Source organism: Chanodichthys erythropterus, chromosome 17 (genome assembly GCF_024489055.1).
Source record: "Chanodichthys erythropterus isolate Z2021 chromosome 17, ASM2448905v1, whole genome shotgun sequence".
NCBI lineage: Eukaryota > Metazoa > Chordata > Actinopteri > Cypriniformes > Xenocyprididae > Chanodichthys > Chanodichthys erythropterus.
Window position 1 is genome coordinate 5,224,414 of NC_090237.1, and position 110,587 is coordinate 5,335,000.

The 110,587-nt window shown below is 37.3% G+C and overlaps 2 protein-coding genes across 5 annotated transcripts; both read right to left on the reverse strand.

The window, feature by feature from the left end:
• Positions 1-2,221: 2,221 nt before the first annotated feature.
• acsl3a (acyl-CoA synthetase long chain family member 3a) lies at positions 2,222-38,774 on the reverse strand. Of its 3 annotated transcripts, none has more exons than XM_067364730.1 (15): positions 38,679-38,774; positions 29,666-30,023; positions 27,001-27,178; positions 23,822-23,931; positions 22,662-22,800; positions 17,576-17,726; positions 16,518-16,641; positions 15,374-15,445; positions 13,167-13,306; positions 12,423-12,595; positions 10,165-10,239; positions 6,988-7,179; positions 6,593-6,707; positions 4,986-5,143; positions 2,222-3,886 (listed from the first exon to the last, which is right to left on the reverse strand). In XM_067364730.1, exons 2-15 carry the CDS (start codon positions 30,020-30,022, stop codon positions 3,729-3,731), a joined length of 2,142 nt encoding a protein of 713 aa, XP_067220831.1. In that variant the 5' UTR covers position 30,023; positions 38,679-38,774; the 3' UTR covers positions 2,222-3,728. The 3 variants fall into 3 exon arrangements, with proteins under 3 accessions (XP_067220831.1, XP_067220830.1, XP_067220832.1); XM_067364729.1 differs by having other exon boundaries at positions 38,629-38,731; XM_067364731.1 differs by lacking the exons at positions 2,222-3,886; positions 6,593-6,707 and having other exon boundaries at positions 4,992-5,143; positions 38,629-38,731.
• A 7,617-nt stretch (positions 38,775-46,391) lies between these two features.
• slc8a2b (solute carrier family 8 member 2b) lies at positions 46,392-72,210 on the reverse strand. Of its 2 annotated transcripts, XM_067364728.1 has the most exons (12): positions 71,872-72,210; positions 64,804-64,941; positions 60,075-60,302; positions 58,916-59,260; positions 57,638-58,093; positions 55,668-56,044; positions 53,911-54,014; positions 52,062-52,079; positions 51,355-51,479; positions 49,402-49,501; positions 48,731-49,009; positions 46,392-47,062 (listed from the first exon to the last, which is right to left on the reverse strand). In XM_067364728.1, exons 1-12 carry the CDS (start codon positions 71,941-71,943, stop codon positions 46,686-46,688), a joined length of 2,619 nt encoding a protein of 872 aa, XP_067220829.1. In that variant the 5' UTR covers positions 71,944-72,210; the 3' UTR covers positions 46,392-46,685. The 2 variants fall into 2 exon arrangements, with proteins under 2 accessions (XP_067220829.1, XP_067220828.1); XM_067364727.1 differs by lacking the exon at positions 52,062-52,079.
• Positions 72,211-110,587: the final 38,377 nt, after the last annotated feature.

A 110,587-nucleotide genomic window follows, 5' to 3' on the forward strand; every position in this document is an offset into this window, starting at 1 on the left:
CCAGTTAAAACAATATGCACAAGTAAACATGTTTTGTCTGAAATATTTTGATTAGTAAAAGGAAAATTATATTCAGGGACTTATGGCAACATCCACTCAAACCAAAGGTAATAGTAACTTGCTCAATGTTTACTTAATAAGGACATATGATATATACTGTATGGAATATGTGCACTGCATACACATAAATCAGTATTTGAGTTGAGGGTTTTTTCCCCCTTTAATCCATTATCTTAACTTCACAGGATCAATTTCAAGGCAAATGACAAAATAAATGAATAACTTGTGACCTGATATTGCAATGTCAATGTCTTATTTCATTTTAGTTCACAAAGGGCTGTTATCAAGGGGGACCGAAAACAGAGTAGGACCAAAATGACAAAGTAATAATGATGAGAGGAGAGAAAGCGTGAGAGAAATAATGAGAACAGAGAGCTTACGACAACCGCTTCCACAGGGATCAAAATGAGTTCAGTTAAAAAGCAGAGAAAAAAAGAAGAAGCAGGGAGCCTTTTACTCATCGAAGATCAGCTATGAATAAACAAACTGTTATCATAAACCAAGGAGGTATTATATACCTGGAAAATGCTGTCTGTCAGCTTTTCAACTCTAATGTCATGTGGCTGATCACTATGTAAGTGCAACTGTCAGGTTCAGGAAGTAAAAACTCCATTTATTTTCTCCATAGGGAAGTTGATTTTTAACTATAACTTGTAAACCTTTAAAGACAGACCTAGTATGAGTTTTGAGGTTGTTAAGTGATGGTATATGCTTCTGTTGAAGCCGTCCGTTTGCATTATTTCAAATTATTTTTAAAATAATCATGTTTAACAGGTAAAACTACATTACCCATGATGCAGTACAGAAAATTCCACCAATCAGAGAGCTGTGGCCAGCAAATGGCGGGAAAAGACATTGCAGGGAAAGGCCTTTCACAAGAAGCACAGAGGATGACGTAATCGAGTCGGTCTTGCTACTAAAATACGTTTCTCTAGATATAATCAACAACTTCTCATATTCTGTCATTTTTAATCTGATTGCCATTCACAATGCTTCATGGGATTGTAGTTCTTTCCATTAAGTAAATACTTTTTTGCTTTAAACAAGTTTATAAAGTTGTGTTTACCTATATACAGTATGTTTTTTTTGTGTGCAATTTTTATATTTATATGGCTGATTTTGAATGGCCATCAATGGAGAAACTACATTTAGCTCTCAGAATGGTGTATTTTACTGTTAACCAGCCAAACCCTGATCTTAAACAATCTTACTCTCATGGGCAAAACATGGGCCAAGCCAAAAATTGCTAAGTAAGCTTTTAATTGTCTTAACCACAAATTATTGGTCAGGAAACTAGCAAAATTTAAGCAAATGCACTACTTAAAAAGCCATTGCTGTCTCAGAAAATGAAGTTTTTGGCAGAATATGGGAAGTTGTATGTGGAATGATCACAATTAATCACGAGTTGCATGGTGAATCTCCAGAGCGGTGTCTTCGAAAATCTGCTGAGAAATATAATAATAACTGCATCTCTACCATAGTGAAGCATGGAGGAGCCTGTTGAGCTGCTGGTATTGGTGAGATACTCCACTGTGAAAAGTCATTTAATGCTTTGGAGTACAGGAGGATATTGCAGAATGGCTTGCTTCCCACAAATGAAAAGTTGTTTTCTGAAGAGGAATGATCAGATGTTGTTTTCCTGCCCAAATTGCAAAGACAACCAAGAAGTGGCTTGAGAACAAGTCCATCAGGCTCATGTCCGGATTTGAACCCTATAGTGAATATTTGGTCTCACATTAAACTCAAACGAACTGGGAGACATTTTTCAACTATTCATGAATTGTTTGAAGCCATTAACATTGAGTGGAACAACATTGACTCTTCTTCACCAACAGTATTTGTGCAATTCTTGTGATTAAAATGGTTAAGACCACTAAATATTTTGCAGTTTTTTGCTTGGCCCTTTTTTTTTTTTTTTTTTTTGCCTAGGAGTGTAGAATTTAAAGATAAGAGGAGAGATAAGATAAGAGATAAGAAGCCTAGGAGATAAGAATTCAACAACTCCATTTGCATCAAGCCTTATCTGTTATCTTAGATTTCTTTATTCCCAACTGAAACAGTTCAACACACTTCAGTCAGTGTGTCTTTATAGACAAATAGAGGAAAACCTCCTTGAAATAAATCAATTCAGTTCAAAATGTTTAATGGACATGGTTGAATGGTTTATTTTAGAAGAATTAAACTAGATCTATTATCCTGTCCAGCAGGATATACAGTCACTCAATAGGAACATTCCAATCCTAGCACATAAATCAGAATCATCCAATGAGCAGGAACTGTTTAGTGATTTCATACTCTCTCCAATGAGCGTGTTCTAATATTTAAATAAATCTAATTATTGTAACAATAATTTAAAATAAGCTTAAAGATAATTGATTTTTACAGATAGTTGGTTAATATGCACACAGTATTCAATTCAAGTTATGGGAAGATTGAAAAAGCAAATAATGGCTTTAAGATTCCTGATGTGTTTAGACAGACAAATGCTGATGTAAACGTTGGAAGAGTTTCATTAAGATATCTACAAGTTGTATTTGTTTAAAACTAAAGGTTTAAATGGAAAAATTGAGCTTAGAAAAGCATATCTGATGATAAATTGTTTGTGTATGGGGCAGAACAAGAACTGGGAAAATTCAGACATACTGTTAAATTGACTTCTAGAAACTGAGAACCTTTGATTTCGGAGATTCAAAGCATCATATGAAGTATTTCAAGTCATTATCACAGTTTAGCTGCTGTAAATAGATTTTTTTGGGGGGGATAACATGCATGATATGCATAATCACACATTAAGCACTAATTTAATTTAATCAATCAGAATTAATCCAATCCAATTTCAGAATCTGTTTATAAGAACCCTAAACTTTGCAATCTGATTCACATATTCATTTGCATGTGCATTACATGTATTCAGAGCAAAACTTCAGCACACACAGTGTTTAGTCACCATGTTTAGAAAAGCCACTAGGCACAAGGGCATATCTAAAGTCATAGAAAGTTGACGTATATGTCAGAAGAGGTTTTTTTAATCAAATATTTAGTAAATTGTCAGTTTCATCCGCTGACCAGTTCGTAAATCATGAGATGTAAATAACATACGTACGTTTTTATGATGTAAAACGCATGTAAATATAAGCATCAGGTCTACACCCCCTTCAATCCACTGGAAATGGAATTTGGATCAAGCTCAATCGGATTGAGGTGTTTACATGAAGGATATTCAGTCCGACTGAGCAATCAATCTGATTATAAATGGATTTACATGGCATGTAATTGTAGCTACAGCCTTGAAACTTTCTGCATGTCAAATATTTCACATGTTCTGATTTGTGTCATGGGGGGTTTGGAGAGTGTGCATGTGGTTAAAGGGATGGGGGTTCCCTAATTTAACAGCTAAGTCTGGCAGAGGTTAGCAAAATGGCTAACATCACTTTTGGCAGCTTTAAGTACTGCTGGTTGTGAGTGTTTGTGTTTACTGGACATTTTTTTTGATATCAGAAATATCACACAGATCGATCAACTGTATGAAACATTTCCAAATGATTATGTTCACATGTCTGCAACATCCATAGTAAATCTCCATCCTGATTGGAGGTTGCTATAGAGAGATAAATTACTTCTTGCCTTCCTGTCCACCGTTTCTGTCTGGGATGAGCAGTGGTTTGCTTCTACTTGGCACCGTACATCCTCTCAATGTCGTGCTGGTAGTGAGTTTTTAGCTCCTTTCGTTTGAGTTTAAAAGCGTCTGTAACCAGGCCGGTCTCTGGAGTCCAGGGCTCAACGCTCAAGCGGATCTTCCGTGGAATCTCAAACCTTTCTAACTGGGCTGTTAAAAACACAGGAAGAGGAAATGAATCATAATCACAACTAAAGAGTAGTAAAACAGGAAGCACAACAAATGACTTTGTGCAGGATATAAACTTTTTCCCAAACTTTTTTGTAAGCCGAACGCCTTAAACGTGAAATATTTACTTGAATAAAGAAGTTAATATTTCAATAATTCAAAGACACATTTGAAAGTTCACCTTTAATGGTCACATGACATCCAATTAAATTATTTAATATTTTATTTGTAAGTTGTTTTATTTTGACTTTAGCCACTTTTTCCACCGTCGGGCCGAACAGTTCTAAGAAAATTAAGGAACGGTTCTAGTTGTATTTCCACTTGAGCCTGGTGGAGCAGGGCATGGTTACAAACCGTTCTTGGCCCAGAATTCTCAGAATTCCTTGCTGGATCAGATCAGCAAGGAATGGAATGGTCCCACGGAGGAAAAGCGGCTTTTGTAGCTGGACTTTAAAGCGGACTCAAACCTCTTTTTAGGTGTGATAGTGTCTCAGTCCATATTAGATGAACACGTTTTAAGTCTAGTTATAAAAATGAATATATTACTGTTGTAAATTACAATTGTACCATAAAATAAAATGATTATATGATATATAATATTCTCCAATTCTTCACTTTCAGATGATTTTTGCAGAATACTGCTGAAATGCGGTTAACTTCTGTCCACAAAAATGTTGGAAATTATGCAAACGTGTAAATCTCAAGCAAACTGACCCACAGTTCATTTGCAATCGGGCCGAGACCACCTCGTTCAGGCGATCTCAGACCAATTGTTTTGGTGTGGATCAGAGCGTAATTGCCGTGTTCACATATGCCTAAACGAACCAAAACAAAGTGAGAAAAACACACCAGGTTCTGAAACAAACACTCCAAATGTGCCAGGTGTGAAAGCACCCTAATTTTACATTTGATATAATTATTAGCTTTTCATCACCTCACGAACCCCCGTTTGGGAAACCCTGATCTATAGGAATACAACTAACATTTTAAGCTTACACTAGTGAATATTGGTGCATTCTTAGTGAAACTTGCATGCTGTATGAGTATGAGTAGTATGACAATGTGCCTGCGACGCATTCACCTATCAGAGCTGCTTCTGTGATGACTTTAAGCACCTCCTCCTCGATGACAGGGCTGTTGCAGAGCTCCTCCCACGAACCTCTGACACGCTTCCTCTCAGCCAGCGCCAGGAGCTGCTTCTGATTGGGCACCACAAAGCCAATCACGTAAGACTCATCACTGGAAAACAGGAAGAGGAGGGACTAAAATGATTTGTGGATGTATTCAGCAGTGTTGACAATATAAGTGTTACGTTAGGGATGGGCGATATGATTTCATGATATACGAGTAATTTTATTTCACGAAAATGATATATATCCCAATAAAGTTATTTTTATATTATTTCATATTTATTAAAGGGTTGGTTCACCCAAAATGAAAATTCTGTAATTTATTACTCACCCTCATGCCGTTCCACACCCGTAAGACCTTCATTCATTTTCTGAACACAAATTAAGATATTTTTGTTGAAATCCGATGGCTCCGTAAAACCTGCATAGGGAGCAATGACATTTCCTCTCTCAAGATCCATTAATATATTAAAAAAATATTTAATCAGTTCATGTGAGTACAGTGGTTCAATATTAATATTATAAAGCGATGAGAATATTTTTGGTGTGCCAAAAAAAAAAAAAAAAAAAAAAAAAACGAATTATAGAGTGATGGCTGATTTCAAAACACTGCTTCAGGAAGCTTCAGAGCGTTATGAATCTTTTGTGTCGAATCATGATTCAGATCGTTTGTCAAACTGACAAACTGCTGAAATCACGTGACTTTGGCGCTCCGAACCGCTGATTCGATACGCTGATTCATTATGCTCCGATGCTTCATGAAGCAGTGTTTTGAAATCAGTTATCACTAAATAAGTCGTTATTTTGTTTTTTTGGTGCACAAAAAATATTCTCGTCACTTTATAATATTAATATTGAACCACTGTACTCACATGAACTGATTTAAATATGTTTTTAGTACATTAATGGATCTTGAGAGAGGAAATGTCATTGCTGTCTATGCAGGCCTCGCTGAGCCATCGGATTTCAACAAAAATATCTTAATTTGTGTTCTGAAGATGAACGAAGGTCTTAGGGGTGTTTTCATTTTTTCAATTTTCATTTTTGGGTGAACTAACCCTTTAACAACAACAAAAATTGGACAACTACAATACAAGAAAGATAGAAATGACTGAACTGTGATTTCAGTTTTTCAGGTACAGTGGGTCTATTTAACAGTAGCATAATACAAATTGAATAATTGTTGAAATCATAACTTACTGAACTGAATCAACATTGAACTGACTCTAAGTGAATAACGACACTTGCTTTCTTATAAGAGAGCTTCTTATAAGGATTATGAACATGGTTCATAATTGATGAACTTTATACCGTTACTGAACTGGATCAACTCTATTGTCTTTGTTAGAGCTGCTTTACAGCAGAATTTGATTGCATCTCATATTTGATGATAATTTGATTTGCATAATTGATTGTTATTTTTCTGTTCATCAATATGAAGTTGCTTTGAAATCATCTGTATTGTAAAAAGCACTTTATAAATAAAGGTGACAACATGATTGTAACACATGTTGAGAGTGTTTTTGTTAGTGGTACAGGTTGTGCTTTGTGTTGGCACCTGTTGGCATAGGCACAGATGTTGTCGACGAGTGGGCAGTTTTTCAGGACCGCCTCAACTTTTCCCAGAGACACGTATTCTCCTGCTTGAAGCTTCACCAGGTCTTTCTTACGATCTTAACACACACACACACACATGCAAATATGAGGCAGATTTCATCTGATGTATATGTGAGTTTGTAATACAGGAAGTACTCCTTTCTCTCCCTTTAGGGGTGTTTTCTTAGAGTTCTTATCACTGCTTTTATGGGAATATGTTGACAGTGAAATGTGTCATTTACAGGAAGAACAGGACTAACGCGTTTTATCGTAAAGCGGAGGGAAGTTCCATTGGCTCACTCCTGCCAAAACAATCTTTATGATGTTCTGGATAATTTCTCTTTGCCACTGTCTTACCGATAATCTTCAGACAGCCGTCTCCATGAAACTCTCCAATGTCTCCGGTGCAGAACCATCGCTGGCCTTTCTGATCCACGAAGAAGTCCTCACTGTTCTTGTCTTTGTTCTTGTAGTAACCCATTGTTACATTTGGCCCACCGACCAGAATCTCCCCTCGCGGACAGGGCCGGTCTGTGCTGCGATAGCCACCTGGACACATACATGCATAATGCATTATGATGACAAAAAAAGAGGGATGGGAAAACAGACTGAACTGTATAAAGTGCAAGAGTAGAATTCCAGAAATAAAAGTACATCTTTCAAAATCTGAAGACAGATCTACCATGAGTTCAGAGGTTGTTAAGCCAAAAGTCAGTGTTATTTTAGTCTGTAGCCAAACATTTGACAAATTGACATAAGGTTTAGTCCACATTGCAGCTTATTCTGGGCAAGAACAGCCCACTTAGACAGGAGGAGACCACCTGACTGACATGTAAAGGGACCAATCACAGTTTTTCTTGCCAATTTAGGGGCGATTTCCATGAACGCGGCAGTTAAAACACTAAAGAAAATGTGTATAGACTAGTGTGTACACTCCTGAAAAAGAAGTGTGCTTAATTGTATTGAATGTGTGCTTGTAGTGTACTTCAAATCTAAAAAGTATATTTTTAAATAAACTGTAACTGCAGAAATTAAAGGTCACTTAAGTGTACTTAAAGAGAGTACACTTTCATGACTGTTTCTTAACACACTTAAGTACACTTAAAATGTGCACTTTGTAATAATGTGAAATTAAGGCCTGGTTTCACAGGCAGGATTAGGCCTTAGTTAAATTAGGACATTTATAAAGTGCCTTAGAAAAAAACATTACTGGTGTGCATCTTGAGACAAAAAAATGGCACTGATATATTTTAAGATTTGCCAGTGCAAAATACTTTTAGTTTAAACAGCTCAAATAAAGCAATAAGCCCCAAGAATCCATGGTTTACTGTGGTTAAAACTCCTTAGCTGTTATAAATTCACTATAAACCATGGCTTCTTGGGGCTTATTGCTGTGTGTTACCACACAATAAAATATAAAAGCCAAAAAATAGGTATCAATGCAACTTTCATTAAGTAAAAGCACTAAAAGCCTTCCTTCCACTGGAGAAACTAGTCCCTGACCGTGAACAGCAACAGAAGTTACATTTATTATGCCATTAGATGGCGACAAAGATTGTCTTTATGAGCGAGTCACTCAGTCACAAAGACTTTTATATTGTGAACACAGAACATGACGCAAATGACAAATGCTTTGGCTAGTGCTGTCAGTATCAGCAGGGCACGGGAAAACCCATTAACTGTTAAAGGGACAACATCGCAGCGGACATTCAAACAGATTTTTTATGATGAACATAGGACTGACCTGAAGGAAAATGCTAAATCTGAATGCATGTAATAAACTCGCTCACTCTGTATATATCTCTCACAGTACTCTTCTACATAATGCAGTAAGCTTCAATGAACAAAATCAATAGAGAACAAACATATGTTTACATTGCTAAGAGTGGTTGCTAAAACGGATGCAGCAACATATACACTCAGTGGTGCAGCGATGGTTGAGCCCTCATTACAAAAGCAATCAGAATCAAGGGCTGCAACTATCCATTTTATAAAAAGATGTACTTAAGTCCTGCTTAAGTGGATAAAAAAACACACTCTAAAGTTCATCTAATTGCATTTAAAGGATTAGTTCACTTCAGAATTAAAATTTCCTGAAGTTGGAGGAGAAAATTAGATGGAGTTTTTCGCCCTACAGCAGTACTTCTACCGACATCATGCATGACCTTTCCAACGTGATTACGTAATGTGTGGCACATCGCAGAGCTAATGCAAGATGAGCATTAGGGGTTAAAAAGTATTAACATTTTTATTTTTTAGAAAATGACTGATTGTTTTGCTGGATAAGACCTTTACTCCTCGTCTGGGATTGTGTAGAGCCCTTTGAAGCTGCACTGAAACTGCAAAGAAAAATCCTGGAATGTTTTCCTCAAAAACCTTAATTTCTTTTCGACTGAAGAAAGAAAGACATGAACATCTTGGATGACATGGGGGTGAGTAAGTTATAAGGAAATTTTAATTCTGAAATGAACTAATCCTTTGATATAAATTTAAACGATAATACATTTTCACTGAAATGCAATTAACGGTTACACTTTATTTTATGGTGTCCGTGTTACAGTGTAATTATACAAGTACTGGATAATAATAATAATTCACTACATGTACTTACTATAGGGTTAGGATTCGGGTGTGGTTTAGGGTTAGTTGCATGTAATTATGCACAATTTATAGTAATTACTATAGTAACTAACTACATGTAACATGTAACAAGGACACTGTAAAATACAGTGTTACCCAATTAACATACAATTAAGTTTTTCGAAAACAATACATTCAGTAAGTATAGTATACAGTATTTAAGTATATTCAAGTATATTCTTTGAAAGTATATTGTTAACTTGAGTACAATTTTTATAAAAAAGTATGTCCTTTTTTCACAAGGGCGCTTCTGCACATAGATATCTACTTTATTTGCTACCAAGTGCCTCAAACAAAGATTTGAACGTACTACTCTGACAAACTTTGGCAAATCCAGTTAGTAGTTGAGCTCCACCAATCAGAGATGTTGCATGGTTATGGATATGGGTGTCACAGTAATCTCTAAAGTGTTATTGCAAGCTAGTGGTGACTGTTTAGGTACTGTTATCTAATGTTTGCTAGCTACCTAACGTTAGTTAATATGGGTTGTGAGGCCTTAGTGTTAAAAACAACAAGTGGCCTTCTCATTCTTATGGCTTTAATAATGATGCAGTTATATGTTTTGGCCTGTATTTTTTAACGTAATAAATGTTGACTGTGCATAGTAATTCAATGCATTTTCAAATAAAAATGTTTAGTTACTGTGTATCATTTACAGAACAAAGCTGAGCTGATCTGTCCAGAAATAGCAGCTCGAAGTGTCTTCCTTACAAGGTCGCAAATGACCATAAATACTTTTTTCCACTTCCTTCTCTTTTGTTCTGCTGTTATATTGCTCATCATTCTCTCGAGGTAGCAAACCACCAGATGTATCGTCTGATGGATAGGTAAACGTCCATGACAGTGTTTTTATAAGAGCAGATAAATGTGTATGTGTGCGTGTATCACACTCACCCTCTATCCAGTCCTTCAGCTGAATTTCACAACAAACCAATGGTGCGCCAACTCGTCCTGTACTGTAATCCCAAACTACACACACACACATAGACAATAAGATCACATAAAACAATCTGTGCTTTGGCTGTAAGGGCACAGTTATGTAATTATTTCCATTGCAGAAAAAACATTGATGACTAAATGTGTTTCTTCGATTAAAACAGATCTCATATTTCAGGAGTCACCAGCTGCGTTGAGTGTTCCACCGCTGATTCCTCTGAGAACACAAACCCCGATCATTTTACAAGGCAACTGTCCTCCACAAATCTGCATGTTAAAGTTTTTTTTTTTTGTGACTATTGAGGAAAAGGACATGGAGTTGCTGACCTAGTTTCATTTGGCTGGATGTTTGTTAATATAATTTTCTCATTAATACACAATTATAGTTATTTTGAGTATGTAGAACCTGTTTACATATTAAAGAGGTCATATCATGATTTGTTTGGACTCTAAGGTCAACTTATAATGTCAGTCATGTATTTTTTTTTTAACCAAAAAGTAATTTAGTTTCCATGACCATTTTCCAACTGGTTTTATTGATTAGAATGGGACAGTGTAGTTTTGCTCATATTGCTTGCTTGTGATATAGCAATAGTGTATGGGATTTTCCATCATATGACATCCATCTTTAGCCACCTTGTTAGAGCACCCAAATCACACTTAGAGCGGGTGGTTCGAATTGGAGGGGCTACAGTGGTGCCGTGACCCGGATGGGAGTAATGGTGTGTTCACACCAGACGCGACTTGCGTGAATGAATAGTAGGTGGACGCTTGAACATTTTGAGTTTACTCGCTTCATTCGCGCATGACATTCGCTTCATTCACGCATGAAATTCACTTCACAACAGACACGAATTCGCATCATGAGAGCGGCTCTCCCGCTATTTATGTGTCCCAGACTCTTCCACTTCTTTCTGCACACTTCCTCTGAATAAACACAACTTGTCAGCGGGGAAATAGTTGTAAATTACAGCGAATAAGCTCAACTGGTCGGCTTTAGCTAGGTTGTAGTCTCAATATGTATCTTTATATAGCTCAAATTGAGTAAAGACCGTTTTCTACAACTAACCAGATTGTCTGACCTCCTTACTCACTTTCAAGCAAGATCAAGCTTTTTATTCCTGTTTCTATAAAAGTATGAAGATGTATAGCGACGATGATTTTGTCCTCCATGTTGTTTCGGATTTCTGCCTCAGGTAGCTACGTCACGTCACTACTAGAGCAAGCTCCTGATTGGTTAACGCGGCACGAATTTTTGCCAAAGTTCTTATTTGTCAACTTGCGCAAATCACGCGTTACGCGCGTTAAATGCCCGAAACGCTCAATTCGCGACGCATCATTCGCGCGAATCACGCCGCAGGATGTCTGTTCGCGTCTTTGCATTGACTTAACATGTAAATCACTCACGCTTAACGCTTAATTAGCGCCTGGTGTGAACGCACCATAAGGTTTGGGGGGGGGGGGGGGGGGGTAAGTGTAACGCGTAAGCCAGTAAGAGCTGTGCCTGTAAACCTCACTCCCCTGAACTCAAGAGGCACTCTAGCGACTGATGATAGAGACTGCAGTCTTTAGCCTCCTTGTTAGAGTGCCCAACTCCCATGCGGACGGGCCAGGGTTCGAGTCCTGCTTAGAGCGGGTGGTTTGAACCAGAGGGGCTACAGTGGTGCTTTGGTTGGTTCGAACCAGAGGGGTTACAGTGGTGCTGTGACCCAGATGGGAGTGAGGTTTAGGGGGGTGAATGTGACTGTTGTAGGCCAGAGGCAAGAGGTGCTCTACAGACTGCGGTCTTTAGCCTCCTTGTTAGAGTACCTGCTTCCCATAGTAAGAACAGTTCAAGTCCTGCTTAGAGTGGGCGGTTCAAACCAGAGGGCCTACAGTGGTGGCACCATACGGGAATGGAAGTGAGGTTTAGGGGGTGAGTGTAACAGACGTAGGCTAGTAAGAGCTGTGTGTGAACCTCAACCCTGATGTCAAGAGGCGACTGATGCTAGAGCCTCCTTGTTAGAGCTCCCGACTCCAATGCGGTTCGAACCTGAGGGGCTACATTTACTGCCACTTTTGACCAATTTAATGCATCCTTGCTGAATTAAATATTAATGTTTTTCAAAAAAGGTCTTACTGACCCCAAACTTTTGAAAGGTATTGTAGGTTATGAAAATATGCATAATAGTATTTGAAATAATGAAATAATGGTGCCATAGAGATGTAAATCTCACGCTGGCTGATGGTCCCGGCGCCGCAGGTCTCCGTAAGGCCGTAGCCTTGACCCACAGGGCAGCAGAAGCAGATGTTCATGAACCGCTGGGTCGCCGCAGAGAGAGGTGCCCCGCCTGACAATAACACCCGTAAACGTCCACCTAACAACGCCCGAACCTTCCGGAAGACGAGCCTGGAGAGAGAAGAAAGAGTTGGCTTTGCTGGTACAGTATATTGAGGACATGTGTGTAAGATGTGTTGAGTTTCTGTATGTGTGTGTGAGGGATGTCAGTGATTGTGAGAACCGGTTTTGGGGAGTTACTAAAAGTAGCAATGCTATTCAATGATAATTTAATAATAATCAAATGCACCATCCCAGAATGTCCTATTTCTTTCGAGTAGCATTGAGAAGACTAATTGATTGTGGCAGATTGTTTTTTTTTTGGATATTTCAATGAACCAGTACAAAATTCATCTCAGTGTTCCAAGAATGGTGAAAGAAATATTTAGCTAAATATTGCTGATTATGACTGATTCAATTATACAAGTTACATGTTTTTCATTATAGTTGCATAACAATATAAATATACTTTTGTATAAGTTTATTTATATTGTTTATATTGTGTTCAAGTTTCAAAACACAAGCTTTACTGTAGTTTAACTACTCCAAATCATGAGCAGCTAGAAAAGAATGTTCTTCAACACTAAGGATGTAGTGTGTATGTGTGTATTAGAGTATTCGAGTGTGTATGTGTTTGATGTACTTGTCACAGAGTGGGGTGCTGTATCCTATCGCAAGCTGCTCCATCTTATAGTTGTAGGCCAGTAGAAACAGAGTCCTCTGAAAAATGCTCATTTCCTCCACCTTTAGCATTACATTCTTGTAGATCCGATCCATTATCTCCTATACTCGCAGACAGAGAAAATACATGCTTATAAAAGCTACAGACATAACTGATGGCATCACTGAAACATAAACACCTCTTCTATGATACCCATGTTTACATTTCTGAATTAAAATATTTTTTATGAGGCTTAAAATTCAAAATGTCTAATTTGTGTAACCCTCCCCCCCTCCAGATATCATAAGAAAGAAATAAGTCTCAATATGAAAAAAAATAATGTAAATGTAATTAACACCCACCAACCCGTCAAATGCGGGTGAAAATCGACCGTGGTGGTTATTGCACATCAAATCACTAGCCAATTTGGCAGGTTATGATTCGTAAATTATGTTCTATCCCTTTGCATGCTATGGCTATCAGAGCCTGTCCCCTATAAGGAGCCTCAAACATTAGCAAAACAAAGCATAAAGAGGTGCACACTGATAGACGTGTAGCACTTTAAAATTAGATGCCTATATGACCGTACACACACTCTATTCGTCTATACGTCTATTCACGGCACCCAACAACTGTTCAAAATCATGCCGCACCACAGTTTGCCATTCAAAGTTTTATCAAATACAATGATTTGGGATGGATATACGGTATGTACATTCTGATTTCACACTTGTCTGCAAGACTGTGTATTGTGCATTTTAAGAACAGGTTTGTTTTGTGGCTAAAAGGTGCAGTATGTAAGAATTCTGTCCGCTAGAGGTCGCTAGATGCCTATTCAAAACAAAGGTGTAGCTTGATGACGCCAAGTTTGAGCGCGGAATCTTGGGACATATGGTCTTCACCTCACAGCCGGTGGAAACAATTGGGATAGGACTCTGGCAGAAATCATGTTCATGGATGCGATTATTAGCATTACTGTAGTATGAAGCAGAGCAACACGCCTCACGAGCAGCGGTGATAAATGATAAATGGCATGCAATTAATTTTAACTAAAAACAAAGCTGCATCTGATTATGCTATGCACCTTCACAAAATAAAGTTTGTCTCTGAGGCATGGTAAAGCATGGTACTCGCAAAAAAAAAAAAAAAAAAAAAAATAAAGAAAATTAGATTTAAACAATAAGACTAAACATGTTTAGCTATATAACAACAAATAGTTTTCTGTCTATAAATATATCAAACCAGTTGTTCCCTTGTCTATTAAACATATTAAAGCGTCTTTGGTGTTTCCATGGTTTCTACAAAATAAAACCGGAAACCGAGGGTAACGCGGGTATGACGCAATTGACAGGCAGCCTTGGTTAAAATTGCAATTTTCTCACAATTTGCAAATAGTTGCAAACATTTGGGATTTTGTAAGTACTCAAGTGAACAAAATATATAACACTGACCTAATGGTTTTTGGATATTTTACTGCAAAAATATAACATATTGCACCTTTAAATTAAGTCTTTGCTTCATGTAGAAAAAAATCGTTCTCTTTGCGTTTATGCATTGTTTTTTCCTTATACTGATTTCCTTATATCATTTTGTCTCTGAAAAACCTTAAAGTATCATATTTAATGGTACATGAATACAGTAATCATTCAGTACAATGATAATCTGGTACCACCAAGGGAAGTGGACATGGATTCTAATTGAGTTACTGCTGACATTTTTCCATTTCACATTTCATCACATCTCATGTGATATCGGAGGGTGGAGAAGCCCTTTCTGGATATTTTTTTTCAATGCTCCCTCATGATTCGGATGTTCTCCCACTGCTGAGGGCCGTGTCAGCTGCTGTGTTTATGGAAGTTTTGCTGTGCTGTCGTTATCAGTCCACAGGGACCCTCGTATCAAACCACACCAAGACAGTGTGTGTGTGTGCGAGTTTGCATTAACAGTATCCTCAGGCAAAGAAAATCTTGAAATTAAACATTATTAATTGTGTATCTACATTGTGTGATTCACTACTTGTGTGTGTGTGTGTGTGTGTGTGTGTGTGTGTGTTTGTGTATGTCAGAGGGATATCCACACCGGGCTTTCTCACGTTCTGTTTACAGCTGCAAATCATTCCAGACAATCACATTTGCTGACATTAAACCCCAAAAGCCCAGAGAGAAACAGAGAGAAAGATTCAGCCTTACTGGTACTGCTGCCATTAGAGTGGGCTGCAGGACACTAATGTCTCCTTTGCTTCCCTTCTTTATCTTGGTTGACTATAAAGTAAAAACAGCAAAAAAAGAGGAGAAACATCTCTGTAAAATTCTGTATGCTCAAAGTTTTAATTTGTCTCAACCTATTTGCAAACAAAAGAGGACTCCCACAGCACTGCACATTTTTTCCATTACGTGATCCTGGCGTTTCAGCATTTTCTACTGTGACATTATTTGACATTAAAGTGCTCTTATTATGCTATTTCAGATATTACCTTTAATGTAGAGTATTACATAGCTATTTGTAAATGTAAAAGGTCAGCAAAGTTTCAAAGATCAAGGTGCACACAACAATAAAAGTTATTTTCTCCCAAAAGAAAGAAGTGATTCTGAACTGCCTGAAATGAGTCAGTGATTCCAGTCTTACTTCCTGTACGAACCTACGTAGGTTTGCAACAGATTTCCATAATGCCCACCTATGGTCTTCTTTGGCCATCTATTTTGACCCTCAAACACTGTAGTTATAGCTAAGACTGGAATAGTTTGGTTCATGTTGTCGACATGTCGAGAAGATGCTGTTTTTTGCACTGCAAAAGCAAATCCACTTTTGATGCCCTTCAAAATGGTGAGACTCATGCTCGAATTGATACGGTAAAACTGACGCCATCGTTACTGTTCAGATCACTGTGTATCATGTGCTGAGGAAGATCTGGAGCTGAAATATAAATGTGGTAATGGGCGTTTCGTTTCTGACACGTGTTGTAAGCGATTGACCAATCACAACTGAAGGAGCCATCTGACCAATCAGAGTAGAGCCGGCTCTTGGAGAGGAGGGATTTAGAAAGACAGAATCCTTGATTGAACCACTTCAGACACTATGAGAAATGAGGTGATGCTGCAATTTATATTATGAGAAAATGTAAGTGTTTTTTTACCTTGGATGCGTGTAAACCTATTGTAGGAGACTCCAAAACAAAATTAGGAGCCTTTAAAATAACATAAAAGGGCACTTTAAATGCTTAATTGTGACATCACAGAGCCCTGTGTTGATCTGTGTGCCTCATTGTGACATCATAGGCCTGTGTTTTGATTTCCAGAATGTACACAGTCAATATGAACAAAAGGTTATTATTACCTGGTCTGACAGAGTCTGTGGTGAAGAGTAGCCGATTCTACAGCCGTGAGCAAAACACACCATCTCAGCGCTCAACTCTAACACATGAGCCAGTGGAAGGTAGCCAATGTATGTGTCATCCTCACTGCAAAAACAAATATGTCAGCTGTCTATTTAATATAAATATCAGCTTTTAAATTTAAAACCAGAGAATGAAAAATAAAATGTTTTTATATCTGCACATACATTATCTAGTTTTTCTATTCAGGAATTTTCCACACATCTCGTAGAAAGAAACAACAAAATAAAATCATAACAGAAATATAGAGTTCAGACATTGATTATTATGAAATCTACACTACTATTCATATTTTATTCAGCAGGGATGCATTAAATTGATCAAAAGTGTCAGTAAAGACATTTACAATGTAACAAAAGATTATATTTCAAATAAATGCTGTTTATTAACAATGTATCACAGTTTCCACAAAAATATTTTTCAACATTGATAACCAGAAATGCTTCTTGAGCAGGAAATCATGATATTAGAATGATTTCTGAAGGATCATGTGACACCGAAGGCTTTTGAAACGGTAGTGTAATTTACATGAGGACCACTGACATCCAAATGTTCATTATTTTATATCTTTTTCCAAACAATAAGAAAGTTTATTCTTTTGTTTTATTTTGCCTCATAAAAGTTTGTTTTTGCTGCATTTTCACTGTATTTTTTTTTTTAATGAGTTCACAAGATGTGTTAAAAACATCACACAAAGGCAAACAGACACACTTTTAGACAAACACAAAGTAGAACTGGACAAAAAAATATACATGACATATATAATATGCAGTGCATGGCATAGAAATCCCTACAGACCCCACAGAGACCCATAAGTGTCACTGTTTTTTCTCTTTCTCACTTTGTTTATTTTATCCATAGGGAATGATTGGTTTTCTAAGAAACACTGATAAACATACAACATCCACAAACACATTAGAGAATGAACATGGCTGCATGTGCACAGTTGATGCAAAGACATGACAGATTACAGGATGTTAGCATGGATGTGTTTTCATACCCGAGGTTGGGAATTCTCTCGGCCATGCCGGTGATTCCAGCAATAATATTGCTGTGAGAGATCATGACTCCCTTTGGTACTCCAGTAGAACCGCTGGTGTACATGATCACAGCCACATCAGACGCACACGGAGGCTGTCTCTGCCTCGACACTGTGGAGAGATCAGAAGTAAGTAGAAGTTACTACAAATGGCTAATTACATTCTGTAAATATTAAGGAATAATTATATTTATCACTATCAATCCATTTAGAAGGCATTAAAGGGGACCTATTATGCAAAATGTACTTTTATAAGGTGTTTGAACACAGCATATAATTGTAAAAATCCACCCACTCCTTTTTTATAATCCCCATAAATCATAAACAGTCTCTCCAAATGCACGGTTTCCAATTTCCCCATACTCTTACGTAAGAGTAGGAAAGCCCTGCCCATGACTGGCCACAGCAGTCCGCCATTTCTGTTTCCTCGCTGTAGCAGTTACAAATGTTCTGTTATTGGATGTACCAGCGAACATAAGAGTCTCCATAGACTCCTGGCATCTGAGCCACTGAGGACACTGTGGTTGAATTTCAATTATGAAGCAAATGTGCCGAAGAAAGTCGGTAAAGTGTTAAATATTTGTGCAAATCTTTTTATGCCGGACTGCTTCACAAATGAGGGTCAATTCAACACTGGATTTGCACAAAAGATGAACATGACGGCACATGCTAGTCGATGAGTTGGATCAACTCCACAGCAACTACATAAATTTATCCACTAACCATTCAGAAACGTCCAGTTTCATTCTAAAAGTTGTAACTTCTTCCTGAGTCTCTCCATCACTGTCGACTCCGGTTTAAAAAATGTAAGGCTGAACACCGTTACTGACAGTCCTCATTTTGGCTGCGTGAGATTCTCCAGCTTTGTTGTTGTTGAGCAAACGAAGAGCGAGCTGTTAAAGCTCCGCCCTCTTCTGGAAAGCGGGCCGGGAGCAGCAGCTCATTTGCATTTAAAGGGACACACACAAAAACGCTGTGTTTTTGCTCACACCCCAAATTTGACAAGCTATAATAAATGATCTGTAGGGTATTTTGAGCTGAAACTTCAGACACATGCTCGGGACACCAGAGACTTCTATTACATCTTGCGAAAAGGGGCATAATAGGTCCCCTTTAATGGTTTACTGTGACAGAAAATTACTTTGATCTCCTCAATGCTTATTTGTGACATATAGAGTAGTGCTTTTATCTCATAATTATGCAATTGTAAAAATCACAGATGAGACTTTTGTACTTCTGAGTGTGCCGACAAAGTCCCTTTAAGACAAGTCATTTCATTCGGCGGCCATCTTTGAAATGCCTCTCGGGCATCCTGGGCATCATGCAGCTCTCTTTGAATGGGGAAACATCAGATTCTCCAAAACTGTTCGCTAACCTTACGAATAAATTACATATTTGAAATCACCAATCAAATTAAACAACAACTGTCTCATAATTTGTTTTCCAAATGCTCGAATCATGACAAAAAAAAAAACGGTATTTTTCAGGCTGGATCAAGCTAATGCACATGCGCAGACGTAAATGCGCGTCTCCTGTGCCTCATTTCGGAGGCGCGCGTCTGACTGTTTCTATAGAAACCGGTGCTTCTAACGGCCGCTGCAGTGACGCAATGACTTTACCAGTTGCCGATTGGCTCTTATTTAGAAGGCGGGACTTATTCCGCCATATTGAGCGTTACACTTTCTCCCATTCAAAACAATACGAGTGACACGTCTTGTGTTATTCTATAGTCTTTGGTGCCGGTAATCCCTATACGCAAAGTATGCAAGTTGCGAAGGGCCCCTGAACCACCAGGGGGCCCCCTTGCTCTCAAAGATGATTTAATGCATAGGGCAGTGTTTTTTTTTTTGTTTTTTTTTGGCTTCCAACGATTATGAAACCACAATTCCACATTCTGTTCTTTTCCTTAAGTCAGTATGCTGTCGCCCTTCCTATGTAATATCCTAGCCTGACTTCATCATACTCATATTCTAGGCAGAATGTGAGTCTGATACTGCTCCATTGCACTTGAATTATGGGGCGTGTCTTAACCGAACCAGTAAAAAAAAAACTCTGCACTCAATTCGATAGACCTACAACCAATCAGAGCAACGCAGTAAGTGACGTATGTTGAACTTGTACTTAAACTTTTGCCGAATCCCGTTGGAAGGACGGCAAACATCTTTCCCATCGACAAATGCCTTGATTGCGGTTCTTTGTTAATGCGCTGTCGATTTCTTTTATTACAGACGTGATAGCGGAATCTAAACATCTTACTTTTCCAGCTGCAGTCATCGTTGGTGAAAACCAATTAAACCCAAGCGCTCTTTGAGTGGGTGGTTACGTAACCGCAGATAGCCTGTCCATCATCGATTAAAGCCCGCCCTGGCAATTTGATTGGCTCGGCCTTCTGGGAGCCGAGCATAATTACTCCACAATGGATCGAGTCCAGACCGAACTTCCCGTCCAAAAAATGTTGTGGGCGGGGTTCGGGCTGGCACCCAGGCTAGTAATATCCAAATCCAGCCACACTTTCTTGATACTGAAAAAAGTGTTAATGAATGAATGAATGAATGAATGAATGAATGAATGAATGAGGCATTTATATAGCGCTTTCCTATGCACTACTGTAAACCCAAAGCGCTTTACAATCATATCAGGGGTCTCTCTTCATCCACCACCAGTGTGCAGCATCCACTTGGATGATGCGACGGCAGCCACAGTACAACGGCGCCAGAGCGCTCACCACACACCAGCTGTAGGTGGAGAGGAGAGAGAGTGAAAGAGCCAATTCAATGAATGGGGATTATTAGGAGGCCATGATTTGTAAGGGCCTATGGAGGGAATTTGGCCAAGACACCGGGGTTACTTACTCTACTCTTTACGAGAAGTGCCATGGGATTTTTAATGACCACAGAGAGTAAGGACCTCGGTTTAACATCTCATCCGAAGGACGGTGCACCCCCTGCTGGCCTTACTAACACCTCTTCCAGCAGCTACCTGGTTTTCCCAGGAGGTCTCCCATCCAGGTACTAACCAGGCTCATCCCTGCTTAGCTTCAGTGGGCAACAACTGCAAAAGTGTATTTAGCTGCGAAGGTGGCTTTCTGCGTGCGCACTCCGAGACGGCGAAACATGGACAATTAGGTTATAGGCTACTTTGGACTTCAGGTGCGCGCTTAAACCAGGGGTGTCCAATCCTTCTCCTGAAGGGCCACTGTCCTGCAGAGTTTAGCTCCAATCCCGATTAAACACACCTGAACCAGCTTATCAAGGTCTTACTAGGCATACTATAAACTTCAAGACAGGTGTGCTGAGGCAAGTTGGAGCTAAACTCTGCAGGACAGTAGACTGAGTTTGGACACCCCTGGCTTAAATGGACAAATACACACACAAGAATATGTCAGAATGCTGTCTTGGAGAGTTTTTACTTAAACACATTCAGTCTTTAGTGAACATAAATAGTTATGAAGGTAATTGAATGGTTGTCAGTATATTAGATCTGTGCATTCGGTCTTAAAATGATAAACCTGTCGCTGTCTATCATTTAATGTTAATCAAACAACAAAAGAAAATGAGAGAATCATGCACTGTTCGCTCTTAACTGAATAACTTTAGTAAATTTAATAAGATTTAGTGTATAATTAATTCATACTGTTAAGACTATGCAGTGTTTTATTTTTACATTTGATTATTCAATTTCTGTATAGTAGGCTATTCTTTTTAGTAGGCTAAATTGTTTATTTCACATTTTTTCTATTTTATTTGTCCTATTATTTGTAAATTTCTTCTTTGTTTATTGTATTGCTGTTTCAACTCACTGTTGTTTGTTGACAGTGAAACTGCTCTGAAATAACAGATTAAGGGGTTGGAGGTCATTTTGGGGTATTTATGAACGCACTGACCCTTAAAAGTTTTGCTTAGGGCCCCCTATAGAAGTCTAGGACCGGCACTGCATCACAGAGCTTCGCACTGATCTCCAGAGTATGTAAATCTAAAAGAATGATTTCCTACTACTTACTAATTTACTTAGTTTCTAAATGTACAGCAAAATAAAATGCATGGACGGAAATCATCATTTCAGTGTTTTATTCAGGATTTATCACATTTTATCCCACCCTTTGATCCATGAATTTATATGACTTTTCCTATCATTGTGATTAAAATTCATTTTATAGAGAGTTTAAGGCAATTCAATATAAATAAAAACATGTTTATTCACTACAGCAAATACCTTGACTCAATTTTCATGACATTTAAGATGTTATTAATTCCTATGAATTTTCCAGGCCAGTTTTTAATCTGATTACAGTGATGTTTTTCTCAAAGGACTTTAAGAAACAAAACTGGTTTGGAACAACCAGTAAATAATGGCAAATTATGCTGTTATTTGGTGAAAAACCCATAATACTGGATATGAGGGGAGTATAGGTTATATAATTTATAGTTGTTTGAAGTAAATTGATAAAGGCTACTCAAGTAAAAACATTGTTTTATGTGTGAATGAATGAAATAAGATAAGAACAGGAAGTGGGGGTGAGATGTCAGTAGCAGAACAGAACGTTTTAGCTTTCAAAATGAGAGTGCCATTTGATCTGTTCCAAGATTTTAGAACCATAAATGTGGAACATGGGAATTCGAGTGTGTACATCTGTGTGCACGAGAGTGTTTTAATGGCCAATGTGGCTTAGCATTAGCACGCTGATACAGAACAGAACGAATGTCATGTCGAGCTGAAGGAGGAAGATCAGCTCAATGTCATGTGAAGTCTGTGGCAGTGTGAGAAAACATGACCCAACGCACACATACACACTCTCCAGTGTGTGACGACAACTACTACTACCAGCTGTCGAGGGCTTCACAGAGAATTATAGTGGAGGAAGTAAATGGCAGAACGAAAGAGTCAGGGACACCCTCGACCCTGGCCTTAATTTGACACAGATGGAGGATTTCTCATTCACATGACCTGATGTGACCTCAAACACACACACACACACACACACACACACACACACACACACACACACACACACACACACACACACACACACACACACACACACAAGTACCATTCTCAGGATGGGCCCCCAGTCTCTTCACAGCCGCCATGCTGTGGATACTGATGCCTCGTGGGTATTCAGAGCCACTGTTGAACTTATCGTCAACGATGATGATATGTCGTAATCTCGGCAACTCCAGTAAAATGCTCTGTGTGTCAAAATACAGACAGACAAAAACATTAGTGCATGCATTTAACTGACATAATGTTAAGTATTTCAGAACAAAATATAATATTCTGTATGAGGGACATTGGGATTTGGCTGGGTCATGTAAAGTAGGCTGTGATAGTGTTGGATAATAATATAAGATTAAAAAAAAAGGTGTTACCGAATGACGATATTATTAAACAAATCTAACAGGCTGATATCTATCTAGCTAGCAAAAGAACAATCAAACATCTTATATTTAGTACAAGTTTTTAAAATATTACAACATTTTCCATGTTTTATAGCAGTTGTACCGAATGACCTGATGTTTCCAGACGTGTATGAGCAAGCGAAAACATCAATTTTTCAAACAGTTAAGAGAGAGTTAGTTACTTTGCTTCATGACCATGTGGTCCTTTGCAGGTGTCTGAATGATGTCACATCCTGTCACATGATACTGACCGCATGACTTTTATATTGGTTACGCCGAATGACATCAAATGAAATTCATTTTCCCAGACATTCTTTCTCATAACAAAGCAACGACTTCTACACATAATTTTAATACCATTTTGCACTATGTTGATATATGATGTTATAAAATCATGCCAGAATAAACAAATATATACATTTATTACATTTTAAGACATTTTGATCACAAATGAACTGGCTGTTTTGGCCTTTGGACGGTTAAACCGAATGACCTTTTGACACTTCAAAATCTTTAAAATATCTTTATATGTAGCAAAATAAAATTAAAACCTTTTGGATTCAATAAAAGAGATCTAGTTGTACTACCTTATATACTTTGGATGTCATATCTTTGTTTTTTATTATTAAGGCCTCTGGACAAAAAAAATGACCCGTCACGTCACTGACCCACATACAGTTACATTAGATGTTTTTAAAGTCATATTAAATAATATGTTTGATCTGAGTAAGACTAATTAGATTACTACATGAAACACTTTGTGTAGTCAGGTTTTTGACTGCAGGAACTACAGTCCAGAGTGTCTGATCACCTTGAGTTTGGTTTCCAGAAGTTCTTTGCTGGTGATGATGTGGGAAACTTCAGCTTCATTGAGTCCATGAGCAATAGCAGGACCACCCAGAGTAGAGTAAAGAGTTACCACTGTAACACACACAAATGTTGGGTCTTCATGTTTTATGGGGATAATCCATAGACACAATGATTTTTATACTGTAAAAACTGTATATTCTGTCCACTACACTAACCCTACCCATCACACAAAACCTTCTGCATTTTTACATTAAAATAAATACCTAGTATAATTTATAAGCTGGAGGAAAGGAACAGCTGGAGGACCAATTTGCAACTTATTAGGTCAATTGGCAACATGATTGAGTATAAAAAGAGCCTCTCAGAGTGGCAGAGTCTCTCAGAAGTCAAGATGGGCAGAGGATCACCAATTCCCCCAATGCTGCGGCGAAAAATAGTGGAGCAATATCAGAAAGGAGTTTCTCAGAGAAAAATTGCAAAGAGTTTGAAGTTATCATCATCTACAGTGCATAATATCATCCAAAGATTCAGAGAATCTGGAACAATCTCTGTGCATAAGGGTCAAGGCCGGAAAACCATACTGGATCTTCAGGCCCTTAGACGGCACTGCATCACATACAGGAATGTTACTGTAATGGAAATCACAACATGGGCTCAGGAATACTTCCAAAAAACATTCTCAGTGAACACAATCCACCGTGCCATTCGCTGTTGCAGGCTAAAACTCTATAGGTCAAAAAAGAAGCCACATCTAAACATGATGCAGAAGCGCGGGCGTTTTCTCTGGGACAAGGCTCATTTAAAATGGACTGTGGCAAAGTGGATAACTGTTCTGAGGTCAGACAAATCAAATTTGAAGTTCTTTTTGGAAAACTGGGACGCCATGTCATCTGGACTAAAGAGGACAAGGACAACCCAAGTTGTTATCAGTGCTCAGTTCAGAAGCCTGCATCTCTGATGGTATGGGGTTGCATGAGTGCGTGTGGCATGGGCAGCTTACACATCTGGAAAGGCACCATCAATGCTGAAAGGTATTTCCAAGGTCTAGAACAACATATGCTCCCATCCAGAAGAAGGATCCGGGTACTGAAATGGCCAGCCTGCAGTCCAGATCTTTCACCCATAGAAAACATTTGGCGCATCATAAAGAGGAAGATGCGACAAAGAAGACCTAAGACAGTTGAGCAACTAGAAGCCTGTATTAGACAAGAATGGGACAACATTCCTATTCCTAAACTTGAGCAACTTGTCTCCTCAGTCCCCAGACGTTTGCAGACTGTTATAAAAAGAAGAGGGGATGCCACACAGTGGTAAACATGGCCTTGTCCCAACTTTTTTGAGATGTGTTGATGCCATGAATTTTAAAATAAACTTATTTTTCTCTTAAAATTATACATTTTCTCAGTTTAAACATTTGATATGTCATCTATGTTGTATTCTGAATAAAATATTGAAATTTGAAACTTCCACATCATTGCATTCTGTTTTTATTCACAATTTGTATTCGGGTTTGTATATAAAATAATGTAAAGGTGCACTCAATAATTTGCCCCTGATGTCTGAGCATGCAGTTGTGTAACAATTCAGTTATCAGTAGCAGCAGCTCGCATGGCTGTGAAAAGTTCAGGATGAGGGCGTACAAGCACAAGCCAGAACACACACAGTAAACAAATCTAATCGTGCACATATGAATAAATACTGTATACACTGGCTCTATCATTTTTGCACATGAAAAATTGTTTCAAACAATGTGCCTTTACTTTTGTGCTCATACACAGATATAAACACACACTGACAAAAGCACACTGAGAACATAGGGGGTCCGTGAGCTGCGTTCAGTGACATCATCAGTCTGCGTCACTGCCTGAGGGCGCGACACTTCAGCCGTGAGACACAAACAGAAAAGAGATCACCACGGAAACATCAACACGCACACACATGCTAATAAGCTTAAATGTGTAAGAGCACACACACACATTATCTGACATAAACACGTGAAAAAATGCATGTTTGCGACATATGAACACACAGCCACTCTCTCTTACACACACACAAACACACAGGCCGGATGACAGCAAGTACGTGAGCATCTGATGTTGACAGAAACACCAGGGTGCAGAAGTCAGCCAAAATGACCCAGAAGTTTGAGTGTGTGTCTGTGAATATATTATGTGACAGACAAGAGGGGGTGAATCTCATGATAACATGTCTAAACAAATAAATAAAGTTATATAATATAATAATATACATCATTTTATCAAATATTAAAAATATATATATAATTATATGATATAAATAAAAAAATAAATAAATATATATATATATATATATATATATATACACACACACACACACACACACAAAATGTATAGTATATAATGCATTAAAATACATAGATACACACACACACATTAAATTGTGTATATCTACCCATCTATCTATCTATCTATCTATCTATCTATCTATCTATCTATCTATCTATCTATCTATCTATCTATCTATCTATCTATCTATCTATCTATCTATCTATCTATCTCAAATATATATTTGATTTTGGGGTGAAATGTGACTTGGACATGATCTTGACAGGTTTTGTGAGATTTACCCAAGCGAGTTAATGTTTTTGTGTGTGTGTGTGTGTGTGTGTGTTTAGGGATGGCCTCAGAGCTGAGAAAAATCACGTCGCCATCAGACACTTTAGAGGAAAATGAGAGAAAAAAAAGGAAGGCAAGGAATAGAGAGAGGAGGAGGAGGTGGGGAGGACGGTGCGTTTATATAACAGCAGTGCAATGAGGACAATCTGACCTCCATACAAAACACACACACAAACCTCTGTATTAGCCCCATGTGTGTCATAAACACACAAATATGGAACAAATCTGGCTGTAGACTTGCATAAATGTGCGGGGTGAGATGTGCATGTTTATCTATTTAATAACAGCAGTGTCACATTGTGCACCTACTGTATGTATCATGTTTTCTATGATACATAAAGTAAAATTGACTACATAGTAGAAAATACTACAGTTCGTTCATTCCTGTAGAAATGTGCTGACTCTTTAAAGAACATTTTTAATCCTCAAAGAACCAACTTAAGAAACCTAAACAGCCAAAAAAACAGTTCTTGATAAGAAGGACCTGAGAGATGTTCTTTGTTTTGCACGTGTTTGTGTGACTCACATGGGAAGTTGTACATAAAACAGGCTTGCGCTGCTATGATCCACTCCACTCTGGTCTCACAGATAATGGCAATGTTTTTCAGAGGTTTCTGTCCTAGAGCAGCCAAACCGCTCCCGAACGCTCTCACTTCTTTATACACCTGATCATACGACATCCAGCGGTACTCTCCCAAAATCACCTGCAGAGAAACAAAGAATTTGAAAGAATTTTCTGTCAAGCTGGTCACCTGTTCAGTCCTTCCACTTTTCACCAACTGCCATTGTATCAGGCTTTACAATTTTACAAATCAACAGCTCCTCCTATTGGTTCATTAGATAGTCACAATTCATGGAGAATTTAGAGAGATCATATTCAACTTATTCAAAATTCATTTCTGAAGCATTATGTTTTAGCTCTTTTTTCAAAAGTTCACTTACAACTGTTATTGCACTGGTATATATGGAAGCTTGTTTCTTGCCATGAAATAAAAAATATAAAAAGCTAATTGTGTCTTTATCTCACAATTATGCCTTTTTTTCCCTCAGAATTGCGTGATAATTAGTCAGAATTGTGAGATATAAACTTGCAGTTGAGTGTTATAATGTCCAATTGTGAGGGAAAAAATACTTTTTCTCAGAATTGTTTATATCTCACAATTCATTTGTTTATATCTCACAATTCATGACTTTATAACACGATTCTGACTATATAACTTGCAATTCTGACTTTATAACTCTTAATTCTGAGAAAAAAAGCCAGAATGGCATGATATAAACTCACAATTGCGTGTTATAAATGTCAGAATTGCATAATATAAAGTGAAAATTGTGAGATATTAAGTCAGAATTGTGTTATAAAGTCAGAATTTTGAGACATACTTTATATCTCACAATTCTGATGTTATAGTTTGAGAAAAAAGTCAGAATTGAAGGAAAAAAGTCGCAATTACCTTTTTTTATTTAGTGGTGGAAACAAGCTTCCATAGCTGTATAATACCCATGCCTCTTTACAAGTATTGAAGTGTAAAATTTGTCATTGACCTTTTGAGCACAGGACAAATAAACTTAAAACTTCCTCCACGGTCTATTTACAGTATAACATTTATAGACATTTATATATCAATGCCTGTTCAGTATTCAGAAACTTCGTCATTATTTTTTACATCCAAAGAATATCCGGTTCTTTACAAAATAATAATACTCTTAAAGGTACAGATATAAAAGCAGCTTTATAAATTTATATGAGGATGGAAAATGGTCCCTTCAGGACAAAAGTAAAATGCAACAACAGTGCATCAGGTTTGTGTTTTGGATGTTGCTGTTAAGTACTCAAACCAGAATAGTGTACAAATAGAGTGCTCTCTTAAACAATGTTAGAACAACATTCAGAAAGAAACACGCAGCAGTTGTTTGTGATGCATAATCAAGGCCTTCTCATCTTGCACAACAGCAGCACATGTTTGGCAGCTTTAGTTGAGTAACAGCAGTAACACAGGAGAATGTTATTACTATATGAGCTGCTCCAGCACTGGACAATAGGATTACCATCAGAACTGAGAGATCATTCACATGCTGCAGGTCAGTTACTGTTATAGGCCGGTTGATTTAAAGGGGTCGGGGTCGTGATGGAAAACAGGATTTTCTCCATCCTTCTGAAAACAGTTTAATGTATTATGCAGACACACTCCCACACAACATAAAACAAAACTCCCTTATTTGTCCACTCAGACCATTTATTAAAACTAAGCTGCAAAAGCACGTAACACATAAGTAATCACATTTATGACATCAGCTCATTAACTTATGTTTGAATATATGTTTGAATATACACTACCAGTCAAAATTATGATGTTTTAATATTTTTAGTACTTATCAAGGCTGCATTTATTTACCAAAAATACAATATTATTACAAAACATTACAGTTTTCTATTTGAATATATCTGTATTTTATTAAATTAATGCTTTTATAGAGCAAGGATGCAAGGATAAAGATTTAAATAAAATAAACGCTATTCTTGTTTTGAACTATTCATCAAAGAAGCCTGAAATAACACACAAGTGTTTTTAACACTTATAATAATAAAGAACCATTATTAATAATAATTGATAACTGAGCAGAAAATCAGCATATTAGAATGATTTCTGAAGGATCATGTGACACTGAAGACTGGAGTAATGATGCTGAAAATTCAGCTTTGATCACAGGAATAAATTACATTTTAACATATATTCACATAGAAAACAGCTCTTTTAAATTGAATTAATACTTCACAATATTACTGTTTTTACAGTATTTTGATCAAATAAATGCAGCCCTGGTGAGCAGACTTATTTCAAGAATATTTAATAATAATCGTAATTAATTATTTCAAACTTTTGAAGTGTACGTTTACTATAATTTGCACCCAAATATTCTAATATCCTAGGCAGAATGCATTTAATTTAATTCAATACCTTAAAATGATTTTATAATAGAATATTTTTCCTTAATTCATAAGCAAGTTCAGTGTTTTTAGCATGTTGTCAATACTAATCCATTGGCGGATGACTAGTCAACCATCTCTAAGGTGAGAAATATTCATAAAAACTAAACTATGACTTTAGGTTTAACTAACAATATAAGTAGACATCATCCAAGAGTTTTGAAGGGCCAAAGCATAGCATGGACTTTCAGATGATACACACCTTCTTGAAGACTCTTCCATCCTCCTGAGTCTCGTCTTCCTCGCTCAGCAGCTCTCTGGTGCCCAGGCAGTCCAGGTCAGGATGGCGACACACAGATGATTCAAACACCCGATCGAGTGTGCTCACCCCGGGCTGTAGGCACGACGCCAGCGTCCTCAGCGCTGCGACATCCCGGTAGGGTCCCGAAGGGTGTCCGCTCACGGAACGGCCTTTAACCCTCCGCGAGCACTTGGAGAGCGACTGCGATTCGTACGATCTCAGCAAAAGGTACGGCAGGTAAGAGATGAGAGAATAAAGCCAGACCACCAGTCTGAATATGATGACCACTACTGGACTCACATCCTGCTCCAGCCTCATACTGACAGAATGAAATAGAAAGAAACATACAAACAGTGAGGGAACGTTATGATGTCACTTCCTCTTCTTCTTTTGTTTCTTCTCCACTGCGATGTGTCAGTGAAACCTCGTTTCTAAACGAGAAATACAAGCAGTCAATCTTCCATGCTGTTAAACACACACCAACACCGAACATCATCAGAACATTCCAGTGAAGATCATGGGTGATTATTACGTGTTAGATGGAAATTTCGCAACTTTGACTCATTTGACCCCATCCACCTCAACAAAGAATCATGGAACCATGAGAGGAGAGTCAGATTAGAAAGTGGTACAAACAGAGGTGTGTAAGGTCTGACTCTCTGCCCAGAATTCTGCACAAATCCAAAAATGGGTGAAAGGTGACATCAAACTAAGCATGTGCATGAGTTTTTGTGAGTGTGGGTCAGGGTTATTTTTGTTAGCTAAAACTAAAACCAAAGAAATATTTTTAATTCAAAATTTCAACATAAGCTATAATAACAATATAGCTGGGAGCAGCAATTATCTGGGTTAAAGCACTTTAAGGCCTTTACGCACATGCGTAAAAAGCAATACCTGTAACCATCTCCATCGTAGAAGAAAAAGACCATTTACAGCCAATACAGGCAATTTGCCATAGGAAATATATAGTTTTTAAAGCTTTTTAACAGTTATCGAGGTTGAGCCAAAAACCTAGGACTAGTTCGACAAAGTTGGGTTTTGAAATAATCTCTAATATTTAACAAACGATTCGGTGGGCAGAGGCGGTCCTAGAGGCAAAGTTGCTCAGAATGAGGAGTTCTACCATGTGGTATGAATATTGTGGGCATATGCGAAAAATCGCACTATACACAATCCTCTACACACGTGAAAAACACAAAGGTGCCTACTGGTGGCCGTTTTCTCCCCCAAATTTCTCACAGGCATCTAGGGCAATGAGTCAAACAGGCCCAGTGAGTTTCATTCTGATCGGCCTCCATTAACCTTGTCTGATAGCTGCTCAAAATTCATTGGCTGATGGCAGACATGTTTTTGACACCACGGACAAAGACACTGCATGCCAATTTTCAAGTCAATCGGACTAACGGTGAAGTAGTTTTCAATTTTTTTTGTTGTTATAGCGCCACCAAGTGGCCAGTTGTCACATCCTTTTTCACATGACCACAGAATGAGCTCTTACATAGGTGTGCTGAGTTTGGTGATAATATCTCATTCCATTCACGAGTTATAGCCATTTTAGTAAAAGTGGCTCCACCCACTTCAAATGTTTTGGCAGCCCCTGGAGACCGTGAATCGAAATTTCAACTTTTTTTTTTTTTTGATAATTATTGACAATCAGACTCCAGAGAATCTTGCTGCACTGGTTTGGTTTCGATCAGGCAAAAAACCTAGGACTACTTTGCAAAAGTAGGTTTTTTTAAAAAAAGGATTCCAACTATACAAGACACTAGTGTTGTCACGATACTAAAATTTTGACTTGGATACGATACCCAACTTTAATGTCACGATACTGATACTTAAACGATACTATGGCAAAAACCTAAAACAGCAGGAAAAGTAAATAAATAACATATGAGATAACTTCTTTCTTCACCAGTGTGCAGCTGATAATTCTGGATGCCATGAAGTTAGAGTTAGACTTAATATAATTTTTAATGTTTATTATTTTCATGCTCAATAAAAATTTTAAATTATTTGCTGTTATGCTTTTTTTTTATACATTTAGATGTTTTTGACAGGAAGATTATTGTAAAAATTATATTACTGTAACTAATTAGAGCAATGTTATTAAAGCATAAATTGGTTTAAAAAAACTGTATATACCCTTCACATATTTATGTATTTTTAAATTAAATGATTTTTGCAACCAGATATCACTTTATAAACTTAGACTCAATAATACCTCTTTGCGGAGTTCTGCTTGCACGAGTAAAATAAATAAATAACACATTTAATGTTTGAGAGCATAAAAATAATGCTGGTATCACATTCACTAACCTGCCGATCTTTAAAATTAAATTGTACAAATCGGGATGTTTGACGGCAAGATGCTTTTGACTCCCTTCGCTTGCGTTATTTTGTAACCTGTTTTGCAGACGGGCTTTGTGGTGTCCGTGGGCTTGCCCTGGCTGTCGGCAATGTAAAATAATGCCATATTTCGCTTCGTGCATCTGCTTTCTCAACAATTTGTGGACGGTCTGCAAGAGCACCTGTATTTGCAACCATACCTCTCGTTTCGTCACCATAAAAGCCGTTGCGCAGTTGAGAGGAATAAATGCACTCAATGTGCCTTAGAAGCAGCGCGCTGCACGCACACTGCCCCCTGCTGTCGCACATTAGGAAATACAGCTGGCACTCAAAGTGAATGAAGAACCGGACCGTTTTTAAAAGCAGGGTATCGCGATACCTTTCTAGTACCGGTATATCGTGCAACACTACAAGACACTTGAGCCTACACCTAACGGTTTAGGAGTTACGAGAAATTTAGTACTTTTCACCACTGTAGCGCCCCCGTCAGGCTGATTGGGAAGAACCTTGATGATGTTGTAGGCGGTGTGAGTACTACCAGACCTCAAAGTTACAACTCTCTACGACTTACGGTTTGGTCTGTACGATCACAAGCGCTACGTGCTTGAACCCCTAAAAAGTCCATGATAATGCACTCTAAATAAAGAGCCAATATAGGTAAAGGTATAGTTCACCGAACTATGAACATGTTTACTCACCCTCAAACCACCTTGTATATGACTATCTTTCAGACGGACACAACTGGAGTTAAAAAATCTCATTGTTCTTCCTTTATAATGGTAGTGAATGGCACTCCTGATCTTGAAGCCCAAAAAAGTGAATAATAAATATAATCTACACGGCTCCAGGGGGTTAATAAAGGCCTTCTGAGGTGAAGCGACTGGTTTTTATAAGAAAAATATCCATATTTAAAACTTCAAACTAAAATAACTAGCTTCCGCCACACGGCCTACGCAAATCAACTTCCGCCAAAATAAAATATAAAATAAAAAGAGACTAAAATAAAAAACCTGAAAATATAGAAATAAAGCTAATACAAAATATTAGTAAGAACTATAATAGTAATGAATATAATGAATAGTGTATATGTATGACATGAATATGTTGTGTTTGGGGAAGTGGGGGTTTGTGTCACTGGTTGGAGCTGTCCGAGGTCCTGAAGCCATCCAGGTTCCTAAATTAAATCCTGTTTATTCTAATAATAAGACTGACATGTTTGACATTTAATAAACACAGAGGAGGTGGATCATCTACCCAGGGGTGAAAAAGCATAATCTGCCATGGCAACATCAGCCTAATAACACAAGGGATCAATACATCACATGGCTATTTTTGCCCATATTGTGACATCACAACCAGCCACCCACACCAGTTATCAGAACAAAGTGATGCCCATGATTATAAGCACTATCACATAAGAAATATAATACACTCTTAGAAACGAATGGTTTGATGGGGTTCTAAACTATTAATGCCAAAAAGGTTCTATATAAGGAGAAATTACTGCATAATACTTTCATGTTTAATGGGTTACTTCATTTTTTTTCTAGTGAATATGTTCATGAGCTGTTTAATTCATAAAATTTAAGAATTAATTAAAGGAAATTAATTATATAGGGTATAATTATATAAGGTGACCAAGTTTTAAATGTTGTTTAAATGTCGATGTGGTGTTTTTAAAATGTTTTAAAAGGATAGTTCACCCAAAAATGAAAATTCTATCATCATTACCCTCAAGTTATTCAAAATCTGTATAATGTTCTTTGTTCTGTTGAACACAAAGGAAGGTATTTTGAAGAATGTGTTAAACTGAACAGTTTTGGGGCACCATTGAATTCAATAGTAGTTTCTTCCTACTATGGTAGTCAATGGGGGGGTGAGATCTGCTTGGTTACAAACATTCTTCCAAATATCTTCCTTTATACATGTTTGGAACAACCTGAGTGGGAGTAAATGACGACATAATTTTCATTTTTGGATGAACTATCCCTTAATGGATAAAATTACTGACTACAGGGGGACTTTAATAAAAAAGCCATAAAATTATCTCATTATGGGAACCCCTTAAAAGGTTCTATATATATAAAGTGCCTGACAGAGCCCTTTAAGGCCCATTTCCACCAAGGACGATAACTATAACAATAAAGATATAGTTTAAAAAAATTGTAGAATATAATAAAACAGTCGACACCACAACTATAAAGATAATGGCACATGGAAACGATGTGGTGGGAATCACTTTCAGAACGATTTTATTCAGCTGATGAACAAAAACATTGACAGCCAATCTTTAAAGAGCTGGAGAATTTAATGAGGCAGACGAAGAAACTGCAGCATGCTTAGAATAAACAGAACAATATTGTCTGCTGGTTTGGAAAATAATATAGTGGCTATATGGAACTTTTTCTTGTAAGAGTGTAAAGCTGTTTTACCTCACTCCTCACTGCTGTGAGTGATTATTGTGACATCACAATACACATTATTCTACACAGTCAGAAAAATAGGACACAACATATATGATCATAAAAGGTGTCAAACTAAATGAATAACCAATATGAGTATTACAGTCAAAGAATCCCCAGCGTATGCATATATGCACAACAGATCAAATATCCAGGAATATTTCAAAGGTACTATATCATGGACACAACGCCCCCCCGAATAAGATCTGCAGAAGCTATTCCTGCTGATGTCATGTATTATTCACACTCATCAGTGTCTGTAAGGCCGAGGACGTTCAAATATCCCTTTCATACATTCTCAAGAACTCATGAATAACTCAATGAATGTCAGCAAATGCATGACAATCCAAGATCCTCCACTGCTGCCCAACTCTGCTCTGTTATCCAGAATTTAAAGTTTTATAATTAAGGTTTTGTTATTTTCTCACCCTCGAGTCTCATTATTTGTTTTCTTCCTGAGATGTTAGGCAGAATGTCTAAGCTTCTGATTTCCATACAGTGAAAGTGGATTATGCTATATTACATTTTAATAGTCAAGCTGCTAAAAGGCAGAAAAAAAGCACCATTAAAAGTTGTGTGTACTATTGTTTTGTATACTGTACATGTACAATACAATAGCTTTGAGTGAGAAACACTATAATGTAAAACATTTTGTCATGCATAATGTAAAACTTTTTGTCTTAAAATAATATGGGATTGGAATCAAATTGTTATATTTGGGTATATTCCCTGATGTCCTGGACACATTTTTAGCCTCTCTTTTTTCCTTCCTCGTTCATTTTTCTGTATCTTTTTCTGAGCGCTGAGTGAGTCACAGCTGTTTTCTCAGTGTAAACAAAGCGAGAGTTATTCAAGCTCAAGTCTGAAAGCTCTTAACCAACAGGGAAACAGCAAATCTAATGCTGCATATAAGAGCATTGCACAACAACATAAGCTGAATATCATGGGTCTGAAACAGAGTGCTCTGTATTTATGATGAAAATGGTTTTGTGTGATAAATCTGAAATCACTGCTATTCATTATGTGAAGAGAGGCGAGATTTACTTCCTCTTTCCAATGAAAGGATCATTGTTTGATACCACCAACACTCATACAGGATAGAAGAAGAGGCTGAGCGAGAGAAACAGAGAGGGAGAGGGAGAGTTGCCATTGTGTCATGTTCTGTAAAGCAACACTGTCTGCTTTACTGTGCAACTTTGTGCCCTATATGAGCATCTGTGGCCCTCATCTGTGTGCGTTTTCTGCCGTCAGTGTCTGGCAGTGTGAAATAATGCACTTATGACGTTACTTTCATGACAATAAAGCACATTTTCCACCCAAATCCTGTCAAGAAACAATTGTTGTTTTGTTTTGTGCTTTTTAATAAAATGTTTGCATTACTGTAATGAGAATTAAACTCATTCAATTTCAATGAACACTGTTGACTTCTGGCAACATGAGCATAATAAAAAACATTTGTTAGAATGGTGCTGCTTAGTGGTAGTGGCATTCAAATAATGACAATTCAAATCTTAATGGACCATTCTTTATGCAAAAAAAAAAAAAAAAAAAAAAAATATATATATATATATATATATATATATATATATATATATATATATATATTGATTTAAATTTTTTGGGATAAAATGTGATACATTTTTGTTAGTTTTCATGTAATTCACTCATCATGAAACATTTGTTTATGCTACAAAAACATAAAACTAGAGATGCACCAAAATTTCGGCCAATAATCGGTTGTTTAAAAACAGCTTAAAATCAGGGATGATTATATCTTGTCAATCAAAAGGGGGCGGAAAAACGAGTCAGACTGCAACTCATACTGTGTGTGAAGAAAATCTCTCATGTTGAATTTAAGGCAAGTTAATGCGACAATAACACATTAATAGTTAAAAAAAAGCAGCATTAAAGCAGGCTTTATTTGACCCAATAAATCACCAAGAGTTTAAACCAGGGATGCCAGGAACATGTTTTTTCCTTACACCAAACATTATTTGTAGCAAGTCTCCCATATACAATAAACAGCTTTGTTACTTCTGTTACAACATATACAAAATACAGTACAACTTACCAAAATGAATCATGTCTCATGTAATTGCTCAATAAGCGTTTCAACCAGCTTGTGAAAAATAAGGCTGCACGATTTATCGCATGATACGAAAAATAAACATATTTTTAGCAAACAAATTGCTTAAACGCAATTCTTAGTACGATTATGAAACTACAAAGGCTGCGAGTATTTTTTTATGCGCAGCTTGTCATTGAAGTATGGCTCCAAATGCTGATCCATCTGAAAGCACTGCGAGTTTGAGTTGCTTATAATGTGCATTTGAAAAAGCAACACGCGTCAAACATCTTTCCAGACATAAGAAGCATTTACTAACATCTTGTCCAACATTTAATGTTTTTTTCTCCAACTTCATAACGACAGTTGAGCGTACTTCTGTGAGATGATGTGGCTTCTGTTACACAGAATAAGGCAGTCGTGTGTTTATTAATCAAAGCGTTTCAATCTTCTGTTTATTCAGCTACAGCGATAGTATGGGATTTCCTGGAATGACGCATGTTATCTACTTCTGCGGCAGGGTATATTTGGAGTTTCTGCGCAAGAGCGCCGTCTGTCTTTCAGATGGAGAAGCATTTACTACTGATCACAGCGCCATACAGCTCTAACAAACTACACATAAAATAGTTGCAGCCTTTGCCAAATCGCGTGTGGTTTAATTGCGATAAATCGTGCAGCCCTAGTGAACAATGTCACTTAACGTGGCATTTACCTTAGGAAAGTTATCCAATGCTCATAGTTTGTTAGTTAGCTATAAAAACACTAGAGAGGAGCTTATTTACTGTTAATAATATATGTATGAATACATTTGCCATGAAGACAAATGCTTATGAAAATTATCTTGTGTGCAACTGAGTTGCATATAAACATTTCAGTTTTTATTTTAGAGTAATTATTACATCTGAAAATAAATAGCAGTCGAATATAATAGTTTGAACTCTTCTGTTAATTTAAACCTCTAATATTATTGTATTGTACCAAATGAGAGGGTTCCCTGTATAGTTTGCTGCATTATTTGAGTTTTTTTGTGTCCTTTTGAAAATCAAACTAATCGCTAGATATTATTCTGAATAATTGGCTATCGGTTTCTGCTGAGAAATTTATCGGTGCATATATAAAACACAATCATAACTTGAGTGATGGAGAACTGACTGACATGGTTGTTATAGCAACAGTTCATTCATTGAAACGTTAGAGCTTGTGTTTATGTGTCAGCAAACCATCTGCGTAGGCTGGAAGGACATGAGAGAAAATGAGAGAATTGGATCAAGCACCATTTAATGAATTCAAACACTTGAAATTAAAACATACAAGCTCAACCGTTAGGAAAGCAGTAAAGCTTATGAAACTGAATATGCTTATTAACGCAAAGGCACAATAATGACAAGTTTAAAATGCTTGGTGTTTACAGACACTAAATACCTGCCACAGCTCAATCTCATGACCTCTCCCACTCAAGACACAAAAGCGTCTCTGTGTGCCATTCCTAATCATAATTTTATCCATAATTTTATCCCAGATTCACTCTGTCGCTAAGGAATGAAAGGGTAAACAACCTTTAAAGTCTCTTAGAGATATTCTCTCTTCAAGCACATGACCCTTAAATTTGTTTAAACTTTTAAAAACACTTAGAAATTAAAATGCTGCGTGTTTTTTTTTTTTTTCATATACATGTCAACAGCCTTTTCAAACATTTCAGCAAATGCAAAAGTTAGTTTACGTTAAATAAATAGACGCTCGTGAACGCCGTCACTTGAGGAGTAACCATAGCAACAGCTCGCAGATCAAGCGATTTCAGTTAGGATCAGTAACGGACGGTAGCCTATATAAACAACCCGTAAGTAACCGCTTATCACTTTATAACAGTTTTACATATCAAATATTAATCACCAAAACATGTTGGAGGTCGTTTTAAAAGTCTTTATACGTATTTTAAACGTTTTTAAAGACTTTAAATAGTGCTAGAATGCTCGCGCGCCACACAAAACACTGACAGAAATTAATTTAAACATCGACCCCGTTTAAAGTCATCGAATAAATCGCACACTGACCTTAATTCGTTCCCGGAGACATACAATTTAACTTTTTACACGCAGCTCACCTGTGAAATCACGCTGACTGAATACCATAAACACTGAGCAGCGGCGCGCGCCGTATGGAAGCCGAGGCAGCGGTTTGTAGCACGCGCTCATGGGTGTGTGGAGCGCGAGCTGTGATTGGACTTTCCGCGGTGGCGCGTGCCGGGGTCTGATGCGTGATGTCACGGTACCCTTGGGTCGGGGTCACTCGGTTTGTCGTGGTGCTCCATGTGCAAGTTTGTGACGCCATATAGTGAGGTTTTCAGTCCTTCACTCGTGCGCGCGACCTAAGCTTACTCTAGCCATTGCCAAAACTTTTTACTTGCATTATTTTTTTTGTATTCAGCTGTAACATTTTTAGTGACTGTTCTGCCTTATGAAAGTGTTCTAGTAGCCAAAAATTCCCTCAATGTTACTAAATGATTTTAGTGGATTCAGTAGATCTGGTGACAGCTTAGGGACAAAGATAGGGTCTTAGATAGGGTCCAGATGAAATTCAATTACAAACATACAACCAAAAACTCACACACATCTTTTCTTTTTTACTTTTTGAAGCTACAGGCTTTAAAATAAGGCTTGTCAATGCAGTACAAAGCAAGTGTTGTGTAGTTACAGTAACATTTTCATTTTTTTTCTTAAAGAATAGTGAATTTGAAACATGAAAATAGCTTAAGTAAAAACATACAGTCATATATTAGCTGAGGAGGACATTTAAGATGCCCTAAGCAAGAAATAATAACAGAAGTATACATTTCACAATCCTAGGTGCCATTTCTGAAATGAACACTAATCCTAGAATAGTTTTGATGAAAAGTCAGAATGTTTCTTTATTTTGATGTTATTGATTAATAAGGAAAGCTTACTGGAATGGCAAACTGTCGAGTGTTAAAGGGTTAGTTCACCCAAAAATTTAAATTATGTCATTTATTACTCACCCTCATGCCGTTCCACACCTGTAAGTCCTTCGTTCATCTTCGAAACACAAATTAAGATATTTTAGTTGAAATCCGATGGCTCCGTGAGGCCTGCATAGGGAGCAATGATATTTCCTCTCTCAAGATCCATTAATGTACTAAAAACATATTTAAATCAGTTCATGTGAGTACAGTGGTTCAATATTAATATAATAAAACGACAAGAATATTTTTGGTGCGCCAAAAAAACAGAATAATGACAGGAAGCTTCAGAGCACAATTAATCTTTTGTGTCGAATCATGATTCGGATCGCTTGTCAAACAGCCAAACTGCTGAAATCACGTGACTTTGGCGCTCTGAACCGCTGATTCAACATGCTGATTCATAACGCTCTGATGCTTCCTGAAGCAGTGTTTTGAAATCGGCCATCACTACACTACACAAAAATGCTGGGTTAAAAACAACCCAAGTTGGGTTAAATATGGACAAACCCAGTGATTGGGTTGTTTTAACCCATTGGTTGGGTTAAATGTTTGACCCAACCTGCTGGGTAGTTTTATTTAACTCAACTATTGTTTAAAAATGACTATATGGCTGGCTTAAAATGAGTCCAAAATATGTTGGAAATTAAAAATCAGACACATAATTACTAGAGGCAACAATAATATCAAAAGGTGAACATTCATTAAAAAGCAATTTAATACATGTTTATTATTTAATTATTATTAATTGAACATATTAATAAATGTTAATTTCCAACCTATTTTGGGTTCATTTTAAGTGATCAATAAAGTAATTTTTAAACATTAGTTGAGTTAAATAAATCTACCCAGCAGGTTGGGTTTAAGATTCAACCCAACAGCTGGGTCAAAACAACTCAATCGCTGGGTTTGTCCATTTTTAACCCAGCATTTTTTAGAGTGTATATAAGTCGTTATTTTGTGTGTTTTTTTGGCGCACCAAAATATTCTCGTCGCTTTATAATATTAATATTGAACCACTGTACTCACATGAACTGATTTAAATATGTTTTTAGCACCTTTATGGATCTTGAGAGAGGAAATGACATTGCCTATGCAGGCCTCACGGAGCTATCGGATTTCATTTATCTTAATTTGTGTTCCGAAGATTAATGAAGGTCTTACGGGTGTGGAACGGCATGAGGGTGAGTAATAAATGACATAATTTTCATTTTTGGGTGAACTAACCCTTTAAACATAATGATACGTTGCTAATAAAAACTGACCTATTTCACCAAGACAGCACTCTGAACTTGACTTTTTTGTGATTACTAGATGGCATAACAACTGCTGGATTTATTTGAAAGATGAGTGAATTATCTGATCTGTACATTTTTCATGTTCTGTTTGCATGATTGGTACAAGTTAACAGTAACAGGCCTTTACACATGAAGAGCCACTTTGAATTTTTGATGCATTATAGATGTTATTACAAACCACTCAAGGACAGTACATGTTTAAAATAAATAAACTATATTCAATAAGGTCTGCTTGAGCTCTAACAGCTACATCATTATTTTTTCTTCTTTTGACACAGTACACATCATGCCATGTTCTTCAAAACAAAAGTTCTCCGTCTTTAGTTTTGTTTTGACTTTTTCTGCTACCTACATAAAAAAATGAACGAAAACAACAAAAAAACGTACAAACATAAAAACCTTAAATATTACTTTCTAGTGAATTATTACAGTATTTGATATATATATATATATTAATATCACATATATTTTTTTTCCATTTCTGACATTGTCAGTCAATGTTAAAGTAATTTAACAGGCAAAAAGAGAATGATCACAGATAAAAGTGCACAAAAACAAAGGCAGGGAACACAGGTCGACAGACAACATACAAAACTCTGAGAACAAGACAGATTCATAACATGAAAAGTATTAACTTTTTTTCACGTTTCTCTAGGCAGAAAGGAAATTAAGTGTAACAAACCGTTTGTCAATATCTTCCTCACTTCCAATTCTATTCTAAAACAAGGAAGATTATTAATAGAATATTGTATGAATAGGGTAAAAAATACCTGCAAGTAAAAAAAACAAAACAAAAAAAAAAAACACAAAAGCAAAATAAAAAACAAACGACAGGATGATACAGTAAATGTAAACTTTGACACTAATAACAGCTCATGCGTACAAACAGGTACTTCATGCATTTTTGCACATTAGAGGCACATGTACAGCTTCACATTTACAGTAATGAACAGTCCAACCGCTCAGAAATGCAACATCATCACCAGACATGTGTTGGAAAAAGCCAAGATGACATTTTCTCAAAGAACATGCCTTTAAAACACAGTTAACAGACAAGACGGTCACAGCTACAGTGTATTTTACTCTTATCATGAATTAAATTCCTTGTAAATTAATTAATAAATAAAAATAGCCTTTGGCCCAGTGCACAAGAAACTGTTTTACAGAGACTTATTACTTGTAATTCGAAAACAAATGGTAGATAGATAGATAGATAGATAGATAGATAGATAGATAGATAGATAGATAGATAGATAGATAGATAGATAGATAGATAGATAGATAGATAGATAGATAGATAGATAGATAGATAGATAGATAGATAGATAGATAGATAGATAGATAGATAGATAGATAGATAGATAGATAGATAGATAGATAGATAGAATGATAGAATGATAGATTTAATGATAGACAGAATGGTAGACAGATCTATGTAACAAAAGATAGATAGATAGATAGATAGATAGATAGATAGATAGATAGATAGATAGATAGATAGATAGATAGATAGATAGATAGATAGATAGATAGATAGATAGATAGATAGATAGATAGATAGATAGATAGATAGATAGATAGTTAGTTGGATGGAACGATAGATTAGTAGAACATTAAATGGAACGTTGGATGGAACGCTAGATGGAACACTATATGGATAGATAGATAGATAGATAGATAGATAGATAGATAGATAGATAGATAGATAGATAGATAGATAGATAGATAGATAGATAGATAGATAGATAGATAGATAATAAACACTGCAAATGGAGTCTGAATTATCGTACAACATATGGTGATTTCTTGGAACCCAAGTAAACCTACTGAGAATATCTAAACATCTTGGAAATAGTTATCAAAACCACTACATTAATAACTATGAGGTTCCTATCAATTTGAGTACACTTGGAAATAGAAAAATCACCTACTGAAAATGTTGTATTCCAAAAAGTTTTACAAAGCTTTCAACTTCAACAGAGTTGTAAAAAGAGTAAACATCTGACATTCAGGGCAATGGGTGATTTCTACAGATAAACTCCAGCTTGATTCCACAAAAAAACGTAAGATCAAATAATATTAGAAAAACATTAACTTTCTCTATTACGCTCCTTGTCATTTGTCGGATTTATTGCACTTTCTTTTTGTAGTGTTATAAGAAGAAAAAGCCTACATGCACTAAAGAAAACCTGGAAGCAAGCAAAAGGGTCAGGATAGGCACCAAGTATTACTGAAGGGTTTACTGCAACGCCAGTGCAGGACGTACTGCTGTTGCTCAGGGTATGTTCGCATATTGCACACTTTGTCTCAATCAATTTGGTTTCTGTTGTACTCAGAGAAAACATGAACACATTAACATGTAACACAAAACAGATATAATTATGAAATGTTTTTAGTTAAACATTAAATAATCAATACATTTCTTAAGGCAATAATTGGGAACAAAAACAGATTCAGGATTCTGCTAATCTAGGATTCACCCCGTCCTTCAGGGTTTCAAATATGAAAATCTCTGTTAAAGAAAAGAAACATTTTCTTACATTTGCTAAATCGAACCCCCCACTGAACAATTTTCTACTGATGTGTTTTAACAGTCCGTTTAAGCCAGTTTAAGTTGATGCTGATGTTGAGCAAGTATAAAACAAGATTTCATGCTTTATTATTCACACAACATCTAAGTCAGAGAACCTATTTCTCTCTGCTGAACTGCAAACAAAGGCATTAACGTTGTTCAACTTGAGAAATATGAAAATGTGAGATAAAGCAAAGCTTGTCGTGTGAAAATACAGATCAATGGAGCTGTTTTTTTGTTTTTTGTTTTTTCATTCTTGAAAATAAGAAATCCTGATCTGCTCTTAAAGGGATAGTTCACCCAAAAATGAAAATTACCCAATGATTTACTCACCCATCCTAGGTGTATATGACTATCTTCGTTCAGACAAACACAATCAGAGATATATTTAAAAATATCAAGGCTCTACCAAGCTTTATAATGGTAGTGAACAGGGGCGTGTTTTGAACCCACCCCAAAAAAAATGCACCCATCCATCATAAATATAATCCATACGACTCCAGGGGGTTAATAAAGGCCTTCTGAAGTGAAACAATGTGTCTTTTTCATGAAAAATGTCCATATTTAAAACTTTATTAACTAAAATAACTAGCTTCCGCCAGACGACCAAACGCATACGGCGTTAACAAATAGGGCAGAGCAACAAACTGAAGCTCCTCTTCTATTGAAATCCTCTGACATTTCTCTTTAAAATATCGCGTTTTAGACTTCTAATTTGTCACTGGTGTTTTGTTTTACTCTATCCTCTTCCGCGTTCATCATTACATCATGTGATCGGTCAGAGGTTACTCCTCTGATGCAAATCGAGGTGTACGGCTGTCTGCCAAAAGCTAGTTATTATAGTTAATAAAGTTTTAAATATGGATATTTAAAAACCCATCACTTCGCTTCAGAAGGCCTTTATTAACCCCTCGAAGTCGTATGGATTATATTTATGATGGAAGGATGCATCATAAACAGGCCCCCTGGGATATTTTTAAATATATCTCCAATTGTGTTAGTCTGAAAGAGGATAGTCATATACAGCTAGGATGGCTTGAGGGCGAGTAAATCATGAGAAAATGTTCATTTTTGGGTGAACAATCTCTTCAAATAAATTAAATGTAGTTAATTGAGTACTGATCTCACACCAAAATATCATAAAAGAGATCTGGCAGCCATCGTTGTAGTCGACAGAATCTGTCGTCCCTTTTAGTAACAGACATTGTAAACTTCAAATTCATGCATGTCTTCAGAGTCAAAGCATGCCATTATAGATCTGCCAATATGTACTCCATCATGCATTTCGATTGACTAGACCACAGACAAAAGTACAGCCCTGAAGTATAGCACAAATACACACACCACAAACATCTACAAACCGGACAAATGAGCTGACGACATAAAAACGCTTAGAATCCCTTTAACGTACATATACACACAATCCTGAGTGCTCTACAAGTAAACAACATTTTATTGTGAATCTGTCAGGGACCAGACGATTCAAGGACTAATCAGCTTCAGCCCCACGCCTAATCAGCTAACGAGTTTAATCAATGCGCAGCTCTTTAAATCATTAATTGTTCTAGAGCCCCAAACAGGTTTAAACAATGCAGAAAGAAACTGTACAATGACGCTTTATCTTTAGTGTTTTGTTATGAGAACTTGGATGCATCAAAATGAACATGATCACACTTCAGCTTTTGCACCCTAATAAAGTTGACATCCAAATAATTTGTCCTCCTAATAAACCTGTGTAAAGAAGATAAACTCTTAGTTACTTTGACCGGACTGAACCCCATTCAGCCACTGCAAGCATACTCTGAACACTGCTGTGGTCTCATACTAAAGAGAGGAGAACAGTTTCGCACATCCCAGTAGGCTTGGAGATATGGAGATGACGGCGGGTGTTTTCCAGTGGGATTTTTACATTGATACTTTCAAACGTGGACACAGAGAGAGTTCCATTGTCTCTAGGCAGCAGAAAGCACAGAATGAATGTAACAATTGAAGATTCAAATCATTATGATGTCATCGAGAGCAGTGTTCCATTTCAGCAGATCCCAGTCATAATACTGTGTGAGACGTTTTGTTTGTTGAATTACAGGGATTGTTGAAGTGTAGAGCATTCATGTAAAACCACATGAAAATATCTGGATCCAATGTCTTTAAACTAGCAGAATATTGAGTCTAAAGTTTGATGAATAACTTCCATCTTCCTTCATTCTTCTGTCCTATTCTAGACTATTCTTCAAATTTCGTTAAACATTTTTTGGGCACAAATGAAAGTCTTTGATCGCTTAGTGTGTCATGATCACTATTTCACAATACTTTATGCAAAACAAATATTACATTATTTAGCATTCCCATCACGTTACCATCAAATTTGCTTTGTGTTCGCTCTGATAGTCTGACATCAAACACTGCCAACATTAGTTTTATAATACCATTTCAATCGTGACTGAAGGGAGGTGCGGTCACACTAGACTGCATTATTATTAGTTATTTATATTTTATTATTTATTAAAACAAGAAGCCCTAGAGCATGACATCATATCCTGCTGCGCATATTCATTGCAGGCAGGGTCTAAAGTAATTTTGCATGCGTGAAGTCTAGTGTGACACGCATTTTCAGACCGTCTTGGCTTTTACTCAAGACCTCTGGAGTCATATTGTACGATCTGTCAAGCCACGATCGTAAAGGACTGCTTTAGTGCAGAATGATGCACACAGCCCAAGCAAAACTGCTGATCTTTTAAGCAGCTCTATTGCTGCTGCATTTTCATTAGCATCTAAAAAGCCATCACTATAGTTTGCCTCTCAGTTCTGAAGACACCTCTTACTCTCTACTCTGATGTATTGTGCCCTTGAACCATAAAAAGACCTGTTATGTGACAACGTCTGCAGTGCTAAACAAAAGTCGTCAGTTCTGCCCATGAGCCCGAGAGATGAAAAGATATAAATGTGACTATTTTACATCATCGCTCCCTCTTTTGTTTTAGTACTTTACACTCTTTTCCCCCCTCTTTTGCTACATGCTTTGCATTCTTTTTCATAAACTCCTCTTCTTTCAACCTTCTCTTAAACACCATCCTTTTTCTCTGAACTTTTTCCACCTCAAATTCTCTACCAGGGATACATCTAAGCTGAATGGTCCTTGTATTAACGCATTCAACGATTCACCAAATACGTGTTTTGTAAGTGTGTGTGTGTGCAAATTTGTGTGTTGATGTATGTAGCTTATTGGCTCTGAGCCTCAAAAGCGCCCTCTCTCTGCGGGGCCGTTTAGAAGCCCTGGATGTGGCAGTAGGCCTCGAGGCTGGAGAAGAGGATATAGAGGAACCACAGACCCAGAAAGAGGAGCGTAGTGAGTATACGCGCAACGCGAGGGCCGCCCAGCTCTCCCCCAATAGACGGCCGGCGCCGGAACAGTAGTACCCCCATGCAGATGAAGGCAAAGATAGTGAAGAGGGTGACGGAGAAGGCCAGTGAGCCAGGGTCCACATAAAACCGCTTGCCTTTGATCGCCCAGTATACGGCCGCTACGGACCAGGCCACGCCGATACCCAAAAACACGTTGACGGCGTTGCTGCCGGTGACATTTCCGATGGAGGCGTCTGCGTACTGATCTTGAGTAGCTGCGACTTTACTGGCGAATGTGTCTGAAAATGGGAGATAAAGATCAATATAGGCATTAGTGGATGACTTATACAACGTCAAAACTGAGAAACTGGCCAATATTTCATAATTGAAAATAATCAGAATCAGCAAATAACATTTCCAATAATTTGTAAGTATAAGGGTGTGTTTACAATACAATGATGTACTAAAAATGGAAAAGTTTTTCCCTTCTGTCTTTCGCCTGCAATGTTGTCAAAACGATCCCGTTCACATGACTAAAAAATGCTGTATTATTTATGCCAGGCCAGTAGATGGCGATGTCACTTTGTAAAGAAACCCTACGTGGAATAAATTACATTTTGGAATTTATTCAAATAGAAAACAGTTATTTTAAATTGTAAATATATATATATATATATATATAGTACAGTCCAGAAGTTTGGAACCACTAAGATTTTTTATGTTTTTAAAAGAAGTTTCGTCTGCTCAACGAGGCTACATTTATTTAATTAAAAATACAGTAAAAACAATAATATTGTGAAATATTATTACAATTTAAAATAACTGTTTTCTATTTGAATATATTTCACAAACTAATTTATTCCTGTGATGCAAAGCTGAATTTTCAGCATCATTACTCCAGTCTTCAGTGTCACATGATCCTTCAGAAATCATTCTAATATGCTGATCTGCTGCTCAAGAAACATTTAATGTGTACAATTGTACAAAATATTTGTGTACAATATTTTTTTTCAGGATTATTTGATGAATAGAAAGTTCAAAAGAACAGTGTTCTGAAATCTAATCTTTTGTAACATTATAAATGTCTTTACTGCCACTTTTGATTGATTTAATGCATCCTTGCTGAATAAAAGTATTAATTTCTTTAATTTCTTTTCAAAAAAATAAAAATAAAAATTCTTACTGACCCCAAACTTTTGAACGGTAGTGTATAATGCTACAGAAGCTTTGTATTTCAGATAAATGCTGTTCTTTTGAACTTTCTATTCATCAAGGAATCCTGAAAAAAAAAGTACACAACTGTTTTCAACATTGAAAATAATCATAAATGTTTATTGAGCAGCAAATCAGCATATTAGAATGATTTCTGAAGGATCATGTGACACTGAAGACTGGAGTACCGATGCTGAAAATTCAGCTTTGCATCACAAGAAGAAATTACTTTGTCAAATATATTTAAATAGTACACAGTTATTTTAAATTGTAATAATATTTCACAATATTACTGTTTTTTACTGTATTTTTAATTAAATAAATGTAGCCTTGGTGAGCAGACAAAACTTCTTTTAAAAACATTAAAAATCTTAGTGGTTCCAAACTTATGGACTGTACTATATATATATATATATATATATATATATATATATATATATATATATATTTTTTTTTTTTTTTTTTTTTTTTTACTGTATTTTTGTTCAAATAAATGTAGCCTTGGTGAGCAGAAGAGGCTCTAAAAAGATTAAAGAAAAAACCCCAACCAACCCAACTCCACCAACCCCAAACTTCAATAAGTTTCTACTACAAATAAGTATCTGGTAAAAAAAAAAAAAAAAAGTAAGCCAAGAGTAAGAAAAAAGTATGTTTGCACATTTTCCTTCACAATAAATGCCAGTTGCATTTATATTGTGTTGTGTGTGTGGCTGAAGTGTCCAGATACTTGATTATAATTATGTCCTGAAGCACACCTGGAATAGAAGTGCCCAGAGCCACAAACACCACAGCAGTGACAGTGTCACGGAGGCCTACAGTGCAGCCGAAGTGCGAAGCCAGGTCTCCAATGACTGCAGTGAGGAGGCCAATTACAGTGATGGATACCACAAAGCAGGCCCAGCCATTCCAGTACTCCGTGGGCGGAACAAAAGCAAACAGAACCTTCCAGAACACTGTCAGGAAGTGCATGACATAATCACAGCAGGACGGGAGATGCTCCTCTCTACCCTCATCTTCATCATCGTCTCCATCACCTGAGGATGCCACACATAATCAACAAATTAAACAACCACATTCTGGCCAATTTTACATGCAGTCATTACCACAACAAACCACCAGATGGCAGTATCACATCACTTATATGAGTCTCCAGACACAAACAACCTTCCTAGATTTATCCTCATGTCATTCCAAACCATTTTTAGCTGAGCAATTCCTTTCAGATTGTGTATTGCTGAAGCTTCTGAGACTGAGCTTTTAAGAGGAGCAGCTTGAGAATGTAAGAGACTCATTATGTGTTTTATTAAGTCTGAGAATCGCTGAGGGAATGAAATTTATACTGTGTGACTCATACAATGTACTCCTATTTCAAAATAGACATCCAACACACTGATGAAGAACACAAAGGTGTGTGAGATGGTCAGACCTGCACTGACGGTCACTGCGTCCACGAACTGCTCTCGCCAAGAATGAGTGCCGATGACCAGCGCCAGGTTAGTCTTCTTGATCAGTTTATCAACGGTACTCTGAAACACAGCACAGATCACTCGCAACATTTAGACCATAAAACAAAGTACTTAATTCTGATTATTTTTCTGAGGTTGTTCACATGACATCATTAATCATTATTGCCCATAACAGACAATGAACCTGTGTTTGAAATTAGGTCAGAAAAGTTGAGGTGAGCATGACCCTTTTAGCCCAGACTGTGCTTGATCTTGGGACTATCATTATAATTGGTGTCACCGTATCCTGACAATATTATTAACAAATTTCCAAATATCATTTAATATAATGCACAATTATGATATATGACATCAAGTTAGATTGACATAATTAATTCTGATATTAAACAAATATATAATAAATGCCAATAAATACACACACACACACATAAATATTTGCATAAATATATATTTTTTTATTAATAATGCCAATAAATACATACATTACTATTAATAGTATTATTAATTATTGTCAGAATATTGTATATTTTATGTATTTTAATATTATGTAATATTATATATTTTCAGATAACAAATATATATATATATATATATATATATATATATATATATATATATATATATATATATATATATATATATATAGTGTTATTATTATTATGTATTTTCAGAATTTAAAATATTAGATTCAGTGTGATTTTCCTGTTAACAAAAACAATAAAAAGTAAATATATGTATATAATAAAATATACATAACTGAATAAATAATATTTATAATAACAATGGTAATAACTATATATATATATATATATATATATATATATATATATATATATATATATATATATATATATATATATTATTAAATATTATTAATATATTTTTTCAGATAATAAATAAATATATGTATATATGATAACTACATGCATATTATTTATAATAATGAAAATTATTGTTATTAGAATATTAGTAGTAGTAGTAGTAGTAGTAATAGTATATTGTCAAAAAATATATTGTTTTTAGTATATTGTTTTGAAAATATCCATTCAATGTGATTTTTCCTGTTCACAAAAAAGAAAGAAAGAAAGAAAGAAAGAAAGAAAGAAAGAAAGAAAGAAAGAAAGAAAGAAAGAAAGAAAGAAAGAAAGAAAGAAAGAAAGAAAGAAAGAAAGAAAGAAAGAAAGAAAACAGATCTGAACCACTGAAGTGCTGGCAATGAATCTCCTGATATTACTATCATGATAAACCTAATGAACCTGACAGCTCTTCGTTTAGCACCACTGATCTGATAAATAACACTGAAAAAAAATATACGAGTGTAATATTCTGATGAGAATTTAATAAACCCATCAAATGTTGCTGTCATCAACAAGCGTGAACAAAGATGAAAGACATAACACATCTTTTCACTCCAGGTAATCATTAAGTGAGAGCTTCGCCTTCAAATTAAATTTTTGTAAATAGTCATAAACAGTTATAATTTAAAATCATGCACTGCAAAAATGAAGAAAAAAAAAAAAAAATCGAACCATCATGTGCAGGAATACATTGGCAATCTCCTGGGATTTACAAGCTATGGGCCCGTATTACTGGTAGATGTGCATTTTTCATGTCGTATACCACAAAACCTATATATAGAGCTCTACTGAACACTGTAAATGAAAAACAGTTCAGCATGCATGATTTCACCATGTGACCGCATGTCAAGACTTTTCAGAGGCTGAAGAATAGATGGAGTAAGACTAGGGTTGGGAGATGCCATCTTTTTTTTTTTTTAAATAAAATGTTTTTAAAATAAAATAAATATAATACATTTTGATACATCACAGTAAATTAATATGACTTCTCAATAAAATAGAGTAAAAAAAAATAAAATAGGGACTGACAATTTCCAATGTTTTCAGATGCGATACCTTAAATTCATAGGACTCCTCGATCACGACCTCCAGCCGGCTGTGCTCCCCTAGAATAGGTTTGCCCATCTCCGCTATCTTCCTGGCCTCCTCCTCCTCCGTGCTCAACTGTCCTTCCGGATCCTCTGAAAGAGACAGATGATAAAGGAAAAGAAACAGACAGAAGACAGAAAAGAATGGATGAGATACAACAGGCAGGAAATGGAGGGCATACCCCTTCCCTGTCAGTCAAAAACATAACAGCTCAACTAATCAATACGACACCACGTACGACACCACAACACACACACAAACGAAACAACACGTTTTGAAATCAGGCTTTGAGAGATGTTCTGAATGCATGTGATTCCTCTGAGCCACATTGTGGATTTTTGAACTCAGTCAACATTAAAAGCCATTTACAACCCATTTTACTTCTGTAACAAAACAAGTTTTAGAGTGAAAAAGATTTAGAGAGTAAAAACTGGGATTGATTGGATTGTGAAAACTACCATTGAGATATTCTTTTTCACTTTCTGTCTAATGTTTTGAACTCCTCTCTTTTAGCGGTCAGCATTTGATCCCTCTTTTCACACCATAATCATGTCCCTCATGGGTTCAGGGAAGCTTTTATCCCATTTTTCCTTCTCTTCTCTTCTACGTGTATAACATGAGGGTTAGTGTGGACACATGTCAGAGGTTGATCAGAGGTTGATCTGAAACCTTACCTTGGTTCAGCAGCAGGGCTGCGTGGTGTAAGGAGGGACAAGAGAGATGGAGTTAGTGCTGAAGATGAGTTTACTCCATGAATAAACACACATACATACACACACACACACAACACATCTACACACATCCCACAACTGTGGCTCTGTTCCAAACTCTAGTGAGCTGCCTCTCTGAATACTAAAACAACATCCTAACCAAAATGGCACCTCATAAGAGATTGATTTGAAATGCTCAGATAAATAGCACAGCTCACATAACGCACGCAAGAAACTTTTCTAACTAGTTGAATGCAACAGATCAAAGTCCCTTTGTATTATGTTGTGGGTGTAACCCTTCCAGGACTCAAACTGGCATCTCTGGCATGGGAGGCGGGCACGCTAACAAGGATGCTAAAGTCCGCAGTCTCTAGCATCAGTTACATGCACAGCTCTTACTAGCTTGCCTTCGTTACACTCACCCCTTAAACCTCACTCCTATCCGGGTCACGGCACCAAATGTAACCCCTCCAGTCATTTTCGAACTGCTTGAGGCCAGGTAAGTGAGGTTTAGGTGCACTGCTTTTACTAGCTTGCCTCTGTTACACTCACCCCCCTAAACCTTACTCCCATTTGGGTCATGACACCAAATGTAACCCCTCCAGTTGTTCTTGAACCGCTTGAGGCCAGAGGAGTGAGGTTTACATGCACAGCTCTTACTAGCTTGCCTCCGTTTCACTCACCCCCCTAAACCTCACTCCCATCTGGGGTCACGGCACCAAATGTAACCCTTTCGGTCTTTCTCAAACCGCTTGAAGCCAGGGGAGTGAGATTTACACATACAGCTCTTACAAGCTTTGCCTTTGTTACACTCTCCCCCCTAAACTTTACTCCCATCTGGGTCACGGCACCAGATGTAAACCTTTTGGTCCTTCTCGAACCGCTTGAGGCCAGGGAAGTGAGATTTACACATACAGCTCTTACTATCTTTGCCTTCCTTACACTCACCCCCCTAAAATTTACTCCCATCCTGGTCATGGCACCAGATGTAACCCTTTTGGTCCTTCTTGAACAGCTTGACACCAGAGAAGTGAGATTTACATGCACAGCTCTTACTAGCTTGCCTCCGTTACACTCACCCCCTAAACTTTACTCCCATCCGGGTCACGGCACCAAATGTAACCCCTCCGGTCCTATTCGACCTGCTTGAGGCCAGGGGAGTGAGGTTTACATGCACAGCATTAGCTTGCCTCAATTACACGGGTCCCGCAACACAAACTGTTGTCTGAAAATACTGGTTAACCTAGTTTTTTAGTGTTTTTTTTTTTTTTTTTTTTTGACAATTTCTTATTTAGGTTCAAAAACATGCCTGCAAAGTTGTTGTGGAATGCATGTACAAAATTTTCAACGATTTTCATGTTTGCGGGTCAGTTTGACTAATAATTGGGGATGGTTAAACGTGGAAGCACAGACCCAAAAAAAAATAAAAAAAATATAATTAATAATAATTACACCATGAAATATGAGATTGCTAGGTATGATATACATACAGTAAAGTTATATGTACAGTAAGCTTTTCATAACAGCATTCTGGGATTGTCTTATCTGTAAATGATATGCAATTCTGCCTAACATTTTGGTCAAAAACAAGGTATCTTGTAAAACAGAATCATTTTGCAGCCCGTTTGGAAAAGCCTTCATGTCTGGAGCGCGCCTATGATGCCTAAATATGCTGTCTATGTAGGCAGCTCATTAGGGCTGGGAGCGGAGCCAACTGTATCGGAAACCATTTGACCCGAATGTCAAATGAATGTCCAAAGCCACTCTAAAAAATAATAGAGCTAATTTCTCGTTCTCATTTTGCAAAACACACCTGAGATTCCCCTCTTCAGCCAGCGAGGTTCTTCAAGAACGATGAAGAAATTCTCATGTTTCTCGTACTCTTCATCATCAATGATCCTCACCTGAAAGGTCTGACTGCAGACACACAAACACACACACACACATACACAAGTAATCAGACATTCAGGTGGTGGCTTTGAAGTCTTTCATCGATTACTGCGACAAGTGACAGAAAATTGCAACTAAATAGGAAAATGGCAGAAAGCTGGAACTGCAAAATGACACACACACAACACACACACACGCATACACACACACACAGAGCTTTATAAATACTTAATGCCATTCCTCTGGGGTCATGAACAGCAGCGCTCCACCCTGACATGAAATCACATTAAAAGAGCTGATGAACCATCGACACACACACACACAAAAAAATCTGGCTCACACAAATCATGGGAATTATGAGCATTTAAATCACTTCAAAAGGCTGCTTGTCAATATTTAATCACATTCACAGACACACACACACACCATTAATAAACCTAATTGCACAAAAAAAATAAATAAATAAATAAATAAATAAATCCACAATGCTTTGTAAGGAAGTAAATTGTTGAGTGGTGTTGGATCTACCTCCAGCACTGACATGCACACAGGAAAATCATAATGTGTAGTGCTCATCCATAATGTAGGACACTGTCACGTTCATCCGGGATAGACAGAAAAGACTCCAGACAGACGGAAGTGCTGTATCCGCTAACTGATCTTACTGGCTCACGCATACTAAGCTAGCTTACTATAGCTCATTCTCCAGGGATTTGAACAAGTCTCGCCAAAGGTGAATAATGCCTCAAATCATGTGTCTTGTTAAGGAGAGGTGCTATTTAACTTATTTTAGTCATCAGATGCATATTTTTCATCTGCTGGACTATAAAACAGGTGGAAAAAATCCCACAGACACATTGGAGGAGGAACCAGAGCTATATCCAGAGACCAGCAGATCAAAGAGGCTTGTGAGTGCAAGACTCTTCTCACATCAACATCCAGCAAACCCTAGCAACTGCCTAGCAACTCTCTAGTAACCACTCAGAACACCCTAGCAACTGCCTAACAACTCTTTAGTAAGCAATCAGAACAACCTAGCAACCATCCAGGACACTCTAGCAACTGCCTATAAATTTTCTACTCAGAACCCTCAAGAAACTCCCAAGCAACTTTCTGGTAACCACTCAGAACACCCTAGCAACTACTGATAAACTTGCTAGTAACATCTCAGAACCCACTAGTAAATGCCAGCAACTCTCTAATAACTACTAAAAACACCATAACAACTGCCTAGCAACACACTAGTAACCACTCAGAACAACTACTGTAAGCAACTACCCAGAACATCCTGGAAAATGCCTAGCAATTCTCTAGTAACCACTAAGATCACCCTAGCAACTGTTATCACCTTCCTAGTAACAATTCAAAACACCCTAGCAACTGCCTAGCAACTCTTTAGTAACCACTTAGAACCCCCTAGCTACTGCCTAACAACTCTTTAGTAAGCAATCAGAACAACCTAGCACCATCCAAGAAAACCCTAGCAACTGCTTATAAACTTCCTACTCAGAACCCCTAAGCAACTCTCTGGTAACCACTAACAACACCATAGCAACTGCCTAGCAATTCACTAGTAACCACTAAGGTTCTCCTAGCGCTAAGATCAGCCTAGCAACCACCCAGAACACTCTTGCATTGTGAAAGTGAGTTATGCACAGCCAAACACAGAAGCACACTCACGTTGTCTGGTCGTTGGCGAATTCCAGCTCTCCGTGTGTGTCCTCGTAGTCGACCCCTCCTCCTTGGGCCGTTCCAGGCTCCGTGTGGTATGGAATGATCACAGTTCCGCGGGCACCAGAGTTCCGGACCACTGTCACCTCCATGGTACCCACGCTCTCGCTCACTCGCACCAGGCGGTCCGTAAAAGTGAAGATCCCGGCATGGTCATCATCCAAGATGGTGACTGTAGACATCAGCGGTTCAACCAGCCGGGCCTTGGGAGCCTGATCCATGTCGTCACTCTCAAACATACCTTCTGCATCCCCGACACGCAGATTCAGTAAACGCACAAAGAAATGTTCGTCTTCCTCAAAGATGTCATCGTCAATGATGCCCACCTAGAAAGAGACATACAGATTTCTATAAACTTTCAGTGAAGTGGTTTTACTTCAGTACAGCTCAGAACAAACACCTTGGACAAGTACATTAGAGACTTAACATTCATCACACATGGACTTGTAGAGCTCTGATTTTTCGGATCGATGCATCTGTCATTCTGAATCCTCTGTCTTTCTGGCAAAGACACTTTCAATCATTGTCACTCAAGCAATGACAGACACTACAGCACTATTTTCATGGATACACAGCCCTGTCCATCTCAGCAGAGTGGACGATTGTCTAAAAGGAAGTGTACTACATGAAAGATAAAGAGGCTTTTTCTTTGGAAGCTATCAAGGTACAGAATAAAGCATTGTCCTTGATACTCACCTGTTCATGAAGGATTCCTGTTAATGGATGTACAAGAATCAGTACTAGACTAAACCTTTTGGTCTAGGACTTGGCTGGACCAAACTGTATGATGTGGACACATTCTAAGAAAAATTACGAAGAAAGTAACATATAGTACTGCAAAGTTCATGTAATTACTGTTTTCATGATCAATCATTTGTATCACTTCTGAATATTCGGATACTTGAGACCATCCCAACTGATTAACCATCTAGACCAGTTGGGACCAGATAATGAGCATAAATGATCAGTTTGGACAAGGTAGAAACCATGTTTCTGCTGTACCAAACTTTATGTTGTGGACATGTTCTTAGAAAACTTACGAAGAAAGAAAGTATAGTACTGCAAAGTTCATGCAAATACTTTTCATGATCAATCATTGGTGACACCTTTGAATATTTGGATAATTGAGACCATCCCAACTGAGTAGCCATCTACACCAGCTTGGACCAGCCAATGACCATAAATGATCAGTTTGTACAATGTAGAAACCATGTAAAACCATCTACCGGTTTCTGCTTTATCAAATTTTATGTTGTGGACATGCTCTTAGAAAACTTACGAAGAAAGAAAAATATAGTAGAGCAAAGCTCATGCAAATACTTTTCATGATCAATCACTGGTATCACTTCCGAATAATCGGATACTTGAAACCATCCCAAATGACTGACCATCTAGACAAGCTTGGACCAGATAATGAGCATAAATGATCAGTTTGGACAAGATAGAAACCATATAAAACCATCTACTAGTTTTTGCTGGACCAAACTTCTTAGAAAACATACAAAGAAAGAAACATATAGTACCACAAAGTTCATGCAAATACATTTCATGATCAATCATTGGTGCCACCTCTGATCTAGACAATCTCCGACCAGCTAATGACCATAAATGATCAATTTATGGCAGAAACCATGTAAAACCTTCTACCAGTTTTTGCTGGACCAAACTTTATGTTGTGGACATGTTTTTAGAAAACGTATGGAGAATTGTATAGTACTTTTCATGATCACTCATTGGTGACACTTCCGAATATACGGATACTTGGGACCATCCCAAATGATTAAACATTTAGACAAGGTGAGACCAGGTAATGAGCATAAATGATTTGTTTGGACAAGAAATAAACTTTGCAAAACCATCTACTGTTTTCAGCTGGATTTTCCAGCAATGTTTTCTTTTGTCCTTTCACTCCTCCTCACCTTAATGTCTTTCCTGGTTTCTCCAGGTTTGAACACCAGTGTCCCTTCGCAGTACTTATAATCTGATCCAGCGTTGGCTGTACCATCTTCCGTACAGTAGTCTACGTAGAAAGTGCTCTCCCCCAGGCCTCCTCGACACACCACAGGTATCATTACGGTGCCGCAGTTCTCCATGCACTGGCTGTGTGCACTTTCAAAGGAAATGCGACTGCAGACGGCCAGGTCCTCATCCTCCAAAGCCTCGTTGGCACCCACCACAACAGTGCGACGAGAGTGATCAGCAGCATGCTTCTTCAGCACATTACCGGCCCCGATCATCATACGTGTGGCCTGGACACGATAAAAGGCGCGACTTTTCTGCTGATGAAGGAGAGCGTAGTAGTTGGCCAATTCTACCAGCTGATCCAGCTCCTTATCTGGATATTTCTGCTTCAGGTCCTTCAGGATACGGATCACCTGCCAAGCAACATTCAAAGGTCAAGGAAAGGGGAAAATATGGGCTGCCTGTTGCAAGTCCAATTTTAGTTCCATTATCATTTATTCACCCTCATGCTGTAGCTTTCAAATCTCAAGACTTGCATATGATGCAATCTACCAGTTTTGACATCAGTGACACCAACCAAACAGAATTGGTTCTCACAGATTGTGATGCATGCACAAATGCAAATTAGATTTAAGACTTATTGCTTTTCCTGAAACGACTTAAATTTCAGCCTGTTCCTCACGTTAAGCTATCATTATACTTCAGAAGACATGGAATATAGCACCTTAGCTGTGTGGACTTCTTTTACAGTGATTTTGGACTTTTCTGGAGCTTGACTGATACTGGTCACTCTCGGAAAACAATAACTTGGAAATTCTGATTAAAATTTCCTTTTGTGCTTCACAGAAGAAAGAAGATCATACGGGTTTGGAATTGCATAAGTGCAAATAAAAAAATGACAGAATTTTAAGTTATGGTTGAACTATTCCTTTTACTGAGCCCTTAAGGGGACATGGTGATGGAAAAAAATACGAGATGGGAGGAAAAAATATATTTCAGTGCTTTGGGTTTCACTCACAAAACTTTTGTCCCCCCCACATACCCCCCCCCCCCCCCCAACCGAGAAACTTTGCGTTGACCCATAAAACTTTTGCATTCCCCGGAGAAACTTTTTAGTATGGTGTCTTGGATTGTCAGCATGAAAAACATGTCGACCAAGGTGAACTTTTAAAGTTCTGTGTGTGAGTATCAATGCATAAATATTTGTTTAAATGAGTGCATGTGTTTTTTCTCACTTCTTTACGGCTCTCGTCCAGGTCCTTGACACTTTCCATGTAAACGGTCGTGCTGTTGGAGTTGGGTAGAGTTGCCATGGTGCCTGTTGTGTTGCTGGTTCCATCCTGGTAATGTTCCTGTGTGCCGATCCCTATGGCTCCGCCCCTCAGTGGAAACTTGCCGTCCATCATCATCTCCATACCTTTGGGGGTCATTTCCCCCTCGGTCTCCACAACAACACCTGTTCTTTTGTCAGCACGGTACCGTTTGGACATGTACTTGTAGAAAAGGAGGCGTCGGTCAGCGATCCATGCCAGAATCACACACACAGGAAAATAGCAGAGAGTGACCAGAGCTTCCCATATCTACAAAACGCACACACACCAATACAGCAAACACATAAAGTAAACAAACACGGTTTAGTGCTTTGGAGAGAAAAGACCACAGCAAGCAAAAGAAAATGCCAAGAAAAACAAACAGTCTGATACAAACCAAGCAAAGCTACATTAAACAGAGACAAATGGTTCTGTACCAGCTCACTTTACCATTACAAATGACTCAATATGGTTGTGTTGTCTGAAGGACCAGTAGATAAACAACATTTCAAACAACAAGTCCTTTTTTATGATCAGTAAGCTGTTCTTCCCTATAGCTTTGTATTATTTTCACCAATTCACTGCTAAATTCTCATAATATCATCTCCAGACTGTTAATTCTCAATGGTGATTCTCATCAGATTTTCATTACTGTATATCATTATTTTTTTTACATTTCAGTAATGAGAATGATTTTTTTTTAGACAACTACTAAAGGGAATTGGGGTGAAATTATCTTAATTATGATGAAATTATGTCACAATACAAAATATCTTCTCTAATGTGTCTGTAGGGCTTTGGCAATTGTATATCATTTGTTTTAAGTGGGGTTGTTTTTGTATTATATGCATGTACTGTATGTTATTTTGCATTTAACAAAATGTATGTGTACATTTTAAAACATAATAACAACGTGATCACAAATAAAAAATAATGTGTATTTTACTCATTTTAGGGATGAAATATGACCTCGACCTAATATGGTTTTGTGAGATTCACTCACTCACAAAATTATTTTTATATTGCCAACCTTGTGGGGTAAATGTAGGGTACCAGGACCACACACACACACACACACACATACCTCCACGATTCCAGGCGAGATGACGGACAGGATCAGGTAGAGCCAGATGTAAGCGAAGATACTCCAGAACGCGGTGATGAAGAAGACTCTCAGATGTTTGATCTTCCTCACCTCACCGTCAGGAATCACCCACACACAGATTCCAATGATCACAAACATATTAAAGGCAGCGCTGCCCACAATGGTGCCCGGACCCAGCTCACCGGACTCAAAACCATGACCACACACCTGAAACACACACATGACAAAATCACAGCCAATCAGAACACATCTCATGTAAACAGTACAATGTGAAGCAGAATTAAGAACCAATGAGATTTCAATGTGGGTGGGGCTACCCAGCATGACACAACAAAAATAGAAACCAAGCAATGTTGTGTGGCATTTCATCTGCTGGAAGTTAAAGTTGTCATGAAATCAATTTACTTTATTAGTGCACATTACTAGTGACTTCAAGTAGTGTTTCCAATTAGAAAGTTGTAAATTCACACGTTCGAATGGAGCTCAGCATTCGGGCTACACGAACACATCAGAGTTTAAATGGTTCAATTAAATGACAGAACAGTCAGAACAATTAAACAACAGACAGATTGTGTCACTTTCCCCTTAACATCAGATCAATGAGAAATGGGTGTTATTCAGATTCAGTAGCATTCAATGCATCTGCAAAATGTCACATTCACTGAACATCCTTGAAAATGGAGCGAATGTCCTTGGGGAAGATAAAACAAGAAAAAGAATGAAATGAAAAGCACGCAGGTGTTTGTTATCTATGCCTGTGGCTCTATCACTGATATCGCTCTATATCTACACTAGCAGATGAGAACCTTTGGGATCGGTCTGTGACAAACAGATAATTCACCCTGTGTCTTCTTTCCAGCTGAGCTTGCAATGAGATTTCACACTTCTGATGCCTAAATCTGCCTGACTGCATCTCCTTCACTGCAATTTTTCAAGATGAACGATGCATTGTGATTGCGATGTTTAGATGCGTTTGCCGTACAACAATAATCCCACTGTGTGCGTGAAACCCTTGAGTGAAACACTGTGTCCTGACAGATGTCCTAACACATTAGATCTGGTGATGCAGAGTGACAAACAACGTGGAGAGACAAATGTGAGACAATAAAGCTCAGCTGACGTGCTAAATGTTAGCCAACACAGCGGTGAGCGTCACCCGCAGGCAGAGTCACACAGATCTGAGACAGTGGTTGATTCCCTGCGGTGGACGACAAGAAACGGACCAGCGTCTCATTAATAAACATGATCTGGACGCTCATTAGTGAGAGCAGCGATCAGCATGCATCTCTCTAACCATCTTCATCTTTAAGGGCCAAGAAACTGTTTAACCCATCAAAATGGTATGACAAACACTTTCTGTCCTGTTTTTGCATACATATTACTGAAACAAAGTTCCCTGCCTAACAGAAATGCAAAAAGTGTGCAAAAGCTGGGAGACCAGCTAAGACTGACAAATCAGCTTAGACTGGTTTAAGATGTCCAATATGATATAATATTATAGTTTTTGTTAATATACTGAATTATACAACAATTTGTTCTGGTTCTCAAATATGATTGACTGAGAGCCTTTTTTTCAGCCATGCGATATTTCCCCAGTATCAGAACTGGAACTTTCACCGTTTGTATCACTCCACTTGTGACGACTGTCATGGCAGTCGAGCAAATCCACCATGTTTTTTACAAATACTACATTTGTTGTGTTACAGAATGTAGACCTTTCGGCTTTCGCACCAATTAGTTCAAGGAACTCAGTTATAGGAACTAGCCACTAGGATACTTCTCCTATTTCTCCCCCGGGCCATGTTCCTGGTTGCATTCGCACCGGGAATATGAACTCTGAATCGGCCAGCAGTGGCGTCTTTAAGTGAGGCATTTACAAACACTAAAAACACCGGTGGATGGAAGGTGCTGTGATTGGAGTTGTGTTTGTTATGTGTCTTGGGTTTCATGAAAACAGAGATGGAATGTAATAGCACAATTTACACGACTGAAAGAGTAAAAAGTGGGGCTAAGCGATGAAATTTCCTATGACAACTTTCAGTATTACATATTATCGAGGCAGAGAAAAGAACACAACCCAGGAGACAGCAGGTAAATGCTGTTATCGCTGTTTTCCATGATCATGAAGTAAATATGTTTACACGCTTTTTAAAAATGCTGGGTGCTGGTGTTTGACGTGTTTGACCAATCAACGTACACTTACATCACTGATAGTTCCTGGTTTAGACCGTGCTCTGAAGTAGGAGCTAATTTAGTTCCCCCAAAAGGAGTTCCAAGAATTAAAATCGTTCCTAGTTCCTGCGGTGCGAACACGGCAAAATCCGGGTATTTCCGCCAATAGTTCTAGGAACTATGAAAAGGTTCCACCGGTGCGAAAGCCCCTTATGTATAAACGTAGCACCTATTTTACAATTTGTTTAGATGCTTTCGGAGATTTGAGCTCCAGGCCGTCAGCAGCCATTCAGAGCTCGTGTACCCACCGAGAACAGCTTTATGTAAACACAACCAGTTAAAAGCACTATTTGTTTATCGCTTGTAATGTTTCTTTGCTCCTCTTTGTTATTTGCTACTTGCTTGTATGTTTTGAAGTTATATAGCCTAAGTTTAAAATTCTTAAACTTGTTTTAATTTAGTAATTTTTTTAATTTGTAATTATTTCAAAAAGTAGGCTACTTATAATTACTTATGTAAGTATATGTAAATGTAAGGATTTAAAGGTGCCTTCTTTTTAAAAGATGTAATATAAGTCTAAGGTTTCCCCTGAATGTGTCTGTGAAGTTTCAGCTTTTAACTGCCTATTTTGGGGCATCATTAAATATGAGCCGATTTAGGCTGCGTGGCCCCTTTAAATGCTCATGCTCCCTGCCTTCCGGAGCTCGCACTTGCCTTAAACAATGCATAAACAAAGTTCACACAGCTAATATAACCCTCAAAATGGATCTTTACAAAGTGTTCATTATGCAGCATGTCTAATTGCGCAAGTATGGTATTTATTTGGATGTTTACATTTGATTCTGAATGAGTTTGATAGTGCTCCGTGGCTAAAGCCAACATTACACACTGTTGGAGAGATTTATAAAGAATGAAGTTGTTTATGAATTATAGAGACTGCAAGTGTTTAAAAAAAAGTCTTGTCTCCGTGAATACAGTAATAACCGATGGTAACTTTAATCACATTTAACAGTACATTAGCAACATGCTAACCAAACATTTAGAAAGACAATTTAGAAATATCACTAAAAATATCATGATATCATGGATCATGTCAGTTATTATTCCTCCATCTGCCATTTTTCGCTGTTGTTCTTACTTGCTTACCTAGTCTGTTGATTCAGCTGTGCACATCCAGACGTTCTGCCCTTGTCTAATGCCTTGAACATGGGCTGGCATATGCAAATATTGGGGGCGTACATATTAATGATCATGACTGTCACGTAACAGTCGGTGTTATGTTGAGATTCGCCTGTTTTGCAGAGGTCTTTTAAACAAATGAGATTTATATAAGAAGGAGGAAACAATGGTGTTTGAGACTCACTGTATGTCATTTCCATGTACTGAACTCTTGTTATTCAACTATGCCAAGATAAATTCAAGTTTTACATCTAGGGTACGTTTAAAGATTTTGAAGTCAGTAAACTACCCCTAGTGATCGTGATATAGACTTCTGTGAAAGTTACATTATTACACCATTAGATGCAAAGACTGTCTTTATGAGTGAGTCATTTATTAGTATGTTTTCGGTTTTAGTTTATTTTTGTTAAAGTTGTAGAATTCTTTTTTCATTGTTATTCATTTTGTTTATAAGTGCATTCACACCATGTCATAATTACCGTAATTATTAAATTTCAACTTGTAAAAAGTGTTAACATCCTCGTAAAGCTCATTATTACAGCTTGTAAGCTGGGAATTTTCTGACAGCTCCTACTTGTATCACCTGACCGTGTTGTCATCTTGAAATTATAGTAATTACGACATGGCATGAATGCAGCATATATATAGTAGTTTTAATTAAGTTTTAGTTATTTTAGTACATCAACTTAAACTGAACAAAAATGAGAAAAGTTGCCTTGTCAACTAGCTGAAGTAATAAAAAATGAATAAAATTAAATTAAAATAATATTAAATAATATTAATAAACTTTAGGTTTTCTATATTTTATTTTATTTTAGTTCATATACTTTTTATTTTTTTAAATAATGAAAATGTTTTTTTTTTGGGGTTTAAATTTAGTTTTAATTAACAATAATAACCCTGCATCACAGCCTGGCAAATCCATGTCATGCCACTTGCTAATGCAAGTACTTCAGAAAGTTTCTTGTATTATACCAACATTTTTTATGTGCCCCTGTGAGCTAGATGAGTCACAATATTTATATCAATTTTCCAGGAAAAACAGAAAGACAGTACATTTTAAAATGCTAAAAATTTATTCTCACAGCTAAAAGCCAAAGCTAAACCCACAAAATGTATATATTTCATTTCATGAGTCTATAAATTATGGATAGATTGTGCTTCAATGCAAACGGAATGATCAGACAAAGCAGCACTTAAATAATGATTGGTAATGTTGCTAATGAAATGGTAAAACCTCAGGCTAGGCTAATGATGGTTTAGCCATCTGCTGTGAATGCAATTAGTTGTTAAGTAGTTAATTGTTACAAAAAAAGCTTCCCAACAAGTACATTTGTCTTTTAAACGTCTCACCCACCTCAATAACCGACAGGAGAATTTCAGGGGCAGATGAACCAAGTGCCATCAGGGTCAAATTGGACACGGTCTCATTCCAGATTCTCACAGTGGCCACTGACGTTTCTCCACTGGGCATGGTGATGGTCACTTCTTTTTCCTGGGTGATCAGAAGGGAACATGTTAAGGAAACAGACAGCTAGTCATTATTGCTAACTAAAGCCTGACAGGTTCTTACAGCAGGGTCGTGCACCATTTAGAACGGAATTGAATTTGTATTGAGGAACCAAACAGAATGCAGAAATGCAGTTCAACTTTGAATGTATGAAAGTAAGTCAAAATTGAAAAATTAATGGATATAATATGTGCTATTCAGCAGTGGAAAAAAAGTGATAGCCAAAGGGGCTAAAAACAAAATTTGTTTTTAATGACCCTACAAGTACATCAAAATATTTTATAATTTTTAAATATGAGGTAAGAACAAAACACTAAACTTGAATAAGGTATTTATCTGACAAAATCATTTGGCAAAAAGGCAACCTACAGCTACAGGTTTAATTTTACAATGTAAATAAAAATGTAAATGTAAAAAATGCTCACAGGAAAAAGCATACATCGACTACAACATAATCAGTTATTAAAGGGGACCTATTATGCCCCTTTTACAAGATGTAATATAAGTCTCTGTTGTCCCCAGAATGTGTCTGTGAAGTTTCAGCTCAAAACAACCCACAATATCCCCCCCCCCCCGGTTGGGTGTGAGCAAAAACACACGTTTTTGTGTGTGTGTCCCTTTAAATGCAAATGAGCTGCTGCTCCCGCCCCCTTTCCAGAAGAGCTTAACAGCCCGTGCTTCGATTGCTCAGTGACAACAAAGCTGGAGAATCTCACTCAGCCAAAATGAGGATTGTCAGTAACGGTGTTCAGCCTTACATTGTTCAAACCGGAGTCAACACTGATGGAGAGACTCAGGAAGAAGTCACAACTTTTAGAATGAATCTGGACGTTTCTGAATGGTTAGTGGATAAATTTATGTAGTTGCTGTGGAGTTGATTCAACTCATCCACTAGCATGTGCCGTCATGTTAATCTTTTGTGCAAATCCAGCATTGAATTGACCCTCGTTTGTGAAGCAGTCCGGCGTTAAATGACGACAACACTCTACTACAACAACTCTTCCTCTTCTCTAAAGCAGCCCAACATGGCCTTGTTCCCTTTGTTGTGTGTTCTCGGGGGCGGGGTTTATGTAAATTTTAGAAGAAGCTCGTTGTAGTCCCTACCAAGAAAATATCACCCTTTGCATTGAACTTTGAGCATCGTTACTTTGCAGATGTTGTTCATGCTCAAACAGCAACATTACACACTAACTAAAGTTAAAAAAGACAATCACAATCAACCACCCCTTTAATATTTCATCAGTTCTCTCTTGTTTTTGAGTGTGTTCATAAGGCCAAAAGTTGTCAGAACAGTTTGACATGTTTCATTGAGTTATCACAAATAAAACACAAGAAGCACAACTACTTACTTAATTTTTAATAATATAAAATAATCTATTTCTATATATCTTTATATGTGGACCAGGGTGGAAGAAAACTCAGAATGCCCAGAATGCATCACTTGTCCTGAATTCACTTAGAACACATTCAATTCTTCTGTGTGTCATTTCACTTCAAATTCCCAAAGGTGTGGCCAATTCAAATTCGAAATAATGATTTGAAAAGAAGTCTAAATTATATAAAACACTTTCTTGAAGGGGCGTGGTCCATTATAAACGTTAACAGCCATGCTCATGAATATTAATTAGGGCAACATAATGTTTGCTCAGTATTTGGCAACTGATATGTTGAAAATCAGGTTTATTCAAACAAATGCATAATCGGTTGGTTGAGGCTTCAGACTCATTTTAAAGCAATCGCAGTCACAATCACAATGTTGTCTTTGCTCCATGGCAAATTTCGTTTTGTTTTCTAGTCTAGTGGAGAGATGCCAAACTGTATAAAAACCCTGAGGCACAGACAACCAACATACTCACACTCCTCAACTCAATAATGCACTGCTATGCTGTCAGGGATCGTAATTCTGGCATTGTGTTTTTATTGTTTGCACTTTCATTGCACCTGGAGTCAGTCAAACTCTCACGGTTCAGTTGTTTCTTTGAGAGGGAAGAGTTCAAGTCTAGTTTTTCTGCCTGGTTTGGCCTGGAGGCTCTAAAGTGTGTGTGGCACAGCCTCTGATTCAGTACAACCGCAGAGCTGGAAACTGTATTCATTTGCAACTCGCATTACAGTAATTATGACTACAGTTCAGAATGATGCATTTAAGGAAGTCTGAGTGTGGATGAGTGAGACGCTCAAGAATGGACACAGACTCCTGATGATGGTCCACAAACTCACGATTCTTCTCTTTTCTTTATGACTCAGAGTTGCGCAGTGTGCATCGTCAACACCAATATGCATACAGACTGCAAAAACAAAATGTGCACAATAAATAAGCTCAGAGCTCTGTGCTCGAGGCCTTGAGGTGCAAACGCAGCCGCTGACAGGCCAAACACACCCTCCACAACACTCCTTCCTTCGCCAACATCTCCAGACTATTTTTGGTCGTCTCTGGTGCCATTTTCACACTTGCATTTCCCATGACCCTGCAGATGCGTCCTCGTGTTTTGACAAAGGTGTATGAGATTCTTTCTAGGGAACGCTTTGATTAATGAGGTGGACTCAGAGCTGTTGGCTTTGATTTTGCAAAGGACGCAAAGTTGATTTAGTCACCGCAGAGAAACAGAGCGACTGAATCCTTGCTAAAGAAAGATGTTAGCCAGTTAAGATTAACATTTGGATGCTATTTTGTTTGCACCAGAGTTATTTTATCAGTGATATACTATTATAGTTTTTTGTTAATATTTTGAATTAGTTTTTATTTCTTCATTTTTAATTATAGTTAAAGGTTTTGTAATTTTGCTGTTTTTGTCATATTTTTTTATATAAAACGTCTATATTGTTTCTTAATTTTTAAATAGATTTTCTATTCATGCTAACTACATGCTCTGAACATGTTTATTCATGTTAACATGCTAGCAACATCATAATCAAGGTAGCAACATGATAAAACATGCTAGCAATATGTTATCGTGTTAAATCAAATGTTTGCAAAATGCTAATTCATGTTAGCAGTGCTAAACAGGCCAGCAATATGTTAATTCTTGTTAGGAACGTACTAAAACATGGTAGTAACATGCTTATTCATGTTAAAACCTGTTAAGAATATGTTAAAACATGTTAGCAACATGTTAAATCATGTTACCATACTAGCAAACATGTTAATCATGGTAGAAACGTGCTAACAACATGTTAATAATGCTAGAAATATGATAAAACATGTTAGCAATGTGTTAACGTTAACAACATGGTCTAAACATGTTCAATCATGTTAACATTCTAACAACATGCTTAAAAAACAAGCTAGCAACATACTAAAACATGCTAGCAACATGTTAACAATGTATTAAATCATGTTAGCAAAATGCTAAGTCATGTTAACAATATTCTAAAACATGCTATTTCTTGTTAACATCATGCAAAAACATGGTAGTAACATGCTTATTAATCTTAGTAACATGCTAAAATATGCTAACAATGTGATAAAACATGCTAACAACAGTAAAAATGCTAACAATGTGCTAATTCATGCTAATTCAAGTTAGCAATGTGCTAAAACATTCTAGCAACAAGCTCATTCATGTTAGCATTTAGTTAAAACATTTTAGTAATATGGTAGTTCATGTTAACAACATGCTAACAACATGCTAATTTATGTTAGTAATGTATTAAAACATGCTAGCAACATGCTAATTTATGCTAGCAATTTATTAAAACCTGCTACAAATGTGAACAAAATGTGAAATGATGCTACACACATACTAAGAAATGCTAATAACATGATAAAACAAGAGGCTTTGTCAAGCCAACATTACAGTTTCTCGCAACAAACTTTACTTTCTAGTTTATAAACTATTATAGTGTTTATTAATGTTTTAAATTAGCTTTTATTTTTATATTTTCAGTTTCCAATTTTAGTATAAGTTCTTTAGTAACTGTGTTGTACTTTTAGTATTTTTTTTTTTTTTTTATATTTCTATATAGCTTTAATTTAATTTTATTTCAGTTTTAGTTAACAATAAAAACAATCACATGATGCAATACTCTCTAATTCTCTCCATGAAGCTGGAAAGCAGATGTTTGTGACTGCACTGTGATGGTGCAGCATTTAATTTTATTGTATTCCAGATTTATGAAAGTATTTTGGAGTTAGGATGTTAGCTGTCTGAAAATTGCTACATCTGGCTATTTAAAATTCAACAGCTATTCATATAAAGTTAGATTTATTTTTATTTCTGTCTGGGAAACTTAAACTTACTGGCAAAATAAAATAACTAAAGGAAAACTAGCTTCCTTTATAAAAGTATTTTGGCTAATTTTCCTCTTTCGACAGGTTTATGGCGCATGAGTCAGCGGAGGTGATAAGAGTAGGCGATTTGCCCTTGACAAGTGTTGACGAGTCAGTCGTTTTAGCAGAAAGAAAGAAAAAACATCAAGCACACTGCAAGCATTTGCATCCCATTAAACGTTCAGAGGCTGGAGAAACAGTCACGATTGTTTTTATTTTAATAGCGGCAATTACTAGCTAAACTCGAACTCAGGTGAAGGCTATGCTTTTAAAGGAAGAGTTCGCCGAAACGTTTTGTCATTGTTTACTCACCCTCACATCGTTCCAAACCCATATGCAGTTTCTTTTCCCATTAAAAATATGAAAATGAAAACTTTTTATTAATCTTCAGTTTGCTCTTTTTTAACATTCCAGATGGAGCTGTCAAGCTCTAAAAACACCAAATAAACCATAAACATCAAAATACTCCATATGATTCAATATGAGTTTTCTTAAGCCATACAATTACTTTATTCTATAAATTAACATAATTATATGGTTTTCATAACCAAATGCATCAGTTTGAACAGAGAATGGCATTTACAGTGAATAACAACTTAAATTTTAAATATGGCAAATACTTTTATCCAAATCAACTTATTTACTATACAAGATATGCATTTATAACCTTAATAACCTTAACCTTAATGTTTCTAGTGCCATACTACCGTTTCAGAAGACTTGAAAATAGACTATTTGAAATGTTTTTTTTTTTTTTTTGTCTATTCTGGGCAATTAAGGTCATTATAAAGTCTTGTTAATATTCTGCATGAAAATGCTTTAGTAAGAAAACAGCATCACACGAGTTTGGAATGACATGAGAATGAGTAAATAATTAAAGAATTTTGAATTTTGTAGGAACTTTTCCTTTAACATACATGATAAATTTAACAGTTATTTACTGAATGTTCAACAATATTGACTGGTTAATGAACCCAACAATAAAACACCCAAGAACAGCCTCATATTATGTTAAAGAGGCAATATTATGTCCTTTTTTGATGCTACAACAATTTTCTCATCAGCTACTGTCAGAAATGTAAGCGTTACTCTTGATCATTCATTGACTCTGGATGTTTACATTAGTAAACTTTCGCCACTTAGCCCTACTTTGTGCTTATGTTTCCCCAAAAGATGAATCATTAGTGCATGCTTTTATTACATCACGCCTCGACTACTGTAAGGCTCTTTTTGCCCGGATTACCATTACACTCTATTTCTAGTTTACAATACATTCAAAATTCTGCTGCAAGAATATTAACCCACACTAAACGATCTGCTCATATTACCCCTATCTTATTTTAACTCCACCGGCTCTCTGTATTATCTCTCATTACTTACAAAATCCTTCTGCTTACTTTTAAATCACTCAATGGCCTTGCTCCTCCTTATGTCTCTGATCTACTTACATTCCGCCTCAATCACTTTGATCTTTTGAATCTCTTTGATTGTCTTTTGCTTTTTTTTTTTTTGCACTTTGTCTATCTTGTAAATTTGTATATTATTATTTTATTCTTTTTATTATGTGTCTTGTCTTGTCGCTGTCACTCTGTTGCACTGTGGAGCTTCTGTCACTAAAACAAATTCCTAGTATGTGTAAACAACATACCTGGCAATAAAGCTCTTTCTGATTCTGATTCTGATTCTGATCTTTAGGGAGCAAACTTCTTATTGTACCTAGATTTCAGCTATCTTCAGTGGGCGGCAGGTCATTTTAATTGCACCTAACTATGGAACTCTATACCACTAGCACTAAAGACAATAACCTCACTCTCTGTATTTGAATCACAACTCAAACCCTTCTTGTTTACCCAATACTATCAGTCATAACAAGTTCTTTAGACACTCCTCAAGTCAAAGTTTGAACTAAATTGTCATATACAATATGCTAGTGCAAGTATATAACAATTAGTTCAAACATTGACCTGTGGAGGGCAGTAATACACTTAGCAGTGTCTACACTGCTGGAATTCTAATAGAGAAGAAGAAGAGAGCTAGTTCAAGATTAGCATTTATGGTTAAAACGTATATAATTTAAACATTTTTTTAGAAAATGAGTGATGGTTTCTCTAGATAAGACCCTTATTCCTCGTCTGGGATCGTGTAGAACACTTTGAAGCTGTAATGAAACTGTAATTTTGACCTTCAACCGTTTGAAAAAAATCCTGGAGTGTTTTCATCAAAAACCTTAAGGTCTAGCCCCTTTATTTTGCATTTGCCTTGGGCAGGAATTATTTAAATGAGGAATATTGTGACGTGTTCCCGGAAGAAAACTCAAGGCTACAATGGAAACAGTTTAGGGAAACAGTGACACTGATATAGAGAATAACTCCTGCTGAAGGGGGACTTTGTAACTTTGCGTTTTTCTTTTCTCAAACAGCAACATTGCACACTAAAGAAAGATGAAGATAAAAATAAATATAATACGTCCTCTGATTTAATTAGCAGAAGTACTAAATGCAAATGCAAGAGAGGCAGAAGATAATTTTCTGCTTCATAAACCCCCATTGCTGGTAGACGGGAACTAGGATACTACAATTTTGCAATTATTGCAACTAAAGAGTAGTAATTTTCACATGCAGGGAGTGAGAATGACGAGTGCAACTCACCTGTGACGTGATGACCTCGATGGATGCCATGAATCTGTCAGCGATGATGGACACTCCCAGAAACATGTACATGAGCGAAGCGAAATACACGACGGCCCGGACGATCTGCTCTCCTAGACTGGGATTGATAGGCTTCCATACGGGCAGGACGATTCCAGGCCTGCACTCCACAGGTTCGCTGCATGGTTTGTTCAGAGCGGCGCCGTCGCTGTCGTTGGTCAGGTTACTGTAGAGCTCTGAGGGAACCTCTGGAGCAACGGAGGGCTGGAGAGATGGCTCTTCACGCTGGGATTCAGAAGAACAGGATGGGGGCAAAGAAAGGACGAGGGCGAGACACAGAAAGAGGATAGGAGAGCGTCGAGAGGAAAGCGGTGCCATGGTCTCACTCCTCAAGGGCTTCCGGAGTTCAGAGGAGGAGAAGAAATAAAGGAGGTGATTCAACACGGAGAGGAACCAGCCCACCAGGGGACCTAGGGAAAAAGAGTAAAGAACAGAACTTTAATGGCAAGAAAAGCAACCGAAAATGCATCTGTAAATGTCATCATCAGAAAAACAAATCTCATGCAGCTTCAGAAGAACAGCATTCGCAATCCAACATAAATATCTCCAGGCTGCAGCTTTGTACAGAGCTGCTCCCGCTCGCTTTTATAGAGGAGTAAATCAAGTAGATGATTATAAAAAAACATGTGAGATGCAGAAACAGACCTTGGTAGAAGAATAGACTGCGTAGGCAATGAAAATGATTGCTTTCATGAGGCGAAACACGGTTACAAGGACAAAACCTACTGCTGATGATGATGGATGGGATTTTTTTTTTTTAAGAGCTTAGCAACACGACTTCGAGAAGGGATGGAGAACTCAAATAAGAATGAAATAACAGTCGAAATGTTGCCAGGATGGAGGATTATGTCCTCTGCAGGTCTCAGAGAGGGACATCTGTGTTTGCAAGGCTTTTATTAGCTCAGATACTCAAAAACCTTCCAGCACTTCCACATAGAGTCACACAAACACACACACTCACAAAAAGGAAACTTTTAATGCTCAGATGTTGCTCTTTCAGAGCTTTAGAGACTAGAAATGGAGTACTCAGTTATGTTTCTTTGCAAGCATCAACTTTGACTCAAGTGTTTCTTTTCAAATATCATAGGAGGAGAAAAACTAATGAATAGATTGTTGATGAAGATGAGGAGAATAGAGCTGTAAAATCAATGTGGATATCCATTGCACAGATATTAGATATTTAAGAGAAGAGATCTCATTTGTGCATTTTTCCACATTAAATATTTATGAACGCAAGCATTTTTGGTCAAATTCTTTTAGTATCAGTGTTATTTTAATATCATTTACATATTATTATAAAATGTATTAATATATCAAATTAGCTTTTTATGTTCTCAGATTTCATTTCAATTTTATTTCAGTTTTAGCATTCAAAATGTTTGTGCTTCTCAATTTTATTAGTTTTTTGTTTTTATATTAATATTTCAAAAAAAAAAAAAAAAAAAATATATATATATATATATATATATATATATATACAAATTTCAGTTTTAGTTTTTGTAAACTTCATCTCAAACCTATATAAGTTAATTGCTAAGGCAATGAATTTTTTATCTAAACTTTATTTTAATTACCAAAATCATTTTTTTGACAATATCGACACTGTCGTTAAATTTCAGGAGAACCACATTAAAGGGATAGTTCACCCAAAAATGAAAATTATACCATGATTTACTCACCCTCAAGCCATCCTAGGTGTATATGACTTTCTTTTTTCAGGCGAACAGAGTTTTCAGTGTTATATTAAAAATATCCTGGCTCTTCCCAGCTTTATAATGGGGGTGAATGTTACCCAAGATTTTGAAGCCAAAAAAAGTGCATCCATCCATCATAAAAGTAATCTACATGATTCCCAGGGGTTAATAAAGGCTGAAATCTGAAATGAAGTGATGCATTTTTGAAAGAAAAATATCCATATTTATAACTAACTTATTATAAACTAATCACTTGTTTCCGGCAGCGGCCGTACACAAGTCAAGTTCCAGTGGAAGAGTGACCTTTGACCCGAAGTCTGACTTAGGATGTAGGAGTAGCGTAAGAGTAGATGTCTCTTGTGGTTCAAACAGATCTGGCTGAGCAACAAACTCAAGCTCTTCTTCTATATCAAAATCCTCTGAAATTTCTCTCTAAAAATGATCGTTTTAGACTTATAATTTGTGACCGGTGTCTTCTGCACTTCTGTGTTCATCAAGACATAATGCTTCGGGACAAACTAGACTGATGTACGGCCGTTACTAGAAGCCAGTGATTATAGTTTATAAAGTTATAAATATGGATATTTTTCTTACAAAAACGCTTTGCTTCAGAAGGCATTTTTTAACCCCCTGGAGCTGTATGGATTATTTTTATGATGGATGGACGCACTTTTTATGAGCTTCAAAAACTTGGGTACAATTCACTACCATTATAACGCTTGGAAAAGCCAGGATGTTTTTAAATATAACTCAGATTGTGTTTGACTGAAAGAAGATAGTCATACACAGCTAGGATGGCTTGAGGGTGAGTAAATCATGGGATCATTTTTGGGTCCCTTTAAGTCTCCTTAGCTATGTAAGAGCAAACTTTGAGCAATTTGATTGCATACTTTGATATCTTAACACATCTGAGCACCATTCGAGGTCTCTTCCTAACATTATTAAGTGTTTTTTCTCAGGAGAAACATCTGAAAAGCAGAACACTATGTAATCTAATTGTTATCTAGGAGAAACATTTGAGACATTAGATTTCATTAGTGACTTTTCTTTCCAACATACACACACACACAAAATCTAATGTTGATCTATAACACAACCACGAGTGCGAGTGGGCGCACTGCTGTCTCTCTCTCTTTCTTTCTCTCTCTCTTTAAATATAAGTTTACAGACATTTAGATTTTTCTAAATTCAGAGCACACTATCCATACTCACTCACCCTTCTTTTTCTTTCTATTGTCTCTTTCTAAATGGCCTTATTCCATCACAGTGTAGCTCTGTGTCTAAAACAAAGTTTGAACTGCTCTCTCTGCTCTAACTCAGAATACTAAACAGCAAGACAGAGCTGCATTGTGCTCGTGTTTCACGCAGTGATGGGTTGCACGGAGGTTAGTGGGCTGCCCCATCATTTCCCCTCATTACCAGAGCATCTCTCTCTCTTGACGTAACAGCATTCGTTTGACTGCGCGCTTGTCATTTGCGGAGAGCCAAACCCCCCAAAATAGCAGCCTGGCAAAGACTGAGTCATAATACGGTATGAGCTAAAATAACCTGGATGAAGAAACTGTGTTTGTTTCTGCTGCAAAACCACCTCAGGGACAGAACCTGCATTGAACTCATGTTTCTTTTAAAATGGCATATTAAAGGAGATACAAAACAGATGCTTTGGAGATCACATAAGAGCATGAGGGGATCTTGCTCACTGCTTATGAGAAGATGAAACGACAGTCACTGAGAGAGAATCAGAAAAACTGAATGTGATTCATTCAAAATCAAACAAATACAAACTCCAAACTGAGCTGCAGGATATGAGACGTAAAAAGACACATTAAAACAAGCCATCTATCCTAAAGACTGAGCAATAATAATAGCGATGCTTGCCTTGCCAAACAATAAAAACGGATGCCTTTATTGTTTTTACACTATTAAAAATAAAGGTTCTTTTTTGGCATCTTTGGTTCCATTAAGAAAAATGTGCATGGAATATTTCCATTGCACAAAAGCTTCTTTATAGTGGAAAAGGTTATTAAACAATATTCCTCTTTTAAATAATTCCCACCAAAGGTGTACACAGAATAAAGGGGCGGGGCCTGGTTGAGTTAGTTAGTAGTGTGTTGGACATTCCCCAAACACGCATGAAGTGCTTGACCAGTCACAACACACTGGTCCAGCCAACCAATCAGAGCACATTGTGCTTTTCAGAGGGAGGGGCTTCATAGAGACAGGAACTAAACAGAGCGTTACTGACAGACTGGGAAGAGAGGAGCTGCAACAATGGAGAATATGGAGAAAATTTGTTTTTTGAACATTCAAGCATGAAAACATATCCCCTCAAAAACAAAATCAAGGCTTTGTAATTGGTCATAATAGGTCCCATTTAATGTTTTTGCAATGTTTATCAAGCTATTAAAGCGTTTTGAAAGGAGAGAGAGACTGTTGCAATGTGGGGGTCCGGCTCATAGATATTCCCCCCATGACCAGGACGTTTCCATAGCGACCCCACTGAAGAGTTGCTGAGATTGATGCATCACAGAGAAATGGAGCAGAAAGACAGTAAATAAAACAGTAAAAACACTAAATAAAGTATTGGATTAAAAGCCTATATTTGGATGAATCTCACGAAACCTGTCGGAAACATGTTTTTGTCAAATTTGAATCTCAAAATTAATAGGAAATCAAGAAAATTACACTTATAATTAGGAGCTTTTTAGATTTTATTTTGTAAAAAAAAAAAAAAAAAGAAGAAGTTTGCCCACCCTGCAGATTATTAAAGGAGCATCTGCAAATTACTACATTACTTCAAATTACTGATGGGTCCAAATTCACATGAAAATGGCTCCCCTTCCCCTGACCTAGTGTGTTGTGACAATATTTTTACTGCACCATAACACTCTTTCTATGGTTCTATATAGAGTTCTCGGATTCTTGACTCAATTTTAAAGAACCCTTTTGAGTTAAGCTTAGAACCCTCACTTTTAAAGAACTCCAAAGTGGAGAAAAGTCTTAAATGATTGATTGCGTAATACTTTCATGTTCAGGTTTTACTTCTAACGTTTTTCTAGTGATAAAGTATGTTTCGAGCTGCTTAATTCATAACCTTGATTTTAAATTAATTAAAACAAAATTATTGGTTACACTTTATTTGATGGTCCACTTTAGACATTCTACTAACTATAAGTAACTTTGCAACTACATATCAACTAGCAGTCATTAGATTATTAGTAGACTGTACTAGACTGTTAGTTTTTTGATTTTATATGAAATATATATTTTCCAAAACACATTTTACTCCAAAACTGTGAGAAATTCAAAGCCATGAATCTAAACAATGTGTGTTCCAAATTTGAGATTGATATCTCAAAAAATAAGCTTTTGGTAAGATTTTGTTTGGGCGCAGTACCAGTCGTTTCCACTAGATGAAATTCTTCTCCCATTCGCTTCCAATGTGCTATTTTTTGTTTGACTGCAAACAATATATGTGTGACTATTTTTTTCAGGACAGTTTAACCTTTTCAAATCATGTCCATGTTTTGTGTGTGTGTGTGTGTGTGTGTGTGTGTGTGTGTTTGTGTGTGTGTTTGTTTGTGTGTTTGTTTGTGTGTTTGTTTGTGTGTGTGTGTGTGTGTGTGTGTGTGTGTGTGTGTGTGTGTGTGTGTTTGTGTGTGTCAAGTGCCAAAACCTTTATCAAGTTTTATACCATCCAGATGAAGTAAAAAAATTCAAAAAAAAAAAAACAAACAAACAAAAAAAACATAATATTTTTTGGTCAAAAATGACCCAACAGCACCAGAGGGTTAAGGTTCTATATGGAACCTTTTTTAGTGCAAAATGCAAAAATAAAGACTGCAAAAATAGTAAAATGGAGATTCCCAAACACTCGACTGAAAAAAAGATTCTTAACTGTCATATAGCAAAAAACATAATATATCATAATATAAATTCTTACATTTTTCATTTTAAATTGGGTGACCTGGACAGAAGATTCACCATAATGCATCCTCTCTCCCTCGCTCTCCTGTCACACATACAAACATTCCCACATGCACAGTGATTCATCCATTTAGCTGTTTCAGCAAGTGCACTCACATGCCAAAGCCAGAGCGCACTGACCACAGCACACATATTTACACACACACTGATGCAGCATTTCTTTTCAGGCTATTCTCAAACAGACTGAGAAGTTCACTCTTACATAAGCAAGTTGTGTGCAACTATTCAAACTAGCACTGATAAAGCACTTAAAGCCACGGCGAGGCTAAACATAATTCTTTATTCTACCAAAACGCTTTCCGGAAACACTCCACCATGGCTCATTTCAGCCGCTGACCTTGAGCCATCTGATAAATGTGTGCCTGCTTGTGTAGAAATGAGAAACTTGAGGCCTTTTCCTTTTTATGCCCCTAAACGCACTACCCAGACTCATTAAATCCAACCCTGAAACATTTGTCTTTAGAAGAGCTTTGACTTTTTCCATTTTGTATCTTGGATCTGTAATGTACAATAATGATGTCTATATTCTTGTTGTGTTTCTGTGCATTTTTACTCTATGCCATGAGAAGGCGCTCTTAATAAAATGCATTATTGTTCATTTAATTATTAAGAAAACAGAAAACAATGCATTGCCCTCACATTAAATGCTGCTGTATGATAGGCTGAACAGACAGCGTTATCCATTCATATATTTAAAGACACTCAACTTAAACTCTGTCGACAGACTCTGTCACCAGCACAGATTTAAAATACGCTACTATTCTGAACTCTAATGAAAGTATAATCAGTAATACTTACACATTACTCATGCTGACATAATATGCATTAAACCAAGAACATTTCTTGAAGCGTTCGGATGAGATGGAACTGATCCAGATGAAATCTCATTCCTACCCTCAGATATCAGGGCCTCTGTCCAAATGAAAGCTACAGGCCCGGCGTGCTTCACTGAGCATGTCAGCACACATTTACTGTGTGCTTTAAAAACCCACTGAGACATTGCTGAATCTGGACTGAATCTAATTCAATTTAACCTTTCGAGTACAGGAAGACGATAATGCATCTTATAATCGCTGAAGGGGTCTGTGATGAGTCTGTGACTTCTTAGGCCCTGTTTACATCTGGTATTAAGATGCGTTTTTGTCGATCCGGATGTGGATGACGCTAAATACTGGGGCTGTGACAATAAATCGTTGAATCACGAATCAAGAAATGATTCTGGATCGACTCTGAGATTTTCAGAATCCATCACAGCTCCCTCTCAAACCGATTCTGAGCTTAGTTTTTAACAGCAGATGGCACTGCATGCTTTAGAAACAGTCATACTCTGCTCTCTTTATTCCTTACACACACCACTTGAACCTTCTATGAAAATAATCGTTCATAAAGCTCGAAAAGGTTGAAGCAAATTTGTTTGCGGTGGGCTGTTTACATCAATCTTGCGTACATTCTCAGACTTAGCCGAACGCGTGAGCACTCTTCTTCATGAGCATTTGAGTGTGCGGTTAAAAACTAGCCTAGAACGCCATCTGCTGTTAAAAACTAAACTCAGAATCAATTCAAGAGAGAATCGCGACGCATTCGGAAAATCGAGATGAATCGATTTATTCTCCTAGACCTACAAAATACAGATGTAAAGGGGGTCTAAAATGTTTTGAGCTCGTCCACTTTTGACCACTTCCAGAAGCTGTCAAAAACACATTTGACCAGATTGCAGGGTTGCCAGGTTTTCACAACAAAACCCGCCCAATTGCTACTCAAAACCATGGACTTGGCAACACTGTTGGATTGATTTTATAGTGTAAATGCTCATGTGGTCGAATGCGCAAAAACAACCACAAAAGACCACCTACTCTCTGCCCTCTGACCGAACACATGATTATTATGATACGTGTTGGGAGAAAGCTCACCAAAACAAGGCATTCAAACTTCACTGCATTGTAAAAACACATGGATTATGAGTAACTTACCCAACACACATCCTTTTCAGTCATGTGCTGTCCAGCTTACTCATAAGCCACATAACATGGGTTCGTTCATTCAGTATTATTCATATTATTACTCCCGTGAAAGTGATGAAGAGTGTGACGAAATAAGCGGGAAGGGTCTCATGAAATCCAAACACAAGTGGTCACAAGAGATGCATTTGAACACGTTAATACCAGGTGGAAATGGTAATTTGTCTGAGCTTATCACTTGTGATTGGCTCACTAAAAACACATCTTAATATGAGGTGGAAACAGAGGTTTAGCCATGTTTATGTGCAAAAAAGCTGTGAATAATGTCTTTGAGTTTGGGAAGTTTTGCCGTTTATTCTCTCTCCTAGAGCCTAGTGCATGTGCTCCAGCTCAAAAGTGGTGTTTAAACATGTACAAGGATTCTTTTTTCTTTTCAAATTTGTTGAGTGATAAAACCAACAACAGAGGATCCATGTCACAGACTGAGATTTTAGCTGAAAATCAAACATTGAGCAACCTCGGATTTTGGTGGTTTTGCATTAAGACAAGTTCAAAAGAACTTGTTTTTCAGTACAAATATCTAAAAATTATTAAACCAAGATACGTTTACTCAAGGAGCAAAATTATTTGATATTAATTCTTGTTTTTTGAAAAAAAAAAAAAAAAAAAAAAAATCATCAAATTAAAGCGAGTTTTTGCTTAAAACTAGAAAAAATATGCTTAACTCAAAGGAAAAGTGCATTTTTTTGCACTTTCAGTACATGGATGGCAGTGTTACTGAAAACTGAAGTAAATTCAATATTTTAACTTAGTTAATTTATTATTATTTATTATTTATTCAAAACAGAAGCTGCTGCCCATACTGCATGGTCTGAAATCATTTTGCATAATTAAAATCTGCGTGACTGCCCTTTGAGCCGGTGCACATCGAGACACCCCACAGTTATTTGTTCCTTCACTGGACTGTTTATGTATTCAATCATTTCCTTTGGCAGCTACTGCAGTGTTTGCAAAACAACAAGAACATGCAGCTAATGTCTCAAGTGATTATGTCCTGGCTTGATTTCAGGTCATTTAAATAAGAAGCGGTTTCCTCTGATTCTGCTGAGGCTTCAGGGAATAATCCTGATGTTCCTTCATTAATTCTTATAAGATGGACATGTCCACATAAAGCATAACATTGTCAGCTGTCTGTTTTAGCCAGCCTCACTTGAAATCGACATAGGTAACACACACTCACTGTGACTCTAAATTAACAAATTAATTGTGTAATTATTTGCATTGAAAATGTAATTTATAATGCAATCTATGAACAGCACACATGCACGCACGCACGCACACACACACACACACACAGATGGTGATGCGATTTGAGAAGGCAGTAGGTTCTCAGATTAAAGTTAAGTTGCTTTATTTCTTCGTCTGTGATTAGAGCAGTTTATGATAATGCTAAAAAGACTGTGCTACAGTGAATCTCAACCTTTTTTGAGTAATGGACCCCTGTCATATTTAGAACTGTCCTCAAGGACCCCAGAATAATGTTGGCTCATTGGTATCATTAATCGTCTTTGTGACGACCAAATGCAATCAAGTATCATTTACTACTACGTAGTTGACTTTTCCAATATTTAGTCATATTGTCAGTTATATTATACATATATTATCTTCTTTTATGGGAACATGTCAAATGTCAAAATATACAAATATTCATATTCAGATATTTTATAAGGACCTCCTGACATTACATCAAGGACCACTAGGGGTCCACGGACCCCTGGTTGAGAAACACTGTGCTAAAAGACTGTCTGATTATAAAGAGCATCTGAATATAGATGTGTGACTAAAATAGAAGAGCGTCTGATGGTGGAAGAGTGTCTAATGACAGAAGAGTGTGATGGCGAAAGAGTGCTTAAAACATCTGATGATGGAAGAGTGTTCGAAGCTTGAAGAATGTCTGATAATGGAAAAGCATCCAATGACGGAAGAGTGTTTGATGCTTGAAGAATGCCTGATAATGGGAGAGAATCTGATGACAGAAGAGCACCTGATGCTTGAAGAATGTCTGATAATGGAAAAGCATCTGATGGTGGTAGAGTGTTTGATGCTTGAAGAATGTCTGATAATGGAAGAGCATCTGATGCTTGAAGAATATCTGATGATGGAAGAGCATCTGATGATGGAAGAGTGTCTAATGCTTTAACAATGTCTGATAATAGAAGAGCATCTGATGCTTGAAGAATATCTGATGATGGAAGAGCATCTGATGCTTGAAAAATATCTGATTATGGAAGAGCATCTGATGACAGAAAAGTGTCTAATGCTTGAAGAGTGTCTGATAATGGAAGAGCGTCTGATGATGGAAGAGCATCTAATGCTTAAAGAATGTCTGATAATGGAAGAGTGTCTGATGCTTGAACGTCTGATAATGGAAGAGCGTATGATAATGGAAGAACATCTGATAATGGAAAAGCATCTGATGCTTGAAGAATGTCTGATAATGGAAGAGCATCTGATGCTTGAAAAATATCTGATGATGGAAGAGCATCTGATGACGGAAGAGTGTCTAATGCTTGAAACAGTGTCTGGTAATAGAAGAGCTACTGAATATCTGATAATGGAAGAGCGTCTGATGACGGAAGAGTGTCTAAGGCTTGAAGAATATCTGATAATGGAAGAGCATCTAATGCTTGAAAAATATCTGATTATGGAAGAGCATCTGATGACAGAAGAGTCTAATGCTTGAACAGTGTCTGATAATGGAAGAGCATCTAATGTTGAAGAATGTCCGATAATGGAAGAGTGTCTGATGCTTGAAGAATGTCTGATAATGGAAGAGCGTCTGATGCTTGAAGAATGTCTGATAATGGAAGAGCATCTGATGCTTGAAGAATATCTGATGATGGAAGAGCATCTGATGCTTGAAAAATATCTGATTATGGAAGAGCATCTGATGACAGAAGATTGTCTAATGCTTGAAGAGTGTCTGATAATGGAAGAGTATCTAATGCTTAAAGAATGTCTGATAATGGAAGAACATCTGATAATGGAAGAGTGTCTGATGCTTGAAGAATGTCTGATAATGGAAGAGCGTATGATAATGGAAGAACATCTGATAATGGAAGAGCGTCTGATGACGGAAGAGTTTCTAAGGCTTGAAGAATATCTGATGATGGAAGAGCATCTGATGCTTGAAAAATATCTGATGATGGAAGTGCATCTAATACTTGAAGAATGTCAGACAATGGAAGAGTGTCTGATGCTTGAAAAAAGTCTGATAATGAAAGAGTGTCTGATGATGGAAGAATGTCTGATAATGGAAGAGCATCTAATGCTTGAAGAATGTCTGATAATGGAAGAGTGTCTGATGATGGAAGAATGTCTGATAATGGAAGAGCATCTGATGCTTGAAGAATGTCTGATGATGGAAGAGCATCTTATGATGGAAGAGTGTCTAATGCTTTAACAGTGTCTGATAATGGAAGAGCAGCTGATGCTTGAAAAATATCTGATGATGGAAGAGCAGCTGATGCTTGAAAAATATCTGATTATGGAAGAGCATCTGATGACAGAAGAGTGTCTAATGCTTGAAGAGTGTCTAATGCTTGAAGAGTGTCTGAAAATGGAAGAGCGTCTGATGATGGAAGAGCATCTAATGCTTAAAGAATGTCTGATAATGGAAGAACATCGGATAATGGAAGATTGTCTGATGCTTGAAGAATGTCTGATAATGGAAGAGCATCTGATGCTTGAAGAATGTCTGATAATGGAAGAGCATCTGATGCTTGAAGAATATCTGATTATGGAAGAGCATCTGATGACAGAAGAGTGTCTAATGCTTGAAGAGTGTCTGATAATGGAAGAGCGTCTGATGATTAAAGAGCATCTGATGACGGAAGAGTGTCTAATGCTTGAAGAGTGTCTGGTAATAGAAGAGCGTCTGATGCTTGAAGAATATCTGATGATGGAAAAGTGTCTGATACTTGAAGAATATCTGATGATGGAAGAGCATCTGATGACAGAAGAGTGTCTAAGGCTTGAAGAATATCTGATGATGGAAGAACGTCTGATGACGGAAGAGTGTCTGATACTTGAAGAATGTCTGATAATGGAAGAGTGTCTGATGACGGAAGAGTGTCTGATGCTTGAAGAGTGTCTGATAACGGAAGAGCCGCTGATGTTTGAATAGTATCTGATAATGGAAGAACGTCTGATGACGGAAGAGTGTCTGATGCTTGAAGAATGTCTGATAATGGAAGAACGTCTGATGCTTGAAGAATGTCTGATAATGGAAGATCATCTGATCTCGGAAGAGTGTCTGATACTTGAAGAATGTCTGATAATGGAAGAGTGTCTGATGACGGAAGAGTGTCTGATGCTTGAAGAGTGTCTGATAATGGAAGAGCCGCTGATGTTTGAATAGTATCTGATACTTGAAGAATGTCTGATAATGGAAGAACGTCTGATGCTTGAAGAATGTCTGATAATGGAAGATCATCTGATCTCGGAAGAGTGTCTGATACTTGAAGAATGTCTGATAATGGAAGAGTGTCTGATGACGGAAGAGTGTCTGATGCTTGAAGAGTGTCTGATAATGGAAGAGCCGCTGATGTTTGAATAGTATCTGATAATGGAAGAACGTCTGATGACGGAAGAGTGTCTGATGCTTGAAGAATGTCTGATAATGGAAGAGTGTCTAATGCTTGAAGAATGTCTGATAATGGAAGAGCGTATGATAATGGAAGAACATCTGATAATGGAAAAGCATCTGATGCTTGAAAAATATCTGATGATGGAAGAGCATCTGATGACGGAAGAGTGTCTAAGGCTTGAAGAATATCTGATGATGGAAGAGCATCTGATACTTGAAAAATATCTGATGATGGAAGTGCATCTAATGCTTAAAGAATGTCAGATAATGGAAGAGTGTCTGATGCTTGAAAAAAGTCTGATAATGAAAGAGTGTCTGATGATGGAAGAATGTCTGATAATGGAAGAGCATCTAATGCTTGAAGAATGTCTGATATTGGAAGAGTGTCTGATGCTTGAAGAGTGTCTGATAATGGAAGAGCCGCTGATGTTTGAATAGTATCTGATAATGGAAGAACGTCTGATGACGGAAGAGTGTCTGATGCTTGAAGAATGTCTGATAATGGAAGAACGTCTGATGCTTGAAGAATGTCTGATAATGGAAGAACGTCTGATGACGGAAGAGTGTCTGATGATGGAAGAGTGTCTGATGCTTGAAGAATGTCTGATAATGGAAGGGCCTATGATGATAGGAGAGCGTCTGATCCTTAAAGAGCATCTGATGCAGAGGAGCAGCATCACTTTACCTTGAAAGTTTTTTACCTTTACCTTTTACCTTACAATACATCTAAAGCATTTATTAAATGTTAATTTCAACATCTATTAATACATTATTAAAATCAAAAGTTGTATCAGTTAATATTATTTATTGTTGTATTGTTGTACAGTTGTATTTTTTATTAACTATTGTTAAAGATAAATACAGCCTCTACCGAATGTATTGCTTATTGTTATTCATGGTATCAACTAACATTAACTAATGCAATATTACTGTAAAGTGTGACCAGAGGAGCACATAATGACAGAAGAGTGTATGATGACAGAGTACAAGTGTGTCAGCTAACAATGTTTTGATTAATTCATGTTGAGTTCCACTTTTGACATCATTAATTAAGTTGATCTCCTTAAACTGCTGGTAGACCAGGATCAAAGCAACATTATGTAGCTGTTTTTATATTCACTTTGTGCTTGTATATAATTTCAACAGCTGAGACCGGAAACATCACGCAACCGTGGTGAGAAAAGCCAAGGGCTTCACATTAACATGCCGGGCTGTAATCATCAGGAAAATAGAATAACATTTGCATATGCTAAACAGATTATTATTAGGAAAAGAGAGAGAGGACATTGAAAGTACAACACAGACACTGTAAAAGAACATCAAACAGACGAGCTGCCCCACAATTCATAGCGACGATCTTCATGTGCCCTTCTATCACAACTACAAGTGTCAGGGTCCTGCTATATTTAGGATACTTAATTAATGCTCATTAACAGGATTAATGCAAAGGTTGAAGTCATTACACTGTACATTTCAACACTAAATCTTCACAGCCACCCCACAGATGAAACAGATGAGTAATTATTGTGTCACTGAACTGATTAAAGAGAACACAGATCCTCGATTTCATTTCATATTAATAGAGGTTTTAATATTTGATGTGTAATGTGAATGAATGGGATTCTGTATGAGGAAGCTGCCAGCAACATGAGAGGAAATGACAGATATGTATTAGGGCAGGAAAAACAGAAAAAAGATGGAGAAGATATATAAATGATGGAATAAAAGATGATTACTTTAAAAATGTACGCATACAAATAAAATATGCCATACAATCGTGACCAAGATTTAATATTTCCACTACAAGTGTTATTTTGAAGCAGATTTGACACCTGCATAAAAAACAACAGCTGGAAAACAAGCATTTGCATTTTAATAAGCATTGAATTGTTTTGTTCACCCCAAAATTAAAATTCTGTCATTAATTTCTCACCCTCATGTCGTTCCACAGCCGTAATACCTTTGTTCATCTTCAGACCACAAATTAAGATATTTTTAATAAAATCCGATGGCTCAGTGAGGCTTGCATTGACAACAAGATTTACACTTTCAGTGCCCAGAAAGCTGCTAAAGACATGTTCATGTGACTACAGTGGTTTAACTTTAATATTATAAAGCGACAAGAATACTTTTTGTGCACGAAAAAAAACTAAATAAGACTTTTCAACAATATCTAGTGATGGACGATTTCAAAACACTGCTTCATGAAGCTTCGAAGCTTTACGAATCTTTTGTTTCGAATCAGTGATTCAAATCGCGCATCGAACTGCCAAAGTCACGTGAACTATTGAAATTTCAAAACACTCATGACGTAACGGAGCCTCGTTTAGTGAAATCGTGTGATTTTGGCACTCTGATTCAAAACAAAAGATTCGTAAATCGGCCATTATTAGATATTGTTGAAAACTTATTTCGTTTTTTTTGGTGCACTACAGTATTCTTGTCGCTTTATAATATTAAGGTTGAACCACTGTAGTCACATGAACTGTTTTAAATCTGTTTTTAGTACCTTTCTGGGCATCCGAAAGTGTTAATTGTGTTGCTGGCAATAAGACCTCACAGAGCCATCAGATTTCATCAAAAATACCTTTGTGTTCTGAAGATGAATGAAGGTCTTATGGGTGTAGAACGACATGAGGGTAAGTATTATGTGACAGAATTTTAATTTTTGGGGTGAACTAACCCTTTTATTCGACTTTGATTCAAAACCTTATATCCTAGTTACTGGGGGAAAAAATCCCATTGTGACAACTTGCCCCAGCATCCCCTAGTAGTTCAGTGTATCCTAGGATATGTTCTTAAATGATTATAGACTACCCATAAAGCTGGGCATGAAATACATCTCAGATTTTGCTTTTATGAATCTTTTTCCTTGTGGAGTTGTTTTGTGAGGCTTTGATATTCTTCTGAGGGCATTTCCAAATTTTATCTTCACCATCATATCAGATCTAGAAACACACACACATGCACACTTACATTTCTCTAGCTGTGAGCGCACAGAATTCTGTGTGAATGCATTTATCATTTTATATACAATAAAACCTGCATCGTTATCCTGAAGTTCAGGGCAGAAAGAAGAAATGAACAGATTTAGAGTTAATGTCTCTGCTATTCTAACAAACTCACAAGATTCATTTAACTGCAGGGAAAAACTCAATTCTGCACTCGGCACTCTGCTGCCAGACACACACTGCGAGGCAGAGGTGAGAATTGAATTTTTGTGCATCATCTTGATTTACTGTGCTTAAAACGAGCTCCATACCTGACATGCAGCTGTTCCAGCAGATGTCGAGCAGAGAGGTGTTCGACTTCACTTGCAGGCCCTCTGAAATAACACTTCATGAATTTTACAAATCTGAATTAGTAGTTTTATGCTCACAGTGAACCTGCAATCATAAAAACTGCTTAATAGACCTTGACAGCTTAACTGAGATTAGAAAATGTGGAGGAAGGACTTTCCATTCTGCAGCTATCATCATTTTAACATAGCCTTTCTCATATTCAGAATATTACATTTAGTTTTGTTCGAAAAGTCAAACTACAAATGTCTCTTAGGGTGTGTTCAGTTCGGTTCTCTAGATTCTTTTGGTACAGACCAAAAAAAAAAGAAAATTTTCTTTCAATTTCACATTCATAGTTCCAGTGCCACCAAACTCAGACCTCTTCCTACAAGGCAAGGGGTTCGGCACCCCTGTGCACTCCAAGCTCCGCATGACTGCTTTCACATTACCAATTTTTCATTAGAACATGCACTGTTTTGAACTAAACTGCCAGTGTGAAAGCACTCTTAATGTCTCAACACATAGCAAATGACAACAAATGACACGCCTGACCTTTCTGAAACAGTAAATCAGTGCATTGCATTGAACTACAAACTGCATTAACATGGATGCTTTAAAATGACCACAACATGTCCACTGAAATGTACAGTTCTCCAAAATGATTTCTGTCATGCTGATTGGATTAATTTGTAATGCTTTGGATGTCATTACCACCCGCATCTGCAGCCAAGCACAGACAAGCTGGCCAAAGCTCACAAATGTGCGATACCACCCACAGGCTTCAGTCTGAATCTCAGATCAAACACACACACACACACACACACACACACTGCAGGCTGAGGGAAAAAAAGACTTGAAAAAACCCTCAGGTTTTCTAAGAATAAAGGTCGCTCATTTACACCTGAAAAGGAACAAACAGTTCCTAGCTACCGGCATCTTGTGAAGCTCCTGGAGTTTAATGCCATTTCATTATTATCTGAGACCGAATATTTCCCTGAAACAGCACATTGTGAGCCAGAGGAATCAAGTTTGTAATCATGTATGTGTTCACATTATATGTTCTGTTAAAGGATTAGTTCACTTTAAAATGAAAACTACCCCATGATTTACTGCACTTTCTTGAGCTTCATACCAGATGGTCCAGTTCACTACCATTATAAAGCTTGGATGTGTCAGGATATTTATTAATATAACTCTGATTGTGTTCATCAGAAAGAAGAAAGTCATATACACCTAGGATGGCTGGAGGGTGAGTAAATCTTGGGCTAATTTTCCTTATAAAGTGAACTAATCCTTTAAAGGTTTTGATTATTACATACTGCAAAGTCCTATACTGCAAACAATTTGTCAGAATATGTATGCGATAGTATGCATGATTATCGTCACTTAGCTTTCTTTATCAGTGACAGTTTAATTTAGCTAAAGGGTGGGAAGCTGTCTTGGAAATAGGTTATTATGTAACTATGTTGTACACTTTACCTTTTGGCAATCCAATTAAGTCTCGAATGAGATTAAAAATTGCAGTTCATTGGAAGGAAATGTCAAGTATAGTACACTGCATTGTGGGATACAGTATTTCATGTCATGTTCTCGGTTTGTATTGAAGTGTTCAATGCATATATAAAATGTGCACAGTAGGAGTAGTAAGCTTTTCTAAGTACAGCCTAAAAGTGTTGTTGGACTAGAAAAACAAAGGAAACACTGCACATTGCCCCAAAAGTATTATGTGTTAGTCTAAATCATATCTGACTTTAATGAACTGAATTACAGATGGTTCTTAACAACCGTCTGTAGTCTTGCTTTGGCAATAAAAACACAAAGCGAGACCAATGACGATAAACAGAATCAAATTACAACACTGTGCATGGATCAGGCCTGTAATATTTGGCCGGCTGACTCATTTAAATCATGCATCATTTTCACAGTAATGCACAATTACGAAAAAAAGCCATTTAGGTCAACAGGGCGCATTAGCTCATAAAATGCCATAATCAGATGAAATTAGACTGGAGAAGCATGTGTGTGAAGCTTTGCTCCCTGGGGCTTTCAGGATATCAGTGCTGAAGATATCAGGGGTTCTCTAATGAATTTCTGTGGAATTGATATTATGATAAATTAAATATAATTTATAAATACACAATTGTGACAAGATTAGAATTCTTATCCGAAATGAATCAATAAAGTGTAAAAGTGGGCTTTTCAAAAAAATTACCATTAAAAAGTTCCATGAATTAAACCATTGCAAATGACATCATCAGCAACAATTCTACAATTTAAAGTATATAAATACCATGTATTTATATGTTCAGTGCAAAATATATAAATATGTACACATATCAGGTGTTTGAGAGTGTAAGGAGCTTGATTACATCATTCGCAATGCATCATGGGAGTTACTGCTGAGCAGATTTTGCATTGGGATTGTGGGAAATGTAGTAAGTTGCATTGAAAAAAACAACAAACTGATTTATGACTTGAGCAGAAAATATCATCACATCACAATCCCAGAGCTCATGGTAAATCTGTTTTGAAAGGTTTGTGCATCACTGCTCAAATCTATTTCTCTGTGGAGAAAATTATTAGAATTTTGACTTCCGGAATCAGCTGGTTGAGCTCTGTGCCTGAAGGGGTCCCTAAACAAAACAAATCAGAGTGGTTTTCCTAGAGAGAACTGTTGGATGTTTGATATTCACTTCTGTCTCTAAACACCAGCATTGTAATTTGGGGTGTAATAAATGTATGAATCCTGTAATGACGGTCCACTGAAGTTTAGTACCAGAAGGTGAAGTTTCTCCAGCCATATGTTAGTGCTCAGCAGTGTCAGTGAGACTGTGATTTGTGTTGGAGCAGCAGTCAAGCACAGATGCATCTGTCACGGCCAGTACGGCTCTTCTCTTCCTCTCCAGGTCTCTCTGCTCTCGATTGTTCTCTCTCTATCTGTCTATCTCTCCCTTTTTCTCTCGCTCTGTTCATTTCCTTTCCCCCGCCCCACTCTTCCTCCATCTTGTCCGCCCACTCTTTCATTCTCTCCCCCTCAGCACATCTTGCTCTCCCTCTCAGCTCTTTCTCTCCCCCCTTTCTGTTTGGCATTCACCATGAATACATGTTCTGTATGTGTATACATGGGGAACAGAGGAGACGAGACAAGAGGAGAGGTTTGTATACCTGTATGGAGTCACATTTTATGTGCTGTTAAATATGAAATGAGAGGAAAAGAGAAGAGGGGAAATGATAAAAGATGAAACACAATAAGAGGATTTGAGAGTATATGAGATGAGATGAGAGGGGATGAGACGAGAGGGGATAAGATGAACTGAGACAAGATAAGATGAGATGAAAGGTGATGAGATGAGACTATAGGGGTAAGATGAGATGAAAGATGATGAGAGGAGATGAGATGAGATTTGAGGGGATGAGATGAGGCGAGATGAAAGGGGTGAGATGAGACTAGAGGGGATAAGATGAGACGAGAGGGGATGAGATGAGATGAGACGAGATGAGAGGGGATGAGAGGAGATGAGACGAGAGGAGACGAGATGAGAGGGGATGAGATGTGATAAGATGAGACTAGAGGGGATGAGATGAGAGGGGATGAGATGAGACGAGATAAGATGAGACGATAGGGGATGAGACGAGATGAGACAAGAGGGTATGAGATGAGATGAGATAAGATGAGATGAGATGAGACTAGAGGGGATAGCATAAGACGAGAGGGGATGAAACGAGATGAGACAAGATGAGATGAGATGAGAGGGGATAGGATGTGATGAGATGAGACTAGAGGGGATGAGATGAGACAATAGGAGATGAGATGAGATGAAACGAGATGAGAGGGGATGAGATGAGACGAGATAAGATGAGATGATAGGGGATGAGACGAGATGAGATGAAACGATAGGGGATGAGATGAGATGAGATGAGATAAGATGAGAGGGGATGAGATGAGACTAGAGGGGATAGGATAAGATGAGAGGGGATGAAATGAGATGAGATGAGACAAGATGAGGTGAGACGAGATAAGATAACATGAGATGAAAGGGGATGAGACGAGATGAGATGAGATGAGATGAGACGAGATGAGAGGGGATGAGATGAGATGAGATGAGACGAGATGAGAGGGGATGAGACGACAGGGGATGAGACGAGATGAGATGAGATGAGATGAGAGGGGATGAGATGAGATGAGAGGGGATGAGACAACAGGGGATGAGACGAGATGAGATGAGGTGAGGTGAGATGAGGTGAGATGAGACGAGAGGAGATGAGACGAGATGAGATGAGATGATACGAGAGGGAATGAGATGAGACTAGAGGGGATGAGACGAGATGAGACAAGATGAGATGAGATGAGATGAGAGGGGATGAGATGAGATGACAGGGGATGAGACGAGATGAGACAAGGTGAGATGAGACGAGATGAGAGGGGATGAGATGAGACGAGATGAGACGACAGGGGATGAGAAGAGATGAGACAAGATGAGATGAGATGAGATAAGATGAGACGATAAGGGATGAGACGAGATGAGACAAGATGAGATGAGATGAGACGAGATGAGAGGGGATGAGACGACAGGGGATGAGACGAGAGGAGACAAGATGAGATGAGATGAGAGGGGATGAGATGAGATGAGACAAGATGAGACAACAGGGGATGAGACGAGATGAGACAAGATGAGATGAGATGAGACAAGATGAGATGAGATGAGACGAGATGAGAGGGGATGAGACGACAGGGGATGAGACGAGATGAGATGAGATGAGAGGGGATGAGATGAGATGAGACAAGATGAGATGAGATGAGAGGGGATGAGATGTGATGAGACGACAGGGGATGAGACGAGATGAGACAAGGTGAGATGAGAGGGGATGAGATGAGACGAGATGAGACGACAGGGGATGAGAAGAGATGAGACAAGATGAGATGAGATAAGATGAGACGATAGGGGATGAGACGAGATGAGATGAGATGAGATGAGGGAATGAGATGAGATGAGACGAGATGAGAAGATGAGATGAGACGAGACGAGATGAGAGGGGTTGAGATGAGATAAGATGAGACGATAGGGGATGAGACGAGATGAGATGAGGGGATGAGATGAGATAAGATGAGATGAGATGAGATGAGATGAGAGGGGATGAGAAGATGAGATGAGACGAGATGAGAGGGGATGAGATGAGATAAGATGAGACGATAGGGGATGAGACGAGATGAGATGAGGGGATGAGATGAGATGAGACGAGATGAGATGAGAAGATGAGATGAGATGAGAAGATAGGGGATGAGACGAGATGAGATGAGATGAGAGGGGATGAGATGAGACGAGATGAGAAGATGAGATGAGATGAGATGAGATGAGATGAGATGAGAAGATGAGATGAGATGAGAAGATGAGACGAGATGAGAGGGGATGAGATGAGATGAGATGAGATGAGACGATAGGGGATGAGACGAGATGAGATGAGATGAGATGAGACGATAGGGGATGAGACGAGATGAGATGAGATGAGATGAGATGAGATGAGATGAGATGAGAGGGGATGAGATGAGACGAGATGAGATGAGACGAGAGGGGATGAGATGAGGGGATGAGACGAGACTAGAGGGGATAAGATGAGATGAGATGAGATGAGACAAGAGGGGATGAGTTGAGATGAAATGAAATGAGAAGAGACGAGAGCAGATGACAGGGGATGAGACGAGAGGGGATGTAATGAGATTAGAAAAGATGAAACTAGAGGAGATGAAATTAGATGAAACGAGAGGGAATAAGACAAAAAGAGATGGTTGAAACAAGAGTAGAGGAGATTAAATGAGTCATGATATGATGAAATGAGATGAGACAAGATGAAATTAAATGAAATAAAAGGGGATGAGATGAGACAAGACAAGACAAGATGTGATGAGGTGAGACGAAACAATAGCTCATTCAAGTCAAACTAACAGATAAGCGACTTTGACTGTGAATGATTTTCTTCCAGCTATCTTCTGTCTCTTAGTAAATGCTGATAGTCTGTTAGCTGTGTGAAACAATCTGTTAGTGGACAGAGACACAATGACACAAATATACCAAAAGACTAATGCTTTAGAGTGTGTCCATTCATCAATGTTCCGTTGGGCAGCCCAGAGATGCTGTTAATAAGATGGCCCTGTAATCTCCCAGCATGCCAAGCAGCGGTACAAGCCCTTGACCTCACTGCAGACTGCAGGCGGTGAAGCACACACACCTAAAACAAACCATCAGCTAATGAGCTTGACATCGTCCGACATAAATAACATCAGACTGGACTGTGTGTGCAGATCAGCCTACTGTTAACCATCAGTCAGACTCAACTCATGGCCCCAATATATTCATGGTGAAGATTTGTTTTCATTCTTAGCTTAGAGGAGTTTGAAAAGCAGTGGTCTACTGTTAGCGAACATCCCAACACCATCCACACTGCTGAGAGCGATGTTTATGTAAATGTGTAAATATGTGCTGCACGCTTTCCTCTTAATAACAAAATAGGACAGCGGTGAGAAAACAGCAGTTAAGAAAGCATCTGATCATAGCGATGTGGATATGTTTTCACAAACTCTGCAATTCAGCACTCCATTCAAGTCATGTAACTTTATTTATTTACCACTTTTTAAAATAGATTGCTTAAAGGATAAATTCACTTTCAAATGAAAATTAGCCCAAGCTTCACTCAACCTCAAGCCATCCTAGGTGTATATGACTTTCTTCTTTCCGATGAACACAATCGGAGATATTTTTATAAATATCCTGATGCATCCGAGCTTTATAACAGGGCTAATGGTAGTCCAGAGGCGTTTATCAGCTGGAGCAAACTTTTCCGTAAAGTTTGTTTTGGCAAGCTGTTTCAAAGTCCTGAAACAAACTCCAAACAAACTTCAATTTGGCCTGACTTTGTTTAAAATAACATCACATCAGTTTGTTTTTCGATTTCGCTTGAAGTATATCGGGGCCTTAACAGTCATTCATCAGTCAATGAGAACTCAAACTCATTACAACACCAACAACAGTATGTGCACACGGTTCATGGGAGCAGATGTGATTGCATGTGTTTCTTCTCCACACTCTCTACTCCCCTTATTCTACAAATACATTTGGCCTATTTTCAATTGTGCATAAAAACAATCTAGATTTTTTAAATTGCCATAATTAAAGTTCTACTCAGGCTTCCCATAGGAAAGAAAAAACACAAATGAGATCTCCTCAACATCTCATTTGCTTCACCTGGACAGAAATTATATTAAATACAGATGAAATAGAGACTGTTGCTGAGGACTCTTACTTTTAAAATTGAAGACTTCAGATGCAGTTATTTCACTTTAATGGCAATGAAAATGACCTATTAATTGCCATTAAAGTGAAATTACTGAACCTAAACATACGAGCTTGATAAAAATGCTCATTTTGAAAGAAAATTTCAGACGGCACTTAGAGGTTTTTGCATCTGAAGTCTTCAATTTTCTCCTGAGCAAAATTCACATTGATCTCAAATGTGTTGCTGCTAGTTTCAGTAGGTTCAGAAAGGATTCAGAAGAGACCTCAAACTTTGCTCAGACTGGTCAGGATCACAAAATCTGCAATCAAAAGGTCTCAATAAGATCTCAGACACTTCTTATCAAATTCTCGTAATTTCAAGTGAATTTCCACATTCATTTCAGCACTACTCTTACTGTATGACAACTATTTTCTAATTTCACATAGAAAACTAAATAAATATGACAGGAAAAAAGTTGATATTTAAAGAAAGTTTATCCTAAATGAAAATTCTGTCACAATTCACTCACCCTCATGTTGTTCCAAACCTTTTTCATCCACAAAACTTTCTTTCTTTTGTTCTTCTACGTGCAATTACTTTAAATCAAGTTTATTGTAGGATGCAAAATCACCATAAACGTATTAATTAAAGTGGTCTACACTCTTGGTGTTTTCATTAGAGTAATGAAAGAAGCAGCAATGTCTGAATGAATCATTCTTAGGAGTCAAATCTTTTAAATGAATCAGCTGATCTAGTTAACAATACTGGTCTGAATGATTCATTCATGACACAACTCACTGACTCAATGATCCAGTGATTAACGGCTCTCTGTCGATTATCAAGAATAATGACTGTCATGACGTATACAAACTAACAATAAAACTTTTAGTGTGACTTTTGTGACTCATCTTTTTAAACCATGAAAGCTCCAGTCCGCATTTATTGTATTTGCATGGACATGAGCAGCCAGCAAAATACTTCATTTTTTTGTCTTCTGTGGAGGAAAAGTCATTTTTAACAAAACGTGGGTGAGTATAATGAAAGACATTTCCATTTTTTATTAGATGAACTATTTCTGAAAATTCCATTAAGTCTCAATATGAAAGATATCTGAGCAATAAAAAAAGTTAGACATCTTTAAAAATGATTACAGAAGTATCATTACAAGTACAGAAAGAAGAAGAAGAAAGAGATGTACAATAAGTACTTGGGTCACTTGCTGTCAAGACAGACAGAGAAGCATATGTGAGACAGAGGACAGGAAGTGAGATACTGTTGTCAGCTCTGAACGCTCTCATCCATTAATCCACTGCAGCGATTCTGCCATCTGAACTGGATTAGTCACAGATCCAGTCATTTCTGTGACCGTAAACTGCCCAATTTGATTTTTGAGTGGTAATTCTAACCCGTTACTTCTACATTTGTGAGTGTTTTGATTCAGAAGCCTCATTTAAAGCCCAATCTCCCAATTTGTGGTCAGACAGCAAAAGCCTTGATAAGTAAGAGCGCCTCCCGACAACTTCCATTAACAAAGGAAAATAACAGTCCTCTCTCTACTCTTAGTCGGGGATCAGAAGAGATCGATGTATCCCTCTCTGCTCAGGTAATGACTATTGACGTATTGAGCTCCACATCTCCAGCAAACAGAACACTGAGCCAAGAGTCCAGAGCTTCAACACACAACAATAGCGATTCGTTGAAAGAAAAGAGCAACAGGAAACCCCTATGGTCAGCTCTACAGGGTCACGTGACCTCCTGCTCTTCATCTCATCGTACCCAGATAGAGCATTTAGATAATCATTGCTGTTCAGACCGGTCAAAAGCAAGTTTCTGCTCCTTTTACTATAGGTTTCAACCCTAATAATTAGCTCGAGGCGGTGATATTACTAAATTAGTGAGCTGTTTCGAATATTAAGAGTGATTGCATTTGGCTTGTTTGAGGTGCCTACAGTAAATATTTCTTCTTTAAAGTACTCATTGCATTAAACTCTGTAGATTTCCACTACATTTGAGTGAATAGCCAATCAGAATGAATCTTGTGAATAAGGGATCCCATCACTGGGGATTAACAAGCTGCTAAATAATTCATATCCTGCTCTCTGATCTTTGCTTTTGTAGTTTGCAGTCCATAAAACGACACATTTTTACACTGTTAATGAGACTAAAAGAGCTGATTCCTTAAAATAATAATAGAAACATATTAAAAACACATTTTAAAATGGAAAATTGTCAAATAAGCATCCATCCCCAAATTATTTTTTTATTTAAAAGATAAAGTACTGTGCCATTACCATTATTTATTATTAACTAATAAATTGATTTCATAAAGTATTAATATAAATAAAATATATAATATACTTTAATTTAATTCAGTTGTGATTGTTGAATTATAAACAAATATATAAAAATATTAAATATATCATGGAATAATAATTTATTTATATATTATTAATAATAGTATTATTAGTATTATTAATTATTATTATTTCATTTAATTTCTTTATTGTTTCATTTATTTTTTCATTTCATTTCATCATTTCATTTCTTTATTTTTATTTCATTTCATCATTTCATTTTTTTTTCATTTCATTTCATCATTTCATTCCTTTTTACATTTCATTTCATTTTTTAAAAATTTAATTTCTTTATTTTATTTTATTTCATTTAATCATTTTATTTTCATTTCATCATTTATTTTTTCATTTAATTTCATCATTTCATTTTACATTTCATTTCATCATTTCATTTCTTGATCCTTTTTCATTTCATTTTTTTTCATTTCATTCATTATTTCATGTCTGTATTTTATTTTATTTCATTTCATTTTTTTTATTTCGTGTCTTAATTTCATATAATTTTTCATTCCATTTCATTTTTTATTTAATTACTTCATTTCACGTCTTTATTTTATTTTATTTTATTTCATTTTTTCATTTCATTTCATAATTTCATTTCTTTATTTTATTCCATTTCATTTCATTTCATTTAATTTCTTATTTCATTTAATTTTTCTATTTCTTTTCTTTATTTCATGTCATCATTTCATTGCATCATTTTCATTTCATTTCATTATTTTCATTGAATTGAATTTTATTTATTAATTTATTTTAAACTATTATGAGCTGTTACATCAAAGAGACAAGAAAAAGCAGAGAGCAGAAAAAGTCAATTCCATGCTTTTAACAGGCTATATATGTGATTATAATGTACTATATTATACTGTAACTACTATGATTAATGTATGTTGCATGTTAATATATTGCATGCAAAAGCATTTATTTAGTATACACACAGATACTTTTAAAAAGCTTTCAAAGTAGAGAGATGCTTTATGCATATGAATGACTTACATAATGTTATCACTGCTCATTAAACTGGAAAAGGAGTAAATATTTTAACATCAAAAAAATTATGCACTCCATCTAAGTGGCAAACCAACTCCAGCTTAAGCACATGAACGATCCCCCAGCGACCTCATATTAACTTCTAGCCTCAATCCGTCATTAGATTTACTCAAGAATTATGATTCTTTTCAAGTATTGAATGCAGTAAGTCAGGGTTCAGACAGCCGTATCATTGCAGCACTGCACTAAACGTAATCAGTATTGAACGGCTGAACCCGCGGTCTCTCTGAGAGAGCAGAAATCATCAACATCATTGGCCAGGTCAGCAGATTCCTGCAGCAACACATCTAAAATATTAAATGTAAAATGACAAATGATCATTGAGTAACAGCGCTGATGTGTTAAGTGTGGGGTGCCAAACACTAGACACACTTTCAAATTCATGTGTAACACCGCACACTTCATACACACGTATATTTGAATATGTGGGCAGCTGTCTGGCCTCCAACACATGCCTGTCAAAATGAAAAGGTTCACACTCCATTTACAGTTTAACCTCGGCCTGATCTGAGAAACTGAGAAGTGCTGGCAAGCATGGTAGCACTCAAACCGCTAACCCCAAATATTGAACTTTAATGCATAATTCAGTGAGCACCTAGTAACCACCTAGCAACACCAGAGCAACCACTTAGCAATGCTCTGAAACCTCAAAAAACACCATAGCAACTACACAGCAAAATAACAAACATTAAAATAAACAAATAATAAACATAAAAAACAGACAAACAATTAATAATGACAAAAACAAAACAAATAAAAACATAAAAAATAATAAATAAATAAAAGAATAGAAAATAAATAAAATAATAACTAAATAACTAAATAATAAATAAATAATTTCATAAATAAACAAATAAAACAAACAAACAAAACATTTTAATATAAACATAAATAATAATTTAACAAAAATAATAAATAATTAAAAATAAATAATACAAAATGTATTAAGTAAATAAATACATAACTGATATAAAAATAATTACATAAATAATAATAAAAACATAATAAATAAATAATGCCATAAACAAACAAACAAACAAACAAATAAAACATTTTAATATAAACATAAATAATAATTTAATAAAAATAATAAATAATTACATTAAAATAATCCAAAATAATAAGAAATAATTAGGAAATAAATAAAATATAAATAAATAATTAAAATAAAATAATATATATTTGGATGGATGGATGGATGGATGGATGGATGGATGGATGGATGGATGGATGGATGGATGGATGGATGGATGGATGGATGGATGGATGGATGGACGGACGGACGGACGTACAGATAGATAGATAGATAGATAGATAGATATGCCTGACAGATGGTATTTTTAAAAAAATAATAAATACTGTATTATGGACACAAAAAAACACATCTGTGGTTCAGTAAATGTCATCGCCACTAACCAAAGCTGACTGCAGCCTCATTTTTGCAAAGCAGTACAAGATGACATTTGAATTCAAAACCGGTTTCATCACTTTAAACGATCTCTAGTAGCGAGCGGCTTGTCTAAAAGGGTTGTGAACAACTGAGGGTAAAAACAATGCACATAATAAAATGCAGCTAACCGTGAAAGTGTGCATAATAGCAAAATTCATCCAGCACTTAATAGAAGCTACCCTCATCCTCAAAAAAACAAACAAACAAACAAACAAACAAACAAAAAACATTAAGGTGAAAAACATGACCCTACAAACTTGTAATGAGGTTAAACATGGATTATGTGCAGTGAATTCTAAGATGTCAAGTGCATGAAATGATCACCAGTCAAGTATATTGTTGGGGTAAGCAGTTCTTGGCAACAAATACAAATTGTAAGGTTGGATTTTTGCATGATAATAAGTTGTGGTGCTGTGTTCAGTCACCACTTGACGTTCAAATGTAAAATGTGTGTCCTGAAGCAAAACTAGTTGAGAGCCACTGATCAAAACTCTGCTGTAGAGCACAATAGCTTCCACAGTCATTGAGGTTACTCGTGATACAATTCGGCAGAGGTGAATTTTTTAGAATGTAGGTGGATGGGGTTGAAATTATGGACACCCCTTCGATGTGCCGCACAGAAGGCTTGAATTTAGTAATCCATAACTTTGTCAAGAGCTTTTATTGTGTAATAAATTCAGATGAGAGCCTTTGGCTTCAGAGATTGCGGCAGCGTTTTCAATTTTCCTTTTCTACCCCCTTCAAACCTCCATCATTTCCCTTCTCTTTCTCCCTCATTGCTCCGCTCATTTATTCTAAATCTGCCCTGGTGAGAATCGTGCGATTGTTTCTGTTGTCCCACTTTAAGAACTGAGCGCTTTCGTACATTCTCCACACTTAGATCTGCCTAAACATGACTCTGAAATCTCCCTGGTAACAACTCTCTCTCTCTCGTTCCATCTTTTCCTGTGTCATGGTGTAAATGGCCAGTGGGATGGATAAATAAAAGACACCAGAGTGGCTCTGTTCCAAACCTACTGAGCTGACTACTGTCTACATGAGCAGCTGCTTTATAAGTTAACATACTGGAACCTGATTTGACATTTTCCACAGCCCTGTTTCAAATGGCAAATGATTGATGTCTAAAATGCATACTTTGTTAATAAAAAACATTCTTTAAAAAAATATATAAAATTTTGAGATATTTTCAGTATTTAAGTAAGCATCGAGGCTGTGCTGTATCGAGAATAAGTCACGGCTGAAGGGCGTTGTTAGGCATGACGTGATACAGCACTAGCCTCGAGTATCTTATATTGCTTTTATAAAATGGTTATCACACAATACAAATATTAACCTCTTCTTAAAGCCAAAACATATGTATTATTGCAACTTTCATGAAGTAAACTTTCACTAAAAGCCTTCCTTCCGCCGGAAAAATATAGTCCCTGACCGTGAACATCAACAGAAGTTACATTATTACACCATTAGATGGCGGCAAAGACTGTCTTTATGAGTGAGTCAGTCAGTAGCGAAGACTTTTACATTAAAAAGAATGAACTGTTGTGAACACGGAACAAGACGCAACTGACAAATGCATTGACTAGTGCTGTCAGTAACGGGAAAATCCCTTAACTGTTAAAAGGACAAGATAATACATCGGACATTTAAACTGATTTTTTATTATGAAAACAGGACTGACCTAAAGGAAAATGCTAAATCTGAATGCAGGTAATAAGGCCGATCACTTTCTCATAATATTCTTTTAAATAATACAGTAAGCTTCAATGAAAAATACAGACCAATCAGAATCAAGGAGAGGAAATAACCGTTTTATAATGAAAAAAAAAAAAGCCTTTTTCATTAGTTTTTTTTAATTTAATTAATTTTTTTATTTAAGTAATTTTAATAATTTATTTCACTTAGTTGCTAAGTTTTTTCTAAGTTTATTTTTTTTATCTAATATTTATATTTTATTTTATTTCAGCTTTATTTAAATTCACAAAAATTGTTGTCAAAACGATCCCCGCTCACATGGATCTGCGAAAATGACTAAAAACGCTGTATTGTTCTTTCCAGGCCAGTAGTTGCGATGACACTATGCACCTATTTAATATGCATGTCTCCATTTTCAAAAATTTGTAGTTTACACAGAGATGACAACAGTATAATTTTCAAAAACTTGCACTGTGAAATCCATTTTCAAAAGTTTCATCAGAATTATTACACTTTCATCAATAAGTACAAATCTATAGAATGTTGACTCATATGCATACGTTGGAGTTTTTCCCTCTTTTCCACCTCGCTTTTAGATTACGAATGCCCGTGTGGCTGTGCGCATTTTACTTTCGAATTAGTGACAATTCGGGGACGGATTGCCAAATGGGTGCTTTTACATTTCTCTTTGAAACCAAATCTTTTTCCATCATCTTGTCAGTCAGCTCCTCTCTCTCGTGATTAATGAAATGAGACTCCTGCTGCTGATCTGTGCTGCGACTCTCATTCAGCTCACGCTGAATTGAGCAGACGCGTTCAGTGATGCAACCGGTGTGCGGCTGAACACCGTCTAACACTGGTAACACCAGCTATCACAGCAAGCCTAGTTGATAAAGTCACAGCTATCGTTTAATGACCTTATTTTCTTCTCGTCATTGTCACGTCTTAGTCATGTGAAAAAAGCTTGTTGATGAACATTTTTTATCATAAATTTCTCTAACGAAATTAACACTAGTTTTCATTTCCCCAAAATGCTGTTTTTGTATAAATGAACATCCAAAATGCATAAAAAGTTTTCCGCTTTTAGTTGAAAATGGTGTTGTGTAAACCTTGGATACATTTTTATTAATATACGCTGCTGATAATGACAGTTTTGGCCAGCATTAATGTTCATGCTGGTTTATGATGGTTATTGCTGGTTTGGTGCTGGTTTTCTTGTTGCAATTCATTCTTGCCTTCAATGCAAATAATACATGAAATGCTGCCTCAGAATTGGGCCATCTTGAGATTTCTGTTTGAAACAGTATGTACAGTGCCCTATAATGTTGTCTAGGTTGGCAGCTCACTAGGGTTTGGAAAAGAGATTAAGCACTGATAGAGTGATTAGAGACGCCACGTCGCCCCCTCACTCCTGCTTCTCCTGTCTGGAAGCCACCTTAATGAAAAATGGATTTTCTGTCGACCATCCTAATAATCATTATAGTTATGTGACAAAACGTCAGCCGTCCCTTCACTACAGAGATGCCGAGCATCAGAGCACTGTTCGCCAGATGCACACAGTCAGCGACAACATGTTTTAATTGGTGGAACCCCTGAGGAGAGAGAAATGATTGGCTCTCACCGTCTCAGCCAGAGCACAGCTTCTCGTTTTTACAGGAACATCATTTTCACAACACATCACACACACACTGATTCACACACTATTTTTTGTCACAGGGACAGGGACATTTTGCACATATTACTGTTGGTGTAATAACTAATTAACATTTATTCATTAGTGTTCTGACATTGCTCTGTTTCATCTGAAAAGAAATGTACTAATGCACAAAAAACTGGTCTTAAATACTGTATAAAATCATATTAATTGGAAAAGTAACAACTTAAAATGTCACATAAAATGTCACCCAATATATCAATATAAGACCAACATGAGAAGTCATTGATATAAAGGTTTGGAGCAGGGGAATCTATAGCTTGTGGGTGCATATTCAGTAGAAATATATAAAGGTATGTGTGTGTGTGTGTGTGTGTGTGTGTGTGTGTGTGTGTGTGTGTGTGTGTGTGTGTGTGTGTGCGTGCGTGCGTGCGTGTGTGTGTGTGTGTGTGTTTACTTATGCATATACAGATTTATGAGAAGGACAAAATTCTTCTTTTGGAGTCACCCAGATATTTCCTATTGCATACCTATAAATGCGCTGTATGTAATGCTGTACTAAAGAAATACACACAAGGTTATGTCTAAAACACAAAAAGTTCACATAAACACAGTCGGTTATGTCTGTGAACGTAAACAGCATGTAAAGAAATAGCATGTGTATATCAGATGTGTGTATTAAAATGAAAGCAGCATAATATACAGTATCTACTGCTGTATATGCTTTTAATATAAACCAAACAACAAAAGAAAAACATAAAATCACTCACTGCTCTTGGCAGCTTTAATAAGAATAGATTTCTTACTTGAATGCTGCTGTTAAATGCTCTGGCCAGGAGATAAACATGGTGGACCATGTACAGCTTGCTCAGGGCAGGGTCTATGTTAATAGGGCAGAGTCTGTCAGCAGTAGTGGGCGGGGCCTAATCATTTGTGACATCACAAAAGCTACAATCTGCAAAGAGCTTGTTCTGAGACACTGTTTATGATTTATGGGGATTAAAAAGGAGGTGTGGGTGGATTTTTACCATTATAGGGTGGTTATGTACACACACTGCCAACACACATTTCACGAGTTTACATGTACATTAAATCAAAATAAAGTAATTTGTATAGTAATTATGCATATTTGGCGTGCTGTCCAGACCCAAACCCAGAGTACTCCCCCTCCTTAACTGGGATTGAAACCAGCCAAGAGTGAGTTGATGGGGTGGTGGAGGGATGCTGTGAAACTTGTCACGGGATAGAGGTGAGAGACGGCTTATATACCGGCTTCTTCTTGCACTGATTGGTTGATTTACCTGAATGTGTGCCTCCTGAATTTAGTTAAATAAAACTTCATTTATGTTCTATGTAAAAGTGAATTTTGCATAAGAGATGCCCTTTAAGAAACAGGCAAAGTTCACATACTTGTTTCTCCAAAAATAAATTCTACAGCCAGTTATTCCACTTTGAAATGTGCGTTCCGTGTCGGAATGTCTGTTTTTGTTTTGGTCTGTGTGATCCCGCCCACTGCCTATTTACCCAATAGTATTTCAACACCCTGGGTTGCCAGTTTGTGGAAAACACAGCATATTTTAGCCATGGAAGCCAGCAAAATCACAGATTCTATGACCTAAAAAGTAGAGGTGTGATGAGAGGGTTATCTCACGAGACGAGACATGAGATCGAGCTCACAAGAACGAGACAATATTTTTACACAGGTCTGCAGGTGCATTTTGAAATGCTTTAACTAATCATCTTGTAATGAACGTCAGTTCTACTTTCTGAGTATGAGTTAACATGCAGTAAAAGACACTAATCGTGTTTGAATGTGCGCTCGCGTTTTACTTTCACTTTCTAATTTTGTGATCAGGCATACTCTGTGAATAGGGAGTGGTGCATTCTACAAGATAAGACATTTGTCAGATGCTTAGGCTCTGTTGTGCAACAAATCCTCCGCCATGGTCTTGTCAGTCATCTAGTCACTTACTCTCGTCACGTGATCAGTGAACTCTGATTCCTGCTGCACTACGTACGACTCTGCTGCTCGTGTTGGATGAGCTGGATGGAACTGAAGTGACCAATATCCAACTGAATTAAATGGCTTTTATTTCTAGAAAAAGCAAAATGAAAGCAGAAGCGTAATGTAAACGTGCCAGAGTCTATTACCTAATTTCACCCTCACGCTCGTCATGGCAATCGCGAGAGAGCTTTTTACCTCGACGAGAAAACTCATCACATTATAATCTGGTGGCATGACATCTCGCCACACCCCTACTAAAAAGCCTAAGGATCGTGGCCTTCCATTGTCAGTTGCGCTCTTTCATGTTGCATGTCCTCAATCTGGCAACCCACATGAGTGTCACATGTTGAATTTGGACTGCAGTTCCCAGTTTAACCACTAGCTGTCAATATTACATACTGCACCTTTAAACAGTAGTGTATGCATGTATGTATGCGCATACACTCAGATACTCTCTGCAATGGAATTATGATTAAGTTAAAAATTACTTGGAGGTCCCAAATTGCTTTGGATGTCACATGAAGTGTCAAGCATGACACTCAAATGAACATGAACTTGAAATACTAAAATAATGATATAATGTTATATTGTAACCAGGATGAGAATTATGAGAGTCTGTTCCCCTAAATAAGCCTTAAAAGTAATTTTTCATTTGCACACGGTTTGTAGAATCTCTCTTCACAACCCTGAGCCACAGCTTCTGTGCAATAATGATAAGCCAAAATCATACTTTTGTTCATATTAATGATCAATAAAATAATATTCTATTTCTCTTCTGGTACAAAAGCCTCACATATCCTCATTCACTATCTCTCTCTGCCTGGTATGAGTGCTAATAAAGAAGGTCAGTCACTGCTGCAGAATTCGCTCATAATGCCTCTCGAATGAGCCTGCTCCTCGCAGGGCTTCTTAAAATCTTGAGTCGTGACTGTTGTATTCAAACTGACTCCCCGGAGCTTGTGGGATCTTGCAGCCCAACTGAAGTACAAGTGAAACAACTTGAAAACTCAAGCGTGCTCCAGAACATTCAGACCTCTTAACGGCCAACATGAGGACAAATGTTCCCGCCAGCAAGATCATCAGTCTGTAAACATTTGTGTCTGGAAAAATAGGCCATATGTTTGAGATGGTAAACAGGAAATGAGGTCAGAGAGAGGATTTTACATTTTCATACTCTTGCAAAAGGCAGGCTGAATTATGGGTTCGTAAGAGACGGGAATTATCGTCTCTTACGATTCTTTTTCACTCTTAAAAATAACGGATCTAGAAGGGGGGTTTCACAGTGATGTAAAGAACAATTTTTGGTTCCTCAAAGAACCTTTCAGTTAAAAACCCTTTTTCTTTGAGTGAAGAACATTTTCATAATCTAAAGAACCTTTTTCCACTATAAAGAACCTTTTGTGGAATGGACAGGTTCCATTGATGTTAAAGGTTGGATTCCATGGATCCATCAATGCCATTTACTTTGAAATTTTTAAAAACTATTATTATTGTTATGTTTTAGCCTATCTTTACAGTTACTGACTTTGGTGCCTGTGTTTATGTAATGTTAATAAAAGGAAACTCTTGCAGGAGGCACCATGTTTAACTAACACTATTTAAATTTAAATCAGATTTGTTGGGTTCAGGCTGACAGGCGCTGGTGGTGAAGGTCAGTCCTGATGACTATCCAATAATCAACCTCCCCAGGCCTCTAGGGTTCCACCTCACTGATTAATAACCAATCACAGCATCCGTTCTGGCTCAGAGCGATGGGGCCAGACTATACATCAACTCTCCCTCGCAGAAAAGCCAAAGACTGAGTGTCTAAATTATTCACACAAATAACTCTTCCACACTAAAATCTCTGCATGTAGAGGTACATTGTGTAAGTCAGACGCAGTTGGTTATTATTATGGAACATTAGGCTCGAAATGTAAATGACTAAACCATATTTAGCTCCAAAATCTCACTCAGGAAAATGAATCCATTAGCGAATAACTGACATTATGGGACCTTGGGGCCAAAAGTAGATTCATGCACCATTCGATATATGCAAGTAAGCAACTATGAAACTGCACATCGAAGGTATTCAAAGGGGATAAGAGCTTGTGCAATATATAGCTACTGGCTGTCAATGTAATGTGATAAATTAGTACTATCAATCATTTTAAAAATGTATCAAATTAATCATGCTTCCTGACCTAATATATAGTAATTAGTCCTCGAACTGTGCTTTATGCCATGAAATCCACAGTAAAACATAAATTCACTAGTTGGAATGATGGTCCTCATCATTTGAACCAGTGGTTTTATGTTTTACTGTGGATTTCATGGCATAAAGCACGGTTTTGAGGACTAATTACTATATATTTGGGAGAGAAGCAGGCAGGCAGGCAACAGTTGCACTTTGTCTCTTGCAATCGTGTTATTTGTGTGTATCTTTGATTCTAGTTGAATGAAAACAAAAGGTTTTCAGGTAATTATGCAACATGCATTTTGCTGTCTCTGTGGAGACATTAGATGAGCACATGAGCCATAAATATACTGAACCTAATCCAGCTTTATGTGTTATCCAGTAGAAAACCATATGATTGATGGCAAAATAAACAGAAAAACCTAAATTAATGAATGCAGACAGACATTCATATTCACACAGCGAGAGCGAGCAGCTCAATATTTTCTCTCTTTCACTGCCTTTGTCTTAGTTTTATTGAACACTGCATGGGTGCTGGTGGAAAAAAGAAAGACATTGTGTGCCATCCTGACTGAGTATGTGACAAATAAACCTGACAACATGAAATAAAAATGCACCTCATTTACACCCTTAATAAATGTCTCAGGTCTTATTGTGCTCGATTCATCAGTGCAGGTTATTCAAAAGACAAGAAGCAGTTTCATAATCTTTCATAGAGAACATTTTAGCATTTTCTACATATGAACCGACTTTGCTTTTCTGCTGAAGTAAACAAGGCCACATGGGTGAGTAAGAATAATGTTAATCAGATTACTTTTCATGATCCAATCAAATCAAATCCTGATTGATTAAATACATTTCCGTTTTACATCTTGCATTCAAATACAGTTAAATAAAATGATCTTTACTGCAAAAGCAAGTAATGTAAAATTAAATGTGCATATGTATAGTTATTTTGATTCCTGACAGGGAGTGCAAAACATACACATGTGCACTGAGTATTTGTGTGTACATATATGTGCTCTACACACACGTGTCATTAAACATCACTCTTTGTGACAGATGATTGACAGATGCCTCTGACAAGAAGGTGACTAACAAACACCTTCAGCTATGCAGTGTTCTGTCACCCTTGGTAACGACACATCACCACGACGATGCATTTGACAGCCCATAATTCCCAGAAGGAAGTGCCAAGCAGTCTGGGAACAGTCCAATCTGTGCTACTAATTTGTTATTTCTTAAAACCTCCAGACAACTAAACCTTTCTTTGCCAGACTCTCAGTAAGAGAGTGAAACAGTGTTTTGAGAAAGAGGATGATTATTGAATTCCTTTAACTGAAGTGCACTGCAATGGAATGGATAATAATAAACCAGGTAATGAGTGACGAAAGTAAAACAGATATTCTCTGCTTGTGTTCGTCAGTAAGGATATATTGGGATGCAGAGTCTCTGAGCCAATCCGATTCCATTTAACAACCCACACGTCATGCAGCAGCGCCTGCTAAAGAAACACCATCATTATAAAAGGAGGAAGGCTGTGGTAACACAAATAGCTATAAAAGGACTAAATAGGAGACAAGAATATAAGTTTTTGACTTCAACAAGTACAGGTGCTGGTCATATAATTAGAATATCATCAAAAAGTTGATTTATTTAACTAATTCCATTCAAAAAGTGAAACTTGTATATTATATTCATTCATTACACACAGACTGATATATTTTAAGTGTTTATTTCTTGTAATTTTGATGAGAAAAGTATCTCAGAAAATTTTAATATTACTTAAAACCAATACAAAGAAAGGATTTTTTTTTAGAAATCTTGGCCAACTGAAAAGTATGTACAGCACTCAATACTTAGTTAGGTCTCCTTTTGCCTGAATTACTGCAGCAATGCGGCGTGGCATGGAGTCGATCAGTCAGCACTGCTCAGGTGTTACGAAAGTCCAGGTTGCTCTGATAGTGGCCTTCAGCTCTTCTGCATTGTTGGATCTGGCATATCGCATCTTCCTCTTCACAATACCCCATAGATTTTCTATGAGGTTAAGGTCAGGTGAGTTTGCTGGCCAATTAAGAACAGGGATACCATGGTCCTTAAACCAGATACTGGTAGCTTTGGCACTGTGTGCAGGTGCCAAGTCCTGTTGGAAAATGAAATCTGCATCTCCATAAAGTTGGTCAGCAGCAGGAAGCATGAAGTGCTCTAAAACTTCCCGGTATATGGCTGCGTTGACCTTGGACCTCAGAAAACACAGTGGACCAACACCAGCAGATGACATGGCAACCCAAACCATCACTGACTGTGGAAACTTTACACTGGACCCCAAGCAACATGGTTTGTGTGCCTCTCCTCACTTCCTCCAGACGCTGGGACCCTGATTTCCATAGGAAATGCAAAATTTACTTTCATCAGAGAACATAACTTTAGACCACTCAGCATCAGTCCAGTCCTTTTTGTCTTTAGACGCTTCTGACGCTGTCTGTTGTTCAAGAGTGGCTTGACACAAGGAATGCGACAGCTGAAACCCATGTCTTGCATACGTCTGTGCGTAGTGGTTCTTGAAGCACTGACTCCAGCTGCAGACCATTCTTTGTGAATCTCCCCCACATTTTTGAATGGGTTTTGTTTCACAATCCTCTCCAGGGTGTGGTTATCCCTATTGCTTGTACACTTTTTTCTACCACATCTTTTCTTTCCCTTCGCCTCTCTATTAATGTGCTTGGACACAGAGCTCTGTGAACAGCCAGCCTCTTTTGCAATGACCTTCTGTGTCTTGCCCTCCATGTGCAAGGTGTCAGTGGTCGTCTTTTGGACAACTGTCAAGTCAGCAGTCTTCCCCATGATTGTGTAGCCTACAGAACTAGACTGAGAGACCATTTAAAGGCCTTTGCAGGTGTTTTGAGTTAATTAGTTGATTAGAGTGTGGCACCAGGTGTCTTCAATATTGAACCTTTCCACCATATTCTAATTTTCTGAGATACTGAATTTGGGATTTTCCTTAGCTGTCATTTATAATTGTCACGATCACCGTTTGCTCCTGTCAGTTCCCGGACTACACTTCCCACAATCCTCCCTGTCAGTCACATGTTCACGTCACACCGATCACCTGTTGCCACATCCACCCTAGCACACTGCACTGATCACCACACCCAGCTGCAGCTCATTTACAGGACTATAAAGGACTGTCACACACACCACCTCACCTCACTGATTACTACTGTGTCATTTCTGAGCGTGTATATCCTGTCTGCCTGCTTGTTATCGTTCCTGCCTGTTTCTCGTTATTGACCCATTGCTGCCTGTCCTGATCATTGCCTGTCCCTTGACTACGACTCTGCCTGTTCCTCACTGTTCCTGTTTGTACCTGTTTTGACCCTGCCTGTACGTCCACTCTTGTTATTAAATAAACGCTGCACTTGGATCCTCTGCCTGAGC

Coding starts and splice junctions, on each gene's coding strand:
- acsl3a (XM_067364730.1), bottom strand. CDS start 30,022: ATGAGGCTGGAGCAGGATGTGAGTCCAGTAGTGGTCATCATATTCAGA. Junction 15,446..16,517: donor CACAGACTCTGTCAGACCAG/GTAATAATAACC, acceptor TTTACTTTATAG/TCAACCAAGATAAAGAAGGG. Junction 6,708..6,987: donor CGGCTGTCTGAAGATTATCG/GTAAGACAGTGG, acceptor GTGTGTGTTAAG/ATCGTAAGAAAGACCTGGTG.
- slc8a2b (XM_067364728.1), bottom strand. CDS start 71,943: ATGTACATGTTTCTGGGAGTGTCCATCATCGCTGACAGATTCATGGCA. Junction 60,303..64,803: donor TTCTCCTGTCGGTTATTGAG/GTGGGTGAGACG, acceptor TGTGTGTTTCAG/GTGTGTGGTCATGGTTTTGA. Junction 47,063..48,730: donor TCTGGGCACTTCTATTCCAG/GTGTGCTTCAGG, acceptor TCCCATTTTCAG/ACACATTCGCCAGTAAAGTC.